This window comes from Cupressus sempervirens, chromosome 7, assembly GCF_028749045.1.
Source record: "Cupressus sempervirens isolate cs-2001-9-10 chromosome 7, ASM2874904v1, whole genome shotgun sequence".
Lineage (NCBI taxonomy): Eukaryota > Viridiplantae > Streptophyta > Pinopsida > Cupressales > Cupressaceae > Cupressus > Cupressus sempervirens.
The window spans coordinates 496078165-496222343 of record NC_143124.1 but is presented as its reverse complement, the minus strand read 5'-3'; positions in this window follow the sequence as shown (position 1 = coordinate 496222343).

Genomic DNA, 144179 nt, shown 5'->3' with positions numbered 1-144179 from the left:
CATTGGGCTCTCAAGATCTACATTTTTCTATGTGGTATGTTCATTAGTTGAGAGAAGTGTCTCGACAAAATTAGAGGTTTCTCCAATAAGTTGTGAATTATTACATGGTTCACCTTTTATAAACTCAACTATTCTATCTAATTCCATAGGATTATATATAAGTAATCAGTAGTAGATATAGTAATAGTAGAAGATTTACAAAATCAACTATATCAAAGGAAGTAGAAGAACTTGAATTTACGATACTCTTTCTAGGGGGAACATTTTTAGTACCTTTGGGAGGATGCTTGGTAGGCTACAAAGAATCTTTCACTTTCATACTTTGTGAACTTGAGCTTGCTCCAGGAGTAAATTTGGACACCCTCTAACCTCTTGTCAATATAGAACATGAGGGATTATTTATGGCTAACAAAACATCTCCACTCTAGTTTGAATCAGGCTCATATTCTAGAAAGAATGTGTGTGAGGTACTTTTTTCAGGTGAATTTGATTCTACTTCAGTAATAATTCCATGTTGACCTTCAATTTTTTTCATCTACAATTTCCTTAGCCAATCTATACATGTTTCACCATCATGATCTTTAGTAAGATGAAAAGAACACATCAGTTGTTTACCAAGAGGGGCTTGAATCTGTAATTTATTCTACAAACTTGGTAGCTAATAAGAACTTCTTTCTTTTTGCATAGAGAAATTGTTCCATCTAGGTTGATTATGTTATTGGTTAGGATAAGGACTAGGTCTACCCTATTATCTCTTTAGGATGATAACATCATTAACTAACCTTTGGAATACATGATTTATGCTAGCGAAGGCCTAAGGGTTCAGAGTTTGAACATTCATTCTCCATTTTCCTATGATTATCAAGTTGTCTTCTAATTCGATGGCTAATCTTTGGGAAGAAGCCAAATCAACCAATACATTCCTCATATGAAAATAAATATTAGAAGGCATTTCTACCACGAAGAATCATTTTTTATTTTTAGTATTGGGTCTTGAAGCTAAAAGAATTCTTTGTAGAAGTTATTAATATTTAGCCAAAAAATCTCTCACGAGCTCCTACATTTCTTTCTTAAGCTATGACAATTGGATAAGAAGAGAGTTTCCATCACTAGGGGTTTTGAAATGTGCTTCAAATGAATAGGTCATAGTATCCTAACTAGTTATAGAGGCATGAGGGAGGTAGTTAAACCAATCAGTAGCAACATTAGTAAAGGTTTGGATGAAGAGTCAGACAATTACATCTTCAATAGGGAAATCTATAGTTTTGCAAATAGATTTGAAAGAGCTTTAATGATCTTTGGCTAGAACTTTTCCATCTCCAATAAACTTGGGCAAGATGCCTTTAAAACCCTTGGGTATCACTCCAAGTTAGAGGTTCCATTTTGTTGGCCCTAGAAAACCATAACTGGAAGAATAATATTCAAAGGTTGGATATTTAAGACAAAGGAGGTAATAGTACCAGGGATATCAAGGGCTTGTAAAACCCAGGAATGTTGTTCTGGTGGTGGCGATGTAGGCCTACTAACTGACCAAACTTTCTTCTTTCTTCTAAGAGTGTGATTAGTTTTGAAATCAATCAACCTTAAAGCTTAAAAGTCATCATTAGTTAAACCTCTCTCTTTATCTATTCTTGTAAATCTCTTTTCATCCAATTTTCTTGGCTTTTCTTATTTAGTTTCTCAATGGCCCTTGAGCCAAACTATTTATTATGGTAGCTTTTTGAATCACTAAAACTCCTCTTAGTTGTTCATTAATTTCCTCCTCCCTTTCTTGGGTTCTAGAAACTTGTAAGTATTGTTGGTCTCTTGTCCTTTCTCTCCAAGCCAGTACATTCAAATTAGATATGATATCTTCCTAGGTGTCATTAAAGCCAATATTGGGTTGAAGAATAGGAAAAATATCATAATGCAGGAGTACCATATCAGAGCATAATATCAACTTTTTAAATAGTGAAATACTAGGTCTTCTCTGATCGATTCCCCAGTAGAGTTGCCAAAAATATATTGGTATAAATATTTTTCTTTTAATAAAAAGAAATAATTAAGAACTTCTATGAAATTTGCAAGAAAAATACAACTTTCCAATAGTTGAGGAATCTTAACTTCTTTAATTCCTCTCTAAATTTTGGTAAGGTTTAGCTCCCTTATTAGATGTTCAATCAAAAATTCCTTCTAATCAAAATTACTTTTAACCAAAAAGTAGTAAGGCTTCCCATCTATTCTTGGATAGAGGGATAGTTAGATAAACATCAATTAAATAAATAAGAAAGGATAAAATAGAGAGAATGCACAGTTTCTCTATCAATCACTACTCAAAAAAACATACAAAACATAAAACTTATTTAACATATACACTATATACCATCCAACATTAGAAAGATACTTCAATAGTTCAGTATTGATTCAATACTAACTCAATAGCGAACAATGCAAAGCATATAATCTTCAAATAATCAAATATTTCCCATTTCAAAAAGAAAATCATGTTCAATTACAATGATGCAAAACTTAAAACATTTGCATATCTATTAAAACTTAGATTAAATTTCATAGTATCATATCCATCAAAAATTGTAGACCCCCCTAACACTACTGAGTCTTAAAATAGTTAAGAAAACCAAGTCTTTAATAGGTATGTAGTCCCTTGAAGTAACTAATTTAAAACTTAAAAATAAAAAAGCATTAAGTAAATATTCCCTAGAGAGAATCATCATCATGTTTCTTTAGCAATTCTTCTTCTTCCTCATCATCATATTAAGTAGGAGGTTCAATCACTAGTTTCTAGGCTCTATATGTGTTGATGAATTCTACCATGACATTCTTGTTCATGCCCTTTATGCTATGTGGGAAATTTTTTCACATGTCCCTATCCTGTTTCATTTTGGTGACACTATCTAGGTATTTTGGAAGCTATTAGTTACACATAATAATCATCGTTTCAACTTTAGCAAGCTTGGTGAGGTCTACCACAATCAACTTGGCTCCATTTTTATCACATACCTCATATTGCTTAACTAGGGTTTATATATTTGAACCTCCTTCTTTGAAAGTTGCCAAGGAGATTGAACTGACAATTTGTGGGTCTTTTTTCACACAATCTTGAATTTTTTAAAATTCTTTCTCAAAATATTGAACATGGGAAATAGTAGAACCATTATTAGAGACTCGCCAAGATATGTTCTTTTGCAATATATAAATTATCCCTACATCAACCATCTACAATGGGTTTTCCTCTAGGAATTTATTAGGACCATACTTCTCTACATCTACTAGTTCTGTAACCATAGCAGACAATCTTTTAGATTCTAATTTCTATACTTTCATCTGAACACAAGCCTCACCTATTACTACTTCAACAAGAATAAATACCTTATGTAGGTCTCATACACACTTAGTAAGAAATTTTATCATACAATCAATCTAATTATGGATGAAAAAAATAATGGCTTCCCCTTCTTCAAATCATCCATAAGTTGTTCATTTTTAGGTTCGCTAGGATCAAATGAGATCCAAGATAAACCATTAGTCACAAAACTTTGCCCTTTTAATGATCTAATGTATTCTACCATTTTGTGGACTTTTGCTTTCAGTCTCTTTTTCTCAACACCATCCTTCTATGATTGTAGGATAATTTTTTTTGTGGATGATTCAACCCAATGCTCCTTTGTTTCTCTATTAATCACCCCTAGATTGGTATGAGTAATCTCAAAATTACTTAGGTCTAAAGTACCAGTATCATCTTTTAGGTTATAAGTCACCACCTTAGCAATGTTGTTACTTGTGTCTTGGTCAAATACTATTCTGGCTAAACTTTTAGTTCTTCTAGATTTCATGGCTCTAGCACTATATTTATTCATGATGTCATTGATGGGGAATCACATAGGGACCAATATCATTTTCTTATTAATCGAGGCCACTAGCCAATTGGGTGTGGAGTCCAAAGCCTTTTGAAGTTCCTTTTCTTTAACTAGAGTGTTCATGCTCTACATCCTTTGTGGAGAAGTTCCTAATGTTGGATAGAATTGATTAATTGTGTGTTGTCTTTGATGTCACACAAATGTCATATCAATTGTCAGTTAATGCTTACCGAGTTTACTTGGTTAGCAAGACAATTTTCCTTATCTACCAAGCATTCCTAAAGATAGTATCTACCAAGCTCAGTCGAGCGTTGAAGGAAATTATGGTAGAAAATAGTATTAATCAAGTTTACATGATTAAAAAAGAAAATTTAAATAGAGTTAGTGCTAATTGAGTTCACTCGATTACCAAAGGAGTTTTGCAAGTTCATAGTGTTAACCGAGATTTTGTTGGTTAACATAGAAAATCCTCCCATGACTAATTTCTACCAAATAGGGTTGGCTAATGAAGGATTTTCTTATTTTGACATATGAAGCTTAACTATTTCAATTATTTGTTCTAACAGACTATGGTAAGGATTATTGGTCACTCTAATTTGCAATGAGCCAACTTGACAATTTAGAAGGTATAAATAAAAGGTCAAGTTAAAATTTTCAAGTGTGTGTGTGCAAGTGTGTTGATTGAATTGAAAAAGGAAAGAGAGGGAGAGAACATGAAGGATAAGCAAGTATCCTTGTGGAGCAAAAAAGTAATATACAATCAAGAAGGATCTAAGTATAAGCAGAATAGAGATCTAGATTCAACAATTTAGTTACATCACAATCAGTTCATTTCATTATGACTTTCTAACCATTGTAGCAGTGGTCTAAAATCTCTTAACAGAGTTGGTTTAATAGCTAGTTGTAAATCCTCTAACAAGGTCACAACTAATAGTTTGTTTTGTAATCTTTAACTAGGTCGGCTCCTAATAGGGCTCACTTCAGAAGATTGAAAAATAGTAACTAGTTACATTGATGCTCTTTCCCAAATTTGGTTTCGATGTTAAATCCTAGTGTCTCATGTGTTCATGTTATTTCTCTTGTGCTTGCAAATTAATTATTATTAATGTTTTAAGATTTGATAAAATTAATTTACACTCGACATATATTGAGTTACAACATTCTCTATATGGTTATCGAGTGACAAAAAAAATTAGCTTTCTTAGTCTAAAATTTATTGTTGACATTCAAGGGATTTGGGATTTATTTAGCAGTAACTAATTCACCCCCCCTCTCATTTACTCCTCATATATTTCCAACAATTGGTATCAGATTTTTTGGTGCTTGCAAGAAAGGTTTCAAGAACCTAAGCTAAAGATCAAGATGTCTTACAAGAGAGAGATTCCAAAGCTAAACAAAGACAACTTTTCAGCATGGCAGGGACTCATGTGACTTCATCTGGCCACCATTAGTGATTTAGGCTGCAAATACCTTGATGAAGAATAAAAAACTCCTACTGGTACATTATTTGTTGGAGATCTTGCTGAGAAAATGAACCATAAAATCATGATGATTGATATATCATTTCCTCTCAACTATGATGAATTTGATGAGATCAAAGACTGCAAACTATTTTTATATGTGGAACAAGCTAAATGACATCTATGGTGGTGATGACAATGTAAGGAGAGCCAAAGTAGAAAGCCTTAGAGGATAGTTTGATTAGATAAGAATGAGAGAAGATGAAAATGTTTCCAAATATATGGAAAGAATCAAAGCTAGTGTTAGTGCAATCAGAGCTTCTAGAGGAGAAATCAAGGAAGAAACTATTGTAAGTAAAGTTCTCAGAACATTTCTTCCTATCTATGAAATTAGAGTATCTGCTATTCAAGAAAAGAGATTTGACCCAAATCAAAAATTAAGTTTGGATGCCTTAGTAGGAAGATTGATAGCTTTTGAGCTAGACAACTTTGACAATTATGTTCCAACTTCCAAAAATATTGAATCTGCATTTGAGGCCAAACTTTCACTCAAAGAAAAAGACAAGAAGATAAAGTAAAATCTACATGATAGTGAATAAGAAACTGAAGAAATCTTAGATAGTGATCTTGAAATTGTTAAATCTTTACTTGCAAAAAAATATTCTAGAGGTAGAGGAAAGTACAAAGGTAAAGTTCCTTTAATCTTCTTTTCATGTGTAGAGATTGGTCATATTCCTACCAGGTGCCCAAATAGAGAAAGAAAGGATGAGAAGAAGAGCCACAAGTTAAAAGGGAAGAGGGAATCTAAAAGTCTCAAATTCTTCAAAGACAAGCTAAGAAGACTTTTTTTATGGCTAAAGATTCTAATAACAGTGAAGATGAGATAGTATACATTGTTGTAAAAGATGAATCTGAAGAAGAAGAAGTTAAGATGGCACTTATCTCTCATGTCAATAAAAATGACACATGGATCATAGATAGTTGATGTTCACATAATATGGCTAGGTACAAAACAAAATTTGAACACTTTGAACACTATGATGGAGGTATTTAAGGTTTGGAAACAATGAACCTTGTTGCATTAAAGGGAAAGGCCAAATCTCATAAACCAATGAACTTGTATGTGACAATGCCTATTGGGTTGAAGGACTAAAACACAACCTACTAAGTGTAGCATAGCTAATCAACATTATATTTAAGGTATAATTCATGCATGGCAAGGGAAGACTGCTAGATGGAAAAGGGAATATGATTGGATCATGCAAACAAACAAGAGGTAGCCTATTTTATCTTGATCTTGGTGATTGTTCATGTTTTGTTGCTCAAATGGAAAAAAGTTTGTTATGGCACAAAAGACTATGTCATGTAAACTTTGATAATATGGTTAAGATAAGAAAATTTAGAAAAGTAAGAGGTATCCCTAGTTTAATGAAATCCGATGTTGGATTATGCAAAAATTGTTATATTAGCAAAATGGGAAAGACTAGTTTTAAGAGCAAAAACTATCAATCTAAAGATATATTGGAAATTGTGCATACTAACCTATGTGGATCCATTGGAATGTTGATGAGTATTCTAGAATGATGACTATTATGTATCTTAGACAAAATTCAAAAGAATTTGAGAAATTCAAATGGTATCTAGCAAGAGTAGAAAAAGGAACTAGAAAAAGATTGAAATACTTAAGATTAGACAGAGGTGGTGAATTCATCTCGAATGAATTCAATAATTTTTGCATTGAAAGAGGAATCAAAAGGAAAGTATCAAACCCTAGTATTCTTAAGAAGAATGGAACAGCTAAAAGAACAAACAAATCTATCATGGATTATGTAAGGGCTCTAATGATTGAAGAGAATGTTGCTATCAAATACTAGAAGGAAGCCATAAGCATAGAAGTTCATACTTTGAACCAAATTTAGTTGAAGAAGGACTCACATAAAACTCTCTATGAATTATGGTATGGCTACAAATCCAATGTAAGTTACCTAAAAGTATTTGGTAGTAAATGTTATATTTTGAAAGAATCTAGAAAAGGTAAGTTTGATGTGAAAAGTGATGAAGCTATATTCTTAAGATATTCCTACATGAGTAAGGCATATAAATGTTTGAACTTGTCTACTCATAAAATCATAGAAAGTGCACATGTAAGAATTGATGAGTTTGCAAACAAGACTAAAGAAGATTACAAAAGATTTGTTTACTTTGAACCTGATACATTGCCAGGCACATCTAACAATGAGGAGACTTCACATCTTGAGTCTTTCTCAATTGCCAAGTTGCAAGAAGTTCAAACCAAGTTATAGGGACCTAAGTCACATTTTGAAGCTACTGAGCCAATGCCTACCGAGTCTGAATGACTCGAGCATGAATTTGAAATTCAAAATGAAGATAGTACAATTCATTCAAAAGGAAAATAAACTGTATTGGCCAAGTATGTCATATGGCATTATCCACTAGATCAGATTATTAGAGATAAATTAGAAGGTACTATGAAAAGAAGAAAATTTAAAGGTACATGTTTACTTGTTGATTTTGAACCTAGGAGTGTTAAGGATGCTATAGAAAATGAAATTTGGATTGAGGCAATGAACAAAGAAATAGAATAGATAGAAAAGAACAAAACTTGGACTCTTGTTCCTAGGCCTAAAGATAAAAATGTGATTGGAACAAAATCAGTATTCAGAAATAAGTTGAATAAAGATGGACAAGTATAGAGAAACAAAGCCAGATTAGTATGTAAAGGGTATTCTCAAGAAGAAGGAATTGATTATGGTTAGAGTTTTGCCCCTGTTGCAAGACTAGAAGGTGTTAGGACCCTACTTGCATATGATGCTCATAGAGGATTCAAGATATATCAAATGGATGTTAAATCTATATTTCTACATGAAATTCTTGATGTAGAAGTCTACATTAAACAACTAGAAGGTTTTTTTGATCCTAACAAAAGGGACATGGTCTGCAAATTACACAAAGTACTGTACAGTTTGAAATAAGCTCCTAGAGCATGGTATGAAAGGTTAAATAACTACCTTATACAGATTGGTTTTTAGAGAACTAATGATAATAGTAGTTTGTATATCAAGGAAGGACCAGATAACAAGATTGTATTGGCTGAGATATTTATGGATGATACTCTATTTATAGGAAATGATGATCTATGCAAAGCATTTTTAGAACAAATGGACTAAGAGTTTGAAATGTCCATGTTTGGTGAGATAAAATTATTTGTTGGATTATAGACACAACAAAACAAAAATGATATCTATATCACCCAATCTAAGTATGTAAAAGAAATGCTCAAGAAGTTTGGTATGGAAGATTCTAAATCATTTGGTACCCCCATGTGTACTAGACTCAAGCTTACCAAAGATGATGATTCCAAAGAAGTGGATCAAACCTTATATAGATCAATGATTAGAAAATTACAGCATGTAGTTCACACAAGGCCTGATATAACCTTAGCTATTGGGATAGTGGCAAGATTCTTAGATAAAACTAGAGAGAATCATATGATGGCAATCAAAAGAATTTTGAGATATTTGAAAGGTACTAAGGGCTATGTCTTATGGTACAAATTTGGTGGAAACCTAGACCTAAAGGTATTCACTAATGTTGATTGGGTAGGAAATCTTGATGATAGAAAAAGCACACGTGGTGGATCTTTCTTTCTTGGTAAAAGATTCATATCTTTGACAAGAAAGAAGCAACACTACACATCTCAATCTATAGTAGAAACAGAGTATGTAGAAGTATCAATGAATTGTTCTAACATTATTTGGTTCAAACAATTTTTGGAAGAAATGAAGGTTGAAATCAAAGAACCAGTAGTCATGTATTATGATAACACCAATGCAATTAACATATCAAAGAACCTAGTGATGCATTCCAAAACAAAGCCCATTGCTATAAAATATCATTTTGTCAGAGAATTGGTGTAGGAAAAAGAAATCATATTGGAATATGTCCATACAAAAGAATAGATTATAGACATATTTGCCAAGCCATTACCTAATGATGCATTCTTGTATTTGAGAGGTAAGCTTGGGGTCATTCCCCTATCTAAAGCTCACTAAATGAAGTTTTAGTGATGCATCAATGAGAACCAAGTTGAAGATCAATCAGTTGATGCAACATAGTCAAGAGAATATTGCATATGAATCAGTACTCAAGGTACATTGATACTAATTTAGTATGTGTTGTCTTTGGCATGTGTTGTCAAAGAGGGAGAATTTTGTTGTCATCCTTTTGAAATTTTGTAGAGGGAGAAGTTTGAATTTTGTAGAGGGAGAAGTTTGGAAAGAAGTTATGCAAAGGGAGAATTCAACATAAAGAAGAAGTTTTCTGTATAAAGTCAAAGAGGGAGGAACTTTCTAACAGAGGGAGTCTTGTTCTCAAAATTTCATTATGTTATGACATGTTATGTTGACATCAATGCCAAAGAGGGAGATTGTTGGATACAATTAATTAATTGTACATTGTCTTTGATGTCACACAAATGTTATATTAGTTGTCAATTTATGCTTACCAAGCTCACTTGGTCAGCAAGACAGTTTTCCTTGTCTACAAAGTGTTCCTGAAGATAGTGTCTACCAAGCTCACTTGACCATCGAAGGAAATTATGGCAGAAAATAGTGCTAATTGATTTCATGTGGTTAACAAAGGAAAGTTGGATAGAGTTAGTGCTAACCAAGTTCACTTGGTTACCAAAGGATTTTTGTAAGTTCATAGTGTTAACTAAGCTTCTGTTGGTTAACACAGGAAATTGTCTCAAAACTAGTTTCTACCAAGAAGGGTTAGCTAATGAAGGATTTTGTTATTTTGGCATATGAAGCTTAACTATTTTAAGTATTGGTTCTAGTCAACTATGGTAATGATTATTGGTCACTCTAATTTGTAATGAGCTAACTTGACAATCTGGAAGGTATAAATAAAAGGTCAAGTTGAGATTTTTAAGTGTGTGTGTGCAAGTGTGTTGATTGAATTGAAAAATGAAAGAGAGGAAGTGAACTTGAAGGATAAGCAAGTATCCTTGTGGAGTAGAAAATTAATATTCAATCAGGAAGTATCTAAGTATAAGTAGAACAAAGATCTGGATTCAACAATTTAGTTACATTACAATTAGGTCATTTAATTGTTACTTTCTAACCATTGTAGTAGTGATTTAAAATCTCTCAACAAAGTTGGTTTAATAGCCAATTGTAAATACTCTAACAAGGTGGAAATTCTATTGAATTGTTTTAAGACCGCTTGCAAGGCCACTCCTAATAGGGTGATTAAATCCTCTAACAAGGTCACACCTAATAGTGTGTTTTCGAACCTTTAACTAGGTGGGCTCCTAACAGAGCTCACTTCAAAAGAGTGAAAAATAGTAACTAGTTACACTGGTGGTTTTTCCCAAAATGGGTTTCCACATTAAATCTTGGTGTCTCATGTGTTCATGTTATTTCTCTTGTGCCTACAAATTAATTACTATTAATGTTTTAAGATCTTCTAAAAGTAAGTTACAACATTCTCTATGTGTTTACCAAGTGAAAGTAGCAATCAATTTTCTTAGTCTAAAATTTATTGTTGACATCCAAGGGCTTTGGGATTTATTTTAGTAGTAACTTATTCACCCCCCCACCCCCCCCCCCTCTTAGTTACTCCTTCTATATTTCCAACACCTAATGTCATCTAAACCTACTAAAGTTTATCAATCAGTATGCCACCAAAATCACTATTAGGATCGCTATCAACCTAAATGGCTTCACTTGAACCAATTGGCATTTCCATATTTTTTCTTTACTTAGAATGGGCCTTTTTCACCAGAGGAGAATTACTAATTTGCACCTTCTTAATTCATGTAGACCTCATATTACCTACAGGTTTGAAATGAACATTAGAACATGAATTAGTTGATTTCTCAACACACTATGACTTTTTCATTATTAACCAAGAATTGGTACTCTCAAAAACTTTCTTTGTTTTCTTAAGAAGGTTATCCTCTTCTTTAGATTCCCAATTAATAATTGTTTTGCTAGAAATTAAAGATTTTGTTATTTGAGTTCTTGTTAAATCTAATTTATTCTCTTTTATACCAAAGACATCAATATCCAAATTTAAATAGAAAATTCTAATATGAGAAATGTTGAACCTACTATATTCTCTCCTCCAAACTTCTAACTCATCTAAAGAATCTTCCCAATGGTCTTCCACATTAGGATCATGCAAAAAATTCACACAATAATCAAATAGGATATGAGCTATCTCTTTTCTATCAAAGTTCTGCCTAGCATAATAGGAGCCAAGATAGAAATTGATTGAATCTAAACTTATGCACATAGCATCTTCCATACTCTTATAGGTTAGCTTATCTAGCTTGAGTGAAAAAATGACAAAAGAGGCTTCATCTATCAAAAATTTATTTATAACTAAGACAGTTTACTATGATACTTCAGTTAATATGAGACAATCAAGTGCAAACCTAGGGATTCTCAAAGGTTGTTCATCAAAACCACCCACCCTCACATAGGTAAACTTAGGAAACTAGATATGAATGCTACCAAAGGTTTGAATTTTGTTTAGAGATTCAGAAGAAAACTACGATGAGGTAGACTTTTCATTTTGAAGCACAACTTCCCTAAAAAAGTATCATGAGCTTTCCCAAAACTTTCCATAACTTTATCTCTATACAACATAGGGTAATATTTATATATTGTGATGTTTTTTGTCCAATTCTCATGAGGTAAGTAGCACAAATATTATGTACTAGCCACTATATATATATATATATATACATATATATATATACATATATATATACATATATATATATACATATACATATATATATACATATATATATATACATATACATATATATATACATATATATATACATATATATATATACATATATATATATACATATATATATATACATATATATGTATATACATATATATATATATATATATATATGTATATACATATATATATAGATATATACATACATATATATATATAGATATATACATGCATATATATATATATATGTATATACATACATATATATATACATATATGTATATATATATACATACATACATAGATATATATACATACATACATATATATATATGTATGTATATATATATATATATATATATATATTTTTTTTTGAAAATTGAGATCCTTTCAAAACAATTTGAATATAAAAATATATACATTCCTCAAATGAAGACACATCTAGTGAACCACATATTCAATGCAACAAGACCATGGCATCATGAACCTGAGGAGTCATCTAACCTTTCTTGAGAATCTTGGGCAACCTAGAGCCACCTTTATAAGAGGTTATATTCCAACTCTTTGCAATGGCATTTCTATAAACATCTACCTTTTTTGAAATCATGAACCTGAGAAGTTATTTGACCTTTCTTGAGAATCTACAAACATCTATCTTTTTTTTTAAATCTATTCCACAATAAAGAAAGAGTCAAATCTACAAATTCTTTCTCTTGTAGATGGAACAACTTAGACATGGTCTCCCTAGAGATATTCAGTAGCATGATTTTATATTTCTTTATAATATTTCCACTAGGTATATCATATCTCTGAATGCATCCCCAAATAAGCTCCTAACATGGGTAGGCTCGTGGGAAATTGGAGGCCATAAGAAAGTTAGTGTCTAAGACTTTGGTAGAGAAGAGCTATGCTAGTTTCTCACACAATCTCTTTGTTACCCCAACTAAATTGACCCCTAAAAGATTTGTGTCTAATACAATAGGATATTTACTACCAAAAAAATGCAAAGAGTGGACTTCATGGTTTAAAATTCCTTCTTGTTGCTTTTAAATTCAAAGTAGAAAACATAATTTATTTTGCTAATAGTTGAAAAGGGAAAAGTATTGAAGGGTTGAAGAATTATAGGAATAGCAAGGATTATCATGACTATGAAAGAAAGCTCCCTTCTTTAGATTCCTATTGTTAGCACTCAATCAACTAAAGAAAAATATGTATTCAAGGAAGGGAAATTTCACTCTTATATAATTTTTAGCCAAATCAAGGCATTAATCATGGAAAGGACATAATTAATTAAACATGATATAGGAAAAGGAGGTTGTGACAAGGTGGTACTTGATAATAAATGTGAAGCAAGTAGTGTAAATGAAATGTTGCCTCTGCACCTACCAAACTTCTCTTTCACCCTTTAAAAATAACTCTCAGCATGAAATTTGATAATTACCTTACTTTGATTTATTAATCATCTGTGATTGATGATGTCATCAACACTCCATATCACACCTAAACAGGCATCTAGCTATAGCACATTTTCTAAGAATCAAACTCTGTGGTGTGAAAAGATAGGGCCCATCAACCATATTACACAAGGACCAAAAAATAGTTTAAAATGATGAACTAATTGAACCTTTTGAACTTAATTCAAATGGTATAAGTGGTACAAGAGGTTCAAGATAGATCAAGGAAAAATAAATCACTGAAGATTTCCATAACCAAATTGTTTATAAAGGAAACCCCAGGGTTGAACTTGTTCAACAATTAGCTTGGGGAAGAATGAATTGAAAATATGAGGTTTGTGAATGGTTGATGAAAATGTTATCATATCTCAAATTACATTTGACTATTGACAGAACTAATGGTTTAACATAAACATTTGAAAACAAGAGTGAACCAAAAATAAAGAATAAAGATGGCGACCCTGAAAAATCATGAACTAACACATCCCTGCTAGGGTTTTCCCTCTAATAAAGGGGTTCTCTAGTTAACATATCTAGAGTTAATTGTGTATGAGTATCTTGTTGTGATTTTTATTATATTTATCATATGGTTAAAGTTTAATAATGTTGATAATTATTATATTAGTTGGATAACTGATTCACCCACTGTGCCCCCTCTCATTTATATTGGTGGGCTACCTATTCTAACAAATACATACTTCATTGTATTTTAAATTCATTTCATAAGGTGGACCTAATAGTCCTTCATACTCCTAATAGAGTAGATCACTAGAAGTGATCAATTGTAAGCTAGAACAAGCCAACTTTATTAATACAGTCATGAAGCATTGTGGGTGTCATCCCTATGTTAGTTTTACATTTTCATTTGAGGAAGAAATCTAAGTGTGAAAATTTTAAATGGTTCCTAATTTACTCCCCCCCCACCCCCCAGTCACTTGTTTTTCATTACATTTCCAACATTAGTGTCATGCCCAAAATACGAGGGCAAAAACACACAATTTTTTTTTTAAAAATAATTAAAAAGCTCTAAGTTTTAATCTGATCTCTTGCAAGAGAAGTGAAGGTTCACTAGGATTCATCTTAAGTTTAAAACTCTCATGGATGAATACATCGCTAAAATTTTGAAAATTTTGTTATTAGTTTTATATTGATAAAGTTATGTTCTTACATTTCTTATACAACATTTTAGTAAAAGTTATTTAAAAAGTGATGTAGATGACCACAAGATTTTTTTACTGAAACATCTAAGAAAATAACATCTACATTTTAACTTATTTTAAATAGACAATAACCTTAAATTTAAAACCAATTAATACTCAAAAATTCAAACTAACTTCAATACTAAAACTAAATACATTTAACTAATTTAACATCAAAATAAAAACTAACACTTGTAAAAAATTATATTAATTTACGTTTACAACTTAACTAATTTAAAAATAATAACAAATTAGAAATAACATAAAGTCACTATAAAACATAATATATGCTACTAACTAAAAACAATTTTAAAATAATTAATTTAAAACAATTAACAAAATGAATAAAAAAATTAAACTTAAATAAGTTGACTATCTACTAATATCAATTAACAAATTTAATTTACATTTAAAACTTAATTACAAGTATATAAAAAAAGAAATTAACAAAAGTAACTACTAATAAAAACATATTCTAAACTAACTTACTTACTAAAAACACCTAACTATCCTAAACTAAACCCTACAACACCTACCCCACCCTACACCAAGGTCAAATCGACCCCCTGACTAAAGCCATGAGCGCTTCCCAAGCACTACGCTTGGGACAGCGCTCTGCCAAAGGTCGTACTAAGGAAGGTCTCCCAAAACCCATGCGACCCCCTTTTGAAGGTGGAATTTATAACATGACAATGTTTAATCCACTGAAAAGAAGGTGAGCGCTCAAACATAAGGGGATGGGACATGGGGGGAAAAAGTAAAGTTTTAAACATAAAGCTAATCTCTTCATCCCAAGGCCCCATGTTTTTAAGAAGTTATGACAAGCACAAAGTCAAGGGGGTGCAGAACAGAGGTGATGTCATTGTTATGATGGCAAAAAGACTATGTTAAAAAATAAATCATTTTTAAACCTCCTTCCAAACTGACGTCCAAGAAGAGGTGGAAGGAATTTAAGTCATAAAGTTTTCTAGGTAGAATAGATATTTAAAAGGATAATTAGTTATATAATTTACTATGATTTCTTTTCTTTTTTCTACTTGATGTTTATTTTATTATTGTTTTTTTAAAATTTTAAATCTAATTTTTCAATAAAGAAAAAAGGATCTTTTTAGGGAATCTTTTGATTCTCTGTTACCAAAAGGATTTAATTTGATCTCCCATACAAAAGGCAGAGAGTTTTTACTCTCTTGTAACACATTTTTGTTTTGTCTTAAAATTTCTAAGTATAGATTTTTTAAGTTGATATATTTACCAAGAGGGGGTAAATTTTTTTTTAAAAAGCAAATCTAAAAGGATTGATACAACTTAATATACCAAGGATTTGAATTATCCATTTTATTCAATAATGTAAGAATTGTTTGATTCTGATAATCATGAAAGCTGAATCTACATCCATAATATGATTTCTCTTTTTTTTTTTATGGATTTAAAACATAGATTTAATCATTGTGACACATTCATATAAGATTTATTGATATCTCAAACAACTTAAATTGAACCATCAACCATAATCATTTTTCTTTTCTTAACATAGTTTTCATATTTAACATATAAGGAAACTTAAAATTTTTTCTTAATTAAACCGTCATCATAACATCTTATTTCTCATATGCATCCATCTAATTTAAAATTACGATTGAATCACATGATGAACAATTGTACTCAAACACCAATTTTATTGGTAAACTTGATTCAAAGGCACAGCGAGGAAAGAAATAGGAAGAAAACCCAGCTTCATTGCCATAATAACAAAGTTTAAAATACAAATTACATAGGATATCAATCCCAAATTACAACAATTTAATTGAATTTTCTTCATGACCCTCATCAAGGGAATTCATAACAATTTTTGCAACCCATTTCTAAAACCATGGAGGGAACAGAATCTGATCAAGTGACCAAAAGCATGACCAAGAACAATTCAACCATGCATATTCATACAAGGTTTTCACAATATGATTCACAATGAATCAACACTAGGGAAAGGTGGATTCTTCCAACAGGAGAAGTCAAGCACAACACCAAATCAGATGCCCAATCGGGGCTATTAACCAAGAACTTTTTTTCTTCCATTTAAACATACCATACTCATATGAGGTTTGTGCTAACGAGTAGGGGCCCATAACACACTACCATCTCTCCCTCTTCTCATCCTAAGAAGAGACTCTACACTAGTTGGAGTCCAACTAAATAGACCTTTCCCAAAATTGGTCACTTCTGCCCTATCCAAGAGTGAGTAATACCAAAACACCCATGCAAGAAAAATCTCAAAATTGCAAACATAAACATGAAAGGAAATCACCCAAAATAACCTCATTTTCAAATCTTCCCAACATACCCATAATCATACAAACATTCACATAACAACAAGGTAGCATAAGGATGAAACAAACATGAAAATCTGCACAAGGGAGATGAGAATTCCTACCTTCACAAAGAGGTAATGAAAATGAACAAGTTTGAGTAGAGCTTTTCCCTTCCTTGCTCCAATCTTCCAAGACTCCTCTCTAAATGTAGAGATTGGGTAACAACCTCCACTAGTCCAAGAAGGGCCTCTAAATAAGCCTCAAACTAAACCACCAAAGGGATCAATAACTTCACCCACCCACCTAAAAATCTAGAAGCTCCTAACTCAACCCACACTATGGTTAAACACCAAGTATAAGTGAGGTGATGCAACTCATGGTAGCCATAGTCAATTTTCGCACAAAGGCAAAACGAGACTTTTTGAGTGACCTCAAAAGTCAATAAAAGGGGCTTGGGAGTTGGAAAATACCCCCAACCCATACCCATACCCCTTGGGTATAAATATTTAAAGTTTTAAAGCATTAGGAATAGGTTTAGAGCCAAACAAAAGCTAGGAATAAAATAGAACCATCTAACAACTCTAACAATGCAGATTAAGCACTAATTCGAATTAAGGGATGACTAACCTCAATAAGAACCAAATAGAAAATTGACACTAACTTAAACCAACTTAGGTCCAAAGGTTACACAACTAACCCTAATCAGCACACTGAAGAACATAAACAATTTATGAGTGTCAAGCGACACTAAAAGAACATAGCTTACGAACATTAACATTCACTAAACATAGAAAGATACATACATACATCTCACAATATAATACTTGAATTACGAACAACAAGGTTTCCAAATTTAGCACATAGAGATTAGTTCTGTTCTTTCATAGGGTTTCTCGGCTAAAATATCTGCACACTCATTACACACATTAGTAGTCCCATAAAATCACATGTACATATATATATACGTATGAGGAAATCACATAAATTGAAACATACATAAATCAAGGTTTCTTCATCCTGCTTAATTCTTAACCATTTAAAATCTCTTAAATCAAAGTCTCAATCCTACATTTACTAATTTCATCAACATACATATACATGAAACATTAAATGACAAACATCAAATATATTCGAAAGTAACATCACATAGCATGAAATAATATAATATGTTCTAAGCATCAGATAATATCTTGACATCTCGAATTGTGAATATCAAAATAATAGTAATGTATCACTATGCTACGATGGGTCGGGGCGAGTCCTCACATCCTCCCCCACTAGGCATGAACTTCCTTCTGGAGTTCATTAGAAAGATAGGGTACTGAGATCGCATCTGTGCTGCATCCTCCCATGAAGCTCTGACCTCATCGTAAACATCCCATTGGACCCTAACCTAGTCTAGCTCTCGGCCTCGAAGTGCTAGGGTCCATCAGGCAATAATGTGGATAGGGTCCAATGCTAGTTGTTCATCCGACTCCACCTGTAAAGCATCCCAATCTATAATATGAGACTCATCTTAAATGTATCCTCTAAGTACTGAAATATGAAACACATCGTAGATGTATGACAGGCTAGGTGGAAAACCTAAACAATATGCAACAGGTCCTATCCTCTCTAGCATCTCAAACGGCCCAACAAACTGGGGTGCCAACTTAGAGCCCTTTCTGAATTGAATCAGACTCTTGTGTGGTCGCACCCTGTGATCCAGACTGCTATGGGCTTCCTGACCTGCTAGATCCACTATATCCACCCCTAGAAGACTTCTAAGTCTTCACTAACTTTGACTATGGCGCCTATACTTTCTAATCCTTCCTAGGACCCTATGACTGTCACTGCTTAGGCTTGGAGCCTTGATAACCTGGAGAAGGTTTCTGCTACTGCTACTGCTAGGGTTTTGGCTACTGAGACTGTTGGCCCTAAGAGGACCCGGCTATATAGTTTTGATTCCCTTTCCAAGGGAATTTTGCTAGAAAGAGTTTTAGTTCTGAGATCGATCTCATGACTCTTGCCTACCTCGAGTATCCTCAGCAACTAGTGCTATCTCCACTACCTGTCTGAAGGTGGTAGGGAAGGCCATCTGAAATGGGCCTTAAAATGAGAATTTCTGACCCATGATAAAGCGATGCACCCATAATTTCTCATCCTTCATATATTCCACATAAGGAAGGAGCTCAAGAAACCTACTCTCGTACTAAGCCATTGTAAGGCCTCTCTGATAAAGAGAATGGAACTCCTCTATTTGTTTCTGTCAGAAATTCTCTGACAAGTACCTCTCTCAAAATATTTCTAAGAAAGACTCCCATGTGAGGGTGTCCATCCTCACTCCACCTATGATCTCCTCCTAATGCCACTAGTTGGAGGCATCCCCTCTCAACCGATGAACTGCTAGGCATGCCTTTAGATTACTCCCATAAGGGCATAACCCAAAGCACCACTGTAGGCTCTATGAATCGATATGCAATGGTGGTCTGAGTCCAATCAATTCCCTGATGTCATCTCCTATATGTCTAGGAGGTCTGTCAAAAGGGGGTGCTCTCTAGTGTATGGACTCTTCCTCGTGCTCACCCTGACCCTCTATCTATCTCGGTGGGGGACTCCTAGTCCTCTCTCTAGCTCCAAGTCCACCTCCTCCGAGTCCCTCTGCTTCCACTACTAGAATCTGTTGAACTGGCTAAACTACAGGTACTACTCTCTGCTCAACTACATCGATCAAAGTCTAAATTACATCTATAATGTCCTGGTTTGGGTTTGATGGTGGTGGAGGTGGAGGTGGTGGTGGTGGAGGTGGTCCATCCTCCTATCCTACTCTACCACCACTAGCCCTACGACCTCTGCCTCGCCAGTTGCTTCAAGTAACAGGAGGCATCTACATAATTAAAAGTTTGAGTTAAGTTTAGGAAGCACAATGGTTTAAGGTTCCTAGTGTTGAAACATGGGCTCTGATACCAAAATGTCATGCCCAAACTACGAGGACAAAAACACACAATATTTTTTTTTATAATAATTAAAAAGCTCTAAGTTTTAATCTGATCTCTTGCAAGAGAACTGAAGGTTCGCTACGATTCATCTTAAGTTTAAAACTCGTGGATGAATACATCGCTAAAATTTTGAAAATTTTGTTATTAGATTTATATTGATAAAGTTATGTTCTTACATTTCTTATACAACATTTTAGTAAAAGTTATTTAAAAAGTGATGTAGATGACCTCAAGATTTGTTTACTGAAACATCTAAGAATATAACATCTACATTTTAACTTATTTTAAATAGACAATAACCTTAAATTTAAAACTAATTAATACTAAAAAATTCAAACTAACTTCAATACTAAAACTAAATACATTTAAATAATTTAATGTCAATATAAAAGCTAACACTTCTAAAAAATTATATTAATTTATGTTTACAACTTAACTAATTTAAAAATAATACCAAATTAGCAATAACATAAAGCCACTATAAAACATAATATATGCTACTAACTAAAAACAATTTTAAAACAAATAATTTAAAACAATTAACAAAATGAATAACTAACTTAAACTTAAATAAGTTGACTACCTACTAATATCAATTAACAAATTTAATTTACATTTAAAACTTACTTAATTACAATTATATAAAAAAACAAATTAACAAAAGTAACTACTAATAAAAACATATTCTAAACTAACTTACTAAAAACACCTAACTATCATAAACTAACCCCTACAACACCTACTCCCCCTACACCAAGGTCAAATCAACCCCCAAACCAAAGGCATGAGGGCTTCCCAAGTGTTGCACTTGGGAAAGCGCTCTGCCCAAGGTCATACTAAGACAGGTCTCCCAAAACACATGCGACCCCCTTTTGAAGGCAGAATTTATAACATGACAATTTTTAGTCCACTAAAAAGAAGGTGAGCACTCAAATAGAAGGGGATGGGACATGAGGGGAAAAAGTAAAGTTTTAAACATAAAGCTAATCTCTTCATCCCAAGGCTCCAGGTTTTCTAAAAAGTTATGACAAGCACAAAGTCAAGGGGGTGTAGAATAGAGGTGACATCATCGTTATGATGGCACAAAGACTATGTTAAAAAATAAATCATTTTTAAACCTCCTTCCAAACTGACGTACAAGAAGAGGTGGAAGGCATTTAAGTAATAAAGTTTTCTAGGTAGAATAGATATTTAAAAGGATATTTAGTTATATAATTTACTATGATTTCTTTTCTTTTTTCTACTTGGCGTTTATTTTATTATTATTTTTTTTTAAATTTTAAATCTAATTTTTCAATAAAGCAAAAGGGATCTTTTTAGGGAATCTTTTGATTCTCTATTACCAAAAGGATTTAATTTGATCTCCCATACAAAAGGCAAAGAGTTTTTACTCTCTTGTAACACATTTTTGTTTTGTCTTAAAATTTCTAAGTATAGATTTTTTAAGTTGATATATTTAACAAGAGGTGGTAAAAAAAATTTTAGAAAGAAAATCTAAAACGATTGATGCAACTTAATATACCAAGGATTTGAATTATCCATTTTATTCAATAATGTAAGAATTGTTTGATTCTGATAATCATGAAAGCTGAATCTACATCCATAATATGATTTCTCTTTTTTTTTTTTAATGGATTTAAAACATAGATTTAATCATCGTGAAACATTCATACAAGATTTATTGATATCTAAACCAACTTAAATTGAACCATCAACCATAATCATTTTTCTTTTCTCAACATAGTTTTCATATTTAACATATAAGGAAACTTAAAATTTTTGCTTAATTAAACCATCATCATAACATCTTATTTCTCATATGCATCCATCTAATTTAAAATTATGATTGAATCACATGATGAACAATTGTACTCAAACACCAATTTTATTGGCAAACTTGATTAAAAGGCTCAGCTGGGAAAGAACCAGGAAGAAAACCCGGCTTTTTTACCATAATAACAAAGTTTAAAATACAAATTACATAGGATATCAATCCCAAATTACAACAATTTAATTGAATTTTCTTCATGACCCTCATCAAGGGAATTCATAACAATTTTTGCAACCCATTTCTAAAACCATGGAGGGAACAGAATCTGATCAGGTGACCAAAAGCATGACGAAGAACAATTCAAACATGCATATTCATACAAGGTTTTCACAATATGATTCACAATGAATCAACACTAGGAAAATGTGGATTCTTCCAACAGGAGAAGTCAAGCACAACACCAAATCAGATGCCCAATCGGGGCTATTAACCAAGAACTTTTGTTCTTCCATTTAAGCATACCATACTCATACGAGGTTTGAGCTAATGGGTAGGGGCCCATAACACACTACCCTCTCTCCCTCTTCTCATCCTAAGAAGAGACTCTACACTGGTTGGAGTCCAACTAAATAGACCTTTCCCAAAATTGGTCACTTTTTCCCTATCCAAGAGTGAGTAATATCAAAACACCCATGCAAGAAAAATCTCAAAATTGCAAACATAAACATGAAAGGAAATCACCCAAAATAACCTCGTTTTCAAATCTTCCCAACATACCCACAATCATACAAACATTCACATAACAACAACGTAGCATAAGTATGAAACAAACATGAAAATTCGCACAAGGGAGATGAGAATTCCTACCTGAACAAAGAGGTAATGGCAATGAACAAGTTTGAGTAGAGCTTTTCCCTTCCTTGCTCCAATCTTCCAAGACTCCTCTCTAAATGTAGAGATTGGGTAACAATCTCCACTAGTCCAAGAAGGGCCTCTAAATAAGCCTCAAACTCAACCACCAAAGGGATCAATAACTTCAGCCACCCACCTACAAATATAGAAGCTCCTAATTCAACCCACACTATGGTCAAACACCAAGTAGAAGTGAGGTGATGCAACTCATGGTAGCCATAGTCAATTTTCGCACAAAGGCAAAAATAGACTTTTTGAGTGACCTCAAAAGTCAATAAAAGGGGCTTAGGGGTTGGAAAAGACCCCCAACCCATACCCATACCCCTTAGGTATAAATATTTCAAGTTTTAAAGCATTAGGAATAGGTTTAGAGGCAAACAAAAGCTAGGAATAAAATAGGACCATCTAACAACTCTAATAATGCAGATTAAGCACTAATCTAGATTAAGGGATGACTAACCTCGATAAGAACCAAATAGAAAACTAACACTAACTTAAACCAACTTAGGTCCAAAGGTTACACAACTAACCCTAATCAGCATACTGAAGAACATAAACAATTTACGAGTGTCAAGCGACACTAAAAGAACATGGCTTACGCACATTAACATTCACTGAACACAGAAAGATACATACATACATCTCACAATATAATACTTGAATTATGAACAACAAGGTTCCCAAATTTGGCACATAGAGATTAGTTATGTTGCTCCATAAGGTTTCTTGGCTAAAATATCTACACACTCATTGCACACATCAGTAGTCCCATAAAATTACATGTACATATATATATATACGTATCAAGAAATCACATAAATTGAAACATACATAAATCGGGGTTTCTTCATCCTACTTAATTCTTAACCATTTAAAATCTCTTAAATCAAAGTCTCCATCCTACAATTACTAATTTCATCAACATACATATACATGAAACATTAAATGACAAACATCAAATATATCTAAAAGTAACATCACACAAAATGAAATAATATAGTATGTTCTAAGCATCAGATAATGTCTAGACATTTCGAGTCGTGAATATTAAAATAATAGTAATGTATCACTATGCTATGATGGGTCGAGGTGAGGCCTCACATCCTCCTCCAATAGGCATGAACTTCCTCTTGGAGTTCATAAAAAAGATAGCGGTACTGAGATCGCATCTACGTTGCATCCTCCCATGAAGTCGTGACCTCATCGTAACAATCCCATTGGACCCTAACCTAGTCAAGCTCTCGGGCTCGAAGTGTTAGGGTCTGTCAGGCAATAATGCGAATAGGCTCCAATGCTAGCTATTCATCTGACTCCACCTATAAAGCATCCCAATATATAATATGAGACTCATCATAAATGTATCCTCTAAGTACTGAAATATGAAACACATCGTGGATGCGTGACAGGCTAGGTGGCAAAGCTAAACGGTATGCAACAGGTCCTATCCTCTCTAGGATCTTGAATGGCACAACAAATTCGGGTGCCAACTTAGAGCCCTTTCCGAATCGAATCAGACTCTTGTGTGGCCGCACCTTGTGATCCAGACTACTGTGGGCCTCCTGACCTGCTAGATCCAATGCATCCACCCCTAGAAGACTGCTAAGTCTTCACTGACTATGACTGTGGGGCTTGTACTTTCTGATCCTGCCTGGGACCCTATGACTACCACTACTTGGGCTTGGAGCCCTGATAACCCTGAGAAGGTCTCTACTACTCCTGCTGCTAGGGTTTTGGCTGCTAAGACTGCTGGCCCTTAGAGGACCCTGTTGTATAGTTCTGATTCCCTTTCCAAGGTTGTTTCTGCTGGGAAGAGTTTTAGTTCTGAGACCGATCCTGTGACTCCTGCCTACCTTGAGTATCATCAGCAACTAGTGCTATCTCCACTACCTATCTGAAGGTGGTAGGGAAGGCCATCCAAACTAGGCCCTGAAGTGAGAAATTCAGACCCATGATAAAGTGATGCACCCGTAGTTTCTCATCCTTCATATATTCCACATAAGGAAGGAGCTCGAGAAACCTACTCTTTTACTGAGCCACTATAAGGCCTCTCTGATAAAGAGAAGGGTACTCCTCTATCTGTTTTTGTCAGAAATGCTCTGACAAGTACCTCTCTCAGAATATTTCTAGGAAAGACTCCCATGTGAGGGTGTCCATCCTCACTCCACCTATAATCTCCTCCTGATGCCACCAGTTGGAGGCATCCCCTCTCAACTGATGAACTGGTAGGCATGCCTTTAGATTACTCCCATAAGGGTGTAACCCAAAGCACCACTATAGGCTCTGTAACCATGCCTCTACTACTGATCCCTCAGTAGAATTAGTATACAATGGTGGTCCGAGTTGAATCAATTCCTTGATGTCATCTCCTATATGTCTAGGAGGTCTATCAAAAGGGGGTCCTCTCTGGTGTATGGACTCTTCCTCGTGCTCACCCTGACCCTCTATCTATCTTAGTGGGGGACTCCTAGTCCTCTCTCTGACTCCAAGTCTGCCTCCTCCAAGTCCCTTTGCTTCCACTACTAGAATGTACTGAACTAGCTGAACTACAGGTACTACTCTCTACTGAACTGCAGGAAATCATCTGAAATGCATCTATAATGTCCTAGTTTGGGTTTGGTGGTAGTGGAGGTGGAGGTGGTGGTGGTGGAGGTGGTCCATCCTCCTGTCCTGCTCTATGACCCCTTGCCCTATGACCTCTGCTTTGCCGATTGCTTAAAGTAACTGGAGGCATCTACACAATTAAAAATTTGAGTTAAGTTTAGGAAGCACAATTGTTTAAGGTTCCTAGTGTTGAAACACAGGCTCTGATACCAAAATGTCATGCCCAAAGTATGAGGGCAAAAGCACACAATTTTTTCTTTTTAATAATTAAAAAGCTCTAAGTTTTAATCTAATCTCTTGCAAGAGAACTGAAGGTTTGCTACGATTCATCTTAAGTTTAAAACTCTCGTGGATCAATACATCGCTAAAATTTTGAAAATTTTGTTATTAGATTTATATTGATAAAGTTATGTTCTTAAATTTCTTATACAACATTTTGGTAAAGGTTATTTAAAAAGTGATGTAGATGACCTCAAGATTTGTTTACTAAAACATCTAAGAAAATAACATCTACATTTTAACTTATTTTAAATAGACAATAACCTTAAATTTAAAACTAATTAATACTCAAAAATTCAAACTAACTTCAATACTAAAACTAAATACATTTAACTAATTTAATGTCAATATAAAAACTAACACTTCTAAAAAATTATATTAATTTACGTATACAACTTAACTAATTTAAAAATAATAACAAATTAGCAATAACATAAAGTCACTATAAAACATAATATATGCTACTAACTAAAAACAATTTGAAAACAATTAATTTAAAACAATTAACAAAATGAATAACTAACTTAAAATTAAATAAGTTGACTATCTACTAATATCAATTAACAAATTTAATTTATATTTAAAACTTACTTAATTACAAGTATATAAAAAAAGAAATTAACAAAAGTAACTACTAATAAAAACATATTCTAAACTAACTTACTTACTAAAAACACCTAACTATCCTAAACTAACCCCTACAACACCTACCCGCCCCTACACCAAGGTCAAATCGACCCCCTGACCAAAGGCATGAGTGCTTCCCAAGCGCTACACTTGGGACAGTGCTCTACCCAAGGTCATACTAAGGCAGGTCTCCCAAAACCCATGTGACCCCCTTTTGAAGGTAGAATTTATAACATGACAATGTTTAATCCACTGAAAAGAAGGTGAGTGCTCAAACATAAGGGGATGGGACATGGGGGGAAAAAGTAAAGTTTTAAACATAAAGCTAATCTCTTCATCCAAAGGCCCACATTTTCTAAGAAGTTATGATAAGCACAAACTCAAGGGGGTGCAGAACAGAGGTGACGTCATCGTTATGATGGCACAAAGACTATGTTAAAAAATAAACCATTTATAAACCTCCTTCCAAACTGACGTCCAACAACAGGTGAAAGGCATTTAAGTCATAAAGTTTTCTAGGTAGAATAGATATTTAAAAGGATATTTAGTTATATAATTTACTATGATTTCTTTTCTTTTTTCTACTTGATGTTTATTTTATTATTGTTTTTTTTTTAAATTTTAAATCTAATTTTTCAATAAAGAAAAAGGTATCTTTCTAGGGAATCTTTTGATTCTTTGTTACCAAAAGGATTTAATTTGATCTCCCATACAAAAGGCAGAGAGTTTTTACTCTCTTGTAACACATTTTTGTTTTGTCTTAAAATTTCTAAGTATAGATTTTTAAAGTTGATATATTTACCAAGACAGGGTAATTTTAAAAAAAAAAGCAAATCTAAAAGGATTGATTCAACTTAATATACCAAGGATTTGAATTACCTATTTTATTCAATAATGTAAGAATTGTTTGATTCTGATAATCATGAAAGCTGAATCTACATTCCTAATATGATTTCTCTTTTTCTTTTATGGATTTAAAACATAGATTTAATCATTGTGACACATTCATACAAGATTTATTAATATCTCAAACAACTTAAATTGATCCATCAACCATAATCATTTTTCTTTTCTCAACATAGTTTTCATATTTAACATATAAGGAAACTTAAAAAAATTTCTTAATTAAACCATCATCATAACATCTTATTTCTGGTATGCATCCATCTAATTTAAAATTATGATTCAATCACATGATGAACAATTGTACTCAAACACTAATTTTATTGGCAAACTTGATTCAAAGGCTCAGCCGGGAAAGAACCAGGAAGAAAACTCAGCTTCGTTGCCATAATAAAAAATTTTAAAATACAAATTACATAGGATATCAATCCCAAATTACAACAATTTAATTGAATTTTCTTCATGACCCTCATCAAGGGAATTCATAACAATTTATGCAACCCATTTCTAAAACCATGGAGGGAACAGAATCTGATCAGGTGACCAAAAGCATGACCAAGAACAATTCAAACATGCATATTCATACAAGGTTTTCGCAATATGATTCACAATGAATCAACACTAGGAAAAGGTGGATTCTTCCAATAGGAGAAGTCAAGCACAACACCAAATCAAATGCCCAATCGGGGATATTAACCAAGAACTTCCGTTCTTTCATTTAAACATGCCATACTCATATGAGGTTTGTGCTAATTGGTAGGGGCCCATAACACCCTACCCTCTCTCCGTCTTCTCATCCTGAGAAGAGACTCTACACTAGTTGGAGTCAACCTAAATAGACCTTTCCCAAAATTGGTTACTTTTTCCCTATCCAAGGGTGAGTAATACCAAAACACCCATGCAAGAAAAATCTCAAAATTTCAAACATAAACATGAAAGGAAATCATCCAAAATAACATGGTTTTCAAATCTTCCCAACATACCCACAATCATACAAACATTCACATAACAACAAGGTAGCATAAGCATGAAACAAACATGAAAATCTGCACAAGGGAGATGAGAATTCCTACCTTCACAAAGAGGTAATGGCAATGAACAAGTTTGAGTAGAGCTTTTCCCTTCCTTGCTCCAATCTTCCAAGACTCCTCTCTAAATGTAGAGATTGGGTAACGACCTCCACTAGTCCAAGAAGGGCCTCTAAATAAGCCTCAAACTCAACCACCAAATGGATCAATAACTTCACCCACCCACCTAAAAATCTAGAAGCTCCTAACTCAACCCAGACTATGGTTAAACACCAAGTAGAAGTGAGGTGATGCAACTCATGGTAGCCATAGTCAATTTTCGCACAAAGGCAAAAAGAGACTTTTTGAGTGACCTCAAAAGTCAATAAAAGGGGCTTGGGGGTTGGAAAAGACCCCCAACCCATACCCATACCCCTTGGGTATAAATATTTCACGTTTTAAAGCGTTAGGAATAGGTTTAGAGCCAAACAAAAGCTAAGAATAAAATAGGACCATCTAACAACTCTAACAATGTAGATTAAGCACTAATCCAGATTAAGGGATGACTAACCTTAATAAGAACAAAATAGCAAACTGACACTAACTTAAACCAACTTAGGTCCAAAGGTTACACAACTAACCCTAATCAGCACACTGAAGAACATAAACAATTTACGAGTGTCAAGCGACACTAATAGAACATGGCTTACGAACATTAACATTCACGTAATACAGAAAGATACATACATACATCTCACAATATAATACTTGAATTACGAACAACAAGGTTTCCAAATTTAGCACATAGAGATCAGGTATGTTCATTCGGAGGGTTTCTCAGCTAAAATATCTGTACACTCATTGCACACATTAGTAGTCCCATAAAATCACATGTACATATATATATATATATATATATATATATATATATATATATATATATATATATATATATATATATATATATATATATATATATATATATATATATATATATGCGTATCAGGAAATCACATAAATTGAAACATACATAAATCAGGGCTTCTTCATCTTGCTTAATTCTTAACCATTTAAAATCTCTTAAATCAAAGTCTCAATCCTACATTTACTAATTTCATTAGCATACATATACATGAAACATTAAATGACAAACATCAAATATATCTGAAATTAACATCACACAACATGAAATAATATAGTATGTTCTAAGCATCAGATAATGTCTTGACATCTCGAGTCATGAATATGAAAATAATAGTAATGTATTACAATGCTATGATGGGTCGGGGCGAGGCCTCACAATTAGGTACTAAGACATTCTAACTAGTGTATCAAGATAAATATCTTCACATGATGATTTTCAAAGGCTTATTCAAATCTCTTAACAATGTTCTTGCTTAATAGTAATTTTAAATCCTTTAATCAAGGTAGACTTAATAAGTCTTGTAAGCTCTTGATAAGGTAGAACCCTAATAGGGTAGATAACCATAAGTTATCTAAAATTGTACCTTTAACAAGCTCAATTTATTATTGGTGTAGTGAATATTTATGGGTGTCATCACCACCCCAATTTTACCTTCACCTTGAAGGGTTTTTTGGTTACCAATTCTTGTGCATTATGCATTTACATTTACTTTCATGTTTTTGGATGTGATGTATACTTAGATCTATTTATTCATAACATTTTATAATTATATAGTTGATGATCTAGATATGAGATGGGTTAATGGTGAATACATTTGATTTACTATTTGTTTGAAGAAGTGAAAAGTTTTATAGATCCTTATTTCCCCACCTCTCAATATCTTACTTCTTCAATAAGACTTCCAACATTAGGATCTACAAAAACTTTTCACTTCTTGAAATACATAAAAAATTTAAAAAAATCACCTCTAATCCATCTCATATCATAGATCATGAATCATATAACCATAAACTCTAATTAATACTAAAATAGATATAAGTGTGCATCACATCCATAAACATGAAAGTAAATCCAAACACATAACACACAAGATTTGGTTACCGAAAAACCCTCCAAGGTGAAGGTAAATCTGGGGTGCGGATGACACCCACAAATATTCACTACTATATGAATAAATTGTGCCTCTTAAGGTTACAATGTTTGATCACTTTTGGTGATCTACTCTATGAGGGGTCTGCCTTGTTAGGAGCTTACAATACTTATTAAATCTACCTTGATTAAAGGACTTAAAACTCACAACTAAATAAGCACCATGTTAGAAGATTTGAATAGGCCTATTAGGACTACTATGTTAAGATATTTACCCTAACTCACTTGTTAAAATATCTTATTACCTAATCCTTCAATTTGCACTCAGATGCTAGATTATAGATCTTAACTTTTCTAATATGATTTGATCTCCTTATGTCATATACTCTTTTATGTCCTTTACTACCAAGTTTCTCCATCTAAACATAGCCTTTATTCATTCATACACTTGTCTCTTCTCTCTCTTTCTTGATCCTTCTCACACAGAAATTGTCATATATTGATTTACGGCTTGTACACTTCTTAAATAAATAATTGGAGAAGGTTCTTGATCATGATAAACAATTGAGAGCTCTCCCTTTTGTCTCTTTGTCCTTCTAATTTTTTGATCTGATACTCTTCCTTCCTAGGGATTGATGTCCTCTTAAATAAATGTGTGATTACCTCCTTATTTATTTCCACAATCTTAAAATTGTGTATAGAAGTTAGCCGAAATGGTTTACATAAGTTTTTGTGCCATCAGAAATACATATATCAAAACTAGTTTACTCGGTACTTGAATACCCTAACACTTGGTCATAACTAATATTCATGTTGTCCCTTGGCTTGTGTATGCTCACAAATAACTATCTTACTCAGCATAAACTAACTTGACTTTACTTAACATCTATTATATTTACTCTGTATAAATTGTCACTTAGATTGAAATAGGGTACTCAAAAACCTAAGAATTTCTTGGTACAAATTGAAATGCAAACAAGTCTTACATCATTCGGCCTTCATTGGGTGTCTCAATCGAAGTGATGACCCACAAACTCTTCCTAGGAAATGGTTAAGTATTTAACACTGATAATCAACACAATATGGATAATCTCCAATTTCATATAGATATAATCTCATCAAGTGTTTCCATGTTGGGAAGTTTTCTTTGTTCATCTTGGGCACCTCTCTTTTGTACATCTTGATCTTTAGCATAAGTTCCTTCAAACTTTTCTTGCAACCACAAAAGTTCATATACCAATTGATAGAATGATTAGAATAACTGAGAAGGGGGCGAATCAGTTATCCTCTAGTCTAGATGTACCAACTCAACTTTTAATAACTTCAAACAACTTAATTAAACTCATAAATCTACTTGGAAAATATAGCAAATCATAAATGAGTCAACTTATTCATATCAATACTTAGCTATCTATTTTAGTGTTAGCCAAATTGCAAAAATATATAATATAAAATAGCATGACACATGAAAATTTTATTCACACAAGTAGAACACTAGGATTTAACATGGAAACCCAATTTGGGAAAAATAACCAACTAAAATGCTATGACTTCTTCACTCTTCTAAAGTGATCTCAATTAAGAGCCAACCATGTTAAAGGTTACAAAACAAACTCTTTGCTATGGCCCTTTTAAAGCAATTAATTACCCTCTTAGGAGTGGCCTTGTTAATCATCTTCAAAATTGTTGAAAAGAGATTGTTTCAATTGTTGAATCTATCATGGAAAATTCATTATTTTGTCAATGATGTCAAACCTACTACATGCTGGTAAGACAACTATTTTTTGGTATAAAAGATATCATTTGTTTGATTGATAAAGAGGATGTTAAAAGATATGATAACAAGAATATCTAGAGAAAGGTTGAGTTATTTGGTGTCTAAAAGGAGCATTAAGACTAAGTAAGACATGGATGATATGATGTATTGTTTGTTAGATTGTGTTGATTGATCAAGATAGTAATATACATACTTCATAAATTCTTTGGGGGGGAAAAAAAATAAAAAATTGGGCCGTAATGTAATTATTAATTATAACCCTAAGGTGGTAAAAATACTTGTGTAAAAAGAGCTTAGGGTTAGGGATTGTTTCATAGTTGTGATGTGAAATTAGTTCTTGCGACAGTATTGAGTTGTAAGGGATTATAGATTGTAATCAAGTTATAATCACTAGATTATAATAACATTGGACTTACTTCTTGGTGGATGTAGCCCAGGGATTGGGTGAACCACATTAAATCTTGATGTCTTATGTTCTTTTCTATGTGATCTATTATTTTTTGTTATTGGTTATATTTGCATGTAATTATTATTTCTATCTATGGTTTAATCCTAACAAGTGGTATCAGAGCGAGGTTTTTTTTCAATTATCCTTGCAAGAAAGTCTCACAGTTGAGTGGGAGTCTCACTATTGAGTGGGAGTGATGGAAAATGATGGTAATCTGAGGGTTGATAGTTTTAATGGGTAGAACTTTTAGTTATGGAAGATGAAAATGGAAGACTATTTTTATTAGAAGGATTTATGGAAGTTGTTGGAAGGAAAGCCAGGAATCAGGGATCTATGTGAAATGATGAATGGGATATTTTAGACAGAAAGGAACTTGAAAGAATTTGATTACACTTGGCACCATTAGTGGTATTTAATATTACAAAAGTGAAGAAGATAGAAGAATTGATGCAAACCCTAGCAAAACTATATGAAACGCCCTCCGCTTCAAACAAGGTATTTCTCATGAAGCATTTATTTAATATGAAAATGATAGAATGTGGATCTGTTGTAGATCATCTTAATGAGTTTAATATCATTACTAGTCAGTTATCTTCTATGGGTATCAATTTTGAGGATAAAATTAGGGCTCTCTTGATTTTGTGTTGTTTGTCTGAAAGCCAGAATGGCTTGTTAATGGTTGTGAGTAATTCTATTCTCTCTACTACCCTAAAATGTGATGATGTGATTGGTGTTATTTTGTGAGGAAAATCGTAGGAAATCCTCAAGTGGATCTACATCAGGAAGTTCTTTGAATGCACAAAGCAGGGGAAAAATGACTAAGAGAGGAAGTAATTCTAGAAATCATAGGAAATCAAGAGCAAAGTCAAAGGAGAGGAGGTCTCAATTGAGAGGACCGAGTGACTATTGGTACTATGGGAAACCAGGGGAAAAAAAGAAAGATCGTTGGAATTGAAAGAAAAATGAAGGAGATAAACCAGATGGAGACAAGGAGGCAAATGTGGTAAGTAACAAATCTAAAGAGGATGCTTTGCTTCTATCTTTAAAAACTGTTGATGATTAATGGGTTTTGGATTCTAGTGCTTCATTTCATGCTACACCTCATAGACATAATTTCATTGATTATGTCCAAGGGTATTTTGGGCTTATTTATTTGGGGTATAATGAACCCTGTGAGATTGTTGGAAAGGGAAAAATAAAGATTAAGTTGTAGAATGGGAATCATTGGCTACAACATGAGGTAAGACATGTTCTAAGGCTGAGTAGGAATTTAATTTTAGTAGGGAAACTTTGTGATGAGGGTTGCGTAGTTACTTTTAATGATAAAAATTGGAAGGTTTTCACAAGGTTCCCTTGTAGTAGAAAAAGGTGTGAAAGTAGGCACCTTATATCTTTGTAGAGGTCATATTATTTCTTCTACTTTAATTGTTTCAGATAAAAATGAATGTTCAGGAACAATTGTTGCAATTGAGTAGAGAGAACAAATAGCTATTGTAAATTTTGATATAGCGTTGTGACACAATAGAATTGGGCACATGAGTGGGAAAGGTATGAAAGTACTTCATTCAAAGAAAGTTTTACCATTTCTAAAATGTGTTAATATGGATTTTTGTGAAAGTTGTGTGTATGGAAAACAAAAGAGAGTGAGTTTTGTAAAGACTGGCTTAGGTATCTTCCCTTGGAGGCTCTCATTATTATGTTATACTTATTGATGATGCAACTAGAAAGGTACAGATTTATTTTCTTAGATAGAAATATGATGTATTTCAAATTTTAAGAAATGAAAATGCTTGGTTGAAAATGAGATTGGTAAGAAATTAAAATGTCTCAGATCTGATAATGGTGGTGAGTATTTTAGTCATGAATTTGAAGATTATTGCTCCACTAATGGTATTTGTAGATAAAAAATTGTTCCAAGGACTCCATAGGAAAATAGAGTGGTTGAACGCATGAATAGGACTATAATGGAGCTTGCAAGGAGCATGAGGTTGCATGTTGGGTTGCCCTTATAAATGTGGGCAGAGGCTGTCAATACTGCTATATATTTGATTAATAGAGGTCCCTCTACTCCTCTGGGTTGTGGTATTCTAGAGGAAGCATGAACTAGTAAGAAGGTGAGTTATTCTTTTCTCAAAACCTTCGGTTGTGAAGCTTTTTCTCATATAGATTCTGAAAATAGAACCAAGCTAGAAGCTAAGTCAAAGAAATGTGTACTTGTTGGATATGGCATTAATGAATTTGGTTATAGGCTTTAGGATTTGAAAATCATAAAATTGTAAGAAGCAGGGATGTCATATTCAATGAGAAAGTGTTGTACAAAGATCTATTGTAGCAATATGAGAAGAAAGAAGATGATTATGTAGTGCTGGATGATACTCCAGAAGGTGATTTTCTAGCCATTCCACATGATGTGCAACAACCACAACAACAAATACCACACACATTTGTGAATGTTAGATGATCAACAAGGAAAATTAGACCTCTAGAAAAATTCTATCCCTCTTTGTATTCAATTTTACTTACTAATGCTGGTGAACTTGAATGTTATGATGAAGAAATGCAAGTGGATACTAAGATTTAGTGGGAGTCTACAATGAAAGAAAAAATGGAATCTTTGTTGAAGAATAAGACATGGGATTTATGCAAGTTTCCTATAGGTAAAAGAGCTCTACAAAATACGTGAGTTTACAGGTTGAAAGAAGAGGAAGGAGGTAAGAAAAGATTTAAAACTAGGTTAGTTGTGAAAGGATTTGCATAGAAAAAGGACATTGATTTTGATGAGATATTTTCTCCTGTCGTTAAGATGACTTCTATCTATATTGTTTTAAGTCTTGTGGCTACTGAAGATTTTCATTTAGAGCAACTTGATGTTAAAAGAATCTTCCTTCATGGTGATTTGGATGAAGAGATATATATGGCTTACCCATAGGGATTTGTGGTCAAAGGTAAGGAGAACTTAGTGTGCAAATTAAAGAAACTTTTATATTACTTGAAGCAAGCACCTCGGCAATGGTATCTAAAATTTGATAGTTTTATGCATGAGCATGGATACAATAGGTGTCATTTAGATCATTGTGTTTATTTTAAGAGGTTGGATGATGATAGCTAAATTATTTGATGTTTATATGTTGATGATATGCTTGTAGCTGAATTTAACATGGATCACATTAAGGGGCTAAAATGCTAGTTAGCACATGCATTTGCAATGAAGGATTTGGGGACAGCAAAAAATTCCTTGATATGAAGATTTGTAGAGATAGGAAGAGCAGAACATTGACACTATCTCAGGCTAATTATGTGGAGAAGGTGTTGCAACATTTCTATATGGAGAATGCTAAAGTTGTCAGCACACCTTTACCTATTCATTTGAAGTTGACTAAGGAGATGTGTCCTAAGACACAGAAAGAGGAAGATAAGATGTCCAAGGTACCCTATGCTTCAGTTATAGGAAGCTTGATATATGCTATGGTATGTACTAGGCTAGATATTGCACATGCAGTGGGAGTCATTACCAGGTATATGAGTCATCCAGGAATTGAGCATTGGAATGTAGTCAAATGGATTCTCAGATATTTGAGAGGAACATCCAATAAGTGTTTACACTTTGGGGGCTCTACTCCTAATTTACAGGGCTATGTTGACTCAGATTTGGTAGTGGATATTGATACCAAGTAGAGTACTATAGGTTATGTCTTTACTATTGGTGGGGAAGTCCTGAGCTGGGTTTCTAGGTTACAAAAGGTTAATTCTTTATCCACTATAGAGGCAAACTATGTTGCTACTATAAAGGCAGCCAAGGAGATGATATGGTTTTAGTTCTTGTTGGAAGAATTAGGACACCTTCAAAGGGATACTTATCTGTTTATAGATATTCAAAGTGCCATTCATCTTGCAAAGAATTTAACTCTACATTCAAAGACCAAACACATACAGTTGTAGTATCATTTCATTCAGTTTTTTTTGGAGGATGGACAGTTAAAGCTAGGGAAGATACATACAAATGACAATTTAGCAGATAAGTTGATAAAGGTAGGGAGAAGTTGAACTCCTCTTCAACTTTAGTTGGTCTTCTACATTGAACATGAATAAGAGAACAACATAATCTAGGGTGGTTTGATTCAATGGGAGCCTCATGGAGTAGCGGCATAGCTATAGGATTAGTCTCCAAGAGGGAGATTGTTGTTTAGTGTGGAGCTTGATTAGTCCCTAAGTGGGAGATTGTTAGATTGTGGTGACTAATAAAGATAGTACTATACATACTTCATAAATTTGGGCCCTATTTTATCAAAATTTTGGGCTGACATGTAATTATTAATTATAACCCTAAAGTGGTAAAAATACTTGTATAAAAAGAGCTTAGGGTTAGGGATTGTTTCATAGTTGTGATGTGAAATTGGTTCTTGCAGTGAAATTGAGTTGTAAGGGATTATGGATTATAATCAAGTTATAATCACTAGATCATAAAAATATCAGACTTGCTACTTGGTGGACATAGCCGAAGGATTTTGTGAACCACATTAAATCTTGGTAAGATGTGTTCTTTTCTATGTGATCTATTATTTTCTATTATTGGTTATATTTGCATGTAATTGTTATTTATGTCTACGATTTAATCCTAACATTGTTGGTCTACTTAAGGTCAAAGTAAATGGTTACTTAAGATAATCCTAGAATAAGTGTTTTCATATAAAGTGTTTGCCAAGCCTGGCTAAGAAAATAGTCTAATTTGAGAAAACTTAGTTCAGGCCAAGTAGAATTCAGTATGTGCTGAGTGTAAAAAAATATAGTAGGTGCCAAGTGTCAGCAAACTTTGTATGTGTCAAGCATAAAGTAAATAATAGTAGTGACTGAGAAAATGGGACTTAGTTGATGCAGAGTAACCCAATGTGTGTCAAGCATTAGAAGACTATTATTATCGAGTGAACAATGTAGATGTTGAGTGACAACAAAATGAGATAAATCAAAGATTTGACAAATTTGAGTTGACAAAGTTGATTTCTTGATTTATGTGAAGTGTGTGGAAGATAAATATGATGAGTTGGTGGCACATAACTCAAGATAAACCATTCTAAGGAAAATTCAAAGAGGATTATAGAAGAAGTTTCTAGAAGGGACTAAAATGAAAAGTGGGTAGATTCATTGAATCTTACCTAATCCTAAAATCAACAAGTGTGGTTAAGCATAAAAAGCCCTAAATTATCTATTTATAAAGATAGCAAGCCAAAAGAAACTATTTTTGTGTATGGGAACCTAAGAAAGACAAGGAGTGTAAGGTGTTGCTTCATATGGTAGCCAAATAGAAGAATATGCAATTGTCATACATAGAAAGAAGGGTTAAAAGGATGAGTTCTTGAAGGGAGAACAAATTATAAGAGATGAAGAGTATGAATGCCAAGCATATTGGAGGATTGAACAAAAATCTATAATCTGCAAGAGAGTTGTGATTTATTATTAGATCAAATTCTACTTTTACATTATAATGACTATATTAGTCTATATAAATCCTTTGGATTAACATTGGCCTAATAGTCATTTGTAAATCCTTTAACTCGGTGAAATTCTAATGGAATGTTCCAAAGTCTTCTAACAAGCCTCACTCCTAATAGGGTGATTGAAATCAATTATCCAAGGTCCAAATCTATAGATAAAACTTTTCAGTACTTAAAATATTTATATCCACAAAACTATATCATGCATGCATTCATTATATCATTCAATATCTTAACTTAGTAGGTTACTATCCTAGGTCAAAATAACTTTTAAAAAATGTAAGCATGAACTACCACAAACTCATTCACATAATTTGGCACAAGGATTTTATGTGGAAACTCATTTTGGGAAAAACCACTAGTAATATACTACCAATTTTCACTCTTCTAAAGTGATTCCCTATTAAAGGCTACAATGCACACTATTAAATGTGACCTAGTTAAAGGATTTCAATGACCCTATTAGGAGTGAGCCTTGTTAGAGGACTTTAGAATATTCTATTAGAATGTCACCTAGTTAAAGGATTTACAAATGATTGTTAGGTCAATCTTAATTCAAAGGATTTATCTAGACTAATATAGTTGCTAGAAAGTAGCAATGAGACTTGATTTGATAATAAATCAAAACTCACTTATATATTAGAGATCTCTAGGTTATTTTTCCATTAGTCTTGGAATTCATACTCTTCATCTCTACCAACTTGTTCACCCTTAAATCATTCATCCTCTTAAGCCTTCTTGCTTTGTATACCAATTACTAACTCTTCTATTTGGCCACCATATGAAGCAACACCCTAGACTCCTTGTCTTCCTTAGGTTCTTACACATGAAGATAGTTTTTGATGGCACACTATCTCTATAAATAGAGAATTTAGGTCTTTTGTGACTTAACCACAATCATTTATTTTAGGGTTAGGTAAGATTCAATGAATCTATTCACTTTCTATTTTAGTCCCTTCTAGAAATTTCTTCTACAATCCTTGTTAATTTTTTCTCAAAATTGTTTATCTTTAATTTTGTACTGCCAGCTCATCAAACTCATCTTCCACATAATTCAACAAATCAACTTTTTCCACTTAGATTCATCAAATCTTTAATTTAACTAATTTATTTGTCACTCAGCAATAATAGTCTTATAATGCTCAGTTGACATTGGGTTACTCAGTATCAACTAAGTCTTCTTCACTCAGTCACTACTATTATTTACCTAATACTTGGTATATACTAAGTTTATTGACTCTTAGCATCTACATTATTTTTTGACACTCGACATATATTGAATTTTGCTAGACCTGAACTAACTTTTCTCAGCTTACACTATTTGTTCGGTCAAGTTAGCTTAAGTAACCATTTAATTTAGCCTTAACTATATCAACAATACATCATAGCATCCATTTCTTACTTGGTCTTAGTGCTCCTTTAGTACACCAAATAACTCAACCTTTCTCTAGATACTCTTATTATCATATATTTTCAAATTCTCTTCATTAATCAAACAAATTATAGAATTCAAACCAAAACAAATTTGTCTTAACTAGAAACAAAATAATGATTTTTCCATGATAGATTTCACACTTTAAGAAATATCTTTTCAATAATCTCCCTCTTTGGTATTGATGGAAAACCAATACCAACAACAACACCAAAAAAAATAAATACCTTTGAAACTCTCCCCTTATCAATATGTGTGCTTACTCTGTATAGGGTAATGTGAACTTTGAGAATCTCCTTTAATGTATCTATCCCTCTATCTTCCTTTCATATCTTCCTCATAGTGTATATCTCTCTCTTTAGATAATCTCTCCCTCTTTAGGTAATCTCTCCCTCTTTGTTAACAATACCAAAGACTTGTCATCTTAACATATAGATATCAACAATTCATGTTCTCCCTCTGTTACCTTATTGTGACTATAAAAATTATGTTTTAGCTCCTTGATTACTTTAGGTATCTCTTAAAGTAAGATCTAGCAAATCAAATTTTAAAATATGACATTTAACTCAATTGATGCAAGACACTATTCTTGCTTCTTAAGTAGATTTGGATAGGGGTATCACCCCTAGTTTACCTCTAATATATTCATTTGCATCCTTAGGTAAAGCCTTCATGAATATATCAATTATTTGTTCTATTGTATTCACGTATTTCATTCTCACTTCTTTGTCTTGAACTAGCTCTCTCAAGTAATGATACTTGATTGCAATGTGCCTTGCCTTTATATGCATTACATGGTTCTTAGATATGTTTATAGCACTTTTAATGTTATAGTAGAGTTTCACAAGTTCAATAATTTATTGCTTCATTCCTTTGAGTTACTATTTGATCTATACGACATTTGTACAACTCACTATAGCAACCACATATTTAGCTTCAATAGTAGAATGTGATATACATTTTATTTTTCTTATTGGTCCATGAGACTAATAATTTTCCTAAGAAAAATGCTCCACCACTTGTACTTTTTTTCTCATCAATATTTCTATCACAATTAGTATCTGTATAGGCTCTGAACTCAAACTTATCATTCTTCTTTTAGTATAGACCATAGTCTTTTGTTCCTTTTAGATATCTCATAATCCTTTTAACAACCATCAAATGATTCCGCTTAGGATTTATAGATAATCTTGTGACAATCCCAACAACTAATGCAATGTCAAGTCTTCTATAAACTACATATTGTAATTTTCCAATCATAGACCTATACAATGTTTGATTTACTTTAGCAGAATCATCAATCTTTGATAGTTTGTGTCTTGTCAGCATAGGACTACTAACAAGTTTTGAATCCTCCATACCAAAACTTCTCAATATTTCCTTCACATACCCAAACTAAGTGATATAAATACCATATTTCATTTGATACACTTGCAAACCAACAAATAATTTAATCTCTCCAAAAATAGACATTAAAACTCTTTTATCATATCATAACTAATGTCTTAAACAATGCATTTTTTCCTCTAAATATGATATCATCATCAAATATTTCAGCTACTAAAATGCCCTTACCTCCTTCTATCTTCAAGTACAAATTGTTGTTATCATTAGTCTTCTCAAAACCAATCTTCACATATAGTTGTGAAGTTTCTCATACCATGCTCTTGGAGTTTGTTTTAAACCATATAAAGTTTTATGTAATCTACATACCATTTTCTTTTTGTTTGGATCAACAAATGCTTCTAGTTTTTCAATGTAAACATCCTCTTCTAGTATACTATTTAGAAATGTTAATTTCACATCCATTTAATAAACTTTAAATCTTTTGTATGTAGAGTAAGAAAGAAAAGTTCTCATAGTCTTTCTTTATTGTTTGTGACTTCACCATTCTTATCCAATTTGTTTCTGTATACCCACTTGGTTCCAATCACATTCTTGTTCTCTAGACTAGGTACTAGAGTCCATATTTTTTATTCTCAATTCGATCAATTTCTTCATTCATGGCTTATTCCAGTCATCATCTTCCAATGCATCCTTTACTAACTTTTTCTCATGCATACTTAACAAATATGTACCAATTGTTGGAATTCTTTAGAAGAACTCAGGGCGTAAATGTAAGAACCCCAAATAGGCTCTACGCTGATCACTATTTGTTTCCCTTGGTGTAATGATTGTTTTTGGTTTGTTTTTGAATGTTTTAAGCTATTTCTAGGTTTTTGAGTTGATGAAAAGAAAATAAAAATATTGAAAACTAATCTCACCTAAAATTATAACTCAAATCTGGTTATAATGCTAATCAAATTCATTTATTCAGATGGCTCCTAATGTATGTACAATACTTATTGCTGGAAGAATACATTAAAAGCATCATCATTAATAGTTGAAAAAACCCTGATTTTTGTCTCCAATACGTAACCACGCTGCTGGTTGCTTCCTCCTTGGGCAGTGCCTATCAAAAACCACAATATTAAATTTTTGATTTTTAATTCACTGTAATGCTGTACTGTTCACAGCACTGTAGTGCACTATTCACGGTGGCATTGTAGCATGTTACTGTTCGCGGTACTATAGCACACTGTTCATGGCACTGTAGCACACTGTTCACGGCATTGTAGCTGCTGTTATAACCCCTTCCAAGCTGTAAACAGATCCATCCAATTCTTTCCTACTAAAACACAATATTGACTCCAGAATGAAGTCAACTCACAGGCAAAATTCAAGTGATATTTCACACCCTCAAATTGCATCAACTCTGAAGATACTATGTTCTCCACAGTCTGAATTCTTCTCAAACTTGTAGAAACCCTTGTTGCCACAACTTCAAGAAATTTCACAAGGCAAAGTTTTTAAGAAATTCTCATAACCTCCTCTTGAAGGAAAACAAGGTTTGTTTATAAGGACTCCTCAACTCCAGAATGAGTCTCCACACTCAATGTGGGATAAAAGATATAATAATAACATAAAAAATGTTATTACATTAAAACTTCAAAAATTCCTTTTAATTTTTCCATAAGCTTGGACCCACAATTAATTGAAACAATGGCCCCTTTTATGATATCATGACCCTCACTTAAGTTATCTATTATAACTTAACAATATAGGCTCAAAACCAATAATGTTTATTTTAACTAAATAAACATTAATATCTCCATTATTACTCAACATTTTTTAATGTCATTTGGACTGGGAGCTAACATGATAGAACTGCATATGACCATACCCCTATTCTAAAAATAGTAGGGGTCTATCTTTATAACTCCAAAACTGCTAAAAATAGCCTGACCAAGCCAAACTCAAAGCAAAACTCATCATAAAAAAACTCTGGCAACCCAGAAGAGTACTCTGCTCTAGGCCTTGGAGGATCTCCACACCAAGGTGACCCTCTATCCAATCTTATTAGCCTACAAGGGTCTCTAATAGGCTAATCACCGGCTAAAGTGATGTCTCTAGCTAGAAGGGGACATCACAGTTCGCCCTCCTTGAAATTGCTTGTCCTCAAGCAATCTCAACTCTGGATGCTATAAAATCTCCTCGCTCTCCCAAGTAGCATCATCTACCAAAAAATCCTTCCACTTCACCAAATATTCTCAGATGGTATGTCTCCTCAAGGTCCTCTCTCTAAAATCAATGATAGCCTCCGGTATCAAAACAAGTTTTCCCTCATCATCTAGGGGTGGTAGTACTGTAGAAGGCACAATATGATGCCCTAGCGCCTTCTTGAGGCGTGACACATGAAAAACATTATGCACCTTTTTCTCCGTCGGCAAGTCTAACTCATAAGCCACCTCTTCCACTTTCCTGATAATCATAAATGGATCATAGTATCATGGCTTGAGTTTCTCGGCACCACTCTTCTTGAGAGTGGATTGACGATAAGGCTGCAACATAAGATACACCATGTCTCCAACCTCAAAAGTATGCTCAGTCCTCTTTTGATCTACATACTACTTCTACTAATTTTGTGCCTTAGTTAGATTATCCTTGAGACTCTTAACAAGGTCTTGAATCTCCTATAACAAATCACCTGCACTAGGAACTCTACTATCACTCAAAAGCATATCCATAAAATTGGGTGCCTCATACCCATACAGGGCCATAAAGTGTGACATCTGAATAAACATGTGATAAGTGGCATTGTAGTAATACTCACAGAGATAAATCCACTTTACCAATGCCCTATTTTTCCCTGCTATATAATTTTTGAGATATCCCTTCACCCATTTGTTTACTATGCCCTATTTTTCCCTGCTATATAATTTTTGAGATATCCCTTCACCCATTTGTTTACTATCTCTGTTTGACCATCTGTCTGAGGGTGGTAGCTAGTACTCAGAGTGAGCTCTGTCACACACAACCTGAATAGCTCCTGCCAAAAGTGACTCATAAACCTACTGTCTCTGTCACTTACAATGCTCCGAGGTAAGCCATGTAATCTGAATATCTCTTTGAAGAACAACTCTGCCACCTGTGTAGCAGTGTATGTAGCAGTGATTGAAAAGAAGTGTGCAAACTTCGTAAGGTGATCCACAACCACATATATGTAATCCTTGCCTTGGGATCTAGGCAGTCCTATGATGAAGTCCATAGACAAAAACTCCCAATTCCTATCAGGAATCAAAAGTGGTTGAAGTAAATTGGCTGGATAGGAGTGTTCTTGCTTATTCTGCTCGCAAGTGGGACACTCCCTAACATACTGAAGTACCTTTGCTTTGAGCCCTTTCCATGTGAATCGCTCTCTAATATGTCGGTATGTCTTGTAGAAACCAGGATGTCCTTCCATAGGTGAATCATGAAAAGATTTCAAAACCACCCTCCTCACTATTGATCCTAGGACCAAAAATATTCGTCCTTTGTAAATGATGAGCTCATCCACAAGGGTGTATCTGTTGTCCTGAATAGTCCCATCTATGAATCCAACTACCCAAGTGTCCTTTGCATACTCTGCAAGGATCAAGTGTCTCCAATCCTCTGATATGTCTGTCAATAATCTCAAATGGGGCCTGCATGATAAGGCATCAACAACTACATTCTATGTCCACTTAAAAGATGTAATGTTAAAGTCATAGGACTGTAACTTGCTCACCAACTTTTGCTGCCTATCATTGAGATCTCGCTGCCCCAAAACATGTCTTAGGCTATTATGGTCGATTTTGATACAAAATTTTCTACCTACCAAATATTTCCTGAATTTGGCCAAAGCATGCATAATGGCTAACATCTCCTTATCATATATGCTGAAGCTCCACTCTGGCCCTCTCAATTTCTTGCTCTCATAAGCAATAGGGCACTTCTCCTGCATAAGCACCACTCCCATGCCCTCTTTGAAAGCATCACAATGTAGCTCAAAAGGTTTGCTGAAATTTGGTAATGCTAACACTGGACAAGAAGTCATCAAACCCTTAAATTTCTCAAAACACTCCTGTGCCTCAAGAGTCCACAAGAAAGCTCCCTTTCTCATCAAATCTGTCAAGGGTGCCGTATGCCTAGAATATCCATCCACAAACCTCCTATAGAAACCACATAGTCCTAGAAAGCCCCTCAACTGTGTAAGGTTCACCAGTGAGGGCCACTCCACAATGGCACAAATCTTTTCAGGATCCATGCACACGCCCTCTACACTGATGATGTGACCCAAGTACAACAACTCTGTCATGCCCAAATCACACTTCAACTCCTTTGCATACAAGGATTCTCTATCCAATATACCTAGCACCATGTCCAGGTGAACCAAGTGCTCCTCCCAAGATCTACTATATACCAAGATATCATCGAAGAAGACAAGTACAAATCTCCTCAACTAAGGATGGAAAACCCTATTCATTGTTGCTTGAAAAGTAGCAGGTGTGTTAGTTAACCCAAATGGCATAACTACAAACTCAAAATGGCCACAATGACATCTAAAGGTTGTCTTCTCGATGTCCTACTCTCTAACTCTGATCTGGTGATAACCTGATCTCAAATCTATCTTTGAGAAGAAGCAAGCTCCATGAAGCTCATCTATCAACTCATCGATCTTGGGAATGGGGTACCTATTTTTAATCATCTTCCTATTAAGCACTTTGTAATCAATGCACATCCTCAATGTCCCATCCTTCTTCTTTACTAACACCACTAAAGAAGAAAAAGGAGACTTACTTGGTCTAATGTGGCCCATAGCAAATAACTCCTTTATGGTTTTCTCAATTTCATCCTTCAACCTCTTTGGATGCCTGTAAGGTTTAATCATGATGGGCTTAGCCTCCTCCTCTAACTCAATGATGTGCTCAATACCTCTGTCTAGTGGTCTAACTAGTGGAATGTCACTGAACACCTTAGAGTGTTTAACTCTAAGCTCCTGAATATCAGGAGGATATTCAATCTTATGCTATCCCTCCTGTGATGGCATCAACATGCACTCTGCTGCCCACTCTACCTAATCATGTTGAATCAATCTAGCCATTCTACGAAAAGAGACCATCCTGAGATCATTGTCCCTGATTGCCTTAAGAATATGTGTCTTCCCATTCACTTTAAACCTCATCTCCATCTCCTTGACGTTAAGAGTGAACTCACCAATATCATGCAACCAACTCATCCCAAGAACTATATCTGTATCTCCCATAGGTACAACATAAAAATCTGCCTTAAAGTCATAATCATTAACTTTCAATGGGAGTCCAGTGATCCTATGATCGCATTTGAGGACATAGCCATCCGCTACCCTCACTCTAATTCACCCAAACTCCTATGTTTGTATGCCACACTTCTCCACCATCCTAACATCAATGAAATTATGAGTGGCACCTAAATCAACCAAGGTTATGACTCTCTGTCCAGCAAGTACTCCTCTCATCCAGAATGACCCTTATTTCTTAATACTAGTGAGATGAGCTTCCCTAAGTTGCCCATCTCCTTCCCCATCCTTGGACTCCATTTTAGACAAGTTTTCAGCCTTGTCTTCCTCTTTTTCACCATATATTTCCTCTATATCAGACTGCTGATCTGAATTATTTCATTCTGATTCCTCATAGTATGCCCACATAACTCTATTAGTTTTTCCCTTTGGCCTTAGAGGACAATCATGGTTTGCATCATAAGGACCCTTACAGTAGAAACATAATTTTTTCTTCCTCAAATCATTTAATGTTTCCCTGTCAAAAGGTGTTGGAGTTTTATCTTTAGAATCGTTTTTAAAATTAGTCCTCTCTGGTTTTTTATAAAATGGTTTGTTATCCTTACTAAAAGATGCTCCTTTGGACTGAAATTTGTTTTTTGGGACTGCATGTTCCATACTTCTTTCCTTTTTCATCACTTCCTATAAAGAAATAGGAACAAATGCCTTTATCCAACCTCTGAGTGGTTCAGATAGGCCCTCAATGAAAAGAACTATCAATCTATGCTTTGAAATGTTTGGCACCATGACTACCAACGACTAAAATTCACCAATGAAATACTCCAAGTTGCCTGTTTGTTTCAGCTGTGCTAAGTCCCAAAAGTAAATCTATGGATCTTTCTTGTCAAATATTTCAACCAACCTATCCACAAAGTCCTGGTATTCTGTCACCTGGTTATGCTGAAGTGTTACCATACCATGGTACCACCAATCATGTACTATTCCCTCCAAATGCAAGGTCGCATATTTGATAGCTTCAATCTCTATCATTGGCCTCGATGCCAAAAATGCGTCAAGCTTATGAATCCAAGCTTGAGCTGTCATCTTACCACTCCCATCAAATGTAGGCATAGTAAGCTTGCCTATAGCCCTCTTTAGCTCACTATTTTTACCTCTAGGCCTCCTATCTTGTCTGAGTGACCTATAATGCTCTCTCCTCTAATTTACAAAGTGTTCAAAGGTCATCCTCTCTTGAACCTGTGGAGCCAATAGTTCACATTCATCATTTGCAGCCATGAGTGCATCTGTGAATATGGGGTCTCATGTCGCCTCCTCTACCGGAGCTTCTTCTGGCACCTTCGGAACAAATGTAGAGCATGTAGGCCTATCAGCTATTCTGGAATGGGTCTGTTGTGGTCTCTGATTACCTATAGCACTCCTTTTATCTCCCTATTCTCCTGGCTCCCCATTTTGTCTAACAGGTGGGTTCATCCTTTCTACCATAGTAGTGAGTGCCTATAATGCCTGTGCCATCTGTTGCTGCCTTGTAACCATACCATGGTAGAATTCTTTGGTATCCTAATCATCATTATTCCTCCTATTTCTAGGTGGACTACCATCATGCCTCTCTTCCATATTTCCTGTTTCCTATAACTGTTCTCTTTCAATCAGAGCTCTCCTACGAGTATGGTACCTATGTGGTCCAATTTCTAGTGGTTGTATATGACTCCCCAAACCCTCAGGATGGTAGGAATGAGGCTCTAATACCAATGTAAGAACCCCAAATAGGCTCTATGCTGATCACTATTTGTTTCCCTGGGTGTAATGATTGTTTTTGGTTTGTTTTTGAATGTTTTAAGTTGTTTTTTTGGGTTTTTGAGTTGATGAAAAGAAAATACAAACATTGAAAACTAATCTTACCTAAAATTATAACTCAAATTTGATTATAATGCTAATCAAATTCCTTTATTCAGATGGCTCCTAATGTATGTACAATACTTATTGCTGGAAGAATACATTAAAAGCATCATCATTAATAGTTGAAAAAAACCTAATTTTTGTCTCCAATAAGCAACCACGCTGCTGGTTGCTTCCTCCATGGGCAGCGCCTATCAAAAACCACAATATTAAATTTCTAATTTTTAATTCACTATAGCACACTGTTCACGCCAGCACTGTAGCTTGTTACTGTTCGCGGTACTGTAGCACACTATTCACGGCACTATAGTGCACTATTCACGACACTGTAGCTACTGTTATAACCCCTTCCAACCTGTAAATAGATTCATCTAATTCTTTCCTACTAAAACACAATATTGACTCCAGAATGAAGTCAACTCACAGGAAAAATTCAAGTGATATTTCACACCCTCAAATTGCATCAACTCTGAAGATACCACGTTCTCCATAGTCTGAATTCTTCTCAAACTTGTAGAAATCCTTGTTGCCACAACTTCAAGAAATTTCACAAGGAAAATTTTTTAAGAAATTCTCATAAACTCCTCTTGAAGGAAGACAAGGTTTGTTTATAAGGACTCCTCAACTCCAGATTGAGTCTCCATGCTCAATGTGGGATAAAAGATATAATAATAACATAAAAAATGTTATTACATTAAAACTTAGAAAATCCCTTTTAATTTTTCCATAAGCTTGGACCCACAATTAATTGAAACAATGGCCCCTTTTATGATATCATGACCCTCACTTAAGTTATATATTATAACTTAACAATATAGGCTCAAAACCAATAATGTTTATTTTAACTAAATAAACATTAATATCTCCATTATTACTCAACATTTTTTAATGTCGTTTGGACTGGGAGCTAACATGATAGAACTACATATGACCATACCCCTTTTCTAAAAATAGTAGGGATCTATCTTTATAACTCCAAAACTACTAAAAATAGCCTAACCAAGCCAAACTCAAATCAAAACTCATCATAAACAAACTCTGGCAACCCAGAAGAGTACTTTGCTCTGGTCCTTGGAGGATCTCCACACCAAGGTGACCCTCTATCCAATCTTATTAGCCTATGAGGGTCTCTGATAGGCTAATCACCAGCTAAAGTGATGTCTCTAGCTAGAAGGGGACATCACAGTAAATTAGTTATCCAAGATCCAAATGTATAGATAAAAAAATTTAGTACTTAACAAATTTATATCCTTAAAACCATATCATGCATGCATCCAGTAGAACATCCAATACTTTAACTTAGTAGGTTACTCTCCTAGGTCAAAATAACTTTGTATAAATGTAAGCATGAAATACCACAAACTCATTCACACAATTTGACACAAGTATCTTTTATGGAAACCCAATTTGGGAAAAACCTCTAGTAATATGCTATAAATTTTTACTCTTTTGAAATGATGCTCATTTAAAGGCTGACCCTATTAAAGGTTACAATGCACACTATTAAATGTGACTTGATTAAAGGATTTCAATCAATCTACTAGGAATGAGAATTATTAGAGGACTATAGGAAATTCCATTAGAATATCACCTAGTTAAAGGATTTACAAATGACTCTTAGGTCAACCTTAATCCAAATGATTTATCCAAAATAATATAGTTGTTAGAAAGTAACAATAGGACTTGATCTAATAATAAATTACAACTCACTTGAAAATTATAGATCTCTAGTTTAGTTTCTAATTCTTCTCAGCATTCATACTCTTCATCTCTAACATCTTGTTCACCCTTCAAGAAATCATCCTCTTAAGCCTTCTTGCTTTGTGTTGCCAAGTTTTAGTCTTATCCCTTTAAATCTTGAAGGAACTAGTAGATGTAATTGAGTGAGGTTAGAGAGAGTGGTATCTAAGTCTTTTTTAGGTTACTTACTTCTCATTTTTCCTGGGTGCTACCTTTTCCACACTTCTTTGGTCTCCCTTTGCAATACATTTACCTAATCTTTATCTACAAGTTTCTTGTTTTTCCAATGTACATGGGGTTTAGGTGATTTAGGTATGATTGGAGTGTGATATTGCATCCTCCCAATGAGAAGTGTTTTTGAATTTCATTCTCTACTATCTTGCTCTAATATTTCATATCTCACAGATTCTAAGCTCCCAAGTTGATTCTTTCGTCAAGCAAATTGCAACAAGTGTGAATCTGAAGGTTGAAGCTATAGAAAGTGACTAAGAGGCTGTTAGTATGATTTTTCCTATGCCCAAGGATTTACGATGCTATGGATAGAGGCTATTGTTTATTTCATTCAAATCTATGGAGATAAGATCAATATTATTGAGAATGATGGGTTTATGGTTTTGATGCTAAATATTCTTGGAGATGTAGCCATTTTGTTTTGTTTCTAGAGCCTCATGAACCTGAGCCAAATCTCAGTTAAAATAATGAAATAGTATGAGCATAATGATTTAATGGATCATAATAAGTAAGGCATGCTCAAGATCTTTCTTCAATCCAATTAGATCAAAGTTCAAAGTTGAAAATTGTTTGATGTGCCTTAGTCTAGAAAATGTTGCTAAGAAAGGAGTTTTCTCCCAAAGCTAACAAAATGAACTAATTTTTTGGAGGCTTTGCAAATAAAAATTCAAGTTAACCAAAATTTTCAATATCCTTCAAAAATTCCCAAAAGATACTTTCAAAAAAGTAAGTGTTGGAGATGTGAACATGTTATGAAGGAAACGCAATGTTAAATCTTTTTAGCGAAAAATGGAAGAATGGAATGCACAAGCTGGAAAAAGGTACAGGAGTAAAAAGCTAAAGACAAAGTACAAGATATTGAAGCATGAATTGAAGATTTTGAATCTGAAGTTGACTTTGTGGACTGATCCTAGCAAAGTTGAATCTGATTTGTGTATATGTGAATTATGGGCCTTAGATCCTCACACACACTTCAACACAGTCTTTATCTGAGAGATCATCATGGAATGAACATTGAATTATTCATATAAATAATCTAATCACTATGACCTATTGCCCTCTAACTAGAAGGATTTTTCCTTTGCTCTCAAATTGAGTAGTGATCAACTAGACCTTTTAGTATGAAGGATTTATGCAACTGTATGATAGTGCAATTAATCTAAATAAGAATGCAATTTAATCTAAGAATAGATAAAAGAAAATTAAGCTATATGAGTGCATATTAGTCTATATGATATTAATAAAAAGCAAAAAAAGCTATGAAAATATTAAGCAAGTGAGTAAGTATTTCAATAGTAATTCAATGCAATTCAATTCCCCCTAATGAGGAATTAGAAGTCTCTTAAATAGAATTTTTGAAATCAATCAAGGGTTGAGATCAACTTGAATGAATGGTTAGGATTGAAGCTGAGATCCAGTTAGGATGGAAGATTCCCGTTGTAGGTTAACTTTAAATTACTCAGATCCTAAGTATAATGAAGAGTTAACTAAAATTCACTTAAGTGTGAGAATAAGTTGATTAGATCAATTCCAATTCTAGAGATAGATCACTTAGAACTCCCATTCTTGAACTGAAGAGAAGGAGATTTGGAAATTTACTTTAATTTAATAAAATGAGATATGACCTCATAAATGCATATTTTAATTAATTGAGTAATTAAAACCAATAATTAAGATAATGACATTATTAAATTAAATGAATTTAATTCCTTTGCAGATTAGCTTTAAGAGATAATTTAATTTAACCAAATTATGAACACTTTAAATTAAATTAAATCTAATCAAGAGGTTTAATGTAGCTAATTTGAGTCTATACTTATGAATTTAATAGAGAATGTGATTAATGTAGATTAGGGTTTTCTACATCTAATCATTAAATCAAATAGCATTAATCAGAGTAAAAGTTGACTAGTAAAATAGGACTTAGGGTTGATCAAAATAGACCAAAATTGGTTAATATGGCAATGTGCCAACTTTGGGATATTACATTTTCCACTCTTTGAAAGAATGTGTGAGAAACACATTTGATTCAAAGAAAATTAGAGGTATGATACATAGATCAAGAAATGAGATTGGTTTTGCAATTGATGATATAGAGACTAATTGATAAGCTTTTGAAGGCTATCTCCACAATGGAACTTAACCTTAATAGATCTAGATAGGACACTTAGATACTTGGATCAATAAGGTTTTATGGATTATCTCTAGAATGGAGCTTAACCTTAAGGGTTCTATATAGAACACGTAGATACCTAGATTGATAAGCTTTTAAAGATTATCTCTAGAATGAAGCTTAACCTTAAGGGATTCAAATAGAACACCTAGATACCTTGATCAATAAGTTTTTAAAGATTATCTCTAGAATGGAACTTAACCTTAAGGGATCTTGATGAAACACCTAGATACCTATATCAATAAGCTTTTTAAAGATTATCTCCAAAATAAAACTTAACTTTAAGGGATCTAGATAGAAAACATAGATACCTAGATCAATAAGCTTTTAAAGATTATCTCCAAAATGAAGCTTAACCTTAAGGAATCTAGATAGAACACCTAGATACCTATATCAATAAGCTTTTAAAGATTATCTCTAGAATAGAGCTTAACCTTAAGGAATCTAGATAGGACACCTAGATACCTAGATCGATAAGCTTTTAAAGATTAAATCTAGAATGGAGCTTAACCTTAAGGGATCTAGATAGAACACCCAAATACCTAGATTGATAAGCTTTTAGGATTATCTCCAGAATGGAGCTTAACCTTATGGAATCCAAATAGAACACCTAGATACCTATCCATAAAAGATAACAAGATCCCATCAAAAGTCATAGAATCATCCCCAAAATGAGGGTTGACCCTTAGGAGTTGGGGTTTAGACTGTTCTGATACCTGTCCATTAAACTTTGATAAGGACTACTATAAGATGTGATCAACTGATCAAAAGATGAGATAGATGAAAAAGATTCCAAATAAAGGGGGACAAGATGCCCCAAGTGATGAGATGCCTCGAGTGATGATGACATGAGATTTAGATTGAGTTGAAATTTAGATTCAATGATGTAAGCATCTTGCCCCCTCGAGAGTGAAATTGAAAGTTGACACACCAAAAATATGATGTAGAGTAGTATGTAAAGAAATAAGAAAGAAATTGGAGATTTTGAGGAATATAGAAAAGATTAGAACAATCAAAAGAAAATTTGGAGTCAATTTTGGAGCAATTTTGAGGTACAGAAGAGCAAGTTTGCCAACTTTGACTAGATTTGACTTGAGTTGACTTTTTCCAAAATTATTGGTAGAGTTGAAGAAATTGTGTTTTAAATAGATTCCAAGATGCACAAAGTATCTAAAATATGGAATGCACAAGCATTGGATTGTGTCAGTACCAAAATTTTAAAATGTAGTTTTAAGTTGTTTAAGTGTGTCAAATTTCAAATTTCTGTCCCAAAAGGGATTCAAAGTAGTCAAATTAGCTAGGGGATGATTTTCAGACCAATAAAAGCACTTGGAAAAATTAGGTCAAAACCTATATAAGGGCCCACAAGTTCATTTTCAAATCATTTTCACTTTTTGCTTTTGTGGATAATAGAGCTCTAAGGCCAAAATGGTGGTCCCCTTGTCTACACATCAATTTGAGCACTCCTGATGAGACAACCAACCGGTGGAGTATGGGTAACTCTTGAGTAGTTGATAACCTTGCTTCACATTAAGTTTCTCATTCATTTTGAGGTTATTTTAGCATGTTTTAGGGCTTTTGAATTGTTTTCTTGTTGGCTCTTTCCTAAGGATGTCACTCCTCATGTGAAGTCAATTAGAGTTCGTGTAAAGAAGTACTAGTTGTGTACTTCATCATCTGGCTTTGTGAGGTTTCTCACATGGTGGATACACATCTATCTTGTGAAAAACCCTAAGTTTAGATCATTTTTGTCTTAGCAGTTGATCACCTCTTGTGCAAGAAAGTGCATCCTCATGCAAAGATGTGAAATTTTGCACGAGGACCTGCATGTTCATGCCAAAATCTGGTGTTAAGTGCCAGTATTAGAATTTGAAATTTGATTTTTCATTGCAATTTTATTCTCTCTTTTTTCTTATTCATTTTTTGAGTAGAGACTGATTGTTTACATGTTGCATTTGTGTGTACAGATTACCTTTCAGGATATCAGATTTTGATCCCATTACCTACCATGTAGAGCTTTGTTGTGGGGACTTGATGACACCATATGGCTCATATAGATAGGTTGGGTTTGACATATCTTTGTCCAATTCCACCAGTGTTGGTAAATCATAGCCTACTAATAGCACTAGTGGAGCATTTATATTCAGAGACAAACACTTTACACCTGCCATAGGGAGAGATGAAAATGACATCGGAGGACATCTATAGGATTTTCCACATACCATTCCATGGACCACAAGTGATTTATGACACATTCCCTTGAGTAGGTATAGAGGCACTAAGGGATATCTTCTAGTAGGACTTGATTATGGGCAAAGTGATCATGTGGGATGACCTTGTGCATACCTATGGTCCCACTCATAGGTTGGCATTAGTTTTGGGGATATTTATCATTTGCTTCCTAATGCTAGATAGAGTCCAACACAAAGTAGAGTACTAATAGGGCAAGATGCTCCAAATGATGTTAGAGACTCTAGAGAGATATAGATGGGGTCAATGCATGCTTGCATATATGTATCATGAGGTGCATGAGATAGTGTATCATGAGAGGAGGAGCATGGTGGTTGAGGTCTATGTTCTCCAGATCTAGGCATGGGAGTACCTACCAGTCATGAGGCCCATTTTTTAGGATGACAGGTAGCCTATGGATCCATATATTTGGAAACATAGATGCTACCTGACCTAGAAAACTCTAGGGAAGACTCGTTAGTGGAGGGCTTGTCTTGATGACTTAGTGGTAGTAGTATGGTAACCTTGGCAAGAGACCAAGGATTGGGATGATGGGCCTCAGGAGTTAGAGCACATGTTCACTTCATGACTACTAATAGGTTGATTTGTGCACATAATGGAGAGATTTCCACTTACTCCTGTATGGTGGTAGTAAGGGAGACCATAAGATATCTCATAGGAGTACTACTCCTACATGTGGTTAGTAGTAGATGTGGACCATGGATTGTTCCTAAGATTGGATCCTAGGAGATCAATGATAGACATGTGCAACTTGGTTGCAACACAATGGGACTACCTACTAATGGTAGTAGATGGAGGGATGACTCCCACATAGTAGGCCTATTTTGTAAGTCATCCCTTTCCATGGTTTGTAGATCTGATGGGGATCACAGCTCCCAGATAACCAGTACAGGCACCCCCTACACCACCATAGTAGCCAAAGCAGCAACAATAGGTAAAAAACAGGACCAAATAGGTCTAAATTCCTTTGAGATTGATGAGATTGGATCTAGATGTTGGTGGGAGTGGGATGGGTCAGAGGTGATGGTGAGGTGATATGGGAGGCTTAGGAGCCATTGGTAGAGATACACAAAGGCAGCAAGTTGAGCAAGAGCAGATAGTTGAGTAGCCTGAGGCTGTAGTTGGTGATGAGGAGATGCAGGACTAGCCTACTATATGAGCTTAGGGTGGAGAGATCTTGGCAAAGACCCAAGAGGCCCTTAGTAGGTCAAGGGATTGAGTGCGGACCACACAGTAGTAGTTAAAAAAGCTACATATTCAGGTGGTAGTTAGAGATACTCAGATTACAAAGTAGGATCTAGAGATTTGTGATTTATGGGAATAGCTAGAGTTAGCATGATAGTGATCTTAGCAACTACAAGATAAGGTCCAAGTGTATTCATCTAGGGTAGCCCATTATTTTGTGGCATACACATGTTGATATATGATTGAAAAAATAATTTGAGTCAAAAAATTGTTGTAAGAAGTGTTTTCAATCATTGTTTTATCACTGATGTCAAACTTGCTATATGTTGGTAAGATAATTGTGTATATGTTTCAAGAATTATTACTTAGTTGATTAACAAAGAGGATTTGGTCAACAAGATGTAACAAAAGTAACTAGAGGAGAGGTTGTGTTATGACTATGTATTGAAGTGCAAGAATTAGTTAAGATGGTCATAACATAATGTATTGATGATCTACATGGGGTTACAAAATATTTGGCTACACTTAGAAAGTTCAGATGAAAAAGGTTGAACAAAGTTCATTTTCTAAGCTTGACCAAGATGATAGAAGGTGCCAACTAAAGTTAGTGCAAGTTGAGAAAATAGTTAGTCAGAGCCAAGTGAAAGTGTTTTCTAGCGGATGCTAAGTAAAGCAATAGGTGTCGAGATAACTAATAGATGCTCAGTGATTTTTAGTATGTGCTAGGCACTAGTAAAATCAAGTTCATGCTGAGTAACACAATATGTGTTGAGAATTAGTAAATTGATAATGCCAAGCTACTGCATTATGAATAAGATTGAAGAATCACCAAATAAAAGCTAACAAGTTTGTTTTCTTGGAACTTGTGAATTAGGAGGAAGATTAGATTGATGAGCTAGAGGCATAGAATCTTATGTAAATCATTTTGGAGGAAAATTCAAATTGATTCTATGAGAATTTTCTAGAGAAGACAAGATATGGGGTAGATACATTGTATACTACCTAATTTATCAAAACCCTAATTTTTGAGATGGATAATGAGTAGGAAAAGAAGTTCTGATTCCCTATATGTAGGGATGCCTAGTCATGAAGCAAGGTTGATAAGAGGTCAAAGAGAGTTTTATTGGATGCAAAAATATGACAAGGTGAAAGAAGAACGATTTGCTTCATCAAGTGACTCAAGAGGAGAAGTTTGCAATGGAAAACTAAGCAAGAAGGCTTAATGATGATGAATGCTTGAAGGGTGAACAAGCTATCAAAATTGCAAAGGTTGGAAGCAAAGAAGAGATGAGGATTGAATAGTGATCTATAAGCTACATATAAGGTTGTAAGTTATATCAAATCAAACTCTACTATTACTCTCTAACAATTGTATCAGATTAGGGAAAAATCCTTTGGAGAAAAGTTGACTTAATAGTCATTGAAAAATCCTTTAACGTGGTGACATTCCAAGTGAATTTTCTAAAGTCCTCTAACAAGGTTCACTTTCAATAGGGTGATTGAAGTCCCTTAACTGGGTCACATTTAAGAATGTGTGTTTTAACCTTTAACAAGATTGGCCTGTAATAGGGCATCACTTTAGAAGAGTGAGAAAGGAGTAGCATGTTATTGGTGGTTTTTTCCAAATTGGGTTTCTATGTTAAATAATTGTGTCATGTGTACTGATGGATGTGTTGTGTTTTATGTTTTACATTTTTGCATGTTAGTTTAACAGTGACATATCAATTTTGGTTTACACACAATGAATGCATGCATGGTTAAGAAAGTTTTATTTGTTCAATAAATTGTAGAAGTTTTATTTTGACATTTGGACCATGAATAACTAATTCAACCCCCCGCCCCCCCCTCCCTCCCAATTATTCTAAATAATTCAAACAATTGGTATCAGAGCACAGTTGCTCAAGAGGATTAGTTTCAAGGTACTAAAAGCATAAAGATCAAGATGTCAAAGAGAGAGGTACCCAAGCTAAACAGAAATAACTTTCCTACATGGAAAAGTTTGATGAAATTATACCTTGGAGGTCTTGGAGACTATTTACAAACTTGCATTGTAGAAAAACATGTTGATCTAGTAGGAGCCCTAACTACTAAAGATTTGAAGAAAAAGAAAGAGCACAATCAGGTGATGTTGGAGAGTGCCTTTTCCTTAAGCTATTCTAAGTTTGATGATATCAAAGACCTTAAAAGTGTGAAGTAGATGTGGAATTCCCTAAACACCATCTATGAAGGAGACAAAAATGTTCAAAAATCCAAGTCAAAGAGCCTCAAAGGTAGTTTTGATGACATGAGAATGGAAGAAAGTGAAAACATTGCTCAATTTATTTCTAGAATAAAATAGGTTGTTAGTGCTATAAAAGGTGCAACTGTTAAAATAGATGATGAAACTGTGATAAGTAAAGTCTTGAGAACATTATTTCTTATACATGCCATTAGAGTATCTGCAATTCAAGAGTTAAGATGTATACTAGGAAATGATCTAACTTTTGAAGATATAGTGGGTAGACTCATTGCATTTGAGTTATCTAATTTTGACAACTATAGACTAGAGAGTATTGAATCAGCTTTCAAAGCCAAATTGTTACTAAAGGATTCTAAGGAGGTAAATCCAAAGAAGAAGAAAAGAAAGATAAAGTATGAATCAAGTGACAATAGTATAGGTAAGGAAAACATTGAACAATTGGAAGCATTTCTAGCTAAAAGATTCCACAAAGAAAAAGGTAAATTCAAAGGTAAGATGCCTATCATTTGTTTTAATTGCAATGAAGTTGGTCATATTGTAGTAAGATGTACATAGAAGAACTTTAGAGAAGGGAACAAGTACAAAAATAGAAGAGAAGATGATGGAAGAGATAAAGGAAAGAAGTCATGCTACATTGTTGATGAAAACAACTCTAATGAAAATGATGATGAAGTGGTATATATTGCAATGAAGGATGAATCGGATGAGGATGAGGCTACTACACTTATGACTTGTGTGAACAAGAATGAAAAATGGATCATTGATAGAAGATTCTCAATCACATGACTGGAGACAAAAGTAAGTTAATCACCATAACCTATTATGATGGAAATAGTGTAAGATTTAGTAATGATGCACCATGTTCTATAAAAGGAAAAGGGTCTATTAATATTACAGACAATATTTCATGTGACAATGTTTATTATGTTGACGGATTGAATTATAACTTGTTAGCTGTGTCACAATTGAACAATTTGGGGTGCAAAGTTGAGTTTGAAAACAATTCAGCCAAGATATATGATACAAATGGAAATCTAATTGGAAAAGGAGATCATACTAGGAGTAACCTATTCTATTTGGATATAGAAGATGTTACTTATCTTATTGCAAAACTTGATGATGTATGGCTTTGGCACAAGAGACTATGTCATGTTAACTTTGATAATCTGATTAGTATAAGTAACATGAAAAGACTTAGAGGTTTTCCTAAGTTGAAGAAAGTAGAAAATATAATGTGCAAACAATGTCAGCTAGGAAAGATGACAAAGTCAAGATTTAAAAATAAAGCTTATACCTCTAAGGAAATACTTGAAATTGTTCATATTGATTTCTATAGACCTATTGAAGTGCAAAGCTACAAAGGAGATAGGTATATTATGTTTCTTATTGATGATTACTCTAGAATGATGACTATCATGTTTTTAAAACAAAAATCAAAGGCTTTTCAAATGTTTAAATGGTACTTGGCAAGAGTTGAGAAAAAAATAGGTAAGAGCTTGAAATGCTTGAGATTAGGCAGAGGAGATGAATTCACTTTACATGAATTTGAAGTCTTCTACAATGAAAAAGGAATCAAGAGATAGACATCAACACCAAGGACTCCCCCACAAGATGGAATTACTGAAAGAAGAAATAGATCTATAATGGACAATGCTAGAACACTAATGATGGAGAAAAATGTTGCCCTAACATATTGGAGAGAAGCTATAAGTATTGCAGTATACACTTTGAACCATGTGCAAGTAAATAAAGGTACTCACTCAACACCTTTTGTGCTATGGTATGGTCATCCACCTAATGTGAAATATTTTAAGGTATTTGGAAGCAAATGCTATATTCTCAAAGATGTTAGGAGTGGAAATTTTGATGGAAAAAGTGAAGAAGGTATATTCTTTGGTTACTCCACAAGAAGTAAAGCTTACAAGTGTTTAATTACTAACACTAAAAAAATTTTAGAAAGTGGAAATGTGATTTTTGATGAGTTTATAGAATCACGTGAAGCTGAACCTACAAAAGGACTAGAAGATTACAAGACATTTGCATACTACTATGAAGGAATGCCTATTGAAGAAGATGTTACAAATCATGTAGCAAATCATCATCAAATTTCAACAACTGCTAAGTCACATCCTATGAATTCCAAGTTGCATTCAAATGTTGAGTTGCAAAATGAAGAAAATGCACAATCTGAATCTAAGATTAGCATACATGAAAGAGATGCTAAAATACATGATAGAGATGCACATAGTGATACTTAAGATGAAATACAAAATGCAACGACAAGAACATAGCCTATACTATCCAAATATGTCAAAAGACACCATCTTGTAGATAAAATCATTAGAGACAAAGATGCAAGGCCAATGAAAAGAAATAGGTTGAGAAGTGAAACATGTTTGTTAAGCATGAAGGAACCTAAGATAGTGAGAGATACATTGGAAGATGATGATTGGTACAAGGCTATGGAAGAGGAAATTTAGTAGATAGAAAAGAACAAGACTTGGAGCCTAGTTCCTAGACCAAGGGACAAGAATGTGATTGGCACAAAATGGGTATTAAGTAACAAGCTAGATGAGAATGGTAAAGTAAAAAGAAACAAAGTAAGACTAGTTTGCAAAGGGTATTCTCAAGAAGAAGGAATTGACTATGGTGAAACATTTTCCCTTGTTGCAAGAATGGAAGGAGTAAGAATTCTACTTGCTTATGCTGCTTATAAAGGTTTCAAATTTTACCAGATAGATGTCAAGTCTACATTTAGAAATGGAATATTAGAAGAAGACATCTACGTAGAATAGCTAGAAGGATTTGTGGACAAAAATAATATAAAATGGTATGCAAACTGCACAAAGCCCTGTATGGATTGAAGCAAGCACCAAGAGCATGGTATGAGAGACTTCATACTTATCTTGTTAAGATGGGATTTGAAAGGACAGATGATAACAAAAATTTTTACATGAAGATAGATAAAGAAAATGGTATATTGTTATCTATGATATTTTTTGATGACATAATATTTAGAGGACAAGATGCCTTGTGTAAATATTTTGCAAATCAGATGAAGCAAGAGTTTGAAATGTCAATGTTTAGTGAGATCAAATTCTTTGTGGGACTACAATTATATTAAATGAAGTATGGTGTATATATCACTCTGTCAAAGTATATCAACAAGATATTGAAGACTTTTGGACTTGAGGACTCAAAACTAGTAAGTACACCTATGGTAACAGTACTCAAACTATCAAAGAATGATGAATCAATTGAGGTCAATCAAACATTGTACAGAACCATGATTGGAAAATTGTAATACATAGTAAATAGTAGACCTGATATTGAATCAGCTATTGGGATAGTTTTTAGATTCTCTGCTAATCCTAGAGAGAATCAGTTGATGGAAGTGAAAAAGATAATGAGATACCTGGAAGGAATAGAGGAGTATAGTTTATACTATAAGAAGAATGAAAAGTTTGAACTAAAAGCATACACTAATGCTTATTGTGCTGGAAATATTGATGATAAAAAGAGCACCAATGGAGGAGCATTCTTCTTAGGCAAAAGACTTGTTACATGGACAGGCAGAGTTGTACTTCCCAATCCACTACTAAAGTAGAGTATGTTGCTACTGCTATCAATTGCACAAACATTGTATGGATCAAATAGTTACTAAAGGGAATGAAGGAAGAGATAACTGAACTAGTGACACTTTATTGTGATAACAAAAGTGTTATAAATATATCAAAGAATCATGTTATGCATACAAAGACAAAACACATTGCAATAAAGTATCTTTATGTAAGGGAGTTGGTTCAAGACAAAGAGGTGAAGATGGAATATATCAACAAGAAGGAGCAAATTGTTGATATCTTAACCAAAGAATTACATAAGGATGCTTATGAGTATTTGATCGATAAACTAGGGGTGATATCCCTATCAAAGGCTATGTAAAAGATAGAGGGAGTATCTTGCATCATAAAAACCAACATTTATTTCATACAAATTGATGTAGTGAATCTTACTTTAGCAATTTGTCTAAAGTAATTATAAAGCTAGAATTTCAAAGCAATCACAAGCAAGGTGATAGAGGAAAATTGAAGAGCCTGTAAAAGTCTATGTCTACATATATTGAGATGCCAAGTGTTGAAGTACTTGTCTTTAGCATTGTTGTCAAAGATGGAGGATGTTCAGGAAATTGATCAAGGGGAGATAATCAAAAAATCAAGTTAGAGGGAGAAAGTACATTGGATGAAAGTACAGTGTAAAAGAAGAACAATGAAATAAAGGTACATAATTAGAAGATCAAAAGACTGGAAGCAAAAAAGAGGGAGAAAGCAAAAAAACAAAAGAGGGAGATATTTTGATATTCTATTGATCCATGACAAAAGAGAATCAAATAAGTGAGGTTTTGTAACCTAAGAAGGAGTTGCTAATAGAGGGAGAATTTGTATTAACAAGCTTTCTTTTTGGTATTGTCTTACTATTTTAACCTAGTTAATTCATCATTTGATTGACTGGTTGATTAGTTTGGTTTGTCATTAATGCCAAAGAGGGAGATTATTTATATATGATTGAAAAGATCATTTGAGTCAGAAAATAGTTGTAACAAGTGTTTTCAATCATTATTTTATCACTGATGTCAAACCTTCTATATATTGGTACGAAATTTGCTTATATGTTTCAAGCACTATTACTTAGTTGATTGATGAAGAGAATTTGATCAATAAGATGTAACAAAAGTACCTAGAAGAAAGGTTGAGTTATGATAATTTATTGAAGTGCAAGAATCAATTAAGACAGTGATAACATAATGTATTGATGATCAACTTGGGGTTACAAAATGTTTGGCTACACTTAGAGAGTTTAGATGAAAAGGTTGAACAAAGTTCATTTGCTAAGCTTGACCAAGATGATAGAAGGTGCCAAGTAAAGTTAGTGCAAGCTAAGCAAAAAGTTAGTTGGAGCCGAAAGAAAGTGTTTTCTAGTGGATGGTGAGCAAACTAATAGGTGTCGAGCAAGTCAATAGATGCCAAGTGATTTTCAATATGTATCGAGTACTATTAAAATCCAATTGATGCTGAGTAAAATAGTATATGTCGAGCATCAATAAATTGATAATGCCAAGTTGTTGCATTATGAATAAAATTGAAGAATTGCCAAATAAAAGCTGACAAGTTTATATTCTTGGAACTTGTGAATCAGAAGGAAGATAAGATTGATGAGTTGGAGGCACAAAATATTATGTAAATCATTTTGGAGGTGAATTCAAATGGATTCTAGGAGAATTTTCTAGAGAAGACAAGATATGAGATAGATACATTGTATCCTACCTAATCCATCAAAAATCATTATTTTTGAGATGGATAATGAGCAGGAAAAAGTGTTCTAATTCCCTATATGTAGGGATGCCTGGTCATGAAGCAAGGTTGATAAGAGGTTAAAGAGAGTTTCCTTGGATGAAGAGAATCCAACAAGGTGAAGGAAAAAGGGTTTGCTTTATCAAGTGACTCAAGAGGAGAAGTTTGCAATGGCAAACTAAGCAAGAAGGCTTAATGAGGATGAATGCTTGAAGCCTAAACAAGCTATTAGAACTAAAAAGAATGGAAACCAAGAAAATATGGGGACTAAATAGTGATATATAATCTACAAGTAAGGTTGTAAGTTGTATTAGATCAAACTCTACTATTATTCTCTAATAATTGTATTAGATTTAGGAAAAATCCTTTCGAGAAAGGTTGACTTAACAGTCATTGGAGAATTCTTTAACAGGGTGGCATTCGACGTGAATGACCTAAAGTCCTTTAACAATTCTTAGTTTTAATAGGGTGATTAAAATCCCTTAACCAAGTCACATTTAATAGTGTGTTGTAACCTTTAACAAGGTTGGCCTTTAACAAGGCATCACTTCAGAAGCACGAGAAAGGAGTAGCATGTTACTGGTGGTTTCCCCAAATTAGGTTTCCACATTAAATCATTGTCATGTGTATTGATGGATGTGTTGTGTTTTATTTTTTACATTTTTGCATGTTAATTTAACAGTGACATATCAGTTTTGGTTTACATACAATGAATGTATGCATGGTTAAGAAAGTTTTATGGGTTCACTAAATTGTAAAAGTTTTATTTTGACATCTTGACCTTGAATAAATAAGTCATGCCCCTCTCAGTTATTCTAAAGAATTCCAATATGATGGTTGTACCAGATGAGGCTGAGTGGGTGCCTTAATTTCATAGTTTTCACAAGTGTTAAGGGGAGCATGACCTCTAGCAAGACTAGACATGCCTCGTCCTCTTTTGCCACTAGAAGCGGGTGAGGGGGAAGGGGAGTGTTAGATTCTTTGTGACTCTAATTTTTATTTGGCTCTACATCCATTGCTGTGCTACCATCATTTTGCACCATTTTCGATCGACAACGCTCAAGTAGCATATAGTTTTGCTGAAATATACACTTTATATATATATATGTATATATATGTATATGTATATGTATATATATGTATATGTATATGTATATATATACATATATATATGTATATGTATATCTATACATATACATATATATATGTATATATATACATATACATATATATATATATATACATATACATATACATATATATATACATATACATATACATATACATATATATATATATATATGTATATGTATATACATATATATATATATGTATATATATATCTATACATATATATTTGTTTATGTATATACATATATATATATATGTGTATGTATATATACACATATATATATGTATGTATATATACACATATATAGATATATATGTATATATACACATATATATTTGTATATGTATATACATATATATATATGTATGTATATATACATACATATATATATGTATATATATACATACATATATATATATATATGTATATATATATGTATATATGTATGTATATATATACATATATATACATATATATACATATATATACATACATATATATATATATATATATATATATGTATATATATGTATGTGTGTGTGTGTGTGTGTGTGTATGTATGAGATATTTATTCAAGTACCATTTGCATTTGCCACTATCTCTCTTTATAGCTTATTGTACACGATATGTTTTATGCTATGATTATGAAATGTAAATATGATCTGATGTATGAATGAAAATTTTATTTGATGTATGAATGTAGTGTAGATGAGATGAATTATGAAATTATGTATGAAATGAAAAATGTGAATGCACTAACATCTCAATTAGTGATCCATTTTTTTGTTGATAGTGACAAGTATCCCTTGAGGAGTGAGAGGACAAACCAAAGAATCAAACACTTGTTCAACTAGGAAGAAACATGATAGTTTGATGAAGCCAAAAATCCCTCATCACAAAGGATGTAAGTGAATTAGTCATCAAACCATGTACTTATGCAATGCAAGCTAATACTAGATGCAATTCCTAGACTACATTCCAGCCTATGCCTAGTTACAAAGCTTTGATAATTATCATCATTGAGCCTGTAGTGAAATCCCACATGTCATACAATTCCCACAAACATTAAAATCATAGAAATATGAATATGACACATGTTCTAATTTACTCAAGATTAAATGTAAGCATTTGAGGCATAAGAAGCAAGAATGACTAGAACGTTTGTTCCTTTTAATGTAGCAAGTTAACATAAGAATTAAAGCATAAATGCTAGGATTATTAGAATGTTTCTTGCATGTAGACACACCTAACACATGTGAGATCCTTCTTTTTCTAAGTAATCAATAAGTATTCTATCCACGATGACCCTTGTGTTTGTAACTTGAGATAGAAGTGTGATAGGTATACTTCTAGTGACCCATACATTCACTTAGCAGGATTTGTATCAGTATTTACTATAGCATAGAGAATTTACTCCAACAAGAAAGGAAGAGAACCAACCTCAATGAAGAGTCCATATTAGAGGAGTCAAGGTATACATGGCCATCCAATATGAGATGGAGGCTCTTATAGTGGACACCCCTTTTATATGGATGCTCTAGATCACTAGAACTAAACCACAAATAGAAAAAAAAGGAAATATCATTCCCCCAATCCTTTCTTCTCTATTTGAAATTGACATCATTGAGTCACTCAAAGAGACATAATAAGGAAAAAGCAACACAAACAAAGAAAAATCTCAGTGTATCCAAACAAGTTTATCATTTTGAGTTTATTTTCTATGTTATAGGATTGATGTCAAGTGTCAATATTCAAAACATGTATGAAAGAAATCTCTTTAGCAGGGTGACAATAGTAGATAGAAACTGTTAGAGAAAATGGTGATTGAAGCCAAAGAGGAATCGTCATTAAGAAAAACCTTAGTTAGAACAACTAGTGATAGATGCAAGAGAGATCTTCTCATGAGAGGAATCTCAATATTGACATAAGTGACAATAGGTAGATGTAATTAGAACAACTCATGACTATCATGAAAGAGATTATTCATAAGAGAAATCTTGAAAGTGGCATGACTAGTAGTAGGTAGACATAGTTAGAACAACTAGTGACTGCATAAGAGATATTCTTCGTGAGAGGAATCTTGAAGTGACACTAATGATAGTAGGTAGATGTAGTTAGAACAATTGGTGATTGTCATGAAAGAGACTCCTATTACACTGTAGGTTGTTGCTCTGAGCTATGACAAGATTCAATCCATGGATACATGAGTGAAAGCAATAGACTAAAGCAAGAAAGCAACTGTACAAGGGCTAGAAGATGCACTGTAAGATATAGCATTTAGAAACAAGAGGTTCCTATTTACCAAGTTTTCACCTTCTTCGTAGAGATTCTTTTTTTGCTACCACGATACATATTTTCCAAGTTTTCATCAATTGTACTTTTTGTATTTTTTCAATTTTTTTTTGTATTTTTGAATTTTTTCAAATGTTTTTAGTGTTATCAAGGCACATATTGCTAGATTTTCATGAAGATATTGATTTTTTCAGGACTTTTTCAAAAAAAAAAAATTCTTTTAGGACATTTAGATATATACAAAGAGCTTTGGATAACATATCAGTTGTAAAATCACTTCAGATGGAGAGTGTTGATAGGATCCTTGTGCACTACTCCCCTAGGTGTAGAACATTGGTAAGCACCAGATCCAAAAACTACAATAATTGTGTAGGGACCAAGCTAGTTAGGTTCAAACTTCTCTTTTTGTACCTATTTTTGTTCATTTTTAGGGTTTTCTCTTAGAATGAGATCACCTATTTGGAAATCATGTGGCTTAACTTCTTATTGTAACTTTTGGACATATTCTGGTGATAAGCTCAAAGATGATCACACGCCACTTGTCAAAATTCATCTAACAATACTAGCTCTTGAAGCTGAGATATTCTATAATCATCATCAGTAATGAGGCCCTTCATAGAGATTCTCAAAGTAGGGATCTCAACCTCAATTGGAAGCACAACATCTGCTTCATAGACCAAAGAAAAGGGCATTGTACCCATTAGCGTTCTAATAATTGTTCTATAAGCCCATAAAGCCAAATTAATTTGGAGGTGCTAGTTCCTTTCAGATTTTCTAACTGTGTAATGAAGGATCTTAATGATCATCTTATTGGACGCCTCTACTTGATCATTACCCTAGGGGTAATAGATATAAGACCAAGGTTGCATGATTCTGAACTTTTTGCATAACTACTTAAGATCTTTATTTTTGAACTGTCCTCCATTGTCAGTAATAATGGAGAGAGGTACATCATACCTACATATGATGTAATTCATGATGAATAGAGCTAGAGTTTTTCCATTTTCTATAGAGAGGGACTGTCTCCACCCACTTAGTGAAGTAGTTTGTAGCTATAATAATGAACTTAGGTCCATTTATAGAAGATGGGTGAATCTAACCCACAATATTGAAGGTCCATTGTTGGAATGGCCATAGTGTCATAGATGGAATTAGCTCCCTAGTTGGAGCATGAAGAAAATTCCCATGGAGCTAGCATTGTTTACAGGATTCAGCATATTTGATTGCCTCGTCCTCCATATTGAGCTAATAGTAACTAGCTCTAATAAGTTTATGAGATAGTGTCAAGAAATTTGAGTGAGATTCACAAATGCCTTCATGGACATTAATTAAAGCATGCTTGGACTCATTGGGTTCTAGACACCTAAGGAGTGTTTCACCAAGGCCTCTCCTAAATAAGTCATCAATAATAATGACATACCATGAAGCATTGTAGTTAAAGTGACATTTTTCATTTTGGGTTAGACTATCCAAAATGGTTTGGTCACACAAATAGGAGTATATGTGGTGGTAGCGAGATTAATCATGTCCTACAATAGAATAGATCATCTAAGCTTTAGGGGTATCATAGGCAAGGTAGAGTAACATTTCCACTAGGAACTCATGTTGGAGATCATTCTCTAGCATCTGTAACAAGGAAGCAAGAGTAACCATGACATCAACCACTTTTTTGTTTGCTCAACGAACCTATTGAAAGGTGATATAAGCAAAGTATTTCTTCAAATCATCCACTATGCATTTATAAGGGATCAATTTATCATCTTTTCTCTGATATACATCATTTACCTAGTTGATTATGAGTTGTGAATCACCAAAGACATTCAACTTATCTACTCCGCATTCAACTACAATCGTCATGCCATTAATGAGAGCTTCGTTTTCTACAATATTATTTGTACAAGGAAATAGAATCTTGTATGCCTTAGGTAGTGAATACCTTTGTGGTGTTATGAACAATAACCCAACATCGAATCCTTGTTGTATGAAGGAACCATCAAAGAACATCACCCAAGTTTGATGCATGAGCATCAGAAATGATTCATTAGGAAAATCAAGGTTTAGTGGGAGAAGACTCTGCATTGGTGCTTCTGCTAGCTAATCAACAATTTCTTATCCTTTGATAGCCTTTTGTTCAACATACTAAATATCAAACTCACTTATTATCATGACCCCCTTAGCCAACCTTCCTATTAGAGCTGCCTTGCTGAATAAGTACTTTAGTGGATCAATTTTAGCAACCATTCATGTAGTATGGGAAAGCATGTAGTGTATCGAATTTTGGGAAGCAAAGGCAATTACCACGCAAGCCTTCTCTATGATACTATAATTATTTTCATAGGAGATTAGCATGTGACTCAGATAGTAAATGGCTCTTTCCTTGTTATCATTGTCCTCTTGAGCTAACAAGATATTGTAGAGATGTATAGAATAAGGGGCTTCCTATGAATAGGAGGCATCAAGATCAATGGATTAGAAAGGTATTTCTTTATCTATGTTAGACTCTACTCATAGTCTTGGCTTTAGTTATATTTCACACCTTTATGTAGAGTCTTGGTAAAAGGTTGTAACTTATCTGCCAGTTGTGAGATGAATCTATGAATAGATTGGAGTCTTCCTTGTAAGCCTATCATGTAACTGATATTATGAGGTGGAGGCATGTTCATGATTGCTTGAACTTTCTCTAGATCAACCTTGATTCCCTTTGTAGACATGATGTAGTTGAGTAATTTCCTAGAGGTTAAACTGAATGCACATTTCTTGGGATTAAGTCTCAAACTAAATTTCTCCATGTGATCCAGGATAGGTCTCAAATCTTGAAGGTGAGTATCACATGTTGTGCTCTTAACTAGAGTATCATCTACATAATCCTCCATTATTTTATGCATCATGTCATGAAAAAATTATAGTGACTACCCTTTGATATGTAGCACTAGCATTTTTTAGACCAAATGACATCACGTTCCAACAAAAAGTTCCCCATGTAGAAATGAAAGTAGTCTTTTCCTAGTTTTTTGGTGCAATTTTGATGTAATTATAACCAAAAAAACTATCCATGAGTGAGTACGTCTCATATCTTTTTGACATGTCCACATTCATATCAATGTTAGGGAGTGAAAAATCATCCTTTAGAAATGCTAAGTTCAAATCTTAAAAATCTATATAAACTCTAATAGATTTTTCATGCTTGGAGACTAGAACAATGTTTGATATCCATTCAGGATAATCAATAGTACAGATGAAACCAGCCTTTAGAAGTTTTTCCAATTTAGCTTTGACAAAAAATGCAACATGAGGATGCATTTTCCTAAGCTTCTTTTTGAATACTTTAACTCTTGGTGTGATAGACAAGTGATGCATAATGATATCAAGATCTAACCCTAGCATGCCTAAGTATGTCTGTGCAAAGTTTATCTTTTTCTCTTGGAAGAAAGCAGTGAATTCCTCTTTTTCTTCTAGACATAGCAATTATGCAAGATGTATCATGTGAGGTTATTCCTATGTTCCCAAGTTGAGTGGTTGTGTTGATTCTATCAACATTGATGATCTTTCTTGAAAATAACTAGAAAGTGCATCAAATATCTCATTTGCAGGTGCCTTAGAGTGGTTTTCACCCTTGGATATGTCCTTTATTTTTACTTTTTTTAGGTTTTTCTATTGACAGAATGTGGTTTTCACCATCAAACCTTTTATTTATTTTATTTTTGATTGAATGACTGATATATTTGATGTTATCTTCAGTCATGTTGACACTTTGTTCATTGGTGGAAGAGATTACTAATTTGATAGTGTTTAAGTAGCAGGCAAGAGCATAGTCATTCTAGAATGCAAGGACTTCACTAGATGCATTGGAATTCTAGTTTATGAGATCAAGGTAGGTGAGTGAAAGAGATGTGGTGGGTCTAATTGTGTTCACATTATAATCATTAAATGCTTTGATGAGTAATTCGAGACCTAGAGTGGCTTCATCCAAAAGTGTGTTTGAATTCAAATGAGCATTGACATCATGAATTCAAGACTCATGGACACTAGTTGGATAGGGCTCATCTAACCTAACTCTAGATGATTCACTTGCTTTAAGGAAAAAACTCTCCTTCATCATCTATATTTTTTAAATGGTACTCAATGTGTAAGGCATGAATAGAGTCTCCTTATTCTTGTTGGTTATGATATGAACTAGTAGTATCCTTAGAAGAATCACAATCACCATCCATGGTGCTGACATGTGGTACAAAGTTATCTGGTTTAGCAAAAATTTTAGCTAGATCATTTAGAATTGGATATGGGTAAGGATCCTCATCATTAGCATTGTCTTCATGGTCATTAGACTCAGTTTGTGAGTCATGTTTAGATGAACTCTCAAGTTTTGGTATGAATTTGTTACTCCCTAGATAGAAGGGTGTCTTCTTGAAGCCTAGACCAGATGTGTCTCAATTCCTTCTAGCTATTGCTTTGATAGGACCAATTAGACCATTTTTGTTGCATCCAATAGGACCAATCCCCTTGTAGCCAAAGTGATTCATGAGTCTAAGACCAAGACCATACTTCTCAAGAGTAATTTCGCAAAACTGTTCGGTAAGGTTAACTAGAGTTTCCTCTTTCTAGATCCATGCAAAAATAGCTCTATTTTTAGCTTCTTCCTTGAGAAGAATAATAGCTTTGATAAAATTACCATTGCACTTAGTTTGAGGTGTCAACACAAAAGGTTTCTTTGCTTCAAATGGTCTCCCATATGATGGGGAGACTTAGGAAGAGATGTCAAAGACAAAAGTAGTTCTATTTGATGTTCACCCATTCTAATTTCTCTTAGCTTGAATGATTGCTTAGTTTTCTTTAGCTTGTTATCATGATAGTTCTTAGATTCACTATTAGTAGGTAGAACATTTTTAGTAGATTTTACCATTTTATGGGTATAGCTATTACTTGTAGGTATGGTGACTTTAGAGCCATGAAATTGGAATTTAACACATTGATGGTAAGTGGATGGAACCATAGGGATCTCATGTATCCATGGTCTTCCTAACAGAATATTGTAAGCCAAGGTAATGTCAAGGATCTAACAAGTGACATCCCTTTCTATAGGACCAACACAAAAAGGCAACACCACTAGACCTAAATATTTTCATTCAACTTTTTCATATGCTTTGATAGTTATCTTGCACCAGAGATCAATGAACTCTTCAAAATAGTCCAATTGTCTAAGTAGAGTAGTAGAGACAATGTTTAAACTAGCTCCATTATTGATGAGCACATGATAGACATGTTTCTAGTGTAACATGACCTAGATGTGTAGAGGTTGATTATGCAAATGACTCAGTGAATTATCATCCTCTTTAGAGGACATATAGTAAGGTGAGGTAAAATGACCTACCATAGATTAAAACCTCTCAAGATCAAGATCTTGACATACATTTTTCTTAGTGAGGGATTTTTCGAGAATCTAACTATGAGCAAGCAAGATCTTGAGCAGCTCAAAGATTTTCATTTGAGCATTAGTTTTCTATAACTAATTGAGGATACTATAGCTAGTAGCTGCAAATATTTTTGCAAGTTTTTTTCCTTTTCTAGAAGAACCAACAAGAGGTTTATCTTTGTGTTGTTCAAGATCAAGAGCGGAAGGTGCAAGGCCTTTGACTACTAACTTGGTATGAGAATGTGTAATAGGTTTGGCACAAGATTGTGATGGTTCATTGTCAGATGTATTGGAAGAAGCGTCCCTTAAGACAAATGATGTCTTAGGTGTAGTTTTGTCTTGTTTGCCCTTGATGGTGATGACATCATAGTACTCAACATCCATGGGTTCAACCATGTAGACTATCTCATCATCATCATTAGAGTGTGTGCATGAAAGTAAGTCACCATTCTATAGACCCTTATATCCAAGGTACTCTATGAATTAGAGAACTTAGATGGTAGCCTATAGCTTCCTATCCATGATATGTGGGTTATGCAAATATGGCTCTCAAATGAACCAAACATGCAAGTACATCACAAGGTACACCATGAAATGGAAGATTCAAAAATTCAATGTAAGTAAACTATAAATGATATGCAAGATATAAGCGAGAATGATAATTACAAAAACCCCTATTTAGACTAGGTTTGTTAAGCTATATGCAATGAAATAAAACTAAGGGAAACTAAGCTAAAAGAATGAGACAAGAAGATAGAATTTCTCCACAAGCATAAGGGTCTTCAAATATTACAACATAATATTAGCCAAAATTAGATATCCTTAAGAGAGGAAGAGCCTTCTTTTTAAAGAAAAATGGACGATTGATATTGAATTCAAGGGGCTCATCATCAAGGGTGGAGATTCATTCAAATATGAGTGGATGGGTCAATTTTTTATTATTTAATTCAAAATGGAGGAGCATTTTTGAATTTTAAACTGGCAATTTTTATATCAAAATGAGCACTTTGAATATTAAATTATTAAGGTGAGCATTTTGATTAAAAAATAGATTATGGATCCATTTTGAAGAAAATATTAATTTCCATAAACCCACTATGAATAAAATATTCGTAATGCAATAAAAGTCCCATTTTGAATATAAAATTTATTTTTGGAGATAAATATCAAATTTCAATTTATTTGAAATTGATAGTTATGTGTATTTGTCAAATGGGTTGTAAAAGTTTATTTAAATTAACTAATTTTATTCATTTTAATTCTATCATGATGAAAAATTCTACATATAGGATTCTAGCCAATTTTGAGTGATTACATTTTCCCCTCTTTGACTAATGTGTGATCGATATGACAACACACATAGTCAAAGAATAGAAAAAGATACGAATTCCTTGTCTAATATGTGATCAAGATGGGAACACATCAAATGAAGAAGCTATGATAGCAAATAAATAGATAGCTCTAACTTCAAAGAATGAAGTCATTCTATAACTAATGTGTTATTGATATGGGAACACATGCAGTGAAAGAATAAAGAGACTATAATAGCAATAGATATAGTAAGCATTGAGTGATTAGATTGATAGTGATAGTTTTGAACACTAGAAAAATAGATTAAGAGAAAATGAAATGGTTAAGCATATGCTCCAAATAAAATGGTCAAGAAAATGGAGATGGGAAAAATCATAACTTGAGATGAGTACTAACAAGTCCAAGTAGATAGCAGATAGCCAATAGTTGGTAGTAAACAATTGAGGGCAAATAGAAAGTAGCAAACAACTAGTAGCAAATAGCTAAAAGAAAAGCATTTAGAATGTTCCTACCCTCTTAGGATTGAAATAAAAATGAGATAGAGGAGATGCAAAAAGGAGAAAAATTTGATCAAATCTAGTTTAAAAAAATTCCATGATGTTTACAACCATTTAAACAAATCCAATTAAACAAAATTCTGACCAATTTTGAGTGATTACATAGAGTACGTATAGTTGGTCTTGTTATGAGATTTCTATTTTGAGGTTTCTCCTTTTTTTAAAGATGGGAATGGCTCTTGAAAAACTTGTGATCTATATTCTTGTTATGTCCATCCACAATAATGTCACCATCACCGATTAGGTCTCGGACTTTGTGATGCAAGTTGATGTAGTTGCTAGTTTTGTAACCTTTTTTTTGGTGATATTTGCAAAATGTAGTTTTGTTCCACCATGGTGGTCATGGTTGTGGATCATAAGGATGAGAATTATCCAATGGAGAAATGAGCTTTTTTTGTAGCAAGGTCTTATAGACCACATCCAAAGGTTCACCAAGAGGTCTATATTCTTGTTTTTGGTGTGGGACCCAAGAGGTGTTCTTTAGTTTTTTCCAGATGTCTTATTGTTAGAAGGAGGTTTCTCAACATTCTTGGATTCTTTTAGATTTTTTGTAAGATTGAAGGTTTCTTTAACAAGTTTAAGAGTAATATTTTCTACCACTCCATCATGTACAACCTCTTAGTTTTTGTTCACATACGTGGATTTGTCCTTGTTAGAGGTGGATCCTTATTTTGTGTCCTTATGAAGGGTTAGTTCACCCTTTTTGACCATGAATTACTCTATATAGATAGCTTGTGTGACCATGTCTTCAAAGTTGTGTGGACCTTGAAGTTGAACTCTATACCAAAAATCAAGTAGGAGTTTATTAGTAAAGTTGTCAAGCTTTTCCATTTTAGGAATCTTTGATGAACATTTGTTGTAAAGTTGTTTCCATCTTAGAAGGAATGTGAGGAAAGGTTCCCCAACTTTCTATTTAAGGTTACATAAGTCTCAAATGTCAACCAAGTGTTGGATGCTATGAGAGCACTGTTGGAAAAATAGGTTAGCAATTTCATCAAATGTTTTGATACCAGTAGGCAAGTGTGAAAACTACTCCATGGACTGACCACCTAGACTTCTTGGGAATAGATGCATGAGATATGTCTGATTATGCATAAATTACATAGACAAGGCCCCTAATTTCCACAAATGATCTTGGGGATTGGTAGTTCCAAATTACTTATCATACTTAGGAAATTCAACTCCTCTTTGAAAAGGAGGCATGTCTATACTCTTGTCATTTAGGCTAGTTGGTAATGCATGATCTTCAACTATTTTTGCAATATGGATGTTTCAATTTCTTCTTCAAGTGTAATGATATTTTTAATGCTAAATTGATGAGGTATCTTAGCTCCCTCTTGGGAAAGTTTGAGAAAGTATTTCTCTTTTTCTTTGTTAAGTAGGATTTTCATGACTTTCCAAAAAAAAAATTCCTTATGACATTTTTGATGTGTTTAGGGAGTATTTCTACCTCTTCTTCATTCTCATTAGTAAAGAGAGGTTCCTTATGTCATTCAATTATGTTTTGATCTTGGTCTCTACTATGTTCTCCCTGCTCAGGTCCTTGATCAACCATTCTAGGAATGTGAATAGTTTTAGTATGTTTTGATTGGAAAGGTCCTGTGAATAAGAATTTAGCTATATTGTTTGGAGATGTATGACCTTTGCTAGTTTTAGGATCCTCTTGATATAAGGGGTTATTGGTTTGTTGTAATTTTACATAGAACATTCTTTGAACATGAGGTGATCTAACAAGTAAAGGAAGTCGTGAAGATTCCTCACTAGATGAACTGGGCATAGATTGTGTATAAATTGAAAAGTAACCCCTACCACAATTATGACCCCTAGCTCTACCTTGTCTAATTCTAAGAGGATAAAACATGTTTTTCGCTTCTTGTTGCCTTAGTCAAAGACAAGGAAAAAAATCAAAACCTAGACAAGGACCACACTAGAACATAGTCTCAAAAAAGGAAAGACAAGAGTGTTGTATACTAAGGTATGAGTAGTCTAAGCAATGACTAGAACAACCAAAGATTATGACTATCATAACATACAATATGACAAGCACTAAAGGAAAAGAACAAGATAATTGAGAGATGAGACTAGGTCGAGTGTAGGTCACAAGTTGTTAGCTAAGAGAGATGTCACTATTTGAAACTATTTGCAAATAGAAAAGAGGTGAATTGTTGTAAGTAATAGACTAAACTTAGAGTGTAAATAGCTGTTCCAAAATAGTTTGACAATTTTAAGGCAAGATCCTACATGAAGATTCTCAGGGAACCGCATGAGAAAGTATAAATAACCAAGCAAAGACTTAGAACAACAATTTTTAGATATTTTTCTTGTGTGAGACTTGATCAAAGTCATGGAAGGATGTACTAGTTTGACAAAAGGAAAAATAATCTGACATAAAAGGACAAACTTGCAAGATCTCACATAGAGATCTAGATAGGGCCATGTGAAAACTTGGACAAGGACATGCAAGGTTTTGCCAATTGGGCACAAAAATAGAGAATAGACTGATAAATAAGACTAAATTTCAAAGAGATTTACAAGGTTCAAATAGTTCTAGATAAATTGGTGGTTGTTTTGACAGATTTCAGATAGATAGTAAGATGGTTTTCAAGTTGTTGAACAAAATTTTGGTTTTGAACAAGATAGTTGTTTTCAAATAACATAAGATGCAAGTAGTAGTTGCAAAAAATCCAACCAAGGACAAAGCAACTTAGAGGGATAGGGGAGTCTTGACTTTTAGTTTGTCTTGACAAGTTTGGACAAGTTTAACACTCAATAATAAACATGCTTTATCCCTAAAACCAAAAATGGTAGAGGAAGAAAAACCTTTGTCCCAAAACTTATGTGCATACATTTACCTCACACACTTGTGTCACCCCACTAGAAGGTGTGTGTGTTTTTGGTGTATTCCAAGGGCTCAATAACATATATGCTGAATAACACCCTTTTGGTAGGGGTCAAGAATGTATACCACCTTCCAAGGCCCAAGTACATGCCTATGGTGAGTTCTATAGGAGAGATTCTTCCCCCTCCTTGCACAAAGATTGTGCCCCCTTTTGGAAGTGAATTGGGTAGCAACTAACTAAGAATATTTTACTTGGATTCCATTCATATTAATCCCTAATGGCTTTGCAAGTGAAGTTAAGAGCAGCAACCTAAACTAGCATCTAAAAGTGCACACACTTGACTAGCAAGACTAGGGCCATCATTAATTAGTGCAAAAAATAGAGCCTCCTCTTGATATGCAATATTAGGAATCAAGAGAGGAAGAAATTAACATGGATTTGGAATATTTTTCTCTACAAAGCTTCTTTATTATAGTGAATTGGAATCTTTCGCAAAAGGAGTGTGCTTACTTGGGTCATTCCCATAGGTTGGATTTCTCTGGTAGGCCCTCTAAGGGTTGACTCAGACTGGTGGTTTGGATCTAAGGGTATGAGTTTCTAATTTCCCTCAAGGGGAAAGAGCATACTCCTCTACCTCATCACTTCACCCAAACATGCAATAAATGTTAATCACCAAGTTAACTTAATCAATCCAGACTTGTCCTTTAAGATTTTGATTCCCTAAAAGGAAATCAGCATCCCTTCATAGAAGAGGACTCATACTAGAGACCCACTAACCTACTTGCCTCCCTCAAATGCTATTTTTTAGAGGCTTCTAGGTTTCTAATTTACCCTTGGTCATGACTTCCAAGTGGGAAAGAGAATACTCCCTTATTCCCCTATCTTGCACCCTAATTATACTATGTGTGGAAAGAAAAAAGAAGACATGACATTCAAAGTGGGTTTGAAATTGGTCTTCAACATGCATTTCTTTGGAAATCATCCTATAATAACATTGTTAATATGTGTTTCAAGTTGTTTTAATAAAGGTGTCTTCATCAAGCATTTTGCAAACCATTGTTATGCTACAAAAAACTAGAAATTGAAAAGAAAATGCTTCAGAGAAAACTTGTTAGTCAAATGTAATGATAAACTATATTCTAGATAACTACAATTTGTATGCTATTGAAATTTTTTGCACAAAATCCTACATAGGCCCGCGCAAGAAAATGTTGTGCACCATGCAAAAAATTGTACAATTATGCACTTTTCATGTGATAAAGTGTAATGAAAGGAGAAAAATCATCAAATCTTTATGTGAAAATGATATTTCTCATGGAAAAATCTAGAAATTTGTACAAATGAATGTGAGAAAACCATTAAATGAACATAAAATAGAGCAAATGAGGCAAGCAAAATTGATTTCTCAACCCCATGGTGGGAGCCAAAAATTTATATGTGAAATGTGGGCCTTAGATCCTAACACACACTTCAACATAGTCTTTACCTAAGAGATCATCCCAGAATGAACATTGAATTTCTCATCCAAGTAATCTAATCAATGCAAATGTTTTCCTTCTAACTAGAAGGGTTTTTCCTTAGCTTTCAAACCTAGAAGTAGGCAAACAAATCTTTTCGTATGAAGGATTTATGTAGCTGTGTGATGGTATAATTAATTTTAAATGAGAATGAAATTTAATCTAATAATAGATAAAAGAAAATTAGGCTATATGAGTGCATTTTAATATATATGATATTAATACTAAGCAAAGAAAACTATGAAAATATTAAGCAAGTGAGTAAGTATTTCAATAGTAATTTGATGCAATTCAATTCCTCCCCCCCCCCCCCCCCCCGACCCTACTGCAATGAGGAATTAGAAGCTTCTTAAATGGAATTCCTTAAATCAATCAAGGGTTGAGATAAACTTGAATGAATAGTCAGGATTAAATCTGAGATCTAGTCAAGATGGAAGATTCCCAATGTAGGTGAAATTTAACTAACTCAGATCCTAAGTATAATGAAGAGTTAACAGAAATTCACTTGAGTGTGAGAAAAAGTTGATTAAGTCAATTCCAAATCTAGAGATAGATCACTTAGAACTCCCATTCTTGAACTAAAGACAAGAATTTGGAAAGTTATTTTAATTTAATAATATGAGATATGACCTCATTAATACATATTTTAATTAATTGAGTAATCAAACCCAATAATTTAGATAAGGACATTATTAAATTAAATGAATTTAATTCCATGGCACATTAGCTTTAAGAGATAATTTAATTTAACCAAAGTATGAAAACTTTAAATTAAATTAAATCTGATCAAGAGGTTTACTGTAGCTAATCTGTCATGTCCCCTTTTCAAATAATTAAAAAATAATAATCTTTGCTAAGGCAGGCAGGCCCAAGAAAGTGAAGTTTCGGAAAAAGGGGGTTAATCTTTGGAAATAGTTGGACTAATAAATGAAAATTATTATTAAAATATGTTTCATTAACCTCTCTTGGATTTGAGTTACAATTATGCCCTCTTTTAAGGGGTTTTGGAGGCATTTTGGGCGGATTCCAGAACTTGATTTTGCTCATTCTTTGTTATTCTTCAGAGGCTGCCAAATCTGTGGAGAAGGAGACCCAAGAACAGGAGTTTGCAGGTTTCCAGGGAGACCCAAGAATGGGAGTTTGCAGGTTTCCAGAAAGGCTAAGGATGGGAGTTTGAAGCCATTCCATGTGCATGCTCATACAGAGTTTGCCTTTGTGCTGAACAGTGCAGATTTGTGAGTTTTCGGGTGTGTTTTTGTATGAGTTTGGTGTTTACAGTTGAGTATTTCATATCAGTTTGGGTTGCTGCTGTATATAAGACTTTTAAATGTTAAAATAGAGCTAAATATATATATTGGGACGTGATTAAACTTCTGAGATAGATTATTAGTGTTTTTGTGGTGTTTCCGGGCATATTTTGTGCTATTTCGGGAGCCCGATGAGCATAGTTTTGGTCCTACATTTTTGAGCTGTTGTGTAAAGGCTATACGGATCTAGAAATGTCAATTTTTAGGCTGTTATGCTGCTGAAATTTCTGTAAAAATTTCCATTTTCAGATTTATTAATAATTTGTGAAGTTGTGAAGCTTTTAGCACTATTTTCAGCATACCCGATTTGGGGTTTCTTGAGAAATTTGGTAGATCTTTGTGATATTAGTTGTTTGATCTTGAAAATCTGATTTGAGGCTGAAATATCATGTAAAATCAGAGAAAGGGACATTTCAGTGGTATCAGAGCCATGATCTTGCCAGCCTGAGGGTTTGTAGAAGTTGCAGGTCAGTTTTGACAACTACCCAGATCTTGCATGTCAGTTTTGACAACTACCCAGATTTTGCATGTCATAATTTATGGTTGCATGTTTCTTCTAATCAGATGCATGTTAAAATTTATGGTTAAATTCTACTTCTAATCATTTTCATGTTAGTTCTTGGTGAATTTGGTGGTTGTAGAAGTTTGCATTTCAGTTTTGACAAGTACCCAGATCTTGCATGTCAGTTTTGACAACTACCCAGATCTTGCATGTCATAATTTGGTGGTTGCATGTTGCTTCTAATCAGTTGCATGTCCAAATCTATGGTTTCATGCTACTTCTAATCATTTACATGTTAGTTCTTGGTGAATTTGGTGGTTGTAGAAGTTTGCATGTCAGTTTTGAGAACTACCCAGATCTTGCATGTCAGTTTTGACAACTACCCAGATCTTGCATGTCATAATTTGGTGGTTGCATGTTGCTTCTAATTAGTTGCATGTCCAAATCTATGGTTGCATGATACTTCTAATCATTTGCATGTTATTTCTTGGTGCTTGAAGAAGTTATATCCTATTGGGGTTACACTCTACTTTATCCAGAATGGACAGGTATAGTACAGAGTCTCAGAGGGAACAATCTTGGACAATTCATAGCCAGAGTCAAAATAGTAGAAAGGATGGTTATTTAGACATTCGAGATAAAATTATGAAAATAAGACATGACATGTCTAAATAGTTGGTTGAGCACCACCGTATAAATGACATGTTATCTGACCCAGCTAAGGTGGATAAGTTGACTGGATTTCTATTTGGCATATTTTCTCACAGGACAGATGACACAATTCGCAAGAACTTGCATGAGGAGTTTGAGAAACTAGCTGATAGCCAGGTAGAGGTCTTAGATTCTACTCTGCCATAGGAGGTGGTGGGAAAGGATATCACACAGATTGATAGTAACAGTCAACTTGATACTCAAATTGAGACAATTGTTTATAGGTCGTCAAAGGGTGATGCCACAGGTATTCAAGATGGTATAGTTACAACAGGTAGTGACTACAGTGTAGTGGGTTCAGATGATGATTATGAGGATGTCGTTGTGCAGGATGGTGAGATACCTGGTAGAGATGAGCGGACATTGAGCATTTATGACTTTGCTGAGAAAGAGTACCAGGCACAGTTAGATGCTTCATCACATGAGGTTGAGGCTGGTAGTACTTCACATGATTTGTCCAGCCAGCTGAAGGTGAACCAAGATAGTATTGTGACTTCATTATCTCATCATGACAGGTATGTGGAGTTAGTCAGTATTGGTCATATTACTCAGGTGAGGAGTTTTCTTGAGTTACCAGTTGATTCTAGTTTACGGATATGGACTCGAGATTGTTATATTGGCATTTGGGATTCAGTTGACTGGAGATCTTTAACACTTTTTGGTAGCAGTATTTGTTTGGGTGCTATCATGGATTTGATTAGCAGATTACATGGTGTTGTCTTTTCTTGTGCCAGTATCTTGTTTGATGTTGGTATTAGTTTTTATACACCAATGTTGGGCTTTGTTCATATATCCAGTTGACCATACTTGTTGGAATGTGTTGATGATATTTCATATTTGGTAGTGTCTATAGATGAGTCCTAGGATCATATTGGCATTGATGACATCTAGGAGGATGCAGTGGGCAGTTTTGAAGACTTAGTTTCTTTGGGTACAAAGGAGTTGGACACTTGTGCTATAGTTTTTGATACTCTGTAAGTTGATATGAGCTTTAGAGTTGATTCACGGGACATGGATGGTATTACTCTAGAGACTAGTAACTTTGAGGATACTCCTTTAGACAGTGCATCAGAGGAGGTTTGTAGGAGACAGTCAAGCCAGTGCCATCATGTGTCTAATAAGTTGAGAGTTAGTGACCGAGACATTGCTATCACTTGCCAACATTTTGATGCTACTCATCAGTTGTTAGCAGTTTATGGATGGGGTTCTCCTACTAGTGATGAGCAGGAAGGAAGTTATCTTTCCTTGACAGAGATCCACTCTTTATGGGAGGCTATTCGGATTTTGAGATAGAATTATATGCAGTTGGTAGCTGACAGAGATTATCTTATGGAGTGGGGTAGTACAGCATATGATGCATTGTTGGCCAAGGAAGATGAGGTGAGTGAGCTTACTGAGCAGCTTGAGGTGACTTCTGAGATTCTTGAGAGTACACAGTTGGCTTTCAAGGAGTCACAGTTTCATTTGGCTAAGGTGACCATGGAGTTAGAGCGACTACATTCTTTATCTGATTCTATACAGTCACAAGCTATGGTGTTTGGTGATTTGAGGATGTCCATGGCTGAGATTGTCAGAGACAGTGGAGATGGGGATGCATCCATCATTGATACTAACATTGGCATATCAGGTTCATTCCAACTAGAGTCAGGTTTAGTTGAGTTGGGTATTGTAGTAGATTATTGTATGCCTGATAGGATGGTGGCCTCTAGTACTGAAGGCACGGAGACTAGAGATGTATCAAAGATCATGTGTGATGTTGGTGAATCGGCAGTTGGCATGGCTCCTGCTAGTAATACTACTCCCTTGGTGATATCTTTGGAATTAGTAGTTAGTTCCAACATGGTTAATGATCAATTGCAGTTAGTTTCATCTGGATTACAGTCTGAGCCACTGACTGAGATTGGTGCATTCTATCGGCATTACACTATGAGGTACACTCATCAATTTACCTTTGATGACCATGTTGATGAGATAATGATACAGAGATATACTTTGGTTCCTAGTGCTTATCATCAGTTATGGGACAATTTGATGCCTCAAGATGAGAGTTGTGATGGGCATGACATGGTGATAGGTTCTACAGTTGATAGCTTGATAATACATGACTTAGAGCAGGAGTTTCAGAGTGATGCTTCAGCGGGTGTTGTTATTGATTCTACTCCTTTGGCTATGACATCTCCTGACTTAGCTAGTGATCAGTCACAGTGGGTTGTATCACTTGTTCATGGTGAGTTGTTGACTAAGGTTGGTTTTTTTTATCAACATTATATTGCAAGGTATGTACATCAATTAGCATTTGATCCTTGTGTTGAGGAGTTGTTGGCAGGAAGATTTGGTTTGGGTTCCAATTCTTGCTATTTATCTTGTGATGGCTTTTCACCATTAGGGGTGCATGGTAGTTATGGTTATGAGATAGTGGCTGGTGATTTGCAAAGTTGTGTTGACTGTAGGAGTTGTAAAGTGTGTGAATTCTCCATACTTGGTACAGTTTCATTCGAGAGCATTCACCATTGTTGCAGAGTTGGATTGTGCATTCCGTATAGGCCAGTGGGATTCGTTGATGGTATTTACTGTGTTGGTAGTTTGATTTGTCCACTTTGCTTGGGTTCTAATTTTCTAAGAGTTTGTGCCTCATGGGTTTTTGATTGTGGTAGTGGTGATTTCAAAGTTTGGTTGAGCTATAATTTTCAGTTTGATTATGGATTCCTCTTGGTCATATTGCAGAGGATATTGCAGGAGCCTGTGTTAATTGGTAGTAGTATAGTTCATGACTACATTTGGGATCTAGGTGGATTGATTGGTTTATTGTTCAACCATTGCTTGAGGACAAGCAATTTTTGGGAGGGGAGGAATTGTCATGTCCCCTTTTCAAATAATTAAAAAATAATAATCTTTGCTAAGGCAGGCAGGCCCAAGAAAGTGAAGTTTCGGAAAAAGGGGGTTAATCTTTGGAAACCGTTGGACTAATAAATGAAAATTATTATTAAAATATGTTTCATTAACCTCTCTTGGATGTGAGTTACAGTTATGCCCTCTTTTATGGGGTTTTGGAGGCATTTTGGGTGGATTCCAGAACTTGATTTTTGCTCATTCTTTGTTATTCTTCAGAGGCTGCCAAACCTGTGGAGAAGGAGACCCAAGAACAGGAGTTTGTAGGTTTCCAGGGAGACCCAAGAATGGGAGTTTGTAGGTTTCTAGGAAGGCTAAGGATGGGATTTTGAAGCCATTCCATGTGCATGCTCATACAGAGTTTGCCTTTGTGCTGAACAGTGCAGATTTGTGAGTTTTCGGGTGTGTTTTTGTATGAGTTTGGTGTTTACAGTTGAGTATTTCATATCAGTTTGGGTTTCTGCTGTATATCAGACTTTTAAATTTTAAAATAGAGCTGAATATATATATTGGGACGTGATTAAACTTCTGAGATAGATTATTAGTGTTTTTGTGGTGTTTCCGGGCATATTTTGTGCTATTTCGGGAGCCCGATGAGCATAGTTTTGGTCCTACATTTTCGAGCTGTTGTGTAAAGGCTATACAGATCTAGAAATGTCAATTTTTAGGCTGTTATGCTGCTGAAAGTTCTGTAAAAATTTCCATTTTTATATTTATTAATAATTTGTGAAGTTGTGAAACTTTTAGCACTATTTTCAGCATACCCGATTTGGAGTTTCTTGAGAAATTTGGTGAATCTTTGTGATATTAGTTGTTTGATCTTGAAAATCTGATTTGAGGCTGAAATATCATGTAAAATTAGAGAAAGGGACATTTCATAATCTGAGTCAATACTTAGGAATTAAATAGAGAATGCGATTGATATAGATTAGGGTTTTCTACATCTAAGTATTAAGTCAAATATTGATAATTAGAATAAGAATTTCCTAGTAAAATATGACATAGGGTTGATCAAAATAGACCTGAATTGGTTAATATGGCAATGTGCCAATTTTGGGATATTATAATTTGAAGACTTAGAATGTAGATCTTTGAGAAAGTCTAGCAAAAAAGACATCTAAGTTTGAAACATTGGAAGAAGATCATGAAGAACTTCATAAGTACAATACTATTGTGAAAGCTGAATTAACTAAGTGCAAGCAATATCTTGAGAAGTTTTATTATTGCAGAGAAAAGTTTGATGATTCAATGTCAATATAGAGACCTACTTATGATAAGACTGGTCTTAGTTATCTATTTAACATGTCTACAAAGAAACTTGAGATTAGATTAGATCTGAAAGAAAAGGATACATCTAATGATAAGATTAAATCTAGTCAATCTTTTGATAAACCTAAAGAAGATGAGGAAGTTGAGATATTGGATGAACCAAAGCAAGTGGAATCTCCTAAGGAAACCAGGTATGAATTTTCAGGTAAGTTTTTTTCATGTAATGAAATATGTCATATGAAAAAATATTGCTAAAATAAGTTATTTAGTCATGTTACTGATTTTTATTGTCATAACTGTCATGGTATGGGTCATAGAAAAAATGATTGTAGGAAACCTAAGTATGATAATGATAGAAGGAATAGTAGAAAGTCTAGTAATACTGACCCTATAGATAGAAGAAGATCTAATGAAAGGTCATCAAGATAATAGAGACCTTATGAGGAAAGAAAACATACCGTGTGTTATAAGTGTAACAACTTTGGACACATAGCTCAGAATTGTCATGCACCTAATGATCAACAGAATCCTAAAAGAAGAAAATTAGTATGTTAGTTATGCAACAACTTTGAATATACAAAAAAGTATTGTAGAATGGACAAAAAATTTGGAGATAGAAGGAACAATATAAGAAACTTCAAAAATAGAAGGAATGATGGAAGAAATAACCATGAGAGGAACTCTAGAACTAACAAAGACAATGAAAAACAAAGGAATGTAGTCAATGAACTTTGAGAACTCAGTGAGGCATTTGTAAAAAAGATTAGACATCTCAAAGGAAAAGATAGAAGATGATGAGATAGGAAGAATGAAGTTATTTGTTGAGTTTGATTAAATTAAGTTGAATTAATCTTGTTCATGGCACCAAAATTTGTAACTTCATCTAGAGACCAAATTAGAGGTAGCAAAGTTTGGAAAAGGTGTATCAAGATAAGTTTAGATGTTGTCTATGCTCACTTGTAATTTGGAGCTTATCTAAACTAGTTGTGGAGGAATTAAGAGTTATTGTTATTACAGAGAAAGTTAATTATATAACTAAAGATGAAAACTATGTTTTTACTGAAAAAATCATGAAACAATTTTGTGGAGCTTTGTCATGATGGAAGAAAGTTATGGCCAACCTTGGGTAGCATTTGAAGATTGGATAGAAGATCTTGAGTAGTTATTTGATTATAGAATGTAATTGATAGCTTTTTTGTGTTTGCAAAGTATGCAATTAATGCAAGCTCAAGTTAAAGGAATAAATGGTATACAGATTTGATTTCCACTTCATTGTAGTTACATTCCAAGCAAAGAGCACTTAGAAGTAAATTGTTAAGGTGATTTTGAAGAAAACCCTATTTTTGAAAGAAGTATTTTATCATTTGCTATAGAATTTATTTGATAAAAGTTAACATTTGTTAGAAGCATGGATATTTCTATAGTTCATAATATTGAGAATGAGGATAGACCTAAGTTGAAGGTTGTTTCTATGAAATCTATAGAAGGAAATCATAACTCATCATTATCCATTACAAAGAAGAATGTAGTGTATTTGGAAGATATAGGAAGTTATCTTACTAGTAATTTTGAATCTATTGGGAGTGAGTATATGAACAAGGACATGGAATTAGTTTTCAATCATGATATGACTGTGAAGCCTAGATTTGAACATTTGAAGGAACTAGACCTGTTCAAATATCATTTCTATTGTGAATTGGACAGATATCATATTAAGTAGAATACATGATGGGAAATTATGGATGCAAGATAGTGTAGTTGATATTTTAGATGACCTAATTCATGAGGTAATTGGTTTTAGTAAACAAGACAATGTACCTACAGGCAAGAAATTGGTTAAGAAGAAAGTTGAGAATATTACCAAAGCAGTGTATAATGGAAAGGCCATGGTGATCAACACCATTAAGAAAGACGATGTAAGATTCCTAAGTATAATCATTTCCTACTCTATATGTGCAAGTTGAAAGATTGATGAATTGTCAGCTAGATTCATCTATGTAGCCTACAAGATATGTGTAGAGAAGGAGAAAGTTAACCTTAGTGAAATTTTTTGAATGCAACTTCTTGAGAACCTAGAAAAGATCAAAAGGATGAAGAATGGTGTGTTTAGATTTCAATCACTGATCAATCACATATTATTTCATGTTCTTACAAAATTTATATATTTATTAGTGATAGAGATTATGATTGTTGAGAGATGTATAATGGAGAAGATTACAGATGTATGTAGAAGGCATCCAGAAAATAAGACATTGTATAGTGGGAACTTGATAATGAAGACATTTTAGAATGAAATGAGATAGAGATTTAGAATTACACCTACAATTATAGATAGATTTAAGAATGATATTTGTGTTATGTTTGATACAAATTATACTTATATTCAAGCAGTAGAACCTCAAGAAATATTTATTGATCCCTTAGGTTATGAATTAAGTGATTATATAACCACTAGATACATTGATTTATTGTTGAAATCAGAGAATGCCAAGTTGAATATAGATTTGGAACTTATGACAAGATTACCCAATCAACCCATCAGGCATCGTTGGAGAAGGTATCTCATAAGAAGATAGAAGCTATAATGAAGAAAGCTTTATCAGAGGCTAGTATGACTGAGAGAAAGTCACAAGTAGTTAGGTAAACCATGAAGCAAGGTATATTGAATGTGCAACCTTTATTATTATCTATTCCAAAAATATCTTTAGAACAATGCATTCCCTATGTATCAGTATCATATGTGCAACCAAGTAAGCCAAAGAGAAAATCTAAGAGATTAGTGGAAGCTATGAGCACAAAGACTAAAAGGGTCAAGCAACAAGCCACATGACTAGGCAAGAGACAAAACACATTGTTAACAATTGTTGAGTCTAGTGAAGAAGAAGAAGGAGAACAAGAAATTAAACAAGCAGAGAAGGTAACAACTTCTAAGCTATTAGCAGGAAAAGCTTGGGAACCCTGGAAGTTGAAGATAGAGAAGATTAACTCAACTATTGTTAATGAGGAAACCTAGTGTAGATGAAAAAATTCTATGATTTGTATAATAACTTTGAGAAAGATGAGATTGATATCTCTGCTATGAGATATATTATAGCCAACTTTTTGAATTTGAAAAATATTGAACACATGGTGAACCAAAATGTCTATGATAGACTTATTGAGATGAAGGCCCTAGCTAGGGAAGAAGATTTAGAACTTTACAAGTGTCAATAGGATGGAAAGATTAGATTAGAGGAAAAATGAGTGAGCTAGAAGCTCTATCTAGCCAGATACAACATCCTTCTTGTAAAGTTGATGATTTTGAAGGACAAGTGGACAGTATGCACAATGATATTAGGAAAATAGAACTTTGGAAAGAACAAATTTTGAAAAAAGTATCAAATTTTAGAGATTCTATTGCTCTAAAAATATCTTTTGTTGAGAAATAGTTAGAGAAAGTGTTAAGGCCAAGGACACTTATTCTAACTTTTTATACCCCAACCTTAATATAGTCGAGATTAAATCATATTCCTTATGTGTAATTATCACCTCTACTAAAGTAGCCAAAGATACATGGCATGAATGTATGAATAGTATAAAATCAAATTTTGATGATTGCATGAAGATTCTATTAGCCTAAGGTAGAAGGACAACAATTTTTACAATAGTTTTTAGACAATTTTTGACATCTTAACCTTTGTCATTGATGTCAAAGGGGGAGAAAATGAATAAGAAAATTGTAAATTAGGTAAAGAAAAGACATTATTTTAATGTATGAAATCATATTGTAAGGGGGAGCATATGTTAAATGAGCAATTTGTAATAGATCTAATATTATTGTATTATTTTTGTTAAGTTTTTGTCACTTAGCCAATTTTCCCTATTTTATTACCATCAATGCCAAGGGGGGAGATTTTTGACAATTGGTTGATGAGGATATGAAATTTTTTTCATTTATGGAAACACAATATGTACATGCTTATAGGAAACCTCAAAAATAAAGATACTTAGCTTTTGACATCAGAAAATTGTCTAAGTATGAACTTGGTATACAACAGTCTATTGTTTTGTTTGTAACTTGTTGATGATATCATATTGTAACTAGAAAAGTTAGATGGAGATTGTATACATTTTGATGATGATGTACATAACCTTTGAAGTTAGTATGATCTATACCGATAAGAGATATTTATATTTTACCAGTGAAATAGGATAGTAGAATTAAAGGAAAGGAATTATTTTATTTACAAAATAAGTACTTGTCCAATTAGGGCTAACATCCTAGATGTTTACTTTAATTTTGAAAAGTGCATTGTGGTCTTAGCTGACCTAGTAGTAATTTATAAATAGGCATGTTATTTTTACAAAGGACATCTTGCGATAAGATGTGTGTGCTATATTGAAGAAATTGTGTTGAGCAATTATATGTGAACTTTTGTGAAAGTGATATATACAAAGTTTGTGAAGCTATTTTGTGATCTAACATTGAACTAAGAAAGAGTCTATATTTTATAAGTTTGATTACTTGTTTGGGTAGTGAGCTCTACTTGTAATTGGAAGTGCATGTTTGGGAAATGGAATCATCTTGCATCTATTGTACCATAACTCCTAATAGGGTTGGAATCTCCTAACAAAGATTCAAGGTCTCCTAACAAGGCCTCTCTATACTAAATTTTCTCATTGACTCCTAACTAGGTCCATCCTCTAACAAGGAACTTATATATCAATATATTATCTAGTGGGTATCATCCCCACTGGGGTTTTCCCTTGGTTAGGCTTTCCCTAGTTTAAAAAAATGGTGTTATGAGTTATCTTTGTGTATTGTTATTATTACTATCGATACTTTTTACTTCATAAATTTTCTCATAATCTTCTGAGATTCTTTTTCTTTATCTGTTAAAATATATTTTATCACCTTGAAATATTCTCATGGGATCTATGATCACTTGTTGAGTACAAATGAATCACCAAATTCAGTAAATACCTTCAATCTTCTATATTTAGGTCTACAATTAATGTCTTCATACTTGGTGTATAACAACTAGCTCATTCTCTATTTTAGCTTAGTCAAGGTTACTCACTTGGTCATAACCAACACATTTAGTCTTTGTGTTATCTTTCTTGATCACTTAGTCTATACTTCAAAGTGTGGTTAATATAAACTATACCACTAGTGCTTGGTACTAAATGATTTTCTTTTTCTAACACTTCTTAATGCATATTTATTTATGTATATATGATTTTCATCACTTTTATGCTAGGAACTGATGTAAAATATAAATTTGAGTATACATTTCCTACATACCTTCTTTCTTTAGTGAGATGGGATGTGATCACCTAATCCATCAGATTGGGTGATCATAGTTTCCTTTGCTCTACTACTTCTTGTTGGATATGATTGATTAATTGTGTATTTTCTTTTATGTTACAAAATGTCATATCAGTTAATAGACATGAGCTCACTTGGTTAATGAAGATAGATTTCCTTGTCTACTAAGAAATCATAGGCTTACTTTGAACAGATGAAAGTGTTTATCAAGCTCACTCAAGTGTCAAAGGAATTCAGGCAAAAAAAAGTGTTAACCGAGCTCACTCAATTAATGAAGGGAAAGTTGGACAAAGTTGGTATTCACCAAATTCACTTGGTTTCCAAAAGGATTTTTTCAATTTCATAGTGTTAACCAAGCCTCTATTGGTTAACACAAAGAATTGTTCCAAAATTAGTTTCTACTAAGCAGGGTCGACTTACGAAGGATTTTTCTTGTTTTGCAATATGAAGCTTAATTACCTTATATATTGATTCTAGGTGACTATGATGATGAATATTGGATATTCTAATTTGAATTTGGGTTGACCTAACAATTTGGAAGGAATAAATAAAAGGTCAAGTTGAGATTTCTAGTGTGTGTGCAAGTGTGTTGATTGAATTGAAAAGAAAAGAGGAGCAAACTTGAAGGATAAGTAGGTATCCTTGTGAAGTAGAAAAGTAATATTTGATCTAAAAGGATCAAGTCTAAGAAGAAAATTGATTTGGATTCAAAAATTTAGTTGCATCACAATAAGGTCATTTCATTATTACTCTCTAACCATTGTAACAGTGATCTAAAATCTCTTAACAGAGCTGGTTTAACAACTAGTTGTAAATCCTCTAATAAGGTGGCAATTCCATTGAAATGTTTTAAGACCTCTTGCAAGGTCACTCCTAGTGGGGTGATTAAATCCTCTAACAGGGTCACACCTAACAGTGTGTTTTGTAACCTTTAACAGGGTTGGCTCCTAATAGGGCTCACTTCAGAAGAGTGACAAACAGTAACTAGTTACATTGGTGGTTTTTCCCAAATTGGTTTTCCATATTAAATCCTGGTGTCTCATCTATTCATTTTATTTCTCTTATGCTTGCAAGTTAATTACTATTAATGTTTTAAGATATGGCAAAAGTAATTCACACTCTACATTTACCGACTTACAACATTTTCTGTGTGTTTACCATGTAATAGCAGTAATCAATTTTCTCGATCTAAATTTTATTGTTGACATCTAAGGAATTTGGGATATATTTTAGTGGTAACTAATTCAACGCCCCCCCCTTAGTTACTTACTCCTATATTTGCAATAATTGGTATCAAAGATTTTGGTGCTTACAGGAAAGATTTCAAGGACCCAAGTTAAAGATTAGGATGTCTTACAAGAGATAAATTCCAAAGCTAAACAGAGACAACTTTTCAGCATGGCAAGGACTCATGAGACTTCATCTGGCCACAATTATTGATTCAAGATATAAATACCTTGACGAAGAATACAAATATCCTACTGGTACATTATCTGTTGGAGATCTTGCTAAGAAAAAGAACCATAACATCATGATGATTGATATTGCATCTACTCTTATCTATGATGAGTTTGATGAGATCAAAGACTATAAAATTTCTTTTGATATATGGAACAAGCTAAAGACTATCTATTGTGGTGATGATAATGTAAGAAGAGCCAAAGTAAAAAGCCTTAGAGGATAGTTTAATCAGATGAGGATGAGAGAAGATGAAAATATTTCCAAATATGGGGAAATAATCAAATCTAGTGCTATTGCAATCAGAGCTTCTGGAGGAGAAATCAAGAAAGAAACTATTATAATAAAGTTCTCAGAACTTTGCTTCATATCTATGCAATTAGATTATATGATATTCAAGAAAAGAGGTGTGACCCAAATCACAAGTTAAGTTTGGATGCCTTGGTAGAAAGATTGATAGCTCTTGACCTAGAACAACATTAACAATTATGTTCCAACTTCTAAAAATGTTGAGTTTCCATTTGAAGCTAAACTTCACTCAAAGAAAAAGGCAAGAAAAAAAAGAACATTTAGTCAAAAATTGAAGAGGAAATAGAGGAAAGTTTTGATAGTGATCTTGAAGTTGTTGAAGCTTTACTTGCAAAGAAATATTCTAGAGGCAAAGGAAAGTACATAGGTAAATTTTCTTTGATCTACTTTTCATGTGAAGAAATTGGTCATATTGTTTCCAAGTGCCCAAATAGAAAAAGAAAGGATGAGAAGAAGAGTCACAAGTAAAAAGACAAGAAGGAATTCAAAGGTCATAAATCCTATAAAGACAAAGGTAAGAAAACTTATTTTATGGCTAAAGATTCTGATAATAGTGAACATGCCATAGTGTACATTTTTGTAAAAGATGAATCTGATGAAGAAGAAGATAAGATTTCACTTATCTCTCATGTCAACAAAAATGACACATGGATCATAGATAGTGGATGTTCACATTATATAACTAGAGATAAAACAAAATTTGAACACTTTGAATACTATGATGGAGGTAGTGTAAGGCTTGAAAACAATGAACCTTGTTGCATACAAGTGATAGGTCGCATATTATTAACCAATGACCTTATATATGATAATGCTTATTCGGTTGAAGGATTGAAACATAACCTACTAAGTGTAGCACAGCTAATCAACATTGGATTCAAGGTAGAATTCATGCATGGCAAGGCAACACAGCTAGATGACAAAGGGAATCTAATTGGATCAGGAAAAAAAACAAGAGGTAACCTATTTTATCTTAATCTTAGTGATTGCTCATGTTTTATTACTCAAATGGAAGAAAGTTGGTTATGGCAGAAAGGACTATGTCATGTAAACTTTGATAATATGGTCAAGATAAGAAAATTTCATAAAGTAAGAGGTATCCCTAGTTTGAAAAAACTAGATGTTGGTTTATGCAAAAATTATCAGATTGGTAAAATGGGAAAGACTAGTTTTAAGAGAAAAAACTATCAATTTTAAGATGTCTTGGAAATTGTGCATACTGATTTGAGTGCACCTATTGGAATAGAAAGTTATAGTGGATAAAAATTCTTTATTCTTTTTGTTGATGACTATTCTAGAATGATGACTATTATGTATCTTAGAGAAAAGTCAAAAGCATTTGAGAAATTCAAATGGTATCTAGCAAGAGTAGAAAAAGAAACAGGAAAAAGATTGAAATGCTTAAGATCAAACAGAGGTGGTAAATTCATCTCCAATGAATTCAATAATTTCTGTATTGAAAGAGGAATCAAAAGGCAAGTATTAGCCCCTAGCATTCTTGAGTAGAATAGAATAGTTAAAAGAAGAAATAGATCCATTATGGATTGTGCAAGGACTCTAATGATTGAAAAGAATGTTGCTATGAAATACTGGAAGGAAGCCATCAGCACTGCAGTTCATACTTTGAACCAAGTACTATTGAAGAAGGACTCAAATAAAACTCCCTATGAATTATGGTATGGCTACAAACCCAATGTAAGTTACCGAAAAGTATTTGGCAATAAATTTTATATCTCGATAGAGTCCTTTAAAGAAAAATTTGATGTGAAAGGTGATGAAGGTATATTCTTAGGATATTCTTGTAGAAGTAAGGCATATAAGGCATATAAGGCATATAAGGGTGGAAAATTTATCTTAAGTAATCCATGTGCACAAGAATCTTACCTAATGAAGATCAATGGTGGGTTTTAAAAGGAAAATGATATATGGAGGAGAATTAAATTTATTTTGAAAATAAAAGATTCCTCTTATGTAAAAAAAATGGTCATTCATGTGTAGAAAAATATGCATTTTCTTCTTAAATTTAAAATAGGAATAATTGTTTTCATGTACACACTTAGGATAAGTGGGATTTGGGAAATTTTATTTAATTAAAAGTGACCAATTTATTTCAATTAAATAAAATACTTAGGATAAGGTGGTCAAACCATAGGTTATAATTGAGTAAATAGAAAAGTGATGATTTGATCAAAGATAAGAAATATATTAATTCACAAAAATACTAGAAAGAGAGCTCATAGCCTCCATTACCATTTTTGGGTGATTACATTTTATCATCTTTGACTAATGTGTGATTGGTCTAGGAACACATTAAGTCAAAGAATGAATATGCCAAGCAAGTAGTGGATAGATACATCTAACTCTAAAGAATAAAGCACACATAGATAGTAGATCATGAATGGAAAGATAGCTAATAGCCTCCATTACCATTTTTGGGTGATTACATTTTATCCTCTTTAACTAATGTGATTGGTCTAGGAACACATTAAGTCAAAGAATTAATATGCCAAGAAAGTAGTGGATAGATACATCTAACTCTGAAGAATAAAGAACACATAGATAGTAGATCATGAATGCACAGTTAGTTAGAAATAGAACTAAACATTAGGGTAGAGAAATATACAATACCAATACCCAAGATGAAAAATAATATGTCAAGTTAAGCAAGTAGATAGATTAAGAGAAAATAGATGGCCATGGCAAAAAAGAAATTTGTAGCAATGATAGAATATTCTTGCCCCCTTGGGATCAAAGTCAAAATAAGATGGAGGGGATGTAGAAATAAAATGGATTTGATCAAATAAAGATAAATAAATGTCCATGATAATAGATAAGTGATTAAAACCATGGAGAGACCACTAAGTAGTCAAGAGATGCCCCAAATTGACTACATTTAACTAAGAAAGGTAACACATCATAGCTAGGTCAAAACATGAAGAAAGATGAAAATAAAATAAAATCAAATGAATGATGAGAGAAAAAGAGAATAAAACTTATGAGAGACTTAGGAAGATTTCAAGATTAAGCCTCAAAAGGTAAGCCAACTACACAAATGAAGGAAGAATTTTAAAATACAATTTTTAATAGCAAGATAAACATAGATATTGATGTTGATTCCAAAAATGGATCTAGGATGTCAAAATTAGGTAAGGAAAATTTTTTACATAGATATAAGGAGTTAAAATATTAGGTCAAAGTGTTATATCAATGATCCAAAAGGGTAGATAGATGTGAAGATAAGATTAACCCTTTTGATGATAAGAAAAGAAAAGAGGTGAGAAAAATTAAAAAGGAGATGATAACATATGATCAAGGAGAAGTGAGAGAAGATGAATGTTGTTAGCTAACATGTCCATAAAAGATGGAGAAGACTCTGAACATTCAAATGCAAAGCTAAGCTAAAATGACCCTAAAGTGCAAACTAGTATGCAAAAGTACAATTGCAAGGGTTATATAAGTAGGTCCTAGTTTTTATCATCAAGCCTTTTTTTTCAAGGAAAATTGATGTGAGATAAATGATTTTTTAGTGAAAAGAAAGATACTGATAGGTATAAGTGCAAGGTTCTCACGTAGCCTATGTTTCCAAGTTTTTACCAATTGGCAAGATTATTGTTTTTTCAAGACTTCTTATAAATTTTTTTGAATTTTTGAGATATTTGATTTTTTTTTGGTGATAAATTAAAGCAAAAAAAATTAGATTTTCACTAAGATTATCATTTTTTTAGAACATTTTCTTCTTTTTAGGATTTTTCTAGCATCATATATAATTTTTTTGGAATTTTCTAGGATCATAAAATATGTACAAGTGCTAAGTAGCAAGGGCACTAAGCATAGAACTTCTTGAGGTAAAGTATGTTAATAGGCTCAGGCATATGTTACTCCTTGGGTGCAAAGAGTTGATAAGCACTAGATTTGGATGAAACAATAACTATGTATGGACCCAACCATTTAGCTTTGAACTTTCCCTTTTGTTCTCTATTTTGTTGATTACTTGGATCATGTTTTGTAAGGACAAGATTACCAATTTAAAATTATTTAGGATGAACCTTCTTATTGTAGCTAGTAGACATTCATTTTTGGTAAGCCCTCATATGATCAGAAAAAGCCCTTCAACATTAATCTAGAACCTCAAGTTTATGTATCCTCATAGCTCTATAATCTTAATCAATAATTATCCCTTTTAAGGAGAATCATAAGGAAGGAATCTCAACATAAATTGAGAGAATAGCCTTAGAGCCATAGACTAGATGGAAAGGTGTAGCCCTAGTAGGTGTATGTATGATAGTCTTGTATGCCCATAGCATAGAATTAATTTACAAATTACAATCTCTCCCAAACTTATGTATAGTTTGTTAGTGAACAGTTTTTCCCATGGATGTTCATATATCAAAACTGAGAAAAGAATGTAAACTAACAAATGAATTCCTACTTGAATAATTTAGGAATTCTATGCTTAAAATTTCTTCAAATGAAACAGGTGCAGCTATCTTTATTGCATTGAAAGTTTTAACTAAATAAACTCAACAGAATAACTATCTAAGAATGTAATCTATTGGAGATGTTGAAACAACTTATTTTAACTCATTAATATGAAACAAACCTTAATGCAGAAGAACCACTTGACTTTAATTATCAAAATGATCCACATAGCTAAATAATTAAATTATCGAGCAGGCAAATTTCATGAACTCATTTCCCACAGAATTTCAAAATTCAGAGTTCATAGTTTCAAAATTGATAACAGATGCAGCTAAGAGCTTAAATAGTATCTATAGAAATGCTAAAAATAATTAGACAATAGTACCCACTTACAAAGCTTTCAACCCAAGATCAAAATATAGAGTTTCAAGTATCTGTTGAAGTTTTGAAATGTTACTTCTAAACTAGAAATAAAATTGTAAACAAAAGTAGTTCTGTCTACCAGTCTACCAGAGAAATTTGAACCCCTCAAACAATACCAATTATTACATTTATAGGCATGGGGTTGGACTTAAGCTAAAAATTACCCCGCCAGGAGTTAATTGTCTTTTGGAATACCTAATAACTAAAATTGCAAGAAAACCAAATGGTAAAGAAACTACAACTAAGCAGTTCTTGATCAGTTTGGACCATCGTCACCAACTGCTCCTCTTGCTAGATTCCACATTTCATAGGCACTTGAAAAGGTAGAAATAATGGATTGATGTGGAAGACCAATGTAGGTGAGCCTTTTTTTCCAAATTTCCTTCATCTTTTTCAATTCAGCAGCCTTTTCTTCGTGCATCTCCAAGTGCTTCAGGTTGATAATTAACATAGCTTCAGTGTGAGCCACGTTGGAGAAATCTTGCTTGACTGGTGTCATGTTGCCTTTCCATTCTTGAAATTTCTTTTGGACTTCTTTGATTATCTCATCTGATTGGGCAACGGAGTCATCTTCTCTTTCCATGAATTATTTTACAAACTGCTTAAGGTCTTTCTAAATAATATGATGTATAACCTTAAGTTCTTGCAATACTTCTTTGATTTAAGATACCCCTTGTGCCAGTGCTTCATTTCACCATTCGATGCAATCTTTTATGACATACAGAGTTTTTTCATCAAGACCTACTATAGAACATTTAGCTTGAAAATTCTGCAACCCAAATTCTTGCACATCTTCTAGTGATATTACCACTTTTGCCTAGTTATTCTTCTCTTTTTCATATCTTTGGTTACTCGCCTCCACCTTTTTAGTAATATTTGATATCTCCTTTGAGGCATGATCTAAATTTCCAATGTGTTTTATAGTATTAAGCAGAACATCTTGTACCCATTCACCTGCTAATCTGGCTACTGCTTTGCACTTGCGTAAATTCTCCAGCGATTGTTGGTTGGTTGCAGAGGATACGTCAACAATGGCTAAAATCTCACAGATCGGATTGGCTTTAGGATGCAAGATAGCATTAATATACTGCACCATGTTCTTAATTGTTTCCTTCATCTCTTGCTTATCTTGCCCATCTTTCCACACTCTTTCTGTGATCTTCTTGTTAGATACCTCAAAGAATTTCATATCTGTCTTGCGGTTTGCCTTTCCAAGGTTGACCTTGGTTATCTGATAATCCTAAGGAGCTATGGAGTCTTGAGAACTTCCATCAGGTGGTGTGGCTATCTCTGCCACCCACTACCCTAAAGTTTTGTCAAAGTTGATCCTCGACTTTGTTCTCGCTTTTTTCACTTTAGGCATCTTACCAAGGCACTTGCTAACTAGGTCATCAATTGGCATGGATATGAGAACAATGCTTCTCTTATTTTCCATTGATGTCTCCAACCATTTGGGAGTTGCCTGTTCTTTTTCTGCAGTGGAGGAAATATTGACTAGAGTGAGGTTACCCTGTTGATTGTTAGCAGTCGCTGACAAGCTCTGAGGCTCTGGTAAATTGTCTGCCATGGGTGGGTCTTCTGTTGCCTCAAGGTCCATAGTTATAGTGCTCTTACTTTTAGTGATTAGTGCCTTCTTCATACTCAAGCGAGTTATCCTTTTATTCTTCAGAGTCTCCTCTTGAACTTGAAGTTGAAGTGTTTTCGGAACTGCTTCAAGTTCGACTTCAAGTGGACCTGCAACAAATTTAGGGACACTTTGATTAGTTTTCTTTTGGGCAACCCTTTTATCTCTGCTCCTTGAAGATTCTTCATAAAATATTGGAGTAACTGTCGCCCTTGATTTTATCCATTTGGCAGTTCTAGCTATCACATCCTTATTACGGGCATACACATCATTCTCTTCTCTTTTCTCCTAATCAATTTCAGGAATAGGCATGCATTCAATTTGATCTATGTAAAATTGATCAACTATTTCCTCAGAGTCATCATCCTTCAGCCCATAAGTATCTAGCTCCACATTGAAGATGGTGACGTGCTTAATGGTTAAGCGTGACCAAAGCCTCTTCCTCACCTCAAATTCATTGTGGCAATTCACCCATAAATCCTCTAACTATGCGGAGTGAAACAGAGTAAATGAATTTTTGGAATTATTTCTGGTAAAGCTGGTGTAATCAAAATCTAGCCGAGAGGTGAAAGGTTTAAGACACAAACAGGTCAATGACTTGGCTGATAATAGAGCTTCTTTCACACTAGAGCACCTATAATGTCCAATTTCAATCAGAAAGAATACTAAAGAGGATTTTTTAGAAATTTGAAAGGACTCAACAAGAGAGGCAAACTGTCTACACATTTCTGATAACACCATAGAGTCTGAACAGTAGCGTGGTAGTTTCAAGGGTTCACCAAGAAAACCACCTACTCTGATATAGGTAAATCTGGGAAACTGAATAAAATAGCAACCATAAATTTGAATAGCTTGTTTGGCTTCCTTTGACATCCTATCATTCTCTCAACCTTGTAGTTCAAAAGCCAATTTCCTTAAAAAGACATCATTGATTTTCTTAAATTCTTTACATACTGTGTCTTCTTGGAGATCACTATAATACTGATAGATAGGCATGTCATCTATCCAAGGTGAATGTGGGAGAAAGTCCCACTCTTTGGATGTCACTAGGATGTAGATCAGTTAAGAAGACAAGAAGAACACACCATAGTTGGTCACATTAATCAAGCCCTTGTGCAAGTTCTCAGCTATGAGGTCTGACCAATCAATGAACTTGACTCCCTCAACTATCTTCTGTATAAAGAAATACATCTAGGATTCCTAGTGGAAAGCATGCTCGTTCCCTTTAATTCTATTCAACAGGAGGACAATATCTACAATCTCTTTGATGAAATGCTCGATAGTCAGTGGTTTGGGTAACCTAGAACCCCCCTTTGTTGGCTTCAAGATCCAGGACTGAGCAATCTTGGTGTCATAGCTGGTTTTATTTGTTGCATACAGGTGCTCAGCCTCCTCGAATGTCCAAGGCTCATAGGATTCTTTATGAGGGATCCTAAGGGTGGAATTTATACTAGTTCTATTGATTTTGACAACTACTTCCCCTGAGGCTTTCTTAACACACCCAAAAATAGGGTCGAAATGATTTGCACACTCAAGGATACATTCAGGGTATTGGATAGTAGCGGGAAAAGTGGCGGCTTCTAATAAATCACTATCAACTAACCTCTAGTAAATAGGACTTGATAGAGAAGTTTTGGCTCTTTCAACGACTTCAAGAAAATTTTTATTAACCAAAAACATATCACGAATTTTAGGCAAGGAATTGAGTAATGGAGGCTTCTCCAATTTGGGCATTTTTGGCCAAAAAAGCATCATGATTATTATGACAGAAAATCTACAGAACTAGGTTTTAAAATACTTTCAAAATGAAGCAAAGCACAACCAAAATGCAAGGGGGAAATGGAGATGCACTTATAGTTTAACAAGGACACAGCCCAAAATTCGCCTTTCTTACCCAAAAGCGCCAAGATTTTTCATGGAGAAAATGAGATGAGTGGGAAAGGGTAATTGCATACATTTAAAGAATGACATGGACAGAGGATCATAGGACAAATTTAGCAAGTAAAAATCATGATTTCTCATTCGTGTGACATTCATTAAAAAAGGTGCCATGGGTGTTCTTGCTTTAAATACCCTATCACATCTGCATGCATCTTCCCAGAACAAGTAATCATTAAATGACACCATTAATACTCCATAAATATTGCTCAAAGTGAATACGTGCTACTTTAGATTTCTTTGCATATGACTTTAGGTGCTTTGGGAAAACATTATGTTGGGACCCACATTGGAATGGCTTGGTAATCTTTAATCTACATACAGAAATCGTTAATGGACAAAATCAACACTGAAATTGAAGTTGAAGTTTTGAGTGATCAGTTTCAACATCAACTTGGACTTCAAGCTTACAAAGGTCAACTTGATAAAACTAGTGCACTTATTACATGGCAGACCAACAAGACTTTGAACCTAAAGTTGAAGTAAATTACGACTTCAAGTTCAACTTTAGAGGGATGACTTGGGACCAAATTTTGATAGGTGACGACTGAGATTACAAGCTCTAACAATCAGCTCCTATTGAGGAATGAGACTGAAAGGATCATGAATGAACCTAGGCTCTAAGGCTTGCAGACCAACTCAAAAGACAATGACACAACACACCAAACTCAACAAGAAAAGAAAGAAAGCCAAAAGACAATATTTACAATGAAATGCGACACAGACCTAAAGATGATACAATTTGAGATCTTTCCCATTGAAGGACAAGGAAAGTTCATCACCATTTGGATATTACAGCTTGAAGGCATTTGAACCTAGTTCCTCAAATATTTCAAATGGTCCTTTCCATAAGATTTCAAACTTAGAATAAGCTCCCTTAGGTTCTTTCCTTTTATCCCATAGCAAGACTTGATCTCCTTTCATGAGTTTTTGGGTTCTTTCTTTTTGATCAAAAATCTTTTTGACTCTTGCCTGGTGATTTGTGATATGATCTACTAGCTCCCTCCTCTCTTCTTCTATCTTTTGGAGGTATAATATTCTCTTCTCAATGGAAGACTGAAATACTTCTCCTTCGATTGCCTTCTATAAATTCAAAGTGGCTAATTCCAAAGGTAGGGATAGTTGTGCTTCAACTCCATATACCAGTTTGAAAGGTGTCATGCCTATGGATCTTTTAGGAGAGGTTCTATCAGCCCAAACTGCTTCATACAACTTCTTGTGCCAGTCTTTTCCTTTTTCTTCCACCAATTTCTTCATAATGTTGACTAGGTTTTTATTTGTGGACTCTACTTGTCCATTGCCTTGAGGAAAGTAATTCGAAGAATGTGACAAATAGATTCCATGATTATAGCAGCATAACTGGATCTCTCTGGATGAAAAATTTTGTGCATTATCCATCACTATTTTGCTAGGATTGCCAAAATGGGTCAAAATGTTTTCAATCAAAAATTTGGACACTACTTGTGAAGTTGTTGCTTTAACAGGAATGGCCTCTACCCATTTTGTAAAATAATCAGTAGTAGTGAGTATGTGTGTATGTCCTGCATTTGAAGCCAGATTAATGGGTCCTATAAAATCCAACACCCATTGTTGAAATGGTTCTTCTATGATCACTGGTTTCAAAGGGAAGGCGGCTAATTGTGGTTTCCCCGTTAACAATTGACACTTTTCACAATTTCTAACCCAATGATAAGCAGCCTTAAACATACTTGGCCAATAATATCCACTTCTTAGGATCTTGAATGCTGTCACTGTTGATGAAAAATGGCCCCCACAAGCTCCATCATGGAAAGTTCTCAGCAACTTATCTTCTTGATTAGTGTCAACGCATCTTAGAAACATTCCATCTAGCCCTCTCTTATATAAGGTATCATCAATTATAATAAATTTAGCTGCTCTAAGTTGAAGTGTGTGCCGATCTTTCCCTTTGAGGTGATCAAGACACCTTCTGTATGTCAGGAAATAGGCAATATCTGAATACCATCCATCCTTGAGACTTACAAAAAAACAAGAGGGATATGATTCTTCTTTCTCTCCTTTTGCAATAAGTTTACATAGGCCTTGTCCTCGGACTAATTTAGTTGGACGGATATCCAAGTCAAATTCTTGGACTTTTGCTACCCATGTTGCTCGATTGTTGACTGCTACATCTTGTTGTGTGAGAATGCTTTTGACTATTGTGGATGGCACATATAATATAGAATGAGAGTGCAAAATGTAATATCTGAAGTACTTTACTGCTTTTACTACAACGAGTGCTTGTTTTTCAGATAATGAGTAGTTGAGCTCGTGTTTCTTTAGAGGTATGCTCATAAAAGAGATGGGTGTCTCTTCCCCTTTATCGTTCTTCTGAAGTAACATGTCTGACAGTGTGTCCTCAGAAGCATAATAGTAAATTATAAAATCTCTTTTAAAATTAGGATGAAATAGCGTTGGGGCTTTTGCAATAGCTTCTTTTATGTCTTTGAATGCTTTTGATGCTGGTTCATCCCACTTGAAGTTTTGCTTCTCACTGAGCAACTTAGCCATAGGTTTGACAACTTTTGCAAAATCTGGCACGATTTTTCTCAGAAAATTGATCTGTCCAAAGAAGGATTTTACACCATTTCTATTAACAAGGAGGCATAATTGTTGAATGGCTTTCACTCTTTCTGGGTCAATTTTGATTCCTTCTTTTGAGACCATGTGTCCAAGTAACTTCCCTCCGGTCACAAAAAAAATTGATTTCTTGGGATTTAATGAGATTCCATGACCTTTGCATTTATGGAGCACTTTCCTCAAGTCTTTCAGGTGTTTCTTCTATCTCCTAGAAAACATTGTCATATCATCTAGATATACTGTAATACATCTGTCCAATAAATTACCAAAGTTTGAACTCATAGCTCGTTGGAAAGTGGCACCAACATTTATTAAGCCAAAAGGCATTCTTTTGTAAGCAAAGGTTCCCCATGGTGTTGTAAATTGTCATTTTGTGTTGATCTTCTTCGGCAACTTCTATCTGGTTATAACCTGAGAAGCCATCTAGGAAAGACATCATTTCTGAACCAGCAACTGTTTGAAGAACTTGATCCATTATTAGTAAGGAGAAGTTGTCTTTCAAACTAGCTTGATTAAGATTTTTGAAATCAACACAAATCCTTTTTTCTCCATTTTTCTTTCTGATTGGCACTATGTTCGCCACCCATGTGGAATGGTGGATTGGAAAAATAATTCAAGCTAAAAAGTGGGAATGTGCCATGTAGACACATGTCTAGGGTAACATCACTTTTCTCATTTTGTAAGGTTTATAGATTTCTAGTGTTACCATCATTGATCTTTCAAAGATCGATGACTGGTGCAAGCCCACAATTTGAAGATACTCATTAGATAAGAAAAGCAGGAATGTGCCAGCTTGACATGTGGAAAAGATGACATCAGGCACCTACTCACTTAGAAGAAGATATGGGACCCGCTAGCATGGAATGTTGTTAGAACATGCAAACTCATATGAAGGTTTCATATTGGTCAGTATAGCTAACTAGACTTTGTTCAAATGTGAATTGATCTGATCGTCGATCTTGTCTTGATCAATGAGTGACGCTTCCTTGCAATTCTAAAGTGCATGAATTTTGAGTAATGCGGGGAAGTGTAAATGTGATGTGTGGCATAGTATGACATCTTGGCCTCACCTTGCTCAAAAGATCATAACAACTTGTCTTATGTGGTACTTGTTAGATGAGCTGGAGTATAGAGAAAGTGTCTCATTGGTTTGACTAGCTGACTAGATGTTATAGCCACAGAAGATTTGTGATCACCGTCGATCTAAATAAGATCCATGGTTCATGCTTCCTCGCAATATGGTCTTGCTCGGCATTTAAATAATGCAAGAAAGTGGGCATAGTGGGACCAAGACTTAAAGGGAATGTTGAATCATGCCATGCTAGAAAGGTTAGATGGAGTAAAGTGCGCTCATTGGTGGAATGTGACAGGTATGCCAAGTTGAAAGTAGTGATGTCATGGGCACTGAAATTTTAAATGCTACAATTAAATCTATCAGAGCATGTTGTAAAAGGATGATATTTGATTGGTTAAGTTAGCCAAGTTGGTCATCAGAGAAAAGGATTTTGGCCCACCATCGATCTGGGAAAGATTGACAGATAGCACATGCCCGCAATAAGAAGTTGCAAGAATTTTAAGTAATGCAAGCATGTGCCCTTTTGACACGTGGCTAGGGGCTTGAATTTTTAAAAGGAATTTTACTTTTGAAATAAAGCCATCTGATCTTTGAGAGATCAATGAGTTAGATTCAAATTTGAAATATAACACAAAACTAATGGTTACAAGAATTAATATGACTCAAAGTTTCCTTCGTGCAACCTCAATGCACTAGTATAATATGAAAAATTACCATTATTGAAGCATACAATCATAGATTTTCTCAGAGTGAAAAGGATTTCCAGAGAAAGGGCACATAATTTCTCAAGGGTTTTAGAAAATTTGCAAAGAAAATTATAGAGAAAGAAGGGAAAATTTAGCGGGTAAGTAAGTTGTAACCTATAAAAATCAAGAATTTGATGTTGTACGAGTGTGAAATTTTAAAATGCCTCCATGAAAGGAATTTTCTATGCAAATTGATTATTTAAAAAGGGTTGTGCATGAAAATTTCCTAGAACAATTTCCCTTATCCATAAATGAAATAACTAAAGGGAGGGAACTCATTCCTAAGAACCCTAGGGTAGTTGTGGCTAAGGGTTTCTACGATAGGGCAAACTGGGTAAGAGACGCCCAAGTCTCTATCGAGGGTTTGCAATTATTCAAGAAATGGTTTTTAGAATGAAATTTAGATACCCCCATGAGCAATGTTTGGGAATACAACATTAGAAAATCAATAGCCCCTTCATTTTTCTTTGATAGTGATCTATTGACTAACCTGGCAAAGAAATATGATCCTATTACGGGATGGATGAAAAATCATTCTGGAGTCAATCTTTTTAGGGTTTGTCTTGAGCTATTCAGTGAAGTTTTAAACCTTAACCCTAACCATGTTGTACATGAAAACATTGATATGGATGATTTACAAGTGAGATATGATGCACAAAGAATGTACTTAAGGATAGGGCCATTGCAGGAGCATGCTGCTAAAGTTGGAACTTTGTCTGTGATTACTGCTAGCACACCTAAGCCACCATTGAAAAGACATTTTAACCCCAAGCTCATGCATTATATACTTCTCTTTGTAAAAAATTTTGGATGGATGAAGTTGATCAGATCCTAAGCTCAGTTGTTCTCATAATGGCTCAAACTCTTCAGTTTCGAATGAGTACTATTCTAGATTTTGCTACTTTTCTTGCAAAAGAAATTCACCATGGCTTGGCGGGGATAGCAAGGGGAAAAGTCAACAAACCATTTTTTTGGTATTCATTGCTTATGCATGTATGCTTGTACAAGGGATTTACCTTCTTCTCCAAGGGTATGGAGTTGGAAACAACTAGAGATGGAGAGAGGAATCCAATGTAGTTATGGAGTGTAGATATGACTTCAGAAGCTATAGATGCTAGTTATGTGAGATTTGATAGATACTTTGCATCAAAGCTTAGGCTAATTTTGAAAGGGGACAGCCCCAAAATTCCACAAGAATTGTTAGAATTGGTCAGACCTAAGGACCATGCACAAGGACTATTGATTTTTCATAACTAGGGCGATATAGTCCCTTACAATGTCTCAACAGTAATAAGAGTATATGGTTTTTTGGGAAAGCCTCATGTGCTACCTTTCCATGTGCCCTTGAAGATAGGGATAGCTGAGCTCCTATGGCAGATAAGCACTATAGATGAGAGGGAATTGTCTAAGAAGGGTACCTTCTTTCCAATTGTTACTATAGTGCATGATTTTGCTTTTGTAAGGAAAGGCTAGAAGCATTTGAATTTGTTCTTAGATAGATATAACATGACAAAGTCTCATGCCAGGTTTACTGACCCTGAAGTATTCTACGATCTCTTAAGAGAGAGAATAAAAGCTTCCTGCATGGTGCAACAAGTATACTATCCAGAGGATGTGATCAGAAATGTTTTTACTTTGCAAGAACAAGAATTGAGAAAGGAGAAGTGGATAGTATATAGCAAAACCTTAGAATTTATTAATGCTTTTGACCTCCATTATGCTCCATTGAAAGAAAAGAAATATTGGGGAGCCAAGATGCAGGCACTAATGAATAATTTTTCTATGATAATACAAGCCATGAATGAGAAGAAGGATGCATATGTCAAGGCTTATCTAGACAAGGCTCTAGAGGTGTAGAAGAGAATAAGTAGTAAAAATGTGGTGTCTCTTGATCATTACACTATACAAAAAAGGGCAGGATATGTAATGATCCAAAATGTGCAATAGGCTCCCCCTTAGTAGAGACCAAGGCCAAAAATCTGACTTGCAGCTAGTGCTCCAAAAAGACAAAAGTTAGAGCAAGGGTCTTCTTCCCAAGTGGAACAATATTCCCCATGGCAGTCTCCAATCAGAACTAATGATGAAACATCTCTGAGAGAATAGCTTAGACAAATTGGTGGAGAGGGAGATGTGATTTTTACCTCCATAGATTTGGAGATTGGAGAGCCTCAAGAACCACCTACACCTTCCTTGGATTTAACTGTTGTTGATTACCAAGGTAACGAAATTGACCCTATAGTTGCCCAAGCCTCTAAGAGGTTTATTAATGATGAAAATTTTGTGAAGTCTAAAGCATTTGTACAATTTTTATGGAGGCTAAATATAGGAAATTTTGAGAAGACTTGTGAAAAAATAAAGGCAGAACAACCTAATAAATCAGATTCTACTATTAAGGAGGAGGTGAAGTCTAAATTTTTGAAAGATTTTGCTCAATTTACCCCTGAGGCTGGTAGGCAAGTAATTAAGTAGTTAGGAGTCCTTATTTTACCAAAATAGGATATAGTAAATGCCATGGTTTTTTATTTTGTTAGGAAGTAGAATAAAATCCAATTTAAAACTAAAGAAGATGTATTACAGGCTCATAGAGGAGTCAAATTTAGTGATGACCACCAAGCCCTTGTTATTTGGTTAATTGAAGAAAGAGACAAGACCAAAATGTAGGACATTTCCACTACAAAGCATACTGGTGCATTGACAATTTTCAGGGCTGATGAGGTAGGCAGTAAGTAGATAATAGGGATGGCCTCAGAAATGTTAAAATTTGTTAGTGTTGTATCTATCCAGGAAGAAGATAGATTTTCCCAACTCAATGCTAGGTTTGAAGAAGTTTGGAAAGCATATGAGGAAAAGGGTATGCAGATACAGTCATTGGAAAACAAATTATCTCAAATGGAGAAGGTCCTTAGGAAAAGAAAAGTAGGAGAATCTAGCAGACCAAGGATTGTATACCCTCCTAGGCCACCTATTGAACCTTTCAAGTCCACTCCAATTATTGAGGTACCAGATACCCCTAAAAGGCCACAGTTCTACACTGTAGAAGATTTTGAAGAAGAAAAGAATAAGTTGTATGCATTGCATATAGAACTAAATAATCAATTCAAGGAGAAAATAAGACAGGGTATAATGTATTTAGTAGAGAGAATTGAGTGGTCATCATGTTTTGATTTATTGGCAAAGATTGCATCCATCAAGGATGAACTGAAGAGAGATGAAGTTGTATTCAGAACCCTTGTGTACAAGTGGACAGAAAGAAATGAAGATATCAGTACTATGTGTATATCTGTCATCCAGCTGCCCTATCATCAAATAGAAAAAATCTTTGACTTGTTAAATAAATTGCAAGGATTTGATGATAAGAAAAATTCTTTCCAAAAAAGACTAACTATTTTTTTTTCCAAGTATATTGTAGAAAAGTTTGATTTATTCCCTTGTGCATTAAAAACTATTGATAAAGTGAAGGAAAAGGAGGAATGGAAAAGGTTGTTAGATGAGATTTTTTTTGAAAGGATAAATAAAGTTATAAATAAAACTGAACACTTATTATGGGCTATGACAAATGAGGAGTTGGTTAAAGTGCAAATATTCTATAACTCCATCAAAAAAGAATTGGTTGATATGGAGGAAATTGCAAATTCCCTGATAACTATACAAAGAGAAGTCCTAAATTTTGATTGGTCAGAGGACACTACCTATAATAAGTGGAAGGAAGATCTTATGTCTACAGAATAGACAAAAGGAGGTGATGAGGTGGAGGATGATTATAAAGAAGAGGGTATAGAAGTAGAGGCCACCTCTGCCACTAATGATAAAGACAAAGAGGATCCTCAAGTAGCAAGAGATGACTCATCATTATCACATTTTATGGCTACCTATTCCAAGGAACTAGAGAGCTAAAAGGAATCCAATCATAATATTTTTTGTCTTTCGAAAGGGAATAATAGAAGTGGACCCACAAAGGAATGTTCGATGTACCAGTCTTTTTGTTATTTGTAGTTTTGTCTTGTTGTGATGGATGTATGTAAAAAATTTTGAAGGACACCTGTCAATTTCTCTCAACTTAAAGCTTGTTGCATCTCACACTATATAAGTGAGATTCTAGGGCTAGAGAAAGGGTCCAAATTCTATTGTTTCTAGGTGATATGCTTAGTCTATTTTTTTTTTGTCCAATATTTGAAGCAAGTTTATGATGTTTTTTCTCTATTAGTTCCTAAGAATACATGAATAATAGAATGATCTCTATGTTTCTTCTTAAGGTCATTCTAAGTTTACTATAAATGTATACAATTTTCAAAGAAAATCAATACAAATTATGAGATGTCCCCATATCAGTTCTTTTTGAATTTTGTCTCCTTTTGATTACTTGGTTATCTTGATATTGTATGAATAAAGGCTTGTGCAATTTAATGCAATCCAGTTAGGCTGTATATCTATTCATCACTGATATTAGTTCAATGGATTAAGTAGAAGCTTTGATGAATTTGATAAGGTTGCTATAGTAGTGGAAAGGATTTTTGAATGATGAATTCTAATAATAATTGTTGATAACATTTGATGTAAGGCAACAAATTAGATCTAAGGATTTGTAGCAGACTCTGAACCCTAATGGATTAGGCACTGGTCAAATTTATTCTGTTGGGAGAGAAATGTGTCATAAATGGTTTTCAAATGTAGAATTATAATCAATTTTACTTTCATTTCCTGAAGATTTTCAAAGTTGTCCTGTACTTGTTTGCATGGAATGTTTTAGCTTTAGTTAGCCACTATTGCTGAGAACACATGCAGATCTATAGAAATTTTTTGACTAGATCTATTATATGGCATGTGTTTATCAAATTGTCAAGAACTATGCATGTATTTGAGAATTTGCGATGAGAATCAAAATGAAACTAAAATAATTCTCATACAATGTTTCACAATCTTGAATCATCCCTAGGTATACGCACCCTAGTTTTGTAGAGCCTAAAGAGTAGAAAACCACCTTTGGTTTTGTTGAAGTTGGGTCCAAATGGTTTGCACACATAATTGTTAATAGGAATTGGCTAATCCTTAGATTGTGTGAGTGATATGATTTTGGTATTGAGCATTTTTTTGCTCAGTAGTTTTAAAACACCAATAGAGCCTTCAAAATTTTGCAAACTAAAATTGAAGATGTTGTGAAGAAGTCCACTCTTATGCGGAAAGTAATTCATGGCCTTCAAATAGTTAGGAAGGACAAGAAGATCCCTTTGAGGGAAGGAATGATGAAGATAATGAAGAAGATAATGACAAGGAAGAAGAAGGAGAGAAAGAAAAGATAGATGTTATAGTGGAAAAGGAAACACAAAAGGGTGATATGACAACAACTAAAGAGCAACAACAAGAATAGAGTGTGCAAGACACACACATGCCACCACCTAGTCCTCCACATGTAACACCCACACCTCTAGAGACAATATTTGTGAAGGATGTTCCTAACACCTTTGGTCAGAACATCAACCCACTAACTATAGAGGATCTTAGAAAGATCCTTCACTAAACAACTCTGCAATCATAGCTATGTACCAATCCAGTTTTTGTGAGTGTAGGGGAACTACAAAAGGTAGTAGCTAAGATTACCAAGGAGAAGGTGAATCCAAAAGAACCATCTTCACAAACTCCAACAACTAAAAGTGGAAAACCATAACAACAAGTAGCACAAGATGCATCAGCTAGGGTTGATTCTATAGTCATAGTGACTTCAACTACCAAGAATAAAGAAAAGGAGCAAATAGGATAGAAGGATATATTTGATCCTACAACACAAAGTCAAGATGCACATCCTCAAATTATAATCATTGATCAAGGTAGAACTGAAGAAGATAGAGAGAAGAGCCCTAAGGTGAAGGAACAAGAGGCAATCCAAACATTGATCAATTTTCCTACTATAGGGACTCCCACTAGAACAACACAATAGTTGAGCACTAATGCAGTACCTCTACAAATATAAGCACTAGGCTCGAGATCTACCCAAGTAGCGAGGGTACATCACTATGGAGACCCTACACTTGATGAGGAGATAGTCATTCCAAGCTATGACTATAGAAAAATGAATATAGATCAGATCAATGAAGTGCAACAGGCACTAGAGAAGAAGAAGAAATAAGAGATACTCAAGAATGAGTATAGGCAAAGCTAAGCATTGATAGAAATTAAAAAAATCTTTCTTGATGTGTTTAGCCTACAAGTACCTAATGAGACAAAGCCCATCATGGAGCAATTATCCAATATAGTGGACCAGGTACAGAATGAAGACCTTGACATGAATGCCAAATTGCTTGAATGGTCTAAAAATAAATTCTAGATGAAGGTAAATGAGAAAATATCTAGTGAGATAGGAATGTCACAAGTGGAGCTAGCAAAGAAAGTTGAGAAGGTAAAAGCAGTACTTGATAATATATTCTCATTGTACTCCAAACTGTGTGAATCCTCATACTTCACACAAGAGATTAGCCAGAGGATATTGAGCTTGGAAATGAACCTTAAAGTATCTAGCATGCAGCTACCAAAGGATCTAGCTCAAAGTGAGAAGCATTTTGCTACAATACTTCACACACAAAAGTAATTAGATGTACTCATAGTAGATGAGGCAAACACCAAGACCAAGCTTATACATATCCAATCTGCAATAACCCCTCACATGGAAGTTTTGCAAAAAGAAATGGCCTATGTAGAGAATGTCTTGAATAAAGATCTCAATCTTTCTACATTCGAAGGCTTGGTACAGCTTGTAGCAGAGACAACCATCCAGCTTAAAGCACTAGAAATTTCATTAGATAATTGGAATGCTACTCTGAAGATCATTATGGAGGTAAAAAAATATTTTTTGGCTAAGTATTCAATTCACTCATAGAACCCTTTGATATAATAGTCAAAAAGGGGGAGATTTAATAAATTGGGGGAGATAATAAATGAGACCCAAAGGGGGAGATACCTAAAGGTGGAGATAATAAAATTTTGAGTTTTGAGCCAAAAGGATACAAAAACTACAAGGGAAGATGTGTGAAAGGGGGAGTAAAATAGAGCAGACAGAAACAAAGCAGTCAATGGAAGGAATGACAAGGCAGAGATAAAGAGTATCAAAATAATTAGCATGAGACAAATCTAGCATAAGGAGTTTTGGATATAGAAATGGCACAACAACAAAGGGGGAGTTATAAGTTTTTAAGATATATAATCTTCTACAATACTTTGAACAAGTTTTTGAAGTTTTGTACATATGTCAAAAAAGTTATATATTATACTCATAGAGATTAGATTCATAATGTTTAGTCAAGTGTTTTTGAAACTCATGTCAAAGGGCGAGATTTTTGGTCTTAGATTGGTTTTTACAATTTGGTGTCAACACACTTAAAAATTTTCTAAGTTGAAGTAGAGTATAATATAGATACCGAGCTACAATGTGTGTCGAGCCAAAAATTCAATACATGTTGAGTTATTCAAGTGCCAAGCAAGCTTCAAGTGTTAAGTGATAATTGATGCCAAGTAAAGTATATGTGTCAAGCCAGCATATGTTCCAAGAAAAGTATAAGAGCCAAGAAAAATAAAGTTACTATAGGAGTTGAGCAAGATAGAAATCCTATATGTGCCAAGCATCAACAATTAGTAAGTGTCGAGTAACAAAGAATCAACATATGAGTTTGTGCATTCACAAACTCAGATGTAAACCTTTTTTGAGTTGACTCAAGATGAATCTCAAAGGATCTAAATGATAAGATTGAATATATTACATTCCCTATGTAATCAGCATGCAACCAATCAGAAAAATGGAGAGAGCATGCAATAAATCAGGAAATATGAAAGAATTGAGCAAGAAAAGATGGATGAATCTCAATCGTAGATTCATACCTAACCATAAGTCTCAAAACCTTTATAAAGAGGTCAAAACCCCATAATTTAGTGTAGAGTGGAAGCGTAAGGGGTTGTGTTGGAATGCATGAGTGAATTCTAGCAAAGTTTTGGAAGGGGTGAGAAGCCTTAGAGGAAAAGCAACATTGTAGAATTATTTGATCAAGAATAGAGTATCAAAGCTATGAACAGAGACATATCAGATCAAGAAGGATCAAATCAGATTGAATAGAACAAGGATCTAGAATCAGAAATTGAAGATTATAAGTCATTAGGTCAACACATTCTACTATACTTTCTAGCCGTTGTATTGGGAGAATAAAAATCCTGTGAGGATAGGTTGGCTTAATAGCTATTTTGTAGAGCCTTTAACAAGGTGTTAAATCCTTTAATAGGGTGACATTCCACATGAATTTTTGTAAATCCTTTAGATAGGCCACTTTTAATAGGGTGTAAAGCCTTTAATAGGGTAGGCCTTTCATAGGGCAGACCATTGTTGATGGTCAAACTTTGTAACCTTAAACAATTACATATTGTTGCAGTGATAAGTTGTGGGTGTCATCACCACCCCAATTTTACCTTCTCATTTTGGAGGGTTTTTGGGTGACCAAATCTTGTGTTATCTATTTTCATGCATGTCTTTACTTTCATGTTTATTAGATGTGTTAGATGAATGTGAATAATCTCAATTAAAAGTTTTAGATGTTAAAGTTAGTTACTTCTGATTCACCCCCCTCTCAAAAGTAAAGCTTCCCACTTGTAAATTCCAACACAATGTTTGATTCACCTCAGTTGAATCATCATTCTTTGAAAATTTATTTCCTATCACCATAGGTGTGCTTACTAGCTTGGAATCCTCCAAACAAAAAGTTTTCAATATCTCCTTTACATATTTGACTAGGTGATGTATATACCATATTTCATCTAATGTACTTGCAAACCCACAAAGAACTTGATCTCTCCAAACATAGACATTTCAAATTATTTCTTCATTTCATTTGCAAAAGGTTTACATAAGGTATCTTGACCTTCAAATATGATATCATAAAAAATAAATTAGATATTAAAATACCTTTTCCCTTTTCTATCTTCAAGCACACATTTTTGTTATCATCAGTCCTCTTAAATCCAATCTTCACAAGATAATTATGAAGCCTTTCATACCATGCTCTTGGTGCTTTCTTCAAACCATATAAAGCTTTGTGTAGTCTATAACCATGTTCTTGTTATTAGGATCAAAAAATCCTTCTAGTTGTTCTATATAAAACTCCTATTCCAATATACCATTAAGAAATGTAGACTTAACATCCATCTAATAAAATTTGAAACCTTTTTATATATGTAGAGTAAGCAAGTAGAGTTATTACTCCTTCCAATCATGCAATAGGAGAGAATATTTCTCCATAGTCTATCCCTTTTTCTTGTGCACATCCTTTACAAACTAATATTCCTTGTTCCTTGTGACTTCACCATTTTCATCTAACTTATTTCTATACACCCACTTGGTGCCAATCACATTTTTATCTTCTGCTCTAGGAAATAGAGTCCATGTCTTTTTTTTCTAAATTTTTTCAATCTCTTCTTTCACGGCTATACTACATTCTACATATTTCATTATTTTAGGTTCATGCATGCTAAGAAAACATTCAACATTTATCAACTTATTCCTTTTCATTGGTCTAACATAATTATCTCCAATGATTTGTGCTACGGGTGATGTCTCTTGACATACTTTGACGATCTTGGTTCTGCGATGTTTTCCTCATTTTTGTCTCTCAACTTCTGAATAACTATGTACATCTATATTAGGTAGTTCAACATCTCTTTCATGTACACTAATCTTAGAATTAGAATGTGCCTCAACTTGAATTTGTAACTTAACACCTAAATGTAGCTTGATTCCTTAGTACAACTCAGGATTCATAGTATGTGACTCAACAGTCACTAAAACTTGTTGATTTGCAACTTGATTTATAAAATCTTCATTAGTAGGCATAACTTTATAAAATTATACAAATGATTTATATTCCTCTATTTCCTTCATAGGTTTATCATCATATACTTCTGTATATTCATCAAATTTTATATTTGTACTTTTCACAACCTTGTTAGTGTTACTATTTAAACCCTTATAAGCTTTACTTCTTGTGGAATAGAAAAGAAATATACCTTCTTCACTTTTTGCATCAAATTTACCATTCCTAAAATCCTTAGGAATATAACACTTTCTTCTAAATACCTTAAAATATTTTACATGGAGTGAGTATCCATACCATAGTTTAAAAGGTGTTAAATGAGTACCTTTCTTGGATTGCACATGATTCAAGGTATAGATAGTTGTACTTACAACTTCTCTCTATTATTTCAAAGTAACATTCTTCTCCATCATGAGTGTCTTAGCACTATCCATTACACATTTGTTCCTTCTTTCAACAATTCCATTTTGTGAAGTGGTCATAGGGGCAGATGTTTTTCTTTTGATTACTTTTTTATTACAAAACATCTCAAACTCATTTGATATAAATTCTCCACCTCTATCAGATATCAAACATTTTAGGCTTTTACCTATTTTCTTCTCAAATCTTTCTAAGTACTGTTGTCACAAAAGTTTGCACCCTACTCCAAAGTTTTTACCTAAGGACAACCTTGTGAATCATGAAAACAACCTCCAAGTTATGGGACTTGAACAATGAGGTTGAGTCTCTAGAGAATGCCATCTTCCTTTTCTATTAGGATGCAACTAGGCTACACTTGGAGAGGAAAAGGGAAGATGAATGCATAAAATAAAACTACCTAGTCTATTCTAAGGAGGTGATTCATCAAAATAGAGTGTTCAAACCAACCTTTGCCCATACATGCACAGTACAACTATCATAACAATCCAAAGATATACACATTTAGACATGTTTTAATCCAATAGCCACATGTAGATTAAACAACCAAATGAGTGATACAAGGAAATAGATATTCACTTCTTATCATTCATAGGCCAAAAGAGATATAGACATGTAGGTTATAAATATCCACATTACATCGAAAAGAGGAAAATAAAGCTTGCACAGTACATTGATGGCTAAAAGAGATAAGACAAAATGTCATATAATTTATAGGTAAAAGAGAATTTTTATTAGTATGCCAGAGCAATACTAGAGAAATGGAGAAGATCTGACCCTAAGAAAGATTATAAAATCTACTTTTATAGTGTAAGCATAACTTAGATAGCTTCTACTCTAAGATAAAACTCAACAACTACATTCAAATTTTTAGAGAATAATTACTATGGAACTAGAAGAGATCTAATCATAGTGAAAATCCAAACACAAGAAGATCACTTATCCACCAAACAATCTCTAAAAGGATGGGAACAATGGCCATTAATATTCTAAGTAGATGGATCAAGAAGAAGTGATGAAGCATTCCTCATACTTATCAGGCCTAGGGAAAAATGAAGGTGGTTAGAGGAGATCAAAAGATCAGATTCACCATTAGAGAGTTGCCTATTCTTTGTTATTAGCATGCCAAGTTAGATAAAGAATGCAAGTCAACTAAATTCAATGATTTTTATGTACCTTTCCTATTATTTGATTTGTTGATGACTCCTTTTATAGCTTAGTGGGTGAAGCTCCTTATATATATTTGGTCAACACTAGAACTCACAATCCTACTATCATTGACTGTGGTCAAAAAACCTTCATGTCACCTTTATTTCATAACCCTAAATTCTATGATCTTACAACCGCCTATACCTCATAGCATTGAGCCCATCCTTCATTCTCTTTATGATCCTTTGAAAACAAAATGACCTACAATCTCACAACAAAATGATGGAATATAACACCCTTTGCATAAGGTCATGATATCATCAATCTCCCCTTGCGATGTTATGGGCACAGTTGATTTGACCTTCATGATCTTAAGATCATAGTCCATCGTAACATTGATAGCTACAACAATAAACCTACAATCCTACAATCATGGTTAACTATCTTTCTATCATGGCCTTGAAGGACATCCTTATAGTCCTTATGACCTTATGATCCTAGGAGTATCGTAAGATCAAAACACCCAATGTCCATCCAAAACTACCCTTCACCCCATGATCTTATGGCTCTAATATCATATGACTCACCTTCCCCTTCATAGCATCAATGACCTAGGAAGTCAACCTCACGATCCTATGATCATTGACCTTCATGGTGTTGAAACACATATTCCTCTAGCTCATGATCCTACGGGATCCCAATATCACAACAAACTAATGCTACACCAATGCTTTACCTCGTGTCCTTAGGAGACATCCTTGTAGAATTTACAATCTCTCAATCATTTAATGTCATAACATTGGGAAAAACTTGTCTTTGTCTTATGATCCTTTAACTATGTGTGATATTATGAAAAATTGATGCTCTGCCAACAAGGGCCTTGTAGCATCTTATTACTATTTTATTTTCCTGACAATCCTCCAATACATGGGTTATCGTAAGATTAGGACCATACTATTTTATCACAACTCTAAGACTTGAAATATACCATGAAATGATTCAAAACTTAGGGTAAAGGATAACCTAAGGTTATAATGTGTAGTTTTTTCATTATTAAAATGTTAGATCTTTGAATCTCGTGACCGTTGGGTGGGTTTAAATTTTTTGGTAGGAGAGCATTTTTTGCCAAGTGCCACTTAAACATTTGGAAAGAATCATGTTTCTATTTTAGAAACATAACTATCATTATTCTAGAATAATCATCAAAAAATAATATAATGTACTTATCTCCTTTGTAGCTTTGCACATCAATTGGTCCACACAACTCAATATGAACAATTTATAATATTCCTTTAAAATTATGAGTCGTACTCTTAAAACTTGACTTTTTCATTTTTCCTAACTAATATTATTTTCAAATCATATTGTCAAGTTTCTTCAACTTAGGCAAATCACTAACTCTTCTCATGTTCCTGTTACTAACCAAGTTATCAAAATTAACATGACATAACCTCTTGTGCCATAGCCACACATCATCAAATTATATAACTAAACAAGTAGCATCATCCATATCAAGGTAGAATAGATTACCTCTAGTTTGATAACCTTTTCTAATTAGTTTTTCAATAGTATCATATATCTTAGCAATCTTGTTCTCAATCTCAACCTTACAACCTGAACTATTGAATTGTGATGCACACAAGAAATTATAGTTAAGTCCTTCAACATAATAAGCATTGTCACATAAAATCTTTTCTATGAATTTGATAGAACATTTTGCTTTTATCAAATAGGGTGCATCAGTACCAAACCTTACACTATTTCTGTCATAATAATTCAAGGTAATGAACATAACTTTATCTCCAATCATGTAATGTGAACACCCACTATCAATGATCCATTTTTCATTCTTATTCACACAGGACCCTAGTGTAGTTGCCTCATCCTCACCAAAATCAACCTTAATTGTAACATACACCACTTCATCATCATGATCATCAAATCCATCTTTAGTTTCTTCTTTAGCAATGTAGCAAGACTTCTTCCCTTTGTCTTTGTAATCTTTGTTGTCTTCATCTCTTATAATTTTGCACTTGTCTCCACCTTTGTAATTTTTCTTCTCTAGACATCTTAAAGAAATATAAGAAACCTCATTGTAATTGAAATAAATGATAAGTAACTCGCCTTTGAATTTTCCTTTTCCTCTATGAAGTCTCCTTGCTAGTAGTGCTTCAAGTTGTTCTACATCTTCCTCATTTGTATCACTATCACTAGAACCATATTTTACCTTCTTCTTCTTCTTCTCATTAGGTTCCTTTAATGACAACTTGGCTCTGAAAGTAGATTCAACATTTTCAGATTTAAAATTATGAAAATTAGATAGTCAAAAGCAGTGAGCCTACCTACTAGACATTCACGAGTCTGATTAGAACTTGGTATGCATCTTAGTTCTTATATTTCAAAAACTCAAATAGCATAAATGAGTCATAGTGTTCTCAAAAATTTACTTACATAGTATCATCATCTATCTTCTCATCAGCTCCTTTTATTGCATTAACAACATCTTTTATCCTAGAGCAATACTGAGCAATAATTTCACCTTCTTGCATTCTCATATCATTGAACTTACCTCTAATACTTTTAGATTTGGCTCTTAGAACATTTGTGTCTCCTCCATAAATAGTGTGAAGTGCATTCCACATTTTCTTTGCACTATCACAATTCTTGGTATCATCAAACTTGGTAAAACTTAGGGTAGAGGCAATCTACAATATTGTTTGGTTATGTTGTTTCTTCTCTTTTAGATCTTCAACAACTAGTCCTCCAATAGGATCAACATGCTCTATGGTGATGGTGGTTGTGCATGATCTTCAAGACCTCCTAGGTGAAGCTTCATCATACTTTTCCATTTAGGGAAGTAATCTATTAAGCTTGGGTACCTCTCTTTTTGACATCTTAATCTTTTTCTTTAGGTACCTCAAAACTAGTCCTCTTAAGTAGATGGCTCTAATACCAATTTTTGGAATTCTTTAGAGTAACTAGAGGGGGTGAATTAGTTATCCAAGGTCTAGATGTACAAGTAAATCTTTTCATAGCTTAGTTAACCCATATACATAAAATATATTCATCATGCATTCATCCATTAGATCATACAATCATTTAAACTTGTAGGTTACTATCAAATCAACTTTGTAGAAATATAAGCATGAAAGTATAATAGATACAAAAACACATTTGACACAATGTTTTTATGTAGAAACCTAATTTGGAAAAAACCACTAGTAACATGCTACTAATTCTAACTCTTCTTAAGTGATTCCCTATGAAAGGCCAACCTTGTTAAAGGTTACAATGCACACTATTAAATGTGACCTGGTTAGAGGATTTCAATCACTCTATTAGGAGTGAGCCTTGTTAGAGGACTTTAGATCATTCACTTGGAATGTCACTTGGTTAAAATATTTATAAATGACTATTAGGTCAACCTTAATCCAAAGGATTTACCCTACACTAATACAATGACTAGAGAGTAACAATAAGGCTTGATCTGATAACAACTTACAACTCACTTTGTAGATTATAAATCTCTATTTCAGTCCACCATTATTATTGTCTTTCACATAATTCATCTCTAATAGTATGTCTACCCTTCAAGCATCCATACCCTTAAGTCTTCTTATTTGCATGCCAATTGCAAACACTATAGTTTGGCCACCATATGAAATAACACCCTAAACTCCTTGTCTTTCTTGGGTTCTTGTACATGTCAACTATTGTCTCATGCCTTGTATCCCCTTATAAAGAGAACTAAAATCTTTTGTTATTCATCCTCCATCATCCATTTTATTTTAGGTAGGATTAGGTAGGATTCAATGAATCTACCCATCTTTTCATTTTACTCCCTTCTAGAAACTTCTCCTTCAATCCTCTTTGAATTCACCTCAAAGTGGTTCATCTTGAATCTTGTGCCACAATATCATCAAGATTATCTTCAATGTAGCTCACACAATCTAATAAATCAAACTTGTCAGCTCAGATTCATCAAATTCATGATCTTTCTCATAATGTTGCTTTTGATTCTCAACACATACTACATTGCTTGGCATCCACTATCAAATCACTAAAAATGAACCAAAATTTATTGGTGCTTGGCATCAACTAAAATTTACTTAGCTTACACTATATCACTTGACATATACTAAAATTTTACTTTTCTTGGATCTAACTGATTTTCTACTTGGCTTGCACTAACTTTTCTCGACACCTACTATCCACTCGGTCAAGCTTTGAAAAGTCAATTGTTCTCTCTTGTTCTTCTATACTTTATCAATGTATCCAATCTTTCAAACCTTGAGTAGATAATCAATGCACTATAATATCATTTTCTTAACTAATCTTCATACTTTTTTATTTATCATAACTCAACCTTTCCTCTAGGTGCTCTTGTTATCTTATTTGATCAAATCCTCTTCATCAATCAAAAAAATGATAGTACTCAAATCATCTAAGTAGTTGTCTTACAAGAAAGCATTAGGTTTGAAATTAGTGACAAAATAATGATTGAAATCACATTCTCATCCTTGTATCAATCTATTTTCAACAAAGGTAGTGTTGGTTGACAGTTTGTTCTCATATTAGATTTTATAATCGTGACTTTTTATCACCTAATGTTTTGGAGACACAAAAGGATGTTGCCAACAAATGGGTCATTGTATGTATTCTATCGCTACCCTCTCAATGATTAGGTACTACTCCCTATGATTTTCAATGATATTCAATGAATATTTTTTATGACATTATAACATCTTCACTTAAGAGCAATAAAGGATAACCAAATTGTTTGTAGGCTCAAATAATTCAGGAAAGATGGATTTGAATATCATTCTAAATGTATATTAACCATCTAAATGTAGAAGAGGAATGAAGAAGATATGCACATGAAGGAAAATGGGATTTCTTTTACTATAAGCTTTGAATGAAATGGAATCTAACCAATAACTAATAGATTCATACACATGTATCTTTCATTTCCCAATGAAACTATCTAACATGTTATGAAACTAACAAGAGAAAAAACAAAACCATATATGAAGAAAGTAAATGGAATCACTATAGTCCAAACATCAAAGTGAAATTCAATTCATCTAATTATTCATAGAATCATACATTATTTTCTTTCAACTCTTAATGAAAAACTAATCTATGCATGAGTAACAAAACATGACAAGAAAATAGGGTAAATTGAATTATAGAACCAATTCACCATCAAGTTTTCTAATTTTTGTATTATCTAAAGAAAATATATTTATAATTTTCTATCATCTTTTAGTTCTTGGTAGAGCAACAACCACAAAATAGAAGAGAAAATGAGAAAAATATGAAATTATCTGATGAGATGAACATGTGGCATCTTTTCTATCAATGATTCTGAACCAATGATATTTTTGAAAACACACGATGATTGTTTAGCTTTAGACAATCTTGAAAATCCTATAGAAATCAGTATTCTCCTCATATTTCACTATTTGGCACCAATTCTATATAATTCATATTAGAATGATCATTAGAGCTTTGAATTTCCATCATTAATCTTAAATCAATGGAGAAGATTAAATCATTATTAACCTTTTTGTTGCCCTCTTTGCACTTTCTTTGTGGCTCCCTTCATGTACATGTGTCAAATTCTCATTATGTCATTATGATTATTTTGTGCAACTCTTTATAGAGACATAATGATGAGCATTGACCTACTTTTAATCTGATGGTGATGATAAAAAATCTTAACCCTTTGTTTACTTTGTGATGCAATTACATGATTAAATTTAACCTATTTCATAACTTAGCATGCCTTTATTCCATTAACCATAGTGACTTGGCAAAATTTTCTCATTAACCATGATCACAATTTCACAATATTAAACTTAACTACCTTTTCTGACCTACAACTATGTGATGACCTTTTGATATTAACTATTACTATAGTTGTTAGGTCATAATTAACATGCCTTGAATGTCTTCTAGCCTACAATCATGTGATAATTGACTCTCGCGGTTTCACATCCTTAACTATAGGTTACTTTAAACCTCTTGAGACAATGTGATTCCTTTGTTTCACTCATTTAATGTCTTAACCATGAGTTATTTCAAACTACCACTTCTTTTCTTTTGTTCTTTTGTAGCCTTGATCTTTAACCCTACATCTAACTCTATGACCATGTGAGTTTTGTGTTTTCTCTCTATTGCAACTTTAACCATGAGTTACCTTAACTTGCCTATAATGGTGTGATTTCTTCCTTTTACTTAGTTGCAACCTTAACCTAGGGTTTTCATTAATCATAAGAAACCCTATGATAACTATAGATTTCCAAGATCTAATGGCTAATATTTAGAAGGCTTTAACTATCTAGTTTGTTCTGTAACATGGGCCAATCTATTCCACATGTCATGTTTTCACTTTCCTACATTTTTAAATCTCTCTTGCATCTTTGAAAAGCATGGAAATGCCAATTGTAGATCAACTAAAATTAGAAAATCAATATGAAACTAAAAAGCCTTTGTTTTTATGCCTATGATCTCACAATACTTTGAGTCATCATCTGAAAGGAAATGAAAGAGAGCTACCTGACAGGTAAGCATTTGAATTTTCAACTGACCAATGATGTGCATTCTTTCATTAATTTTACTTTACTCTACCATGTATCCTATTATGATAGAATCTTAATCATTCATGTAGTGAATCGATGATGCATATTTTCATATTTTCATATTTTGACCTTAGGAGAGTTTTGAATATTTTCTTCTACATGAACTACTACCTCTTGTCACTGATCTTGATCATCTGCAATGTCTTCCATGGAAATCGTAACATAGCATTAAATATTTTTCTTCATCATGGTTAGGAATAAATTAGTAGAAGATCTAGACCTTCTTCTCATCTAAATGACACATAAAAACCTTCCAAACCCTAATCAGCTAGCTTTGGACTGGTGCATTACTCTTATGATTTCTCACATTAGGTTAGCACAAAGGAATGATGAGAAGAAAGGCCATCTATGGGAAATCTAGACTCAGGCTCAAGGCATTGATACTTGATTTGACTCAAACCTAAAGAAAAAATATATGAACTAAAACTTGGGCAATAGGTAGCTATAGCATCTACAACCTTATTTTCAGCCCTAGGAATTTATTGAAAAGTGATGATGGTGAAGTTTTTTTTTTAGAATCAACCAATTTCTTGTATGGAATCAACCCATCATCCTTATTTTGGTAATCATTGTTGATTTGGTTTATGAAAAGTTGTATGTCTCCATAAAAATGTAGCTTAGTTAGTCTCCCTTCAATAGCCAATTTGATATCATTTGTGAGAGCCGCATATTCTGCTATATTATTTGCGCATGGAAAAATAGCTTGTAGGACTTAGGAATTTTGTATCCATGCGGTGTAATGAAAAAATTACCAACATTGACACCATTTTGATTATGAGATCCAACAAAGAAAATTTTCCAAGTTCTCTCTGTGACATGCATGATTTATGAATCTGGGAAATCCATCTACATAGGGGAATTATCTTAGAGAAGAAAATTTGTGAGATGATCTACAAAAGTTTATAATAGATATATGTTTGATGTACTAAATTTTAGATTATGATAAAATCATCATCCATTTAGCAAGTCTACCTAATAGTGTAATTTTACTTAAAAGGTACTTAAGAGGATCAATTTTTGGAACCAAATGTGTAGTATGAGAAAGCATGTAATTTCAATCTTATGGGATGCAAACACCATAGAAAGACAAGCCTTCTCAATGTTATTATAATTGATTTCATATATAACTTAGGTTTTTTTGTTATAATATATAGTGTGATCCTTTCCATTCTCATTATGTTGCACTAGTAATGCCCCTAGGGAAGTAGTTGTAGCTAAAATGTATAATATCAAAGGTTTACCTAAAAGAGGAGGCATGTGAATAGGTGATTTAGCCAAATATTCCCTTATTTGAGAAAGACTCTTTTCACATTCTTCATTCCACACACATGTAGATTCATTATGTAGATTCTTATTGAATGGTTGAGACCTATCAGCTAGTTGAGTAATAAATCTAATTATAGATTGGAGACATCCTTGAAGACTTCTTAATTTACTTATTTTTTGGAGGTGGCATTTCTATTATTTCTTCTACTTTCTCTAGATCAACTTCAATGAGCTTAGTGGATATGATGTAGCCCAAAAATTCACCAGAGGTGACAGCAAAAGAATATTTCTTAGGATTGAGCCTTATATAAAATTGTTCCATGTAGCCCAATATCAATCTCAAGTCATCCAAATGTGTCTTTCTTTATTTAGACTTAGAAAAGGTGTCATCTACATAATCCTTCATGTGTTTTTACATCATATCATGGCATATCGTATCATAACCCTTTGATAGGCAACACTCACATTCTTAAGACCAAAATGAAAAAATTCTAGAAAAAAGGTGCCCTAAGTGCAAGTGAAAGTTGTCTTTTCTTTATCTTTAGGAGCTAGTTTTATCTAGTTGTCTCTCAAGAATCCATCCATTAGGGAATACATTTAATAACTCAGAGTCATGTCCACTATCATATCAATTCTTCAAAGTAAAAATTCATACTTAAGGAAAGATTTTTTTAAATCTTAAAAATATGGTAAAACACAAATAGACTTGTCATGCTTTTGGATGGGTAAAATATTGGATATCCATTCAATGCAATCCAAGCTCTTATAAAAAAAATCTTAAGAGCTTCTCTAATTTAGCTTTCACTAAAAAGGAAACATGTGGATGCATTTTCCTTGGTACTAGGAGCTATAGAAAGATGATTTATGATTAAATCAACATCAATATCAGACATGTCTGCATATGTCCAAGAAAAGTTGATTTTCTTTTCTTAAAAGAACTAGGTGAACTTATCTTTTTCTTATGATAATAATGATTGAGCTAGATGCATGATATTAGAAGATTCTTCTATACCAAGGTTGATAGGATATGTAAGTTCAATAAAACTTGATGATCTATATTAGAAATATCTTAGTAGACTCCCAAGTACCTCATCTTTGAGAACATCAAGGATGTTTTCACCCTCAGATGCATCTTTATTTTTGCTATTTTTTGGCTCTGATAACACCACAAAGTGGTTTTCACCATCAGAGTTTTTTTTTCATTTTTTTAAATTTATGACTAAGTTACTTGATATATAACTTGGTCATGTTAATAGCTAGCTTGCTAGTGGAAGAGACTACATGCTCGATAGCATTTAAGTAATAGATGATCTCATAGCTATTTTTAAATTATGGTAGCTTAGGACTTTAGTTTTATATGGAACAATCAATGAGATTGGGGTGTACAATAGATAAACAAGAGAAGGTTCTAAATTATTGATATGGAAGGAATCATCCATGGTGAAAAGAGAGTTAGGACATATAGGTAAATCTTTAAAGATATCCAAATTTAAATGAGGTCTAGGAGAATTAGTGTGGTCTACTTAAGCAAGTTGAGATTTTAGGTCATCAAGCCCTAATAAAGACTCATCAACTACATTAGTTTGATTAGTATATGTACGTTAAACATCTACGCCCAATTCATGAGATGTAATAGAGAGAGAATAAAATTAATATTAATTTAATTTTAAAAAAAAATTACGAGATAGAAGGTGAGCAATATTCCTTTTGATAAATTTTCTATTAGGATCTTCTATGTCAAAGTCATCAAATTTAAGTTGTTAAGAAGTGGAAGCCTCATCAGTATGATGAATAGATATCTCATCTTCTGCCCAAAGAATGAAAGTAGGAGGAATGAAATAATCTTCTTGGAATAGCAGTAGCTATAGGTTGAATCTCTTTATTTGAATCATTATTCATAGGCAATTTTTATCATAAATAGGCAGATTGACATCAACCCCATAGCCCAAGTTAGTTATGCCTCTACTTTCATGACTTCTAATATGAATCATATGTTTAGCAAGAATATGTTTGTTATCATATAAAGGTCCATGTGTCCTGGGTAACCCATCTATTAATATTAGATTAGTTTTAACAAAGTGGTGACAAAATACTTAGTCATTATTCTATCAGTATTATAGTGCAAGCCAAATGATCAAAGAAAGTCGAGCAATCACTGCAAGCTAAGTGTTCAAAGCATGCCAAGCACAAGTTGTCAAAAAAAACATGTCGAGTAATATACATAGTAAATTTCAAGCACCACTATGTGCCAAGTAGATAGATAGTGTTAGGTCATTCAAGAGGTAAGTTACAACATTGAAGATATAGTGGATGTTGAGCATCAAAGGCCTCGATTTTTGAGTAAATAGTTTTTGGCATAGTTGTTTGTAAAGGCACAAACTCCTACGTAAACCATTTTTAGGCCAACTAAATGAATGTTTTATGATTCTAGAAGATGTATATAGGTGTATATTATGAATCCCTATTTAGTACATGCAACCAATCAAATTGAGGGATGTTCTGAGAAAAAAAATGGATCAACCTCAACTATTGATTCTAACATAACCCTAGCCAACTTGTGTTTACTTAAGAATAATAACCCTTAATAGTCTATATGTATGAAGGAAGAGGAGACACAAGAGAGGTGAATGCTAAGTGCAAAGAGAATTCATAGTGGATATGAAGGTTGTTATAATGTTATGAATTGTAAAATTAGCTAGAGAGAATAGAGGAAATAAGAGAGAGGACAGAGGAGACATATCTGATCATAAGGATCAAGTTCACGCCAAGAAACAGAAGATCTGACATCTAGCAATAGAGTGCTAATTGAAGGACCATGTTTTTGAATCATTATAACAAGTGATTTAGAGAAAATATCCTAACAAAGTAGTCTTAATAGGCTTTTGTAAATCCTTTAACAAGGTGCTTACTTTATTGTATGTTAAAGTCCTCTAACAAGGCACACTTTTAATAGGGTGTTGAAATCCTTTAATAGGGGAATATTTAATAGTCTTTGTAATCCTTTAATGGGGTTGATCTATCATAAGGTAGATCATAGCTTAAGATCAACCTTCTTGTAACATTAATTGGCTACACTTTATAGGTGTTGTAATGAAGATTTTTGGGTGTCATCGCCACCCTAGTTTTACCTTCTTATTGGAGGTTTCTTAAGTAACTAAATATCTTGTGTCAATTGTTGTATTTTTTTCACACTATGGATGAACATGTGTAGTTAGCTATTTTAGTTTACATGAAAATTGTGATATGGATGTGTGGTGAATATTTAATGGTTAAATTTTTGAAGTAACAATTCACTACCCTCCCCCCTCAAAGTTTACTTTCTCATTGTTATTTCCAACAACTGGTATCAAAGCCTTGATCTCTAGAAAGGAAAGATTTGCATTTTTTAGGAAAGATCTTGAAGACGAAAGTCTACAAATTGGGAAAGACTATTGAGAACCAAAGGGTTGAAATACAACTTATCCTACATCTATTCAATAGAGCAAGAGATGAGTTGAAGTGTTGTTTGAAGAGAAGGAAATAGATGTCTATTCAACAAGATGACACACAATACAAAGAGGTTGACACTACTAAATTTTTTAAGAATGGAGATTTAAGTGAGTTTTATGCAGTAGTTGTAGATCTAATGGAAAAGAAGTAAACCCTAACTAAAGAGGTCAAAAATCTTAAGATAGATCAATAAGTCCAATTGGTGTTGTTATGTGAGGTGATAAAGAAAAAAAAAGAAAGCTAAGGAAGATAAAGTCATGCTTGAAGATGAAAAAAGAAGACTAACCAACCGATTGGAAGAGAATACATCAAAGGTACAAAGGATTGCTCACATGCAATTGGATATAATAAATCAATTGATGCTTGTCATTCATGAATTAAATGAAAATGATATTGAGATCACAAACCTAAAGTTACCGAATGAAAAACTGAGGAATGAATTGAGAAAAGAAAAGTAATTTTTTGATAGTTTCAACAAACCTAGTGAAGCCATCAAATACTTTGAGAAACTGATGAGATTTCTAGTACTGAGGAATGTGAATCATCTAAAAGTGGTGAACAAAGATTAAAAAAAGGTAAGAACTACAAACCAACTTGTCATAATTTTGGAAAGTTATGTCATACAACAAATTTTTGCAGGAGCAATGTTGCAAATCATAACCCTAAGTAGAAATCCAAGTGTTACTATAATAAGTGCAAAAGAAAAGGGCATCAAGCACATGAATGTAGGACCAAGACTTCTAGAACACAAATATTTAAAGGATATTGCCACAAGTGTTAGAAGTATGATCATAAATAATATGAATACAAATCTAATTCCAATTGGACATCAAACAAGCAGAAAAAGGTTCCACAAAAATAGAAAATTCTACAATTGGGGTTACAATACAAGGTATGCTTATCACTAATGTCAAGAGTATGGACATGTTCCTAAGAATTGCATTAGAACACATTTTTGATGTGATTATAGTAGATGGTTGACTAAGACTACTTTCTTTAGTTGTTCAAAGATTGGTCACATCAGCAAAAATTGTCCAACAAGGCCTAAAGCACTGAGTAGTGAGCTCAATAAAGATAAAGAGAAGGTTGATGTTGAAAAAGTAAAAGTGTAGATAAACAAGACATGGAAGAAAAAGGAAGATTGTAGCACATCAAATTTAGATGAGGTCACTTCATCCAATGGATTAGGTTATCACATCACCCTCAACTAGGCAATCAAAAGGTATGTGTGGGACTAATATTTCAATGATATATTTTACATCAGTTCGAAGAATATAAGTTCTCAAAAGATTATATATGCATGAATTAAAATGTAATATATTATTTATAACCTAGAAGAAATCTATAGTTTTGTTATTTTTCATGTTATTTATAAGCATAAAAGGTTTCAAAGTTACTACTGAGCATGAATGAAATTTCAGTTGTTGCCTAGTAATGAGGGTATGGTAGTATTGGTCAAGTTTTCTATGTGAACTGGGCTTAGTGGAAATCATGCGTAAGATTAGTGAGTTGGAAACCCTATATTGACTAAGCTTATAGCTGTATAAGCATTAAATATTTATTGCCAAATTTTAAAGGCTATATAGTTGTTTCTTGACTCATTTTCATTCACCAATGATCAAAGAGAGCACAAAGAGAAAAAAGGTGAATTGCTACAGGAGATTCTTCTATTTATGAACCAAATTTAACCATAGCTTGACATATTCATTAGATTGGAAAGGTATTTTACTAGTGTCAAGTTTTTTTATTTTAGTTTTCATAAACCCTAACTATCAAATATGGCAGATATCTCATTTGCAAGTTTTAGGAAATAGGGAAAGGAATTGTTTAGTTTGTAATCAATTAGTAATGATGTAGGACAACCACCTTTCTAAGAAATGACTAAAATCACATATAAAGGAGACCCATCCGGTGCACTATCAATGATACCAACAAAAGTCTTAATGATTTAGGATGTCAAGTGTTGTTATTCATGCAAAGTTGGAAGTATAGGAGACATAGAGATAAGGAATTTGTACAATAAACTTTGTGATGATGGAGTCTTAAGGGAAGAGAACAAAATTGTAGAGAGGAAAGGGTTGACCTGTGCCCTAGATTTCCCTAATATATTCAAGACTGAATGGATCAAGATTGTGCTTAGTAGAATACATGATAACTTCATATGGTTATAAAATGGACCAATTAAGATCACTAAAAGGACCATCAACTGAGTGATAGGGTATCCTACCCTAGATAGATCTAAGAGCATGCAAAGTGATTCAAAAGAGATAATTCAGAATAACATAGGTGTACTATGGAACAAGAGGGGACTGTCTATAGATTCTATCTCAAACCCCCTAATTTCTTTTTCTATGAGAGTGATAGCTCAAAACTTCTTTCAAAATCTAGCAGATTGAACAATGTGTCTTACATGGTTGTGGATTACAGACACAAAATAGTGAAGAGTGACCACACCTATGACCTTGTCGAGTTGCAACTTTAGAAACTATCTGAAAACTTGGAGGCCATAAGGAAAAATAGAAGTGGATCTTGAAAATTTGGCTCTTTACTAGTTTTTATATTCTTTTATGTGTAGAACACATTTCCTTCATTTAGAAAAGTTTCTTGGAAGACCAATAAATCTATTATAGTTTAGATTGCAAAATTCATAAATTAACTTGGAGATAACTTTGAGTCAATGATGACTAGTTATTTTGAGTAATTTAAGAAATCCATGAAACAAAGACTAAGGATTCTAGTGTCACTAGTTGAGAAAAATTACAATGATGTTTTCTTCTTAGTTGATGTTGATTATACATATGTGTAGGTAGTTATTCCTAAGGTCAAATAGCTTAAGCCCTTGTCATATGAGATCAATATTGATGAGGTATTTGTAGCTATCATAGCTCTACTAGTATAAGAAATAGATAAAAGTTCTACCTCATTTGGTAAATATGAGGAATCCAAGTCTAGAATTATAATTCACTTGAAGAAATTTTCAATGGTAAGGAAGAAGAATAAACTTGTGAAGAAGTTGAAGGAGAGATTTGGTGAAGGGGAGAAGAAGATGAAGATTTAGATGATGATGATGAAGAGGAAAAAAAAGTCCAAGCACCTTTGAAAATCACTCAAGGACAAGGAGAATATGAGGAAGAAGAAGCCAAGGAAGAACCTAAGCTTGATGAGAAGAAAAGAAAGGCAAAGGATCCTAAAGTGGAGAAACCCAAGAAGAAGTTTTTGAAACTTTCACAATAGAAGCCAACAATACCTATTACCAGATCTAGTACAAGGGAAGCCACTAAGAAAGTCAAGGTTATTGAGAAACCAAAAGGAAAGAGGACTATAGTTGAGCCAAATAGAAAACAAGAAGACATAGTAAAAGAGAAAATACACTCCAATGACCAAGTCAAATGAGGAGAAAATAGAATCTGATGACATGAGTCAATTGAAGGTGGTAAGCCATAGTACCTCCTCTAACTTAGATAATTTGTGTGACATTATAAAATCAAATACAGATTTGTCTAGTTTTGCACACATAGATTTTGATGCATTAGGAAGAGTTGAACAAAATATTGTAGAAGAAGTCATATATGTGATTATAGCTACATTCAAATCAACTCCTATTGAGATTGCCAACTCACTACCTAAGAGTCTATATGACCCACTTGAGAAGAAATGGTAATATAGTTTCCAAGTAGAGAGACAAATCAAGGGATCAAATTTATCCTAGGTAATGCTAGAATTAGATAAAAGAAAGATTTCCAAGGTTGTGAAAAGGAACAAAACAAAATTTTCCCCCAAATATAGAGTTTTCCATTTACTAAATAAGTATATTGAGGATGTGGTGACCAAAAGCACAACTATTTGGAGATCTATCTATGGGTTACCCACTCCTACAATAAAAGAGTAAGATGAACAAGAATTGTAAGAACCTAAGAAAGTTGAGCAAGAGAAAATTGGTCAATCATAAGAGGTATCAATAAAGGATGTCCATATGGGAGGCACTGAGGAAGTAGTAATAGAAGAGGCTATAGTTGAAGAAGAGGAGAAAAATGAATAGAATGTACAAGATGTAAAAGTACCTAGCAACAGTCCTCCACATGTAGACCAAGTGAGTCAATAGGACTCAATACAAATCAAGGATATCTTGACAATTCATCTTTAAAAATCAATCCTTTGACTGATGATGATTTAAAGAAGATATTGAAGGGTTCCACCATTGCAAGACATTTATGCAAAAATATTGTATTGGTAAGAATAGACAAAATTGAAAAGATAGAAGTGGCAGTAGAGGGGGAGAAATAAATTGACAAATCTAGTGTGCCCCCTACAACGACAAAGATAGAAGAGCAAAGTGCAAGCACTAAATAGCTAAGTATTGTTATTGTAACACTAGTAGAATTGTCTCTAGTACCACTAATTTCATCTAAGAAAGCCTTATTTATAGTTGAGAAAGATGGAACAAAAGTCAAACTATGTCAGGAATCTAGTATTTTACCTACTCATCAAACTAAAGGTGAAGTATAGACAAAAGTAAGACAAGATGACAACTCTAAAGAATTGAAAGTGACCACTACTCTAGTAGAAAAAAATGCCATCTAGACTCATTGCCTTACCAAATTCTATGACTCCTACTAGTGGTCAAGTTCTTTAGAGATTGAGTACTCATGCTACACAATTGTAGATATTCAAGCCAAGTGTAGAAAAATCAAAGAGTTCAAATGAAATATCTTATGGAGATATAAGTCTTGATTAAGTGATTGAACTACCCAAGTTTGATCTAAACACAATCACTATTGAGCATATGAGAATTCTATTATCCCTCATTTTCACTAAGCTTAATATCCAAAATAATAATTGTGAAAGTTTTTTTGTTGAGAAGTTAGGATTAATTGCACCCTATTTTCATCCTCTAGTGAAACCCTCATTTTATTAAAAATTTCACCTCAGGTTTCCCTAAGGTTTTCAAGAAAATGCTTTACCCTAGGTAACCCTTGTTTCTAAGCCCACACTCTTCAATTTTTTTTAAATTTTCAAAATGCCTCTAAGGTTGGCACCTTATGTTAACCATTTTTGTTTCTAATAAGAGCTCATGGGATTTTAAGTGTGCAACTAGGCAACTATGGTTAGTTGTAGGGTCAAGGTCCTCCATCAAACTGCTACATCAAATGACCCAACCCAGTGAAGTAATTTTTTCTCTTTGATCATTGAATCATGGTGAATACGTAGTCAATTTCTTCTCTAACCATGACTAACTAAAGTATTTGAGATGGCTTTGATCTTGTAGTCACCTAAGTATGATTGTTATGACAAGTTTTGGCAGGGATCAAATGATTGCTTTGGTTGCACAGTTGAGCACTTAGATAACAAAAATATATGGTTGACTATGACTTGGAAAAAAGGTTTAAAGGCTCATAGATAGTCTTCAATTATGGGTTTGCATGATGTTAAAGCTAACTTTGGGTTTGGATGAAAAATGGAAAAATTATATGGGTCATAGAATCACTAGAGTTAAATAGAAACCATGGGATAAGGTTGTGAAGGTGTGACATGCCACCGTATGGATTGAACTTGATGATGTGGCAGTTCAGTGGCAGAGTGATGTGGCATAAAGGTAGTTTTTGATTGGTCAAGGGTACTAGCATGGATAGCAAATTAAAATATTTTAGGAACTTCAAATTGAAGATGATTAAGGGTTGTCATTATGTCATTGTGATGAATTGCATATTTTTACCTAAGGTGACAAAACAATAGAAGGACACATGGTGATGGCCCATTTTAAAAGAGGTTTTTTGTTTGCATGGTCGCAAGGCATGGATAAGTCTTCAATTTTTTGACCATGACTAGGAGAAAAGGGTTAAAGTGATGATAGATCATGCAATCATGATGTTAGATTGATAGTCTGAGAGTTGAGTTGTGACTAAGTGATCACTATTACAAAATACATAAGATGCTTATTTGTCCAGTTGCACCAACACAGAGGATAAGAATTGCTAGAGTCGCAACCCAGTAGGGATAGTTAATAAAGTCTTGATTGCATGGTTTCATGGTTAGTAAGTATAAAAGGTAATCAATATGTGACCAAGAGATGCAATTAAATTCAATGCCAAATATGGTGATCGCTTGGTCATAAGAACAAAGATTTAAAACACCTAGCAGTGTGTGATATTGTGATTCAATGACTAATCAAAGGTTTTCACAAGGTCACAAGTAGTTAGTGTAACCATTATTAGAATGGTACAACCATGTGATTAAAGTTAAATAAGGGGTTAGAACCTATTAGTTTTGGGTCACACAGTTAGTCGCCAGCAATGAAGGATAAACTACAAAATGATAGAAAGAAGGATATGTTGTCATTGTTAGGTTGTGAGGTTGAAATGTTAAGTAAGAAATGTCTATTAGAGGCCTCATTATGACTTTAAAGGTTATTTCCTATCAAAAGTGCATAAAGAATTAAAAGAGCTAGTTGTACATGTTGTTTCTTTGCACTTTTATAGATTTTGAGATTTCTTACATACATTGAAATTAAGAAACATAAATGCCCCTCTATTGCATTCCCTCCATTAATAAATTGACATAATATATTCTTGAGTTGTACTATTTTGCATAAGTTCAAAGATAAGAGTTTGAGTGCCAAGATTTTATAGAGTTTTTAGTGTCCTCAGAGCTAGTATTGACAGAGAATGTTCTAAAAATTCAATTCCAGGGATCATGGCATAGAAAAAAGGAAATATGATAGCTCAAATTGATGTGGAAGAGTCTTTACAAATGATAGAATAGGAAAAGCCAAAATTGGCAACTTTATATGTAGAAGAGTGGGTGTATTTTCTCCTAAGGTCTTCTCCCATGTCTTCATAAATGTATACTCCTTTTGTAGGGATGTCATTGTACCTAAGACCAATGTGAATGAATTATTCTAGTGTTTTTATTAGAATAGGTATGCAAAATCACCAATCTGTAACCCTTGGATCAAAAACATGGAAAAGTTGATAATGTCAGAGGTGATAGTTGATGTTGATCTAGTGAAGATATTAATCAAATCTTACAATCCAAAAACCAAGGCCTTCCATAGAAAGGAAAAATGAATGAAACCTTAAGGAATTCAATGATTTTCTTCACTAGGACTATCATGAGGAGGAACATTCCGAGGTCAAAGAAAGAATAGGGAGAGTTTCCTAAGAAGGTGGGAGAAATAATGTCACTGGAGTTCTTCTTAAAATAATTAGATATACCATCTATGGGATTGAAAATCTAGTGGGAGTTGATGGCACGAAGAATGCCCTAGGCTATGTGTATATTTTATGGCATTAGATATCTAGGATCTAAATCACAATGTTTGTTATGAATTTGTGGAATATATCATCAAAAGGATGCATGAAGAAATTGAGGCAACTTAGAAGGGAGAAATGGGAAACTTCAAGTTTTTTCCATCATTCATTACTGATGCACATTATCCTTTTCAAGAATATAAGGCACATCTATCCATACTTTATTAAGACCATTGAGGAGAATGGAGAAACCCTACCTGTACAATTATGGACTTGCTTCTAGAAAAGGTTTTACACCTATGCTAGAACTATCACTTTATATAATGATTTTGTATTTATAATCATGAATATGTTCATGGATATAGATGAGAGAGTACCTAGGGGAGGAAGGATGTTAATTAGACCATCTAATTTCTCAAATAAGTATAGGGTACTTAGCCATGACTAGGCTAGTTTTTCTTTATTTGATAATTTTTCAATTATAAGAGTTTTTGTGTGTCCTCAACCTCCCCATGTATTGCTTAGTTATGTCGCTAAGAGATTAGGCTGGTTAGAATTTTTTGGCAATTATTAATGATGAATAAGGAGTATTTAGGCCTTGTTGTTAAGAAAGGCTCTTTTGTAACTAGAAACACAAAGATAGGTGATTTTCTAATAGGTAAGGATGTTATAGAAGAGATAGATTAATTTTTGTTTGAATTTAAAATTATCTTTACCACATCTAGAACCAATGATCCAAATGATTTGGTGAGGAATTCTCTTAAACAAATGAGTAAGTATACTCTTCCTAGCAGCAAGCCAATTTGGGAAGAAGATTGCACCCTAAACTATTTGCAAATAGACGTGTGTAGGTAAAGGATGTAGAATTGGAGTAAGATAATGAAGATAGAAGAAAAAATGAGGGTAGAAAACTCATCATTCAAGGTTTTCCACCATGATGCACCATATCTTGATAGTTACAATAGGTGCCTGGACAATCTTGATGAATTACTAACACAAGTGCCTACAGATTTTAGAGATAGAGCAGAACCTCAATATCCTTAGCAAGAGGATGTTATAACTAAAGAGGTTGATGATGATCAACCAAATAGCTCTTCATGGGATAAAGGAAAGAAGAAGCAAAAGATGATTCAAATCCCTAACAAGTTTAGAGGAAAGGCATTACAAAATATGCCACATGGATCTAAATTATTTGATACCATGAGGCATAATTTTTTAATCAAACAAGCAAGAGAGCATGAAAAGATCCCCAACATGGTTGAATAATTTGTAAATTTTGATGAATTTAAGTCATTCCTTCATAAGGTGAAATAGAATGAACTCACCCTATAGTTGCAACCTAGAGATTCACCTTTAAAAAAGTAGAATTAGTGAAAAGGTTGTAGGAGTATGATCCAAACAATAAGAATCTCATAGTTGAGGAAGAAAGAGCATTAGTAATGAGAAGTGGAATGCTTCTATTTCTTGGTTGGGAACTTAGTTCCTCTTTTATGTTGGATTAGATCAGAAAAAAAGAAAAGCTAATATCTTTTGAAGAGACTAATATCACTGGTGAGTATGGCTCTAGATGAAAATAAACCAACTCTCATGGAGATAAAGTAGTCCCCCTAGGGAAATGTAATTTTTTGAAATATTTCCACTATATCTAGTAATAAAACCTAGAATCTCATGAATACAACATCATTGATGGGGTAGAGAAAGATGGATATTTGCAAGAGCAATTGTATGCAACTTATAGCATATCCATTTATGCTAGAAAAAAATATGACGAGGAGTTGAAGAGGACTTATGTGCTAGAGAAGAAGATAGCTAACATGGAGGAAGAAATAAGGAACCTAAGGGTTGTGGCTATACCTACCACAAAGGTGAAGGACCATGAAGCTCAAACTGAAGCTAACATTGTAATTGTGGAAGAATCCCAACACATGGATACTAATGAGTGGGATGGTGCTAAGGAAGTAGATATTAAGACAATTAAGAATTTAATTATGCATAAAATTGGTGCCTTATAAGGTGTTTCACAAATTGTGCATAGCAATTACATCAGCCTACAAAGAGCTAAATACAAGTGCTCAGAAGCATTAGACCTTTTATCCCATCTAATCACAACTTGGGGATCTTATGCCTAATTTTTTGATAATTTGGTCCCTTTGCTACCCAAAAAAAGGATTTACCCAAGTTGGTAATCATTAATAACATAAAAATGATATATAGGGTAAGTAAGTTATATGGTTTTTCCATAGGAAAATTACAATTGGTCCACGGGAAAACGAAAAAAATTAATGTGGGAATTCAGAATTTCATTCTTGGTATTATAGATGGCAATTCAAATTTAAAGGAATGTTAGGAATACTCTTCTTCATTTGAAGATATTTTGAGACATCTGAGGTTTTTGGCCTATTGTAATAATGAGATAGATGCAAGTGTTTTCTATGATTTGATTAATTTTATCTTTAGGATATAATCAAATATGAGTAAAGTCTTTGGAGAAGTAAAGGTTATTACTTATTCTAAGTGGAATAAATGAATAGAGAAATTGAATGTTGTTAGGGATGCTACTTGGCCTAAGATAGAAAGAGATGTGGTCATATGGGAATTAATAGTAGACATTAAAGATCTACCATCCTAGGAGGATGATTAGATATAGAAAACAAGAATGCTGGTATAAGAAGATAGAAGGAGATGGAAAATGCAAAAGAGTTAAAGTAAATATTTCTATCATGAATGTCATCACTTTTTGCACCCACTTTCCTATCTACTTTTCAATTGTAAAGGAATGTATTAATGTAATCTTTCAAAGGTTTTGCCTTTCATTTTTTACTAGATAGTTTTTGACACCTTCCCTCCTATCTAAACCTTTTTTGCAATCCTCTATATAAGGATTCCCAAGATGTGGAGTAGATGTCAAAAGTCTATAGAATTTTCTTTTCTTTTTTATGTCCTTTTACAATTCATCCAAGTTTTATGTAGTTATATGAACATAATCAGTTTTTTATACTTGAGTATATAGTGAATACCAAGTATTAGTTGTCAAGTTCTAAGTTATACTTTGATTTTTATCAGTATTGAATTCATTTTTAAAGGAAGTTTTGCATATCTATATCTTCAAGTTTGTCTGCTTCCTTATAGATTTGTGATCTTGAGATTGAAATGAATAATGTTCTTTTAGTTGAATGCAATTTAGATAAATTGTATGTCTCTTTCAGATTGCTATTAATTCAAAGAATTAAGTAATCACTTTCTACAAGTGATAGGGTTTAGGGTTTATGAGAAGGATATGGTAAGAATGAAATTTAGAGCTCACTATTGAAAAATTTAATTACAAGTTAATTGAATAGGTCTAAGTTTTTTGTTTTGACTCTATATAATAATGGATAAGACACAGGTCACTTAATTTTAGTTGCAATTTGATGATTCATATAGTTTCAGAACATACAAAAATTAAATAATAAATTTACCATTTTATGTGATGAAGACCTAAAATTGTTAGTCATTTCTTGTTTATAATATCTTCTTCCAAGTTATAGTTAGCTACTATGATTAAGATGTTATTGGCAAATCATAGAAGAATATTAATCGCCTTCTACTATAAGGGATAGTTTTTAAAAGAAGAACATGAGTAAATGAGTAAGTTTTGAAGGAGAATAACTATAACTAATCATTTTCATCCCTAAGATGTACCCACCTTGGCCATGTAGAGCCTAAAGTGGAGAGAATCCTAATGATTCTATTGAAGTTGGTCCAGAGATAAGATTAACCTTGTTGAGTATAGGTTTTAGCTATTCCTTAAGCTTGGTCTCTATCTTATTCACCTTGATGTTAGGTTCAAAGTAACCTATCATTCTCTTTTACCAAAAAGAAACTCCAACACATTCTATAGGAAGCTCTACATAGTAAGAAATGCCAAGAGTTGCTAAGAAGGGAGTATAAAAAGAACAAGTGCTTCATGACATCAAAGACATATTAATTGATGCATTTAGTCTCCTAGCCCCTAATGAAGAGAAACCTATTCTTGAGAAACTGGTAAATATTGTTGATAAGATAAATGATGAAGACCTAGACTCAAACACTAAACTATTGGAATTTTCTAAGAAGAAATTTCACACAAAATTTCTTGAAAAGATATCTAATGTTATTGTACTATGATAAGTTGAGTTAGCAACCAATATAGAAAATGTGAAGAAGGTGTTGGAGAATATATTTTCTCTTTATAGAAAACTTTGTGATGTGAAATTATTCATAGAAGAAGTTCAGAGGGCTATTGACCTACTGCAAAGAGATCTACAAACAACATGTACTACTATTAAGTTGTCTCCTAGTCAAATCCAAGCTCATCTTCAACAAAAATTGTCTTACAAACACAAGATGCAAACATAAAGGCTACCTTGATTAGTTTTGAATCCATTTTGACCCCACACATGTAGGTGTTACACAAGGAACTAGCCTATGCTAAAACATTGATGAAGAAAGACTCTCATCTTTCCACTTATGATGGCTGAGTTGACCTTGTTGTCAAGCTAGACATCCAATATCAATCTCTAGAGGTAGCGTGTAACATTTGGGATGCAACATTGAAGATCATCATAGAGATCCATAAAACATTTTTTGACAAACACACTATTAGTGTACCACCCATGACATAAGTGTCAAAATAGGGGGAATGAGAATAAAAAGAAGGATAATAGTTATGGAGGGGGTAGTAAAGGAAATAAAACAGTTTTGAGACAGAAACAAAGGACAGTAGCAGTATAACACATTTACTCAAGAGGAGTTATCAAGATACAACAATGAACACTCATGTCAAGGGTCTTATGGAATTTTGGAGAGGTATGACTATTAAGTCATTAGTTGTGTAAAATTTTGAAACTTTGAAATTTTGTATGTGAGCCAAGTAATGTATATATTATTTGAGTTATGCTCATAGTAAAGGATTGTATAGGCATGATAATGTGTTTTTGCCACTCATGTCAAAGTGGGAGATTGTTAATCTTATATTGGTTTTGAAAAGGCAGTGACAAAACACTAACTCATTATTCTATCAGTATTACAATGCAAGCTGAGTCATCAATGAATTTTGATCAATTAGTGTGAGCTAGGTGATCAAAGCATGTCGAGCATAAGTTTCCAAACAATACATGTCAAGTAATATGCATGGTCAGTGTCAATCACCAATATGTGCTAAGTGTAATAACCCAAAATTGGCTCATTGCCATGATCACCAATTTTGGCCTATTCTGATCATTTCTAAGTCCTATTTTACTAGGCAATTCTAGTTTTTATATTCACTACTTGACTTAAGTGTCAAATGTAGAAAACCCTAATCTGCATTAATCATGCTATTTACTTAATTCCTAAAGTATTGACTCATATTAGTCACATTATACCTACTGATTAAGATCTAATTTAATTCTAAGTACTTATACTTTAATTAAATTATATCCTAAGGCTAATGTACTAAGGGCTCAAAAATATTTAATATAATAATTATGCCCACTTTAATCAATTGAATATGATTATTCAATTAAATGAAAAAGGTATTTGTGAAGTCATATCTCACTTGTTAAATTAAATAATATCTTCAAAATCCTCTCTTCAATTCTAAATGGAAATTTTGAGTGAACTACTTCTCAAAATCGAAATCAATCTAGTTAACTTTCTCTCACACTTATGACAAGTTCAATTAACTACTTATCACACTCAAATCTGAAATAGTTAACTTCACCTACACAAGGAAGTTTCTATTTTAAGTAAATCTTCTATCCAATACTAACCATCCATCAAGGTTGATCCTAACTATTGATTCATTTCTAGGTTCTATTTAAGGGGCTCATAATTCCTCATTACAGAGGTTGAATGGAATTTTTATCGAATCTCTACTAAATTGTGCACTTATTTAAGCTCGTTATTTTCATAAGCTTCCATTCCTTAGATTAAAGATCATATAGTTTTAACATGCATACATATAGCTTACTTTGTTTTATATGTCATTGTATTACTTGCATCTTTCATATATATTAATTGCACATCATTTAGATTTAATTGCACTCTAAAACCCTTCATTCTAGAAAGGTCTAGTTGCTTGCATCTTGATTCTGAGAGCATAAATAGGAAAAATCCTTCTAGATAGAAGGAAACGGGTCACACTGTTGGACCTCTTGGATGAACTATCCCATGTTCATTCTTGGATGATTTTTTAGGTAAGGACCGTGTTGAAGTGTGTGTGGGGTTTAGAGGCCCACAAATTCACACATACATTTTTGGTGCCCACTGTGGGGCCAGGAAAAATAGTTTTCTAGCCTCATTTATTTAATTTTCTATCATTTTTACTATTCTATATGTACTATTCCATATATTTTTCCAAATTCTCACAGGAGAAATTTCATTTTCATGTGAAGATTTGAGGGTCTCACTCACTTTCTCGTGTGAAAAAGTGCACTATTGTGCAAGTCTTCACATGACACCTCATTTTCCCACATGGACCTATGCATGATTTTGAACAGTGCACGCTATTTCTTTGTGTGAGTTTGTGCATGATTTTGCATGGGTCTATACATGATTTTTGATAGGACTATGCATGATTTTGCGTGGATCTATGCATACTTTTGCATAGAATTTTGCTACAGTAATACAAAATATAGTTTTTTAGATTTTCTTTTTTTAAAGTATAAAATGAATTTTTACTTTTGATGTTTTCATAGGTTTTGACATTTTCTAAGCTATTTTATGGGTATAAAAAAGAACAAAAATGTTAAATTTTATTATCCCATAGTTAAGCTTCCATTTGACTAACGTGTTTTTCTCTGAAGCATCATTATTCTATTTTTCTGGTTTTCTATAGCTTAATAGTTGTTTGTAGCACATTTGATGAAGATTCCTTATACAAACTCTCCAAACACGAACTAACTATTTGTTTGTAGGATGATTTTCAAAGACACATTTTTTGAAGAACAACATTAAAACCCACTAAACAATTTGTCTTCTTTCCTGCTTTCTAAACATAGTCTAATTAGGGCTTGTGAACTTCTTACAATGCAAGATAGAAGAATAAGGGATTATGTTTTTCACCACTTGGAGGTCATGACCAAGGGTGAATCAAGAACCTATATGCTTCTAAAAGATGGCATTCTGAGGGAGGCAAGTAGCTTAGTGGTTCTCTAGTGCTAATCCTTTTCTATGATGAGATGATGACTTCCTTTGAAGGGAATCAAAATCTTTAGGAAGGATGACTCTAGATTGATTAAGCTAAGTTAGTAATTAACTTGTTCTAAATGTTTGGGTGAGAAAGTAAGGTAGAGGAGTATGCTCTTTCCCCTTGAGGGAAATTAGAAACTTTGACCCTTATGTTCAAACCATCAGTCTAAGTCAATCCTTTGGAGGGCCTATTGGAGTGATCCAAACTCCAAGAATGACCCAAGTGAGCACACTCCTTTCACTAGAGATTCCAACTCACTATAATCAAGATGATTTGTAGAGCAAAAGAATCCAAAGCTAGATTAATTTCTTTCCCTTGATTCTTGATATCACTTATCAAGGGAAAGCTTTGTCTGTTACACTAGGTGGCACTGGCCTCAGTCTTGCTAAGAAAGTGTGTGCACTCTCAGATGCTAGTGTGGGCTACTAGTCTCAACTCCACTTGCAGAGCCATCAAGAATTAATATGAATGGAAGCCAAGTAAAAACCTTTTAGTTAGAAGCTACCCGATTCACCTCTAAAAGGAGGCATAATCTTTGTGCAAGGAGGGGGAAGAATCTCTCTTGTAGAACTCACCATAGGCATGCTTCTAGACATTGGAAGGTGGTATTCATGCTTTCCCCTGCCACAAGGGTGCTCATTCAACATATACTATTGAGTCCTTTGAATACACCAAAAACATGGGTGCCCTCTAGGGGGTGACATGGTTGTTATGGGACAAAAGGTTTTGCCTTCTCTACCATTTTCTGTTTCTAGGGATAAAGTGTGTTTGTTATTGAGTCCTAAACATGTCCAAATCTACTTTAAAAAGCTAAAATTCAAGACTCCCCCCATCCCTCTTAGATGCTTTTCCCTCAATTGGATTGTATTAGACTACTGCTTGCTTCTTGTGTCTTGTTGAAAACACTTTATCTTGTTTTGAAACCCAACATCACTTTCACAAATTTAGAAATAAACCCTGCAATCTATCTACTATCAGTCAAAAAAACCTACAAAATATCCAAAAACATCCAAAATTGTTGAAAATCTCTTTGAAATCCAACTCTATTGTCAATCTAATCTTGAATTTCTCACACAATCTTGCAACATTTCATGCAAGAAGAAAAATCTTCTCATGAGCCTATCTAGATCCTTGTATGAGAACTTTCATAGATCTACATGAGATCTTGTTGTTGCCTTTTGCCATATCTATCAGTTCTTCATGTGACCTTGAGCACATCCTCATGCAAGTTTACATTGTTGTTCTAAGATTTCATGTCACCCAGTGTACTTTGTTGCGCACCTCATAGAGGATCTTCATGTGAGACCTTGTTTTAAAACTATCAAATCAACTTATTCAAGAAATATGTCATCTATTTCTAGTTCATTTCTTGCATCGATTTGTCCCTTCTTTGTTTGTAAACAGTCTCAAACAGTGGCATTTATCTTAGCTAAAGATTTGTGATCCCTACTTTGACTAGTCTCATCTTTTAGTTGCCTTTATTCTCATTCTTTAGTGGTTTTCATACTCTATGTTATGATAGTCATAATCTTTGGCTATCCTAGCCTTCAAATTAGACTATTTGTGCCTTAGTATACAACACTCTTATCTTGTCCTTTTGAGACTATATTCTAGTGTGGTCCTTGTCTAAGCTTTTGCTTTTTTTCATTGTCTACAACTGTGGCAACTTAACTTATGTTCTAAAAACTTGGTTATCATTACTTGAAACATAGTGCATCAAAATGATTAACAAAAAATGTGCTAAATCTAATGTTCCTAGTGAGGAAGAAGAGCTACTTATTGCAAACATGAAGCAACAAATCCAATCAATGAGTGCTCAACTTCAAAGATTGAAGGAGGAAGATGAAACATCATCAAACAAATTCTCCTTGAGAGAAAATTTCCCTTCCTCCTATAACAATCAAAAAACCAAATTCTTGTGATCTTGAATCCAAGATATCTAAGAACACCTCACAAAAACCCAAAAAATATAGAAATATCTTCAAAGAAAAACCTTGGGAACCTAAACCAAAGCATGATTTCACCCCTTTGGGAAGATCTTATGAATCAACTTTGTAAGAACTTCTTCAAAAGAAATTCATTGTGTTACCTAAGGTCACTTTGGTAGGAGTTTCCTTTATGAGTAACTATTGTGCCTATCATAGACATAAATTACATAAAACTTCACTTTGTAAGGAGCTAAAAAACATGATCCAAGATCTTTTTGACAATGACATAATTCAAAAATCCAAGCTCTCATCTACTAGAGATTATACTCTCAAGAAGGATCAACATCATGGAACCATGTCTAGTAATCATTAAAATGCAACTTATAATTCTTCCA